This window comes from Phyllostomus hastatus, unplaced genomic scaffold (genome assembly GCF_019186645.2).
Source record: "Phyllostomus hastatus isolate PE091 unplaced genomic scaffold, TTU_PhHast_1.1 phas_contig_80, whole genome shotgun sequence".
Lineage (NCBI taxonomy): Eukaryota > Metazoa > Chordata > Mammalia > Chiroptera > Phyllostomidae > Phyllostomus > Phyllostomus hastatus.
In genome coordinates, this window is record NW_025333960.1 from 29,947,597 (window position 1) to 30,070,933 (window position 123,337).

The 123,337-nt window shown below is 40.1% G+C and overlaps 2 protein-coding genes and 1 pseudogene across 3 annotated transcripts; 2 read left to right on the top strand and 1 right to left on the bottom strand.

Annotated features, from left to right (window-relative positions):
- Positions 1-1,018: 1,018 nt before the first annotated feature.
- Positions 1,019-29,545, top strand: LOC123826363 (annotated as a pseudogene).
- Positions 29,546-44,781: 15,236 nt separating this feature from the next.
- Positions 44,782-50,960, top strand: CUNH18orf21 (chromosome unknown C18orf21 homolog). The gene is made up of 5 exons (XM_045850070.1): positions 44,782-44,933; positions 45,017-45,039; positions 46,012-46,211; positions 47,703-47,902; positions 49,931-50,960. The coding sequence occupies exons 1-5, from the start codon at positions 44,857-44,859 to the stop codon at positions 50,082-50,084; spliced, it is 654 nt and encodes a 217-aa protein (XP_045706026.1). The 5' UTR covers positions 44,782-44,856; the 3' UTR covers positions 50,085-50,960.
- Positions 50,961-54,641: 3,681 nt separating this feature from the next.
- RPRD1A (regulation of nuclear pre-mRNA domain containing 1A) lies at positions 54,642-111,107 on the bottom strand. Of its 2 annotated transcripts, none has more exons than XM_045849997.1 (7): positions 110,802-111,107; positions 86,559-86,688; positions 83,960-84,066; positions 83,418-83,515; positions 80,345-80,471; positions 80,063-80,238; positions 54,642-58,152 (listed from the first exon to the last, which is right to left on the bottom strand). In XM_045849997.1, the coding sequence occupies exons 1-7, from the start codon at positions 110,950-110,952 to the stop codon at positions 58,003-58,005; spliced, it is 939 nt and encodes a 312-aa protein (XP_045705953.1). In that variant the 5' UTR covers positions 110,953-111,107; the 3' UTR covers positions 54,642-58,002. The 2 variants fall into 2 exon arrangements, with proteins under 2 accessions (XP_045705953.1, XP_045705954.1); XM_045849998.1 differs by lacking the exon at positions 54,642-58,152 and adding an exon at positions 78,604-78,687.
- Positions 111,108-123,337: the final 12,230 nt, after the last annotated feature.

Consider the following 123,337-nt stretch of genomic DNA (forward strand, 5'->3'; position numbering starts at 1 on the left):
GGACAGAAAAGAGCAGTTCCTTCAATACTGCAGGCTTGAGGAAAAGCTAAATCAGTGGATGGCAGTGGAGACAAAGGGTTAGTGCCTTGTCTTCTGGCCCTTGTATGTTAAATAAACTGCATTGGTGGCACAGAACAGAAAACAGATTACGTGGCTTTAACAGGCCAGCATCCCCTGTCCTCACACCTGTGCCCACTGTGGAAGGCTCACCCTGCTTTCTGCTCACATCCTCCAAGTAGCTCCCGATTCCACTGAGCTTGCCCCCCATAAGCTCCTGGAGCAGCGCAGTGTGTCAGCCCTCTAGCTTAGGCATGAGTTTTCTGGGGGCTCTGGGCTCTTTTGTCTTGTTTCTCCTGGACATCATTTGCTTTTTAAGACTTTGGCCCTGGCTGGTGTAGCTCAGTGGATTGAGCATGGGCTATGAACCAACGGGTTGCTGGTTCAATTCCCAGTCAGGACACATGCCTGGGTTGCGGGCCAGGTCCCCAGTTAGGGGTGCTCGAGAGGCAACCACACATTGATGTTTCTCTCCTTTCTTCTTCATGTCCCCTGCCTCTAAAAATAAATAAATATTAAAAAAGGAAAAAAAAAAGAGGGGCCCAGGACAGGACCGCTGAGAAGGGAGAACCTATCACAGAGCCTCCAGAGCTGGGAGAAGCGGGATCCCCACTTCCCAGGAAAGTGCAGACACCCGATGTTCTCTATGCTTGAGCAGCCAGGCTCAGAGGGCTGGCGCAGTGTGACTGAACTCAGAAGAAACTGGAGTTCTGCACATATTGGCCTTGCCTTTGAAAAACAGCAGAGGAGGGTTTGTGTCACTGAGCTCTGCTTTAAGAAAGTGAATGTATCCCTTGCTTATCAGCACTTTTGGTGTGAACATGTGTGGAGCCCTGTGATGTGTTTTGAGAAACTGAGGGACACAGAGGCAGTCAGGACACTGAGGAGAAAGCGCTGTGGTGAGGCAAGGGCAGGGAGACTCAGACTCATCCCGGCCAGAGCAGCAGAGTGGGAGGCCACAATGAGCGGGCCCCAGAAACAGAGTGGCTGCGTGCACGCCCTGCCTGTCTGCATGACACCAGGAGAGCTGACTGGTTTCCAGCATCCCCAGGAACCAGCAGTGGAAGTGGGGGCCCTCTTGCACCTGCCCTATGGCACACATCCTATGGGTACTGTGGGCCAGGCCTTTACCCCCGGTCAGCAGCCTGGCCCACATGAGGCATTTGGTGGAAACAGCAAAGGGGCAATCATGGGTGGTCTGCAGCCCCTGAGCAGGGGGGAGCAGTGGACCCAAGAGGAGGCGGGCACAGCCGGGGAGCTCTTGAACCAGCCAGAATGGAAGGCGAGTCCGAGACAAGTGGGGCCAGGGCCTGAGCAGTGGAAAGAGGGCTGTGTTGCAGGGTGGTGAGGACAAGCCTCCCGTCCCCCCTCACTGCCTGGGGGGTCCTTTCGCCCCCAATCCCAACCCTCACGGTCTTGGAGGAAACCTGTTGTCTCCTTCATGCCCATGCGGAGATGGGCTGCCTGGCTTGTTTGTGCCAGTGACCACACACACAAAAAGGTCAGAGTAAAGAGAGAATGGAAATCAGAAAGAAAGGCTTAGAATAAAATTCAAAACTTACCTGCCAGATGGGAGGGCCACAGTCTGGGGACAGAGGAGAAGAGCTGCTCAGTAATTAAGTCAAAGAGTGTCTGTACCTGCTGGAGACTGTGACAGGCGTAGGGTCAGGGGCCTCTCCAAGAACAGTGAGGTCTCTCCCTGACCAGTGTGGCTCGGTTGGTTGGGTGTTGTCCCGCAAAGCAAAAGGTCGCCACTTGATTCCTGCTCATGGCACATGTGTGTGTGTTGCGGGCCCGGTCCCTGCTTGGTGCGTGTATGAGAGGTAACCAGTAGATGTTTCTCTCCCTCTCTCCCTCCCTTCCCCTCTCTCTAAAAATAAAATAATAAAACTTTTTAAAAAAAGGAACAGTGAAGTCTGGAATGGGGTAAGACTTGGGAGAAACAAGAGGAGAATTTACTTCCTGAACGGCCAGGAGCCTTGGAGGGAGTGCAGCTGGGTTTCAGGGCACAAATGGGCTACACAGAGCACCTGGCAGCCTCCCCGCCGGGCAGGGCTGGGATGGAGCCAGCAGGGCAGACTGAGACCAGAGTCAGAGGCCAGTGGGCAGAGTCCCCCACGGACGGTGCATCTAGGGTGTTCCTTCAGGGGAACGCGCAAGGGAGTGTGGGACAGAAAAGAGCTGTGCCCCAGCCCAGAGCCCAGGAAGGGAAGGTCTGGCTTCCTTGGGAGGTGAGCTTCCCGGCCCCTCCCTGCCCCTCACCGCGTGCCCCGAGTTGGCACACAGACTGTCCTGGCCTGGCGGTCTCAGCGGAGAGAACGCTGAGAAGCACGGCCTCGGCCACCACCCATCTCTGCCTGGCCCGGGTCTGACTTCAGGGAACAACTGAGAACCTTGAGCGAGGCGGTGAGGACAAGGCCTGCGGGCGTACGGGCAGGAGAGACTTGGCCAAAGGCCCTCCTTGTTCACTGGGAGCTCCAGAAATCTCCTGAAGGCTGGCAAGCGAGCAAGAGACTGCAGGGCTACCTGACAAATGACAAAGTAGGGAATGTTAGAAATGATGTCACACCGCCGTGCAAGTGCCAGGGAAACGGGTCCATGCCTTCCATTCGCTGCAGATGCTATTTGCACTCTTCTATTTATTTTTACATTCTAAAAAAAAGAAAAGAAAAGAAAAAAATCCTCCACATCACATAGGCACTTTTCATCCATTTGTAATGCTCTCCCTCTGGGGCACCATATATTTCTTTTATGTTATTATCATATTAGAGAACCTAATACGTTTTCTCCCCTTGCTTCCAGAGTGCGAGGCTCACAGATGCTTTCCAAAGCAGGACGGAAGACCGCATGGGAAGTAAAGGGTGGGAGCCAGTGGTTTATGACATCTAATAGAACTGCCCGTAGGTAAAATTTCTACATCTATTTTGGAGAGAATGCTAATGAGAAAAGACTGTGCCCCTTAGCTTCTACTGTTCTATTTAGAGGAAAAGCCATAGTGATGGGGAAGGGACACTGACGCCAAAGTCCAAAAAGAAGGCTTTTGAATTCTACACTGCGATGCCCTTACTCCAGGACTTCGGACAAGTCATTTAGACTTTCTATGCCTCAGTTTCCTCCTCTGCCAAATGGGAAGAGGAAAGCCTGTCCTGCCCTCTGCACAGAATGGTTTTCACAGGTAGAGAAGCACAGGTTCTCCTCTGTTACCCCTGCAATGCGAGTGAGCTCTAACCACAAAATTGTTAAAATTTACACAAGTTGTCAGTGGAATTATTACTTAAGGAAAGTATTCACTTCTGTATTCATTTAACATATATTGAATTCATTTAACATTCATTTCATGTCATTGTTAATTCATCATCATTTAGTGTGTGTCTGGCCCTGTGCTAAAGCATTGGAAATAGGGCAGTGAAGCCCCCCAAATGCAATTCTACTTCTTATCTAAAGGGCCTCAGCTTTGGAGCCCAATTGTTGTGGGTTCAAACCAAGTTTACGATCTGTGTAAGCTGGGGAACATTGCATAGACCCTGTGAAAGCGAGGTTCTCTGTCTTTAAAGGAATGACAGCCACAGACAGAGCACCCGGCAAGTACTAGCTACTGTTGCTGCCATATGCACCAGCAGCGCTGTTTCTTCATGGAGACACATTTAGAGGTTGACAGGATGGCTTATTCCCCAGGCTCCCCAGTGGATGCAGTGACCCTCCCTCCATTCCTCCCGGCTGGTTTGTCTGGATCTCGCCCAACAGGTGAACCTCTGCTGCCTCCACTTTCAGAAGGACAGACTTGCCAGTGAAGTAAACCAGGATGCACCATGCATGCTCCGGAGAGCAGGATTTCAGAGAACAGGAAGGTCACTGCGGCTGGTGGACACTGAGGTGGCCGGGCTCCTTGCACACAGCAGGGCTCAGCACACTCAGCCAAAAGGACAAACCAATAAATGAAGGTCCGGCCTGAGCTAGGCCTTTCCTGGAAACCACAGTTATAAACTTCTGCATTTGCTGTGCATGCACAGGGTGCCAGCTACACTCTGAGCCTGTGAGAAGGGTCTTGACCAACTCCAGCAATAGGCTTGGGACTCACCGCCAGGTATGGGTTACCTTCTGGGGAGATTCAAGGCTCATCCTGTGAAATCATATGGTTATGGTGTCAGCTCAAAACGGCAAAATGTCAACCTGCAGATAAGAGAGTTTGTAGATTAATTTGAAAACATTGAAGCTGGGCAAGCCCTTTAGGGCAGAGTATGTCTTGGAGGCCGAGTTCCCCTTCCTTACTGTAACCCATAAAACCTTATCAAACACCACTCTTTTCTGTCTTGCTCTCTTCTGACCCACAGGGAAGCTCCCCTTCCTCCAGACTTCACCGGGCATGGTCTCGCCAGGCTCCCTGAAATGAAAGGATCTCCACCTTCCCTCTCCAGGCCTTTCACCTGCACAAGCCTTCTAGCTGGAGGCCATTCTAACCTTTTCTAACTGGCCCCCCTCACACACCTCTGTTAGTCACTCCACTTCCCAGAGAGTAAAGCTGACTCCTTAGCCTGGCACTCGAAAATGCTTTCCAGTCTTTGCCTCGGCTTATCTCTAGCTACTACTCCATCAGTATTTCTTAGCCCAGACTGCTGCCTCACCTCCCTTTCCTACGACTCTGTTGAGACCACCCCCTCCACGGGGCATGCCCTCTTGCCGGCTCCTGCCCATCGCTGCTCCACCCACCCTTCCAGGGGTAGCTCAGGGGTCTTTTCTCCTTAGATGCACCCATTTCTCACCTCAAGTGTTAAGACTGAACTACATTTTTGATACTTCTTTATACTGCAGGTCTTTTAAATAATAAATCTTTTTTAAAAAACCCTGGTTGCAAATTCTGTGAGATTCGGAACTGAATCATGTATGGTTTTGGGTACCCTGAGGTTCCTACTAAGATATTCTTAATATTGAGGGTATGTAATAAATATTTGTTGGATAAATTAATATTTAATTACTTCATAAAAGTCTCCCTATTTGTCATGGAAATGCCCTTTCTCTTCCACAGTCACAATATGTCAATATCTCAGAAGCTTCTGCTGATCTCATTTTCTTGAGCACAGCTATTAATAATTTGCTTTAAATGCCCATTTAAGTGCCCAGCATGAAGATAAGAGGTCTGCTTTCCTGTTGATGCTCACACTCAGCCATAATTACCTGTCAGAAGAGGCATGAAGAGGTGTGCAGGGGAAAGCTCAGAAGGTCGGATGTGCCGCCTCCAGATCCTGAAATGGGGGCAATTATCAGCAGCCTTGAGTGCAGGGGGTGTTGGGGGCAGAGTTAATCAAGTGTGAGGAAGCCATTTGTTCTGAATGTCATAGAATTCCCTCTCCCTCCCTCATCCCAATACACACACACACACACACACACACACACACACAGTCCCTGCTGGGAGGGAGGGTCCCCGAATGCACGGGTCTAGAGCTAACCAAAGTCAGCTTGCTCATTCAAGGACCAGGACTCAAAAACCCACAAAAGTCAGATGGATATTTTTTCCAAAACCTGAGATTCTCAACCTAATTCAACACTTGATTCACTGCGCAGGGTCATTATCATGAACACTAGTTATTGTGTTGTGCAGTCATACTGCAGTTTCCTCAGAAGCTCTGTGTCTTCCCCTCTCAATTGTTAAAATACTTGTTTCTGTGTTTGCTTGTCATAGTTTTCCAGTCTCATTGCGACTCTCAGATTCTCTGTGGTCATCAGGGAGCCGAGAGCCTGCAGAAGTGCCCTGCCCCCTCAGCCCAGACCTACTTGCAAAGGCCCTAAAACTAACTCACCAAGCTGGTCAGGGCTCTGCCAGGGCAAGATGCGTGTTATTAAAGTAGAGAGCTAGGGGTCCTTGCTGCCTTTATTCTAGAAGGTCTAAGGGCTTTCCTGCTTGCTTTCTGGTCCCTAGAAAGTTCCAGTTGTAAGTAAAGAAATCCCAGTTCCAAATGAAGACGGTAGGCAAGCCCTACAGCAGTGTATCATCTGTGCTTTGTGATCAGCAACTTAGTTTCAGCACAACAGCATCATTCATTGCACTAAATTAATGCCACTAATTTGAGTTTTATGGGTTTTGTAGATTTTATTATATTCAGTTGGAAATTTGTTTTGGCTTTATAGCTGTACATGAGCTTATATGTATTTAAGTGGCATTATAATAATAAAGCCAAACTGGAGATTCATAAAAATTTTTCTCATTCTTGCCTTGCAAAATCTTCCTTGCTTTGTACCACATGCCTGTCACTCGACCTGCTCATTGGGAAGGCTTGTCCTTGACTCTCTTCTTGCCTAGTGGTTGCTATTGATGCAAAGTGACTGGCAATAAACACTCATGCCAAAGAAAGCACTAATGGGCCACAGGGGAACTAAGTTAAAGTCTATAAAGGAGTCACACAGATAATCCAGAATATATTGATATTCGTTTTTTTGTTAAACTGCCATCAAAATATCCATGTAACTTTTTTAAAAATTAAACTTATTCTGAGGTAACTGTAGACTGACATGCAGTTACAAGAAATAATACAGAGACACCCAAGTACCCCCATCTGGGTTCCCTGATGGTGAACTGCACTGAGATGTTATTGCAGTGTAACAATACCACACCCACGGAACGGATGTTGACAACATCCACGACAAAACCTATCTTCGATTTTATCAGTTTGACGTGCACTTTACATTTGTATTTTGTGTGTGTATGTGTTTTGTTCTATGCAATTGTATCGTGTGTAGTTTCCACCTCTGCAGCCAAGATCTAGACCAACTCCATCATGACAAGGGTCCCTAGGACACCCTTTTGTAAACACACACATCTCCTCCTGTGCTGCGCCCACCCCCGAGCCCCTGGCAACCACTCACCTGTTCTCCATCTTTATGGTTTGGTCACTTCGAAAATGTTATGTAAATCACAGCATCTTTGTGGGATTGGCTTTTATACTCATATAATTCCCTAATGACCCATCCAAAGTGCAGTGTGTATCGACAGTTTGTCCTTTTTCATTGCTGAGTAGTATTCCGTGTTTGGGCTACACTGCAGTGTGTTTAACCATGCACCTGTTGAAGCACATCTGGATTGTTTCAAGTTTTGGGCTATTAAAATTAATCTTCTATGAACATCTGTATACAGGTTTTTGTGTAAACATAAATTTTTATTTCTCGGGGATGAATGCCTAAGAGTGAGAGTGTTGGGTAATAAGGTAATTGTATGTTTTGTTTTATATGAAACTGCCAAACTTTTCCAGAGCACCAGCACCATTTCACTCAATATAACATTTAAAAATTGTCACCAGGAACTGTGGACTCCAGTTTGCAGACCACGAATTTGGTGACTGACACCGGATAACTAAAAAAATCAGCCAGGTGTCCTTGAAGATATAAAAAGGGGAGTGACTAGTTCTGGATGGACAAAAAAATGAACTGTTTTATGAACAGATACTGGAAAAATTTAACAGTTTCGAGGAATCTTCTGCCTCCCAGAGGACGGAGTCTTGAATTTTGAGGCAGTGTCCCTTACAGGAAGCACATTCTCGATGGCCTTTGGCTATTCAAGTGTAAAACCAGTCCCCACTTCCTCAGGTCGGGAGGTCGACCCACCTCTGGAAGTAGATGCGCAGGTGAAGAGCAGGAGGGCGGCATGGCTATGTCTGCGGGATGTGCCTCTCGGTCTACACCTGCCTCCGCAGCCCCAGCTCCGGTCCCTCTCTGGCCAGGTCACTTCACAGGCCCTGAACACATGGTCACGCATTTCTGTAAAACATCTGGGAGTATGCTATGCTATTTCAGCTGCCATTGACTAAGACCATTGACTACGTCCACTCCAGACTCCCCTACATCACACCTGTTCAGGCTACACAATGGTGGGATAGCCAAGACATATATTTAGGGGAGTCGAACAAGGGAAGTAAGGGTGACGACCCATTTGGTGAGTCTGCAGTCACCCTGTGTAGATCGGTTACTGCCGGCTGCCTTGGTACAAGAATGTCTCCCAGGCACGTTCCCACCACCCCGGGCAGGCTCCCTGGCCCGGCAGTAAAGGTTAAGGACCCACGGCTGCATTGCCACGTGAACCTGTCTTAGGGCTCCCAGCAACAGGAGTATGTGGTTAGGAGGGGAAGCAAGGTTTGAAATGCACAGAGCCAGTAGCTGGTCTTTGGAAAATTCCTGGAATCACCGGAGGTGTAAAATTGGAAGCGGAGGATGCAGCTCTCATTGACCCTCATCAGAACGAACATTCCCTCATCAGGAACAGTCTTGATAATGAAGCTCACATGACTATAAACATACCACACTTTCTCTTTTTTGATAAGTTTTTATCAGCATCTCGGTGTTTATGAGGCATAAATCTGTAAAATAGTACCCACATGGAGCGTGTCCCTGTGTTGCATGTTTTCTGAGCCCCAGCACATTAGATCCCATTTCAATGCAGCTAATACATCTTGTCCTGATGAGGTCTGTGGTTCCAGATGAAGGAAATTTTGATCAATCATGCTCAAGGAAATTATGCTCATTTGAAATGATGCCAAATAGTATTTTCTTTCTATTCTCCCTATAGAATAGGCTAGAGATCCTTCCCATTATTGATCAGCCTGGGGTATGCTGGGCAGGGGACAGCCTGGCAGCCACTCCAGTGAGTGGCCCTGTGTGGGTTCTTGAGGACAGTCCTGGCCCTGTGAGCCCCGTGAGCCACCTCATCCTTAGGACTTGTCAGTTGCTGTTGGGGGCACTTCCCCCACATTGGCCCAGGACCTCAGGAAGGCCTGGGGTGCACTGCCCCACGTCAGCTGTTCTGTGGGGACTCACACGAGGGCTGCCAATGCTGAGGCCTGCAGCTTAGGGAAAGCAGTGTCTCCTGAGGCCAGATCTTCCCACAGTGGGAGGCAGGGACCCAGCGCTGTGGTCAAGAGGCTGTGCCGGAGGCTGTGGAAGGTTCTGCCCCAAGCTCAAGTGAGCATGTGCAGCGGGCCCCTCAGGCTCGGCTGTGAGATAGTCAGAGAGATCCAATGTACGTGCAAGAAGCTAGTGGGGCTTCTACAATCCTAGTGCCCAGGCTGCTTCCAGACAAGTCAAGTCAGGGGTAGGATGTGTAGCCCTGTTGTGTAGGGCCCTGACAGTGGTGGGAAATATCAGCCTTCCCCTCGTTTCAGCTGCCTCTGTCTTGTTCAGCTTCCCAAAGCTGCCTTCCTCGATGTTTCCTCCCTCCGCCCCTGCCAGCCCCACCTCAGCAGTCCAAACAGGAGGGGGAAGTGATTCCGGTCACCGGGCCTCCACACCCTGCTCCAAGCTGAGTGGCCGTGGCTGACTACTTCATGCCCCCAAGTCCCACTCACTGCCTTTCATGCCAGTGACTGTCACAAAACTCTCATGCGTGCACGGCCAGCCCTCCTCGCCCAGGCACCCCACTCACCCCTGCTCCGGTTCTGGCCCATGGGTGACATTCCATGGCTGAGGTCCTGCTGCCTCTGCTCCAGAGGGCCTCTTGACCCCAAGTCCAGGGTCCCATTAACATTTGGGCAGAGAGCCCTCAGGGGCCTCCCCCAGTGTCTGAGCACTGACCACCCTAGACACTAGGTCTCTAATCGCTGGCAGCTGCCCTTGTCTGAATCATGCCCGAGCTGGCCACACGTTTTGGAGAGAACCTTCTCTGCCTGGTAGATCTTCTGTCCCCTGCCAGACCTCTGTCACGGCACAGGGCTCGTGCCAGGACCTGGGACTTCCGACCTACTCAAGGGGTCGCTGTGCTTCATCTTCGGCTCAGAGTGGTGGCAGAAAGGCCAGGGGAATGGGAGTCAGGAGCTGGGCACTTTTGCGCTGCCTGTGCCAATGAATTCGGTTCCCATTGCTGCTGTTGACAAAATACCACTAGCTTGATGACTTAAAACAACACAGATTTATTTTCTTCCAGGTCTGGACGTCAGAAGTCCAACATGAGTTTCACAGAGCTACAATCGAAGTATTGGCGGAGCTGCGTCTCCTCTAGCGGTTACAGGGGTGAATGTGTTTCCTCGTCTTTTTCAGTTTCTGGAAGTCACCTGCATTCCGCAGCTCATGGCCCGTCATGGACACCTGCTGTCACAGCTTCCTGTTTAACTCTGGCCCCCTTGCCTCCTTCTCATGAAGACCCCGTGATGACCCATGGATAACCCAGGATATTCTCCCCACCTCAGAAGCCTTAACTTAATGACATCTAAAAAGCCCCTTTTGCCACATATTAGGAGGTTCTAGGGATCAGAATGTGGCTATGTTGGAGGCCATTTTCTGCTTATGACAACCCCTAGTGTGCTGTGCAATCCTGACCACACCACCCAACTCTCTGAGCCTGCCTTACCTTGTGTGTTATGGAGAAATGAACTAATGCATGCCTTTCAGCTCTGAGATTCTATGACTCTGTGACCCAGGGCTCACCAGCATACATACGCTGGGTGAGAAGGGGGCTCAGGTCAAGCGGCACCTCTCTGGCGGTGGCGGGGACACCCCCAGGGGGAGAGCCAGACAGCGTGGGGCTGAGACCAGGGCCCGGCCTGCAGCCTCCAGAGTGTTTCCCTGCCCAGACTAACCAAGGGCGTTACGTTTTATTCTGAAGAAACCCAGGGCAACATCTGAAATATTTTTAGGGAATTATGTTTTCTGCTTTTTCATTCCTCTTTACTTGAATGAAGCTCTTAAAGCAAAAGCTCTTCTTCCTGGATTGAGATTTGTAAATTTGGTCCTCTACACATTGTTTATTTTCTCTTAGATGCTTCACTTAGCTAACATAACATTGTCATCCTCTATAATCTTTGCTGCCAGCCATGCTCAGTGGAATGGCCCCTTTCCCTCCCTCAGTGACATCCTAGCAGAGCTCAGGCCTACTCTCAGCACGGTCCATTTAGCCTCCAGCAAGGTTCCCTCCCCCTATCCGACCAGGCCCCTTTGAGGTGTCAGGGGTGTGGGGGAGTCTGCTTGGAGGCCTTGCTTCTCCTCCCTCCCTCTGCTGGGTCTGCGCTCAGGGGAAAGGGGTGGGTGATATAGAAGAATGGGCTGGAAGGAGCTGGACAAGAGGTCTCCCCTGTTCAGTGCCTCAAGGGCAACCCTGCTAACTGTTAGTATCATCTGAGGGGCTTATCCAAATGCCGGCTGTCTCCGGAGACTTAGGCAAGCTTCCTCCAGGCTGGCAGGACCTCCCTGCTGGCCCTTCCCTCACCTGGGAATGTGGCAAGCCTGCCATGCTCAGTCTCTTCCCACCTCACCCCAGGTCCGGCCTCCATGAGCTTCCTCGTTTCTACCTGCCTGGCTCAGTAAGTGACTCAATGACCACAACCCAGGGGAACTTCCACCATTTCGGCCACAAGGAAGAGCAGGCCTTTGGGCTGCCCCACTCTTTACCACAGCAGCTCCCATAGGCTCTCGGCCTCCTACCCAACAAGTGTGCTGCATATGCGAACACCAGAGCAGGGAATGGCATGCCAGTTGTCCCTTCTTCCAATCATTCATTCACTCAACAAACACTGAGGTCCTGGGAATGTAGAAAACACATACAATCTTACTCTCGTGGAACTTACACATAAGTAAATGATATACTCAAAGGGAAGGGGAGAAGTGATTGAGTAAGGTAATTGGGATAAAAGGTGCCAGTGGCAAGGGATAAAATGAGGTGTTCTGCGAAGGCCTCATGAAGAAGGTGAGATCTGAGCAAAGACTCGAAGAAGGGGAGGAGGTAGGCCCGTGGATACCTTGGAGAAGAACGTGCAGGGCACAGGGAGCTGATGCAAAGGCCCTGAGGCAGGAGCTTGTGCAGGATGTTTGAAGAACAGTGAGGAGGCTTGGGCGGTTGGGGCAGAGTAAACAAGAGGAGCAGTAGGAGGTGAGGTTGGAGAGGTAAGAGGGTAGAAAAAGGGATAAAGGACTGTATAGGCTACCAGAAAGTCTCTGAATTCAATGGGAAGACACTGGAGGGGACTGGACAGAAGAGCGATGTGATATGGCCTTGACAGGATCCCTCTAGCTGCTCCATGACACAGACTATATGGAAGCAAGGGCAGAAGCAGGGAGACTAGTTAGGCAGCAGCTGAGCGACCCAGGTAAGGCATGATAGTGGCTTTCACCAGCAGGGTAGCAATGTAGATGGTGAGAAATGGTCGGATTCCTGATGTATTTTGAAGTAGAGCCAACAAAATTTCCTGCCCAATTCCTTGAGAAGTGTGGGGGAGTGAGAGAAGTCAAGATTTTTGAGCTGAGCAACATGAAAGACGGAGTTGCCATTAACTGAGGTGGGAGGAGGAAGAGCAGATTGGGTAGGAGGAGGGAGAGCATGCTAAGTTTGGATGTGTTCAGCCTGAGATGTCTATTAGGCATTCAGGTGGAGGTACCAGGGACGCAGTGGGTGTATGTCAGGGGAGAAGTCCAGCTTAGACGTCTAAGTTAAAGAGCCATTGGCATTGAAAGCCACGGGACATGGAACAGAATAAAGAGCTCAGAAATAGGCCCACACACATCTAGTCAATTGATGTTTGACAAAGAAGTAAATTCAATTACGTCGAGAAAGATAGTCTTTTTAACAAATAGTGCTAGAACAACTGGATGTCCATATTTTAAAAAAGTGAACTTAGACACAGACTTCTTATATCTGTCATAAAAATTAACTCAAAACAGATCACAGACCAATATGTAATAAAATGCAAAACCATAAAACTTCTAGGAGAAAATCTTTGACCTTGGGTACAATGATGAATGTTCAATTGCAACACCAAGAACATGATCCAGTACAGCCATACCACCCTGAATGCTCCTGATCTTGTCTGATCCTGGAAGCTAAGCAGGGTTAGGCTTGGTTAGTACTTGGATGGGAGAACACAGTCCATGAAAAAACAACTGATATGCTGGACTTCATTACAGTTAAGTTGTGAGACTGGATAAGATCACCAAGGGAGAAAGTGCGGAGAAAGGAGAGAAGAGGTCTGAGGCCAGAGCCCATTGGGCCCTCTGACATTTCCAGCATCTCCAAGAACAATTCCCTTGAACTTCCATTGTCTGAGGATGGGATGGGTTGGAGACACAAATCTGGAAGTCAGCAGAGACAGTATTTAATATATCCACTGACCTGTGTGAGATCACCTGGAGGATGCCTCAGGCAGAAGAGAGAAGAGGTGGGGAAGCAAGACTTGGGACTCTCCAACATTTAAATATGTTAGAGATGTGATCTGCAGCAGCCGGCTCAGCAAGCTGAATAAGGAGCAGTGGGACAGATGAAGAGCAAGAGACATTGCTGTTGCAGAGGCCAGAAGGAAGTGTTCCCAGCAAGAATGATCGACATGTCGAACGCAGAGGTTGAGCTATGAGAGGCTGAGAGTCGACTACGGATTGGCCACATGGAAGTCCCTGGCAATAACACCGTTGGCCATTTTGGTGGATGAGCAGATACAGAGCCCTGCCCAGAGTGGGTTCAAGAGGGAACTGAAGAAGAGGTAGCAGCAGTAACTAGAGACAATTCTATCACAGAATTGTCTGAAAAGGGAATCAGGGATAATGGGCAACATCCAATGGGGAAGTCAGATCAAAGAGAGGGTTTGTGTAAATAGCAGTAATTGCAAAAAGCGTGCACCCTGATGCAAACGGTCCAGTGGAGAGGGAAAACTTGACAGTACCAGAGAGAACGGAGAAAACTGCAGGAGCAAAGGCTCCATCCGAGAGAGGAGAGGAAGCGGTCCACACCCGGCCATCTAATACTTCAAGCAAGACTCAAATGTATCTGTGACATTCTGAGGAGTTCTAACATTGGACCAACTTCCCCACAAAGTCTGCTTTGTAATAGCAGCTCATATCCTGAGGAGCATCCAAGGGTAGAAGTTACATCAACAACATGGAATTTCAGAGCAGAAAAGACGGGTAAACAAACAAACAAACAAGACACTCCCCCTATTTTTTATGGACAGCTCTGCAGTCATCTAGCAATATAGAAGTTGGACCTTTAAGTCAGCCAGTGACTCTTATCTTTCACAGAATATACTCAAAGATGATAAGCAATAGGTAATTAACTGTATCTTTGAACACATTCACATTGTGAAATTACCAATTTTTTATTTTATGGCAATGAACATCAGCTCATTCAAAAAATAGTCAACTTTTCTATGTTTGCTCCATCCCAGGTGTGGGGCAGATGCTGTGTTTGCAAAACATCCCATTTCATTCGCCAGCACATAAAATTGTTCAGACAGAAAGTAGATTAGTGGCTGCCTGGACCTGCAGGTAAGAATGGGCTATGAATACAAATGGGCAAAGAGGTTCCTTTTTGGGGTGATGGAAATGTTCTAAAATTAGATTTGTCATACATGTACAAAATATACAAGAAAACGTTGAATTATATGTACACTTTAAACATACAATTTTATGGAATGGAAATTACATCTCATAAAACTGTTCTTTTAAAAAGGGACCGAACACTGTTCGGTGAAGACAGGGTTACGTGGGAGGACATGGAGGGGTGGGGAGGGAGGATGCTGCCACCTCTAGTTCACCTCACAGACGCCAGAGCTCGCTTTCGTGTGCTGTTAAATCTGGAAACGCCAAAGTCACCCAGCAGAAGTCAGGGCTCCTTCCACTGAGCAGCCAAGAGCTCCTCTAACAAAGCAAGGTCTGGACCTGGTGCATTTATGTGGTGGTTTAATCTATAATTACAGTAAGGCTTCACTTCACGTCATCGATAGTTTCTGTGTCCTGAAGCTAAACGACTATAATAAAACAATTTTACCATAGGCTAATTGATATAAACACGAGTTAAGTTCCTAAGGCATCTCATAGACATTATAAGGAAATGACATTGAATGAAATAATGTTATTCAAGGACCTGCCATACTTGACCATCAATCAACAAAGGTTTTTATCCGCTAATAAAGAATGCGGTGGTGCTGGTGCTCTTGATAACTAGTTGCAGTCTTCAGGAATAAATAGACGGCGTTCACAAGGAAGAACCAAGGCTGTGCTCATCCACTCAAATTTTCAGCATTCGTCTGTTCCAGTTCCACAGATTCCCCTTCCTCCTTTAAGGGTTAGCTTAGTGTTTTTAAGATTTGCTCCTGACTGTCTCAGGAATTTGAAATCTCTGTCCCAGCCCACTGTCCAATAGGATTCCCTATGTGATGATAATCCACACCTTGGATTACAGGTCACTACCCACAAAAGGTAGCTCAGCATGTTCTCCTCAAGAAACTGCCCTACACCAGCATGGGCTCTCCCTGGACACAGAATCACTAACTACAAAGAGGGCAAAGGAGAGGCAGGCCTTGGCCAGCTTTCCCACTAATTCCCAACCCCTCACACCCACAGCGGTAGCTGCAATCAACAGAATGGAGGCTCAGCAATGCCCTGAATATATGGTGCTATTTGGCCAGTAAACGACAGACTGTCTAGGTTTTCTAAGGTTTTGTCTCTTTCTGGTTCAAGGCTGTAGGTCTCCTGAACTGGACCCTGTCTTGTCCCCACCCCCCATGCTACTTACATCCTTACTCTGCACTTACCTGTCCCCTCACCGGATGACTGCATTTCACACCCTCACCGTGCACACAGATCCTTCTTCCTCTTTGACCTGAGCAGCTAGGAGCACAGCCTCGGATCCTGGCTCCTTCTCTTCATTCACGGGGCACCTCGGGCAAGCAACTCTACCCATCCATTCTTTGGTTTCTTCTTCTGTTGTGAGAATTAAACGGGTTAAATCAAGGGCAGTGTTTATTAGCACTTTATTTTTAGACTGTACATACAACAACCATTAGCTCCTCCATGGTCAGTGAACCGTCCAGTTGCAGTGCCTTTGGGGATCTTCAGGTTGGGGCACTTCCCAGCTCTCTTTGGTACCGGGCATTGTTGTTTGTGGCCTAGGAATTGCTATTTGACTGTCAGAGATTTTTTTTTGCTTCTGTTTCCTGTTGTTGCCAAAGTTTACGACTGTAGGGCTGCCAATTCAGGATAACAAACTTCCTTTCTGTGGCTCTCTGAACTTCTTCCAGGGCAAGCTGAGGCCAGAGCAGCCCACGATGGCTGCAGCTTTGCTGTCTTCTGCTCCTTCCCCACTCCTCCTTGGCTCTCAGGCCCAAGGCAGAAGCAGAAAGGAGAGCAGTGCAGCAAGCATCCAGACTTGTTACTGCAAAAACCCTGTCCTCTGTCGGGAGTCATGTTCCCTTCCCAGCCCTAAATCTGTGCCCTTTTAAACCAGCGCTATTATTACTTCTAATTTGCATTGACTGGTCCCTTAGCAACCATCCCACATTGAATAGGATATCAACCTGCTTCTAATACTGCTAGATTTACCAAAATCTTAGCTCTACCAGAGTACCACTTAAAATGTGATCAGCAGATATGTAAATAGTCACCATCACGTCTGTATGTGCTGACAACTTTGCAAAACAGCTACACGGCAGCCAAGCTGACTAGAAGGTACATTTTAGATGAATCCTGTTTTTTCCTTGCCACCGATGAAACACAATTTTATAAATTTATTTACTCTTGAAACATGTTTAGACTCAAAACAGTACCACTGCTCTTAAGATTCAGAACCATGTATCATATTTAAATAAGGTAGATAATTTCATAATATTTTTACATATTGATTAAGACTCCACCTTTTCCACTTTTTCTAGAAAGGATTTAAACAGTGGTGTGCTGGTAGACTAGCTCTCTGAAAGAAAAAGAAAAGACCTATTTTGTAGTGTCTGCCTATATCCATGGTGTAAATGCTCTCATTGTGGCTGATCTGAAGCTGTCAACTCTCTAGTAAGAGACTCACAAAATTCCTGAATATTTAACAAACACAAAGTTTCTAGCACACCACTGGAAGGCAACCTAGAAGGATACACCAAATGCATCACCATAACATAATCAGACAGTAGGTGAGAAAGAAGGAATGAGACAAGAATAGAGGGCAGGGGGAGAAAATCAAGCCAGGAGTTCATAAATATAAAAATGCATACTATAAAGCCCTATACCCAGGCTTAATACTGACATTTGGCTTTAAGAAACTTCCAACACTGAGAGAAAACACTTAAACAGGTCCACAGTGTCCTTAAGATAAAAATAAGTCTCACGCTAAGAGGTGCCAGTTTCCTGTACCTCAAGTAGGTCACATTTCTCCTGAGGGTTCCGGTAAAGCAAAGCCGGTGTCACATAATGAATGTCCTCATCAACGTCAGGGTGATGGCCTGACCTTGAGACGGCAGTTAGGTGAAAGCAGTTCTGCAGGACTCTGGGCCCAGTCGGTTGAATCCCCGGCAGGTGTAGCCGCGGATGGATTCCACAGCCTTTCGCTCGTCTTCCAAGCTTCTGCTAAAGACCAGAATGTATGTTTGCAATTGCTCTTCCGGGCAGATCTGCCTCCTTCAGAGTCTTTCTAGAAATTCCAGGGTTCACAACATTCGCAGGATGGGGCTTCTGCCTCAGGGCCCTGATCAACACCCTGGTGCCCAAGAACTGCAGCTTCAACCTGGAGTCGGTTCATGTCCCAGTCAGACCAGCGAAGAGCCTTTGAACCAATCAACCCACAACCCTTTGAACATCGCAGTTTGAATGGTCGACCAGTCCTTTTAAGGGGGAACCCCTAGTTGGTCTGGTTCCCCAGCCCCCGCCCGCCCTCCCCTTGTGCTCCTTGGCGGCCCTGTGACTCAGCTCGCATAACCATCTGCACGCATCTCCACCAACCAGCTCCCTCCGGGTGGGACTTGCATTTGCTGGCATGGGCGTGCAGCAGCATTTCAGGGCAAGAAACAGTCCTGGTTCACTCAGTAGTCTTGTGCCATCACCAGAAACACAAAGGAGTCAGCAAATGGCCTTTTGATCTCCTCCTCCCTTCTCTATCAGGTGGAAGTGAAGACAGGTGGGGAGAGGTGTTAAGCAGTTGACAGGAACTCCTGAAGTGACCACAACATCACCACCCAGAGTACACAGCACCCTTCCGGTTATGGAGAGCTTCAGGCACCTTGGCCTGGTTTTCCTCACTGGAGACAAAGCCACCAAAGTTTATACTTTGCCCCAAATCCTGGTGAAGACGCAGCAGACAGTCTCTCAAGACATCTGAGTCTGGGTTCGGAAATGGCAGCGGTTGACTCCTGGGGCGTGTCCCATCCTCAGCCAGCTGGTATGCCCCTTCTTCCACCCTGGGGCATTTACTTGCGAACCCAACGCTGCCTATGCTGGTGGCACACGGCCACCACGGCTGTGCAAGGGAACTCAAAGGCCATAGTGCTCCTCCAAGAGAAGGCATTTGACGGAGGCCATTGTCCTTCCCACCTTTAGTCCAGCGGGAAAACAAGCTGGAGGTAAGGAAACAGTCGTCTGCGTGCACTGTGTGCATGTGCACTGGGTTTCTTCTCTTCCCTGCACCCTGATAGCCCTCTATCCAATGCTTCCTTCACACATAAAGGACAAAATATAAAAACTGAATAAAAGTGTATTTTCTTGAAAGAATTGGACTATTCCTTGGCTAATTAAGAGGAAAATATGTCCAGAACCCCCTCTGAGCACTCTGGGCAGAAGTGTTTTCGTACCTTTAAGGATCTTTCTGGAGTAAAGCAATTAGTGGCTACACTGAGTCAAGCACCAATCTGCTCTCTGGGCATGTGGAACTAAACTCTCCTTCTCTGATGCATGAAACTCAAATTCCAAATCAGCTGTCAATTGGTTGAAGGACTCTATAAATAAACTGCAAACCTGTGGTGGAGAAATGGTACGTATAAGGAATATAGTTGCAGGAAGCTTCCCACCTGCCCATGCTAGAGGCATCCCAAGGCAAATTCTTCCTGGAGGCAAACAAAAGAATGAGTATTTTGATAGAACTTACCAGGCCCATCAAGGCACAACCTGGCATGTCCATCCCAAAGAAGTGCACACACACAGCTTTACAGTAGTCCTCCTCATGGTGGTCAAAGTCCTTCCTGTGTTCCCTTTTCACTAGTCAAGTGGAGAGAGCAATAAAACTCCCTCTCTGTTTCCCACTCCACCCCACCCCACTCTCCTGGGCAGCACCTGAGGACGTTGTACAGCTCGCAGCTGCAGGCAATCTGAGCACCCCCTTCCCCTGGCTGTGGTCTCCGGTTCAGGAACAGGCTCCTGTGGAGTGTGGTCTAAACAGAGTAAAGCACAGGGCCTTCATCGGGGGCAGCTGGCAGTCCCTGCCCCTGCTGAGGGAAGCAGCCTCAGGAAAAATCTGACACAGAGGAGAGCCCAGCTAGAAGCTAAGAGAAATAGAGCCAGAGGCAGGACCTTGGTCAAATCATGCCTAGAGTCCATGAAGCACTTGGGTCTGATGTTTGAGCCTGTGCACTACATGGGATTTGCAGTGGCCTGCAACCAAAAACATCCTAACTAAAACACATGTCTTCAGAATGAGTAAACAATTAACAGAATGGAAACGACCACCATCTTGCAGAAGAGGCTTTAGAAATCCTGGCTGTGAAAGGTGTCAGACTCGGGAAGACTGAACCACCAGCGGGGACTATGCGTGTTCACGGGGCAATGACCCCTCTAACAATCCATCATCGTTTTCTGTGCACACACTGTTTCTAAGAGGATTTGAGTCGGCTCACAATAGAAAGACCTATGTATTAGCATCATTAAAATAAGAACTATCCAGGAGAAGAGATGAACATAACAGAAAACAAATGTGAAATATAATTGCTGTACTGGAATGTACAGAGCATCCAAGCAGCCAAGGTGAGAAAAAAAAAGGATAACTTAATTTTTACATAACTCTTATCTGAAAAAGAAAAACTTCCCTGTCTGGCAGATGACATGACACTTTCCCCAGCAGCAAGCGAGCTCTAGAGTGGTTGTAGTCAATTTGGAAAGTTTAGGTCCCTAACTGCTGACATAGCTGAACCACTTCAGCTTATCTGTATTTAGAGGGTCAACAAAAGTGTCAACATTAATCTAAGTATTGGCAGTGTTAGAATGTTACCAGATTTTGTCAGAGAAATGTTTATGTCAGCACTTTCAAGAAAGTACAGTGGGCTGCAGTGACTTTTTGAAGAAGGTGCAACATGACACCAACACTTCAGGGAGACAGCCAGCAGCAGCAGCAGGAGATAGGAGGGCACACTGAGGGCTTGAGCTCCGCAGCCCCTCTGCACCCTGAGGACAAACAGGGCAGGAAGGTGGAGAAGCAGAGGGATGAAAAAGCAGAAGGGAGACCACGTGGGAGCCCTCAGAGGGGCAGCTAAGTTGCAGCACCCTGGTGTATGCAGCGGGAGGGAGAACATGTCTTTCATCAGTGTTGCTGACACATGGCTCCACTTTCCCCTAGAGAAATATGCAGGCACAGAGAAGTCGGGTTCACCTTGAAGGAGAAAAGGGAGCCTTGGACACAATTTGGACTAGGAGCCTGTTGTTGGGTAACCATCATTAATCTTTACTGAGCATGGCACACCACGAGGTAACGTACTATTATTATCCCCACAGGGATAATAATATCTAATGAGGAAAGTGGTGCTTGGTGTTCTGGCAGAGATCCCACAGCCCATCAGCGATGGAGCTAGGGGTCTGATCTGCAGTGGCTGCAGAGCCCACTGCTCACCCATGTCCATTCCACGCAGCAGCAGGGGACAGTCCCATGTGAGCTGTGACAGCCCCTCCAGCTTGTGCTGTACCTTTCCTCACTCCCATACTATCCCACTCTCTGCTGCCCAGAAGCACAAAACAGTGAAGAGCTCCAGGTAACCTTCAATCAACAGGCCACAGGAGCCAGAAGAGGAATGCCCCAGACCCTGGCCTCGGGCACACAACTCTGGGGGCAGAGAGCTCTGGGAAGCCTCCCACCAGCATGCTTCCCACAGGTCCTGACAGAGTGAGTCAGCTACCCAGAGAGCTCACCTCCAAGGCACAGTCCACACTTGCCTGTTCTCCTCCCTGCCTCACTCTCCTCGCTCCTGGAATCCTCTCCCAAATGCACTGCCTGCAACAAAGCCCTTGTCTCCGGCTCCAGAGAAAACAAAATGAACCAAGAGAAGGCCTCAGCAACGGGATGTCAGAGATCAGAAAAGACCGCTCATCAAATTCTCAGCGGATGCAGGTTCTTTTTGCTAAAGCCACTGACCACCGCCCTGTTCCATCTAGAGAGAGAGGCTGCAGAGGAGGAAGAGGTTTTCAGGGAAAGATGGGATCTGCCCTCGGCTGAAGGCAAAGATTTCAATGGACAAACGTCTAACTGAACTATGTATTTTCTGAAGGTTGACTTGTCTATTTCCAAAAACGTCATGACAGGGGTCCCCAGACCCCGGAGCCATTGGGATCATGTGTGAAGATCTCAGTAAAAGCATTTCAAAGTGCACTCTCTCAGGCAATCGTATATACGAAAGGCTGATGAAATGGGGCTTTGTGGGGCTACCTGCCCCTTCCCTCCTAGTGGAGCACAGGCCATTGATTTGAAGCAGGAAAAACAGGGCATGGCTGACTCTTTCTTTTGCATATTCTAAGGCTACAGGCACCCATTAAGTGCATACATACATACATACATACATACATAAAAGAGACCTTTGGTGCCTGGGAAGAAATCTAATCTTCTCCAAGGTCTCAAAGGTGTCACATTTTTTACCAGCTGTCTGGAAAGTGTGCAACAAAGCACTGAGAAAGAGACTGACCCTTCAGGACTGCACCATATTTGTGCAGCTGCGTCAGGCGGCCACTGCAGAACAGGGTTTATCTGAGGATGGCAAATGAGTCTACCACCAGACAAGATGTGGGGGCTCTGCCTGAGCAAGGAAAGTCTAAGATTATTTTGATTTTCTATCTATCACTCTTACCTCAATGATTCAACTTATGGTATAAGACATTATTCAGAAAATAATATGCTATTAAAGAATTTCATTTCATGGTACATTTAATGAGAAACTTCTCCAGCAAGGGAAGGCTAGTTTCCTCAGACACAAGAGAGTGAGAGCTTCCACCAATGCTGGTGTTTCTGAGCTGCACACAGAAAAATGGGATCCAGACCTGAGACTTCGAACCCCGAGGAGGGGATGCTGGCCAGTCAGTGCTGGGGGCCCTGAGCTTGGATGGAGGCCCAGTGTGCCTGGAACTCAGAGCTCTAGGAATAGGTACTGGCATAGCTGCTGTGGGAGTCTCAGAGGGGCAGGATGAAGCTGGCTTTGCAAATGTTGCAAAAACTACAATGAGGATCCAGCTGCCTCCATGGGAGGAACTGTCACCGCCAGTGTGAGGAACCAGTGTTGGACAGATGCCCACAGGAAGCGCAAGCGGGGGAGGGGTCTGGAGAAAGTCCCTTCCTCCTGCAGCTTTGTAGTTTCCATCTAGTGCTCCCTGTTGGTAGAGCCTACTGGGTATCAGCCTGAAAAGCAAAAATGAGGTTTGCAGCATCCCAGCCCCAGTATCACAGAGAACAGGAGGGGTCTGCAAGCTGAGACAACAGCTCAGTGACTGACATAGCACTCCACAAGACTATCATCCTCAGAATACTAAAGCTCTAATTCTCGAATATTTCCTGTGCTTGCAATTCAGTGAAAAAGTGAAACATCAGGGAAGCTATGAAGGAACTGTTGCCTTCCATTATATCGTCAAAAGTGCTCTTAGCTCACAGGTGAGCTTTGGATAAAAATTGGAGATGGTGAGGGGTACAACGCCTATGTATTTCAGCAACTTCAGTATCAACCAGGTACAAGGACAGGCTGCAGAAATGTATTGTGTTAGAGATGTACAAACAACAGACAATGTTTGAATACTACTGGAAAAATGAAAGGACGTGGATAATGACAGAGAAGGAGGAAAGGTAGAGTTTTTATGGCATTTAAGAAAGTGTGCATTGTCTGAAAAGATTGCGTCGCATGTGACTTATTCATTTTGAAGAAAGCAACACATTAAAGTGCCTGCAGGTCCGCAGACCCCTGTTCTTCTTTGCATTCTATGAGAAGGAGGCAAGCTGGCTGATGCTTGGAACTGTTCTGAGCCCACATGGACTTCTCACAAAGTGCCAACCCACTGCAATCCTTGGGCCACTCCCCAGGCTCCCAAACAAAATAATCCATTTGGTTGAGTAAGGTCAAAAACATAGCGAAGTATATGGAATGATTTCTGTTCAAAGACACAGGACACATGGATTGACACTTATTAATCCAAAAATTTACATTCAAAGACCCTGATAGGCAAGGGGTTCCTGAGAGTTGAGAAAAGAAAGTTGGCAAATCCCAGAAAAATGGACTCTGTGAGAAGATTTGCACCCACAGGTAATGCCTGGGAAGGTGAGGACTTTTTGAAACCTCAGAGTGAAAATCCTGGCCCCTTCAAGGAGAAAAAGGCCCTCCCTCCACTTCCCCCACCTCCTCGCCTGGCCTTGTGGCTACACCAACCCCTGCCTCACCTGCGTTAACACAAGGGGTTCGTAGCCTCTGGTGCGCATACTGTACACAGCCTTTTCCTATCAAATGATGATAAAGAGGGGATTTAGGTTTGGGATAAGAAAATATAACAAAATGACTTCCAGCCAAGATGGAGGCATAGGTAGACACACTGTGCCTCCTTGCACAACCAAGATAGGGACAACAGCAATTTAGAAACAAATAACAACCAGAACTGACAGAAAATTGAACTGTATGGAAGTCAGACAACCAAGAAGTTAAAATAGACCCATTCATCCAGGCTGGTAGGAGGGGTGGGTCACAGCGGGGAGCACAGAGAGTGTTGGGACTGGGCATGTAAGGCATCCGGGGTGCGCAAGACCACAGCAGGTGGACCCTGAGCATGCAAGCGGCAACTGGCAGACTCTGGCCAAGGGGTGGCAACCGGCAGACCCAGAGAGGCAGCGATTGTGAAGCAAGGCACTATGCACAACCCAGGATCACAGCGCTGGGAAATAGAGCCTCAGGGTACTGATTGAAAACATCTGTGGGGGTTGAGGCACAGAAAGAAACTCCCAGCTTCACAGGAGAGGTCCTTGGAAAGTCCCACGAGGTGCACAAGCCCACCCACACAGGAATTGGCACCAGAGGGGACCAGTTTGCTTGGGGGAAGCAGCGGAAGGGACTGAAGTCCGATGGAGAGCGGAACAAGCGCCATTGTTCCCTCTTGGACCCCACACCTACATATGTCACAACCCAGAGACTGGGGTGCCCTGCCGTGGTGAACACCTAAGGCTCCGCCCTTCATACGTAACAGGCATGACCAGACCAAAGGGCTCGGGGTGGGGTGGGGGGGCAGATGGCTCAAACAGAAGAAGAAATGAAAGCCCCAGAACTGATCCTTTTAAGTGACCGAGAGATAGCCAACCTATCAGATGAACAGTTCAAAACACTGGTGATCAGGATGTTCATAGAATTGGTTGATTTTGGTCGCAAAGTAGATGAAAAAATGAAGGCTACAATGAGTGAAATGAAGGAAAATGCAGGGAAACAATAGTGATGGAATGAAAGCTGGGTCTCACATCCATGGAGTGGACCAGAAGGAAGAAAAAAACATACAATCAGAAAAGAATGAAGAAATAATAATTCAAAAAAAATGAGGAGAGGCTTAGGAACCTCCAGGACATCTTTAAACAATCCAATATCTGAATTATAGGGGTACCAGAAGGAGAAGAGGAAGAGCAACAAGTGGAAAACTTATTTGAACAAATAATAAAGGAGAACTTCCCCATTCTGGCAAAGGAAATAGATTTCCAGGAAGTCCAGAGAATACCAAAGAAGTTGAACCCAAGAGGGAACACACCAAGGCACATCATAATTACATTAGCGAAGGTAAAAATGAAGGAGAGAATCCTAGAAGCAGCAAGAGATAAGGAGACAGTAACCTACAAAATAGTTCCCATCACACTGTCAGCTGATTTCTCAAAAGAGACCTTACAGGCAAGAATGGGCTAGAAAGAAGTATTCCAAGTACCTACTTGGATCTACATCCCAGATTGCTCTATCCAGCAAAGTTTTCATTTAGAATGGAAGGGGAGATAAAGTGCTTCACAGATAAGGTCAAGTTAAAGGAGTTCATCATCACCAAGCCCTTATTTTATGAAATGTTAAAGGGACTTATCTGAGAAAAAGAAGATAAAAAACATGTATAGTAAAATGACAGCAAACTCACAATTATTAACAACCACACCCAAAACAAAAACAAAAAGAAACTAAGCAAGGTCACATGGAGGATTAGCAACAGAGGAGTGGGAGGAGGAGAGAGGGGGGAAAAAGTATGGAGAATAAGTAGCATAGATGGTAGGTAGAAAATAGACAGGGGAGGGCAAGAATAGTATGGGAAATGTAGAAGCTAAAGAACTTATGACACATGGACATGAACTAAAGGGGGGAATGTGGGTGGGAGAGGGTGTACAGGGTGGATGGGAATGAAGAGGGTAATGGGACAACTGTAATAGCATAATCAATAAAATATATTAAAAACAATAGAAATTTAAAAAGAAAATATAACAAAATTATGGAATAAATGTACAAGAATACCATGGGGAACATGCATAACATGCATTCTGAACTCTGTCACAGCTCTCGCTGCCTATGACTCCAGTTCTGCACTCTGTTGTTTGTTTTTGTCGTTTTTAGCTTTGGCCACTTGCTTCTGTGCAGGATGGATGTTTTTCAAGTTCAAAGTGAAAACGATGCCTTTTATCTTTCTTAGAAGGTTTTTCTAATCTTCACCTGGCATTCATGTGCTTCTGGCAACAGTCACTTCTATCCACTGTTACTCAACCCAGCTATGGAAATTTCAATGCTCTGTGGGTGCTTCAATTAACTTTTTTGGGGAAAAAAGTAATTATAATGTGGTAATAGTCTTTCAAGACGTCACATACCTCTAGGATATCTTTCCTCCTTGGCCCCTTCTGACAAAGAACCAAAGAACTTAGACCTCTCAGGTCATTAGTGAAGCCCCCAAATTGTATGCAAGGCATTTGGGCTACTATTTTCATCAGAGTCTCAGAGAATTTCTTGACCTCAAAGAGTTGTGAATCCTGAATCTGTCTAAAATCTGTTACATGAATAAATGGGAGAAAATTAAAAAGTGAATAAAATGTTATTCTTTTTTATAACTTTTTTTTATTATTGACTTTCAGAGAGAGAGAGAAACACCAATTTGTTGTTCCACTTATTTAAGCATTCATTGGTTGATTCTTGTACATGTCCTGACCAGGGAACAAACCCACAACCTTGGTGTATAGGGATGATGCTCTAACAAACTGAGCTACCCGGCCAGGGCCTAAAACGTTATTCTGTCTAGCTTTTGTTGTTCATTTAACTTCTTTTCCCCATCCTATTCACCTTATACCACCCCCCAAATGTGCATAGAATTAACTTCTTTAATCATTAACAGCCAGTCATGATTTTTCTGAACTATTCCTTTGGGGTTCGGCCACTTCCTTTTGAATCACACACAAGTCAATGGTTGGTCTGCAGATCCCATGTTCTGCGGGAGGAGTATTCTGGGGAATAATTGTCTCTATCTCACATAGTCCCTGGGCCTTTGTGTGGAAAGGCCTCTCAAGCTGTGGATAGGTGTGAGTTCTCAAGAAAGGACAGTGATTCCAACATAAAGTCAGAGAGAGAGGGGACAGCAAAAAGAGGCCTTAGAAGGAAGGGGGTGGAGGAAAGTAGAAGGAAGCTCCAGCCTGCTGGGCCCTCTCCTCCACACTCAGGCTGAGCTTCCTGTCATCAGCCACACACAAAATCTAGCCCCAATGCCTGACACTTACACACAGGCACACATACCACCACCACCACCATCACCTCTACCTCTACCTCCACCTCCACCACCATCTCCACCACCACCTCCACCATCACCTCTACTTCCACCTCTACCACCACCACCACCTCCTTCTGGGGCCTGCCAGCTCTTGACAACAGTTTTAGTCATTCAATTAGTCAACACTTTGGAGTCCCAGTTATGGGATGGGCATTATACTAGGTACTGAGGATTCAAGTTTAGTAAGCTCAGGGTCTGGAAATATGGCAAACAGACACACACATACAAGTTATATTGCAGCTCTCTAAGTACTACTACCAAAGCAGGACAAAGGCAATGCACAACTCTAGGGAGCACACTTGTGGGAGTCTGTGGGAATCTTACTCCTCCCTTCATTGTCCCTTCACTCTATGAACATGCCCTTGCATTGTACCTCCCAGAGGTCCTGGATGTGACCTATGAACACCCAGATGGGTAGAGGATGTGCTAATGGTGGCCGTCACCATCCTATTGTGATGATGGCAGGATGGGACCCTATCCACCCTAAATCTGGTGCCTGCACTATCTGTTCCATCATACTGTATCCTACTCTAGTCTTTTAAAGGGCACCACACTCAATCTTACTAGACACATGGACAAAGTCTATGAAAAACCAAGCCCACGTGCCTATAAAGAGATACCTAGTGCCACTAGTTGTAAAAACAGTGCAAACAGAAACAATACAAACAATACCAATAGTTTTAAAGACTGCTAACATCCAACACTGATATTAGTAGGGAAATGTACTTCTCATACATTTCTGGTGAGGGTATGAATCTTTACAGTTTCACTCATATGTGGAGTCTAACAAACAAACTGAGCTAACAAGCAAAACAGAGACAGACTCATAGATGGAGAACAGATGACAGCTAGTGGTGGGGGAAAGTGAGGGGGTGGAGTGATGGAGCAAAAAAGAAAAAAGACTCATGGCCATGGACAACAAGGTGGTGATTGCTGGGGGGTGGGGTATAAGGGGACAAAATGGTGATGGAAAAATATAATAAAGATTATATATTAAAGTTAAAAATAAAATATAAAAAGAAATACACATCACTTTTGACCTATGAGTATCACTTTGGGGAATTTCTCCTCTGTGAATTAAAGCAACAATTTTGTTTATAATGTCAAAGGAAAATAAAACTGGAAACATCCTAAATGTCCACGACAGAGGAATGACTGGCAAAAGTATGATATCTTATCAAGGCATATTACACATCCATAAAAAAAGAGTAAGTTTCATTTATTTATATTTGCCTAGAAATATACCAGTGATGTATTATTTAGAGAGAGGTGATAAAGGACAATTATGGAGAAATGTGTAGAGGAAAAGCTTATTCTTAAACAAAAATATCAGGAAAACACAAGCAAAACAGAGACAGACTCACACACATTTGAGCAGAGAGAAAGATGCCAAAGGTTACAAATTATATTGTTTAGATTAGTTACCTCAAAGGCTACAATTAGAGGCAAAGAGAGAACTAATGCCTTTTTCTTCATATATTTTTGCTTTCTAGCATTTGTTATGATAAACATAACTTTTTCAGTAATTAAAAAATTCTAGTCAAGAGAATGAGAAAACAAGCCACAGACTAGAAGAAAATATTTATCAAAGATATATCTGATATAAGAATGTTAAAGAACTCTTAAAATGAAAAAATAAAACAAACAACCCAATTAAAAAAATAAGCAAAAGATGTAAACAGATACCTCACTAAAGAAGATATAGAAATGGCATATGAGCATATGAAAAATGCTCCACATTGTATGTCATCAGAGAATTGCAAATTAAAACAAGATACCCTGTAACTTATTAGAGTGGCCATAATCCAAATCACCGACAATGCCAAGTGTTGGCAAGCATGTGGGGCAATAGAAACATTCATTCATTGTTGGTAGGAGTGCAAAATGGTACAGCCACTTTGGAAGACAGTTTGGCAGTTTCTTACAAAACTAAATACACACTTATCATATGATCTAGCAATCATACTCCTTGCTGTTTAACCAAAGGAAGTGAAACCTATGTCCACACAAAAAGCTGCACATGGATGTTTATACCAGCTTTATCCATAATTGCTAAACTTTGGGTGGTGCCCTCAGCAGCCCTGGGGTCTGACTCTTGCTTCAACAGGGTTTGGATAGAACAGACGTAGGGGCGCCCCTTCTTTCTAATTACCCTCCAATCTATTTTCTAGTCACCACCTTTGGAACCATCTCAGCCATCCTCAGCCTCCAAGACTAGCCAAAACTTTTTCTGACCTTAGTTCTTCATTGCTGAACAACCACAAGCTCCCAAATTCATCAGAACTACTCCACCAAGGTGGAGGCTGCCATCAACCGCCTGGCCAACCTGCATCTGCAGGCCTCCTACACCCCCCTCTCCCTGGGCTTCTGTTTCAGCCATGGCGATGTGGTTCTGCAGGGCGTGGGCCACTTCTTCCGGGAGTTGGCTGAAGAGAAGCATGAGGGCACCAAGCACCTGTTGAAACTGCAAAACCAGCACTGTGACTGCATTCTCCTCCCAGATGTGCTGAAGCCTTCCCAAGATGAGTGGGTTCAAACTCTGGATGCCAAGGAAGTCGCCTTGGCCTTGGAAAAGAACCTAAACCAGGCCCGTTTGCAGGCCCAGGTCTGCATGCCCTGGGTTGTGCCTGCATAGACCCTCACCCCTGTGACTTCCTGGAGAACCCTTTCCTGGATGAGAAGGTGAAACTCATCAAGAAGATGGGTGACCACCGGACTAACATCCACAGGCTGGTGGCCCCCAGGCTGGATGGGCGAGTATCTCTTCGAAAGGCTCACCCTCAAGCACAGCTAGAAAGCCTTTGGAGCCCAGAGGCCTTTGAGGGGCCCCTCTGCATTTCCCTGGGATCTGGCTTTTGCCTGAGCCTCTCCCTGAAACCACTAATCACCATTTTAATGACCCTGGAACCCTCTCCCATGCATTGAACCAAATGGAAACCATAAAGCTTTATTGTTTCCATTATATTGTGGAAATATGGTTTTTATTATAAAGCTTTTTGCAGCAAAATAATAATAATAATAATAATAATAATAATAATAATAACTAAACTTTGGAAACAATCAAGATGTCCTCCGTAGATGAATGAATAAATAAACTGTGGTACATCCAAGTGATGGAATGTTATTCAGCGCTAAAGAAAAATGAGCTATCAAGCCATGAAGAGACATGGAGGAAACTTAAATGCATATTACTAAGTGAAAGAAGCTGATTTGAAAAGGCTATGTACTGTAGAAATACACAATATGGTACTCTGGAAATAGTGAAACTATGAAAACAGTAAAAAGATCAGTGGTTGCCAGGGAATGGGCAGTAGGAAAAGGAACAGGTGGAGCACAGAGGATTTTTAGGGCAGGGAAACTACTCTGTATGATATGATAATGGTGGATATTTGCTATTACATATTTGTCAAAACCCAGAAAATGTGCAATACCGAGAGCAAGCCTACGGTAAACTATGAACTCTGGGTAATAATGATGCCTCAATGTAGGTTTTCTTTTGTTTTTTTTAAATCCTTACCCAAGGACATTTTTTCACTGCTTTTTAGAGAGAAGAAGGAAGACAGGAGGGGAGAAAGAGAAACTTTTATGCAAGAGAGACACACTAAGTAGTTGCCTCCTGTACTCACCCACACTGGGGATTGTATGTGCCTGCACCAGGGACCAAACCTGCAACCCAGGTACAGGTCCAGACCAGGAATTGAACCTGCAACCTTTCGGTTACCAGAAAACACTCCAACCAACTAAACCACATCGGCCAGGGATCAATGTAGGTCTGTTAATTATAACAAATACCATACTCTGGTGAGGGATGTTAATAATGAGAGATGTTGTACATGTGTGGGGACAGGAGGTTACATGGGAAACTTCTGCACTTTTTTGCTCAGTTTTGCTGTGAATCTAAAATTATCCCCCAAATAGTTTATTTGTAAAGTTTGAGGACCTCCAAAAAGTTCTAGTAGAGGTGCTCTTCCTACTGAGAGCACGCCCAGGCCTTTCTTCACTCTCCCATGTACATCTCCTAAACTCGAAGGGCACCCCCGCCCCCACCGCTGAGACTTGCAACCAGGGGAGCAATAGGCAGCAGCAGCGCATCCCAAGCTCATCCGCTGAACCTGTCTGTCTCTAATGCCCCCCTTTTCTCTGACTTTCCAGTGAGCCAAAGAAGCCCCGCCTGGGCTCTCTCCTGTTGCTTCTTCTATCCTGAGCCCTTTCTTGTTTCACTGTCCTCAACTTAAATAAAGGTACTCTCAAAATAATAAAGAAATGGATAAATAATTCTAGTAGAGTTTTTAGTTTTAGATATAGCCTATTTGGAAATGACTGTCATATGGGATTAGTCAATCATGGTCCCGCCATTCAAGGGACACTGTGGAAGAGTTAAAAAGAATGAAATGGAGATCTATATGCTGCAATAGAAATACATTCCAGACCTAGAGATACATTAAAAAAAAAAAAAGATGCCACAACAATACATACAGTGTGACATCATTTGACTTAAAATAGAAACAAAGCACCCACATGTGTTTGTTAACTCAGAGAAAACTACTGCAAGGAGGGTGGGAGGCTCTGAGCAGTGGCTGTCCACCTCTTTGGGGTGGAGGGAGGTCGCATACCCTCCTGTCCTACCTGTACCTTATGAGAGTAGAGATTAGCTTATAAATAAGTAGAAAACTAATTGTTTTAGGAAAAGCATTTTTTTCCCTTGCCTCATATGAACAGACTGCACTGAGATGTGAGCATTTACTCTGACCAGTGGTTATAAAGCTTGTGTCAGCCTCAGGCTCACAAAATCAATCACCAATCTCTACATGCAGCACCACCTGCCTCCTTAGGAAGGTATGTCATAACCAAGTAAAGGTGTGTCCAACTTAAAGAATTATTGTGATGCCTGCATTCATAGAATGCTTTATAGTCCAGGAAGGGCAAAAAGTCCTCTGTGAAAAATCTGTCTTTATGGAAGTAATATATAATGCAAGCAGTACTTTTAAAGGCACATCATAAGCAGAATGGCAAACCTGTCCTCACTATAAACACCTACAAAATGTATCAAATAAATGCATCGACAACTTGTAACATCACTGCCCATAGCTATTAAATAAGCAATTATGAGAGAATCCACTTAACAAAAATTTAAAAAGCCTCCCCACATGGACAATTACACATACCTTTGGTTAAGGCACAGCCTAGAACAAATAACAAGTGTGTCTTCAAAAGCACCCAAATGTCACTGGTGTTTCTCCCAAGCTGCCGTCATTCCAGGAAAGCTAAGTCCCCCCAAAAGCAGCATTGGGGAATCATGTGACATGGAACACAGGGAACCACCCAATGCTCCCAACCTCCTACTCAGCCCGGACAGAGCAAAACCAGGTACAAACAACATGGGGAGACTTTCGGTCACCTTTGGTATATAACTGTAGTAGGTAGCTAGGCATGAACCAAGTAGAACCAATAGGCCAGGTACAGAAGATCACCAGGGCAGAAAGCCCTGAGTGCCTATCAGACAATTGTAGGGTGGGACCTCGCCCCCAAGGTGACCTTTCCTCTCCTATCATATCACTGATCATGTGGTTTAGACCCCTGAACTTTCACATGGCTAGTCATGTGGTAGACCTCCTTAGTGGGGAAACAAGGGGGCTGGAGAATAGCCTCATAGGACTCCCATACAAGCCCTGCACAACCACTCCCTTAAGCATTAAGACTCCCGGACAATGAGGTTCTGACCTGCATTAAATACTCTTAGGAACAAGGCCTTAGGTCTATTTAACACAGACACAGATTTTGGGTCAAAGTAGAGATAACACCTAGGCCTCAGTTTTGTTTCAGCTCCAGCCCCAGAAAAGCAGCAAAGCCAGGCTGGCCAATGCCATGGCTGCCTCAGGATTATACGCAAAGCCTAATGACCCCTACTTTAGTGCTAACCAATCAGTGGAGACCACAATCCTGAAAGGACCCACCTAGAAAGCTGATGAATATTCTATTGAGGTCCTCCCCTGGGACCTGCCCTCTTGCACACCAGCACCTTTCCCCAGCCCTTTCTTCCCCTAGTGTGTGCTCTCCCCGAAGCATGTGGAGCCTCTCACCCTCTCCTTCCCCCAGGCGCATACACATATCCTTGCTTTCTTTCTCCTAGGTTTCAAGGGGCCTTCTTTTGCTGCTGTAACTTGCTTCCTGAGCCCATGCAGCCCAGCTGGCTCACTTCTTCTACCTCTGTGACTTGCTACATAAAATTTTGCTTCTATTTGAGTCTTGGCTCTGAATCTTTCTTTTTCTTTTCTTTTTTTTAAAGATTTTATTTATTTATTTTTAGGGAGGGAAGGCAGGGAGAGAGAGAGAGAGAAAGAGAGAGAGAAACATCAATGTGCGGTTGCTGGGGGTTATGGCCTGCAACCCAGGAATGTACCCTGGCTGGGAATCGAACCTGGGACACTTTGGTTCCCAGCCCATGCTCAATCCACTGAGCTACGCCAGCCAGGGCCTGAATCCTTTCTTAGCCAGAACTTACGTACCAAGGTTGATGAACCAAGGGTCCAATCACCAGTAACATCCTGGTGTCATTTTGCAGCCAACATAATCAGATAATGTTCCTCTCAATTCATGATTTTGAAAAAAGTTTTACAGAATTTTAAAAGAAGCTTTTAAACGTAGTAACATCAGTGAAAAGCTTTTCAGTGGAAAAGGATTCTCACTTTATGACAGACATCTATGGGAAAGTATCACTTGACTGATTGATCGAGATCATCAATTCTACATAGAAAGCACACGGTTGCTTCTGTAAGTTAAAGTAAAACAGTAACAGTCATGGCTTCCATTTACTGAGCACATGCTGCTGTTCACAGGCACTCTCTCTTTAACCTTCACAATAACCCTACGGAATAGATAGCATTAGCATGATTTTATAGATGAGAAAACTGAGGCAAAGAGAAAAGCCTGCTCAAGGTCACAGCCAGGAAGAGGTGTAGCGAGGACCTGATCCAGCTCTTCCAGAGTTCAAGGGCCACGTCTCATTCTGGGCAGGGCTGATTGGATATAAGGCATAAGGGATATGCACCCAGTTCAAAGCACAGCAATGACCTTGCAGTGGCCTGGCTGGACAGTGAGCTGATCCAATTAGACTTCTTCTCTGAGAACAGGAGCTAGGTGACCTGACAGCACCAGGGACCTATGAACTCACAATGTGCTCAGAGAGGGAGCCTGAGGCAGCCTGAGGTCATGCAGGTACAGACTCTTAGGAGCAGAGGAAGAAGGAGCCACAGGAGCTCTGTGGATGGTCCAATCTTATTAATGCCAAGGGCAAAAGCAATGACCTCACACAACCTTGCTCCTGGGGTCCTAGAGATGCTTTTTCTGTTCCCAGCTGCTACCAGATGACTGGTAGCTAAGGAAAACTGTTACCTCCCTTCTTCTCCTGGGATAGCCATCCCCTTCCTCTATGGTAACAGACTTCTACCATGTCCAATAAAGCCAAAGGTCCAACTAACGAACCTCACTTCTTGGCCATCCTGGCATTTTGAAGCAAGGGGGCAAAATGATTGTTTCAGTACAATTCGGCAATGCTTTATTATTTCTGACAACTCTGTAAGTCTGCAGGGCTTAGCTGGCTGGGTCTTGTGCTCCACACGGTGTCAACTAGAGCTCATGTGGGGCTGGAACATGCAAGATGTCTTCATGCACATAACTGACACCTCAGTAGGGGCAGCTGGAGTAGCTGGGGATTGAATTACCCCCAGAGGGTGAAAACAGAAGTAGCAAGGCCTAGTAAGGCTTTCCAGTGCATTCTATCAGTCACAGAAAGTCACAGGGCCAACCTGACTCAAAGAGAAAAGAAAGAGGCTCCGCTGCCTGATAGGAAAAGTGACATGAACATATGAAAATTATTAACAGGCATCTTTGCAGATAATCTACCACAAAACATAAGTGGAAGTTGTTAAATCGTACCCAACTACCATGTCCCTTTCTTTCTTGTTCCTGCCTAGAACATGGGCGCAATGACTAGAATTTCAGCAGTCATCTTGCAGCCGTGAGGCAACCTGGAAGATGTAAGCTACACACTGAGAATAGCAAAAAGAAAGAGGAAAATTAGGTTCTTGGGGAGACAGAGTAGCTGCTATACTGGCCAGGGACTGCCTACCTCCAGAGTGTTTACACATATTAAAAACAAAACAAAAACAAAGACTTCTATTTTACTTAAGCAATGTTTATTTGGTCTTTCCAGTGTTCATAGGCTGACATGTGAACAACAGAAGAAATTGCATAGCCAACAATATGACATTTCTTGTTTTTTAAAAATATAATAGCACATATTCTGATTCAGTTCTGTTAGACCCATGTAAAATATACTAAAGCAAGATTCAAGGCAAAGGCTTAGAGACAAGTACTTTACCTCTGAGATGCTAGGAATCAGCCTCTGGGCCTAGGAGAAATTGTTAAGAGGCTCCTTAATACTTCCGTATAAAATACTTCCTGAGAAAAACACATCTGATTTCTTTTAGCCAAAAATAAGATTGATTGCCTGTTCTGAACTCCCCACCATTTAAGAAGAAATAGTGCACACAGAGCAAATGGGGTCATCATACTCTCCCCCTCAGTTTCTTATTTCCCATTCAATTAACAACCCCTCTCTAATAGGTGAGGTTTTGTTGCCATGTCTGATTCATGGAAATAGTAGCTTTCCTTTTCTTCCCCATTCCAGTTTTTTTTAATCCTAACCCAAGGATATGTTTTTATTGATTTGAGAGAAAAAAAGGAAACGTCGATTGGTTGCCTCCCACATGTGCTGACCAGGGATCAAACCTGCAACCTAGGTAGGCTCCCTGACTGAAATCAAACCGCAATCTTTTGTTGTACAGGGACAACACTCCAACCAACTGAACCACCCAGCTGGAGCTCCATTCCAAATTTTTTAAACACCAAGTAAATAGGCAAGTTTAAAAACAAAGAGTAGGATTTTCACAGGTGTCCGTGGAACTCTAGGACACTCAGGTACTCCCAGCCTGGGGTGGGGGGCACTCACACAGTGACCAACTGCCCTTCCAGGCAGCAAGTGTAAGAACAGGAGAAATGGCAGCACCGGAGTATATTTCTTTTGAAAAGTAGCAGAGCTTGGCTATGTTATTATTTCACTCATTTTTGTGTAGGGTTTGGCAGTATTTTATTAGACTTTTGCATAGATTTCAAGTTACTGGAGTATTTTATATTCCTGTTTATTTTAAACTAGTAATTAGCTACCTAAAACAAATGGACACATTCTTGAAATATGCTTAAATACAAGGGTGGGCAAAAGTAGGTTTCTATTTGTAATACAATAATTAATAAAAATAACAAGAATAAACACACACTCACAACTGTAAACCTACTTTTGCCACCCCTGTATAATTTGAGTACTACTGCGGCTATAGACAGTATTATTAAGAGAGAGTAATAATTTGTTGTGCTGTTTTGCAACACTTTAATTTTAAAGTCTAATTATTTACACCAAATGCTTTTCTAGAGAATCCTCTTTGAATGTTCATCAGGGTAGAAAATCACAGCTCCTTGCAACTTATTTCCTAATTCAATTAAATGTTTATACCTAATCATTTGTCAGAGGAAAACACGTTACCTACGTGTTGCATGCATTTTTATTCCAACCACGACAACCTTAAAATTTCAGCGATAACCCATGGATTCTTAACCAATGACCTCTTTTGATTCCAGCGATCTGTTCAGGTCTTGCTCCTCCTCCTTCCGCCCCCCACCCCCACCCCCACACACAGATGTCAACCCGCACAGCGCTCTGCCCCTAACCTGTGCACCCCAACGAGCTGTGGGATCCACCGGACACTGTGTCCACGCGGGTTTTTTCTTTATTTTCCACATCTTTTCTTATCTTTCTGTTCTTTGCTTCCCATTTCCAATCTCTCTCACTGCTTCAGCATCCACTGACTCAGTCTTAAAATACCCCTGAAGTGGTGGCTATTCCCGTCTGCCGCTCATCATTTAACCATGCAGTTACTCAAAACTCAGGGGCACAGACTCAGGCTCTACCATTGGTTACAAAATAAACGGTTTAGCCAAGGACCTCAAGAAAATGATTAATGCTCAGCACTAAAGAAATGACCACTCTGCCGCCCCTCCCACACATTTCATCTCATCAGCATGACTTATTTTTAAGGCTAGGAATACTATGAACGCACCTGGAAGAAGGAGGTCCTTTCTGATCTCCTGACTTCAGCCCTGGAAGACACAATTGTACCCAGGCCCGTATGCTAAATCACCAGCCGGCTTCGCGCTCCGCTTCAACCCATTTTGCCCACTGACTGCTTGAGTCCTGTGACCTGACTCCGACCAAGATGCTAGAGTGGCTGGACGCCGGGCTCACCTGGTTCCGTTGCAGAACCCGACTCGGGCTCACCTGGTCACTCGTGGACTCGGGCGTGCACTCACGTGGACCACGCCGGGACTCGGGCACAGGCTCACCTGGTCACCGGCGAAGCCCACCTGGGTTTGCCCCTTGTGCCTGCGCCGCTGCGGCCGCTCTGGAGGAGGCTCTGAGCTGCTGCAGCCGTGCCTGCGAGGCAGCAGGGAGTTACAGCAAGTTATCCCGTGCTCCAAGAAAGGGACGGCTGCCGGGAGTAGGTGTGCTCTCTTACACGGCGTCTTGGCGATCCCAGGGACCGCTGTAGGCCAGTTTTCCCTCCGTACCCTGACCGAGATCTCCCAGGCGCTCTTTCCGTCTTTCCCTTAGGTTAGGGAATTCGCGGCGAGGCGCGGGGACCCTTCGGAAACAGAAAACTACTTTTTCCCCCTGCTGACGATTGTGAGGAACTGCATGTGGTGGAACAAACGGGTAACAAAGGTTTCCTTCCGTCCTATCAGCTGCGCTGGGGTTCTTTCCCCCACCCCCACATCAAAAGTTTTGAAAACTTTCCGTTTTAGTCATTTCACTTTTTAAAGTGCCATATTAAAAGAAGGAAACTCACTTTTAGGCTCCATATTAATGAAAATGAGAAAAATTAAGACACATACAACCTTTTTTTTCTTATTTAACCGTTTAAAATTATGGAAAATTGCAGACATGCACGTAGACAGAAGAATATAGTGAGGCTCTAGCTTTTGGCAATGGTGGACTAATCTTCCCTCAGATAACAATTATAAAATCTGAGTAAAACGTTTTTAAAAATTATTTGAAGTCCTTGGAGATTGACTCAAAGAAGGCAGAATCTGAAGGAATGGCCCTTGAAAGGAATAGAAATTGTTGAGGTTTGTGAGTTGGTGACTTGACCTCTGAGGGCAATCGCCAGCCATGAGCAGCTCTAACTGCAGAGAGCCACAGCCAGACTGGCTTCAATGGAAGAGAAAACAGTTTGAGGCCAGTGGAATTGAAAAGTCAGGGGGGCGTGTATGGTCCAGGAAGAACTCCCCAGAGAGAATGAACCCTCAAATAGTGTTGGACTAGTTTTCTAATACCGCCATAACAAATTACCACCAGTGAGTGGCTTAAAACTATTATCTTTCAGTTCTGGAGGTCAGAAGTCCTGTGTAGGGTCTCTCTGGACCTAAATTAATGTTGGGAGGCCGTGTTCCTTTCCCACATCTGTAGGGGAGAATCTGTTCGCTGCTCCTTCAGGCTGTTGACTGAAAGCAGTTCCTTGTGTTGGCAGCACCAAATTTCCCACCTTCTTGCTGGCTGTAAGCTGAGGTCACTCCCAGCACCTACAGACCACTGCTGCATTCATTCCATGACCTGAAGCTTCCTTCCTCCATTTTTAAAGCCAGCAGCTTCGTGTGGGATCCCTTTCATGCTTCCAGTCTGTGTTCCTCCTTCAAATCTGTCTCAACTCTGACCCAGCCCAGACAGGATCTCTGATTTTGAGGAATCGCGTGATTAGATCGGGTCCACCCAGATTATCCACAATCACCTCCCTATTTTAAGGTCAGTGAATTTAACCACATCTGCAAAATCTTTCTTGTCCTGTAAAATAACATATTCACAGGTTCCAGGAATTAGGACATGGATGTTTTCAGGGGGCCATTGTGCTGCCTATTACAGCCTGCCCTCTGACCCCTCAAAGATGTCACACTCTATATGTCAATAACTGCATTAACTATGACTACACCAGGCATGCCATTTAAATGACAGAGATTGTCAGATTGGATTGAAAACAAAACAAAAGCAAGACCAAATTATATACTATATCAAAAAAACTTTAAGTACAAAGACACAAATAGTTTGTAAGTTAAAAAGATAAAAAGAATTATACTATGCAACAGAAAGAATAAGAAGTCTGAAGTGGCCAATGAACATATGAAAAGATGCTCACCATCACTTATCGTAAGAGAAATGCAAATCAAAACCACAGTGAGACATTATTTCACATTCATTAAGATGGCTGCTATTAAAAAGAAAGGATAATAACAAGTGTTGTGAGGGCGTGGAGAAGTGCAAGTGCTTGTGCACTGTTGGCACGACTATAAAGTGGTGCAACCACTATGGAAAACAGCATGCAGGTGCCTCCGAAGGTTAAAAATAGATACCACATGATCCACAATTCCACATTTGGGTATCTATGCAAAAGAAGGCAAAGCAGGATCTCAAAGAGATATTTGCACACCCATGTCCACTGCACCATTATTCAAAGTAGCCAAGATATGGAAGCAACCCAAATGTCCACTGACAGACAAACAGAGGAAGAAAGTCTGGTATATATGTACAATGGAATATTGTGCAGCACTTAACAAGAAGGAAATCCTGTCACAGGCCACCACACGGATAATCCTCAAGGACACTATGCTAAGTAAAATAAGTCAGTCAAAAAGAGGACAAGCACTGTATGATGATTCCACTCATATGCAGTATCTAAACTAGTCCAATTCATAGAAACAGAAAGGAGAAAGGTAGTTTCTAAGGGCACAAGGGAGGGGATTAGTGTGTAATGGGCATAGGGTTTCAGTTCTACAACATGAAACTATTCTAAATATCTGTAGCACGACAAAGTAAATATAATTAACACTATCGAACTCTACACTTAAAAATGGTTAAGATGGTCAATTTAATGTTATGTGTTTTTTATCACACACACACAAAAAAGAAATCTGAAGTGGCTAAGTTAATATTTGGCAAAATAGAATACTACTACAGATAAAGAGAAAAATTTCATAATGATAAGAGAATCAATATATTAGGTACAAAACACTTGTAATATCAGACCTTCAAAATACCTTTAAAAAAACTAACAGAACTAAGGAGAGAAATAAGCAAACCCACAATCACAGTGAAAGATATTAAGACCCTGCTCTTGATAATAGGTAGAACAATTAGAATTTTAAAGATCAATAAATATATAGACTTTATAGACAACAGTATAATCCAGGGCTTGGTGAACTATAGTGTATGGGCCAAATCCCACAAGAAGTTCTCTTAGAAAACAGCCATTTGTTTACGTATTGTTTATGGCTGCCTGTGGCTGCTCTCACCAAATTGAGTAGATGCAACAGAGACCATATGGCTTTAAAAGCCTAAAGTATTTTACTACGGGGCCCTTCAGGTGAAATTTCGCTAACTTTGAATTCATTTCAAGGGTGTTTGTGATTGCTTGTTGGAGCATTCGTACAATAGCTCCTTCAGAGTCTTCAAAAGATAATTCCGATGTCTGTGTCAATCTGGTTGTTAGTGTCTATTAATTGATTTTCCTCAAGTGAGTTGATTATGTTCTTGTTTTTTCATATGCCAAGTAATTTTGAATTGTCTCCTGAAAATTTTAAATATTACGTATGAGTCCTGGTTGGGTGGCTCAGCTGGTTGGAGCATCATCCCATCCATGAAAAAGTTGTGGGTTTGATTCCTGGTCAGGCCATATAACTAAGTTGCAAGTTTGATCCTCTGTTGGGGTGTGTTCCAATCTGTATTTCTCTCTCACATTGATGTTTCACCATCTGTCTCTCCCTCTCCTCTAAAATCAATAAACATGTCCTCAGGTGAGGATTTAAAAAATTAAATATTATATAATGAGACTCTAGGTCTTGTTTAAATCCTATGTAGCATGTCCATATTTTTGTTTTAGGCAATAGACCTGCTTAGGTTCAGGCTTCAGTTCAACCTGCCTCCTATGAGCTGTGGTTCAAATGTAAGTTCAGTTGTCAAAGCTCTTGCAGTGCCATTTGGATAGATCCTGAATATGTACCACTCGGTGGTCATGTGGGACCTGGTTGATGGTCTGTTAGTTGGGTTCTTAAAGTCACTGGTATACTGATCAGATCTGTGTGTACACAGCTTGGTGGTAAGCCCAGAGTTCATATTCAATTTTATGGGATTTCCCCGTAAAGTTATGGAAGAGTGTCTTTCTCTCTACTCTCTCCCCAGTACTTTCCAGTTCCCTACAATTACCCTTTTTGGTTTTATGGACAGGAAGTTGGGACCAGAAAGTTATTCCACCATTGTACACTTCTGGGACTGCTCCTATCTTTGGCCAAGTGGTGGAAGAGACAGAAAGGGGGAAAAAGCAATAAAGATGGGTCGGTTGGAGGGGAATGTTCCCCTTCCTCAGAGTTTTTGCACCTTGCTAGGTCCTGCTGTGGCCTTTGCTGCTGCCACTATGGAATGGCTTGGGGGCTGGGGTTCAAGAAAATAGAGAAAGGAAAAAAAACCATGCAGAATTCTATACTCCCTCTCTGGGTGTTAGGTGTTTACTGTTACTCAGCCAGAACTGAAGGGCTTTTCCTGGAGCTCTGTCTGCACACATCGCAGGCCACCCTCTGGGCTTCAGGCTGCATTGCATTCAGGCCAGCAGATACCAAAGCAACAAAAATGACAAACTCACCTTTAGTTCTCCAAATCTTCTCCAACCAGCCTGCTACTATTTACTTGTCAGTTGTCTTCTGGGTGCTCTATTCATTCAGTCCAGGTTTTGTCCAGCTTTGTCCATTCAGTCCAGCTGCATTCACTGATGGAGTCATGAAGGCCTGTGTAGCAGGAGCAGGGTGAGGGTGGGCAGCTGCGACAGGGTGAGGTCTGGGGTGATGCAGCGGCCAGCCATGCAGGGCCCTGGAGAGCACGACCAGGAACTTTGTGTTCCAAATTAATGAGGAGCCTGGAGAGGACAGTGAGCAGGGGCACTCCGTGTTCCAAAAGTGACTTAAATTGTAAGGCCACTTTGCCCTCTGAAGATCAGACTGGGAGAGAGGAAACAGCCAAGTGAGGAAACAGAAAAATAATTCAGGGGGCCATGGTACAGGACAAAGACCATGGTGATGAAGGAGTGAAGAAAAGTGGGCAGAGTTTTGATTTGCTTCTGGTTACAGAAGAGCAAGAGAGGGGGCAGGAATGAGGCTTGGTAGGGTGGAGGTGGAAGAAACTGGACAGCATGGCAGGTTGGTGGGGAGAAATCGAGAGTGCTATTTGGGCCCCACTGAGTCTGAGAAGACAAGTCTTGATGCAAGTAGAGATGCTCAGGAGGCATCTGAGTGTAGGAGTGTGGTGCTCGGAGAGAGAAGGGGAACAGCTGAAGGAACATGCGCTGAGGGGCAAGGGGAGTACTTGTGCATGCACATAATATGGATCCCCCTTTTCTGCTTTATTGGTAAAGAATCTAAAGACAGATGCAACTATGTTTTTTTTTAAAGCTTACATATGATAGACTGAGAATTACATGAATTAATAAAAGTAAGATGCTTAGAAAAGTGCATGGCACACATTCAGTGTTTGTTGCATCTTTTTAAACTTCAATTCCAATGGAAACAAATAAATTTACCTAGTAAGAGGTCTTTGCATAACTTGCTATCTGTCTGAAAAAAAAAGTCAGATGCTCCACCTTATATTTAAGTAAAAATGCATTTCATATCGATTAAAGATGTGTGTGGAAGAAACCAAACTAGAAAAGTATGAGGAAAATATCTGGATGAACAGTTGCCTAGCCTCGGCATAAATGAGGCCTTTATTAAGCTCCACAGAAAACCCAGACTCAATAATGAAAAGAGTTTGACCACATGCAAAATTCTGTATGGCAGAAAATGCTATAAACCATGCTAAGATAAGAGGTAAGTAAATATTGTATTATATATGACACGCAGGAGATGGATTCCCCCAAAATACAAAGACCTCCTAGAAACTGATAAACAACCCAACAGATTTCTCTTCATAAGAGAAAATACAAACCATCAAGAAATACATGAAAGGAGGCTTTATCTCACTAGTATTTAGGTGAACCAATAGCCTTTGCCTTTTTACCCATCCAGTTTGATTCAGCTTTCTCAGCATTGATGTGGGGAGTGTGAATTGTTACAAACTTTTTTTGAATAGTCTGGCAAATAAAAAATGTGCATATCATTTCGCTCAGGAATATCTCTTTTAGGAATTTGGACAAAAGAAATAAAAAACACCAGTATATACAAGATGTTTGCTGCCATACTGTTTGAACTAGCAAAGCACTAAAAAAATGTTGAATGTCTTATCAGTAGGAAAATGGTCAAATAAATTGTTTTATGACATTTTATAATGTCAGCTGTTAAAAAGCATATATGGGAACTATCTATACTGACCTGGAAAGATGTCTGTGGTCTGTTATTAAGAAAATAAGGCAGGGGGTGGGGAGGGAAGGCAGGAAACTGTACTTAAACAACAATAAAAAGTGTAAAAAAAAGATAAAAGAAGGCAAGTTATGTAGTAAGATACTAACACTTTGGTTTTGGTATATTGTGTATGCTTTGGTTTTTTGGTGCCTGTGTGTGGTGAATAGCAGTATTTATACATTCATACATGTATTTATGTGTGCAAAGGGCATAGACAGAGAAGATACCCAACTACTAATGTTGATCACCTCAGAGAAATAAGATGGAAAGGTGGGAAAAACAGGCATACTAACTTTTCTTTTGAAAAATTAAAATGTCTATATAGGTATAAATATATACTTTCTCTTTACAAACCTTTGTGTCATTCGACTCCTTTCTGAAATTAAAAATGAAGGATAAAGATCTAATATCTAGATTATGTTTTTTTTAAAAAACTCTTAATCACAAAAGGCAAACAACACAATTTAAAAAGGGGCAAAGGACTGGAACAGATATTTCTCCTCAGATACACAAATTACCAACAAAATTCATGAAAAGATGTTGAATGTCATTAGGGAAATGCAAATCAAAACCACAAGGAGAGGCCACTTGACAACCACTAGGATGATTAGAATTAAAAAACAAAAACAGACAGTAAGTGTTGATGTGTTCAGAGTAGCACTATTCACAATGGCCAATAGGTAGAAACAACTCAAATGTCCATCAACAAATGAATGGATAAACAACACGTGGCATATACATACAATGTGATATTATTCAACCATAAAAACGAAGTTCTAATATATGTTACAAGGTGAAGGACCTCAAAAACCTTACACTAAGTAGAAGACGCCAGACACAAAAGATCACAAGTACATGAAATGTCCAGAGCAGGCACATCCATAGAGACAGAAGGCAGACTAGTGGTTGCCAGGAGTTGGAGGGAGGGGAAAACAGGGAGCAACAGCTGCATGGGCATGGGGTTTCTCTTAGGGTGATAGGAATGTTTAGGCACAAGGTAACACTGGTACTTGCAAAACATTGTAAGTGTACTGAACACTACTGAATTTTTCACACTAAAATGGTTAACTTTTTATGTTTGGTGAATTTCACTTCAATTAAAAATGGAAAGGGGAGGGGGCGGGAAGCTCTTGGTGCACGTGCCTAGAGCTGCCTGGATGGGAGGTCTCCATGGGCCCTGCATCCACCGGCCTCTGCCAAAGTCAGTACCCCAGCTCGAGAATCTAGAGGGCGACACGGGCTGAGGAAATGACCACAGGGGTATCAGAGAAGAGGATATCGGGAGAAACAGACGAAGCGGCGGGACCACTGCTCGCTACATCGCTACCACAGCGGGTCCAGCGGGTCCGCCCAGGCTCGGGTCTGAGAACCCTCGCTGGTGCGGGGCGGGGCCGGGGCGGGGCCGGGGCGGGACGGACACAAAAGAAACCGGAACTCCTCATCTAGAGCGCCGGTTTCCGGAGGGAGCTGGGATCCTGACGTCAAAGTCCTTCCCGCCGGGAACCCAGCTTCCGGAATCTCTTCTAGTCGCCGGGTCTTAAGGGCGTGGGGTCCGTGGTGGCGATGAGGCAGAAGCACTACCTTGAGGCCGCGGCGCGGAAACTGCAAGACTGCTGCCCGGGCCAGGCCCGCTATCTCCTGTAAGACTCGGCCGGGACGGGGAGCGGGAGGAGAGCTTCGAGGTGTCCCCTCGTTCCTCACGAGTTCTCTTTCTCTTTTACAGCTGGGCCTACAGCTTGTCGCACGGTAGGGAGAACGCCCGTCGGTTGTGGGTCAGGCTCTCACCGCCCCGTACCCCTCCATCCGCATAGCACTCAGGATGATCCAAACCGGAAACCTGATCGACCCACTACCCTCATAACCCCCGCGCAGAGCTGAATGTGCTTTAACTTGCCGGACGTGTTAGCGGTATTTGACACAGTGATCAGCCTTCTCGAAATGGTTTCCTTACTTGACTTCCCGGGCATCTCCTACCTCTTTAGCCAATGTCTTGATCTGCTTTACTCGTTCCTCCTAAATTCCCCAGTCTGTAAATGCTGGAGTGTCCCAGGACTCCACCCGCGGACCTCTTCTTTTCTAGCTTCACTCACTTCCTTGGTGACAGTTTTTCATCCAGTCTTGTGGCCTTTAGATTCTGTATACTGAGGATTTCCAAGTCTATATCCCCAGTCCAGACCTCCCCCCGAATTCTAGACTGATACTCAGATGCTTTCTGGGCAACTTTTGAATACCTATTGGGCCAAAACCTGAGCTTTACCCCACAACACAGCTCTTTCCATTTCAGCAAATAAAAACTCTTTAGAATTAATCAGCCCCAAACCTTGGGGCCATTCTTGACTCAATAACAGCATAATTGCAGACAAAGCCCAGCCCACAAACTACAAAATTGTGCTATTTAAAAAGGAAACAAAGTCACAGTAATTGTTATTTTGTGATAAATGTGTTTGTAAAATAGGCGACACAGCCTTTTTTCACTTAATACAAGTAATGAGCAACAGAGTGAGGGATTATCTGTTGCTAAAAGGAGTGAATGAATATAGTGTTTTGCAAAATAAATTATTACCATTTATCTTTTAATTTTTTATACTTTGAGTTTGCTTAAGGAGAATGTGTATGTGCTTATATTAAATATATACCCTTTTCACATATCAGCAGTGTGTTTGAGGTAACAAAATATTCTAATTTGTTGAATCATGAATTTCATTTGTATAATTTTAGATGCTAAAAGCACTTTCGAAGGAACATGTCCATACTGTTTCCAGTTGCTGGTTCTGGATAATTCTCGGGTGCGCCTCAAACCCAAGCCCAAACTGACACCCAGAATACAGAAACTTCTTAATCGAGAAGCAAGAAATTATACACTCAGTTTTAAAGAAGCCAGAATTTTGGACAAGTACAAAAACTCCAAAAGTATATTGGTAAGATTTCAATTCTTAAACAAGAATTTTTTCTTTCACTTAAAATGAGGTTAAGAATCAGCCTGAACATTACTCAGAAATTTGTAGTAGTGTATTGAGACTGTCAAAATATATACCTATTTTTTTCCTAATGATCAGTGTTTCAGCAAAAGTACAGCCTATTTTTGTTTTTCACAGTGTTTTCCAAGTATCATGAGCTGTCTCTTGTTCTCAGATCGCATTGCTGAGCACAATTCTTCTTTCAAATTTGAGGGTTTCTTGAGCTGACCAATGTGACATCACCCGACCTGCAGCTACCACTAAATTATTTTTTTCACTCCATGGTCCTTTTCTCCAAACAACAGTAGCTTATTTGTTAGGTACCAGTGTCACTTCTCCAGTCATCCCCTCCTCCATGTCGGAGTAGGTATTTAAGTCCAACAACGGTAAATATATCTTATATTCCTCCATTAAACCTTTACTGAGGGTCTATCTTATGCCAAATGATGCTAAGTACTGAAGCTATAAAATGGAATAAAACCCCAAAATCAAATTGCTTGGGGTTTATTACACAAAGCCCAGTATCAGATATGTCATTACCAGGCACTGTGGTGGGCCATGGGCATTATGATAGCTGATGTCTGGCGCAAGATTCCAGTTAGTGATAACATGGACTGGAACTCCCATACTTAGGAGTTTAATAGTATTGGACCAGTAAATGCATTTTGCTTTATCATAAAATCAACTTTAATCTATATCCAGCCTCTTTGAAGAATATAAAGCAGCTTACATAGACCTTTGATACATGCAGATCTTCCATTTTCATCTGCTCATGCACATCAGAGTACTTCGCAGCTAAGCTAGTTTGTAGTCACCTCATTGAGGCCTGGGCTGAATCCTGAGCATTATGAGTCAGGTACACAAAAAGATAGGCATTTACCGTAACTAGAAAATGGACCATTTCTTGAAAAATGAACCCTGAAAAGAAACCAGCCTGTAGAGCTAATGAAGTATGGGAATGTGAAAATTGATTTGATGGGTTTTGTAAGTTACTTTAAACCAATATTTACAGAGTCACTAAGGATTTGAAGGAGTCACATTTTCAGTAATATTTGCCATGTTTTATTGGGAAATTCATCTGCAAAAAATGTTAAATGTTTACTGCTATTACGATGCAGCCTCCAGGTGTTAAAGGGTATCATTCCCAGTCTCCTTCTCCACTGTCCCTCAACATGGCTTTACTCGGGGAAAGGAGAGACTTTGTTATCTCTAAAAGCTATTTTAAATGAAATGAAAATGTTTAGCCACTGATTTTTTTATTGGAGATTTTCTCATTTTAAATTTGTGTTTTGTCTGATTCCTGCTGCTAGATTACAAGCTCCCCCAGATCAGCCTGTTACTTACCCTGTAGTACCTGGTCTACTCCCTTACATACAGGAATTGATGAACGTGTACTTTATTGGAGTAAATTATAAGACAAATCACGCCAAATATTTCTTCTTCCTATGGTAGTTGGTTACTTGTAAAACATGCAACAAAACAGTTAAACATCATGGTAAAAGTAGAAGCTTTCTGTCCACGTTGAAGAGCAATCCTGCCACTCCTGTGAGTAAACCCAACCTGAAGACACCAGAAAGAAAGAATCTCAGTTCTGCAAACTTAAATCATAGACTGTCTGGTTCCAAAGGCAAGAGCCCAGTGTTGATTTTCAGGTATCTTAATTCATTAAGTTATTTGAATTGCCAGTGTTAACTCCGGAGTATTCTAGTTTCCTCTGTTATATACACTCCGTAAACTTGCCGTGCAGTTCAGATGCTGGCTCCCCTTTTTCTCCATACCCTTTTCTTCTCTAGTATCATATACTCCCATATCTTTCAGTCTCATCTCTCCATGCCTTTCAGACATATTCCTCTACTTCCAACCTCTCCTTGTTCCCAGCTGCCTGCTAAATAAACCTTCATCCACCTACACCACTAACTACTCAAACCTGCCCATCGTCCCTAAGTTCCTTATTTAGTGAATAAACATGCCCTTCCAGACATTCTGGCCTGAAATGGCGAGTACAGTTGACCACTACTGCCGTGGTCCTTGTCCAGTTAGCCGCCAGTTTGTAGCAACCCTGCTTTGTGGTGTTAACATCCGCTCTTCTTTTTCTCCCCACTGCTGCTGTCTGTTCAGGTCTTTACTCACCTTTCGTTGAGTCTCTGTTTAAACCTCTCTAGATTGGTATTTTCCTGAAGCACAGCTCTGATTAGAAGCACCTCTCTCTGTTCCCTGTGGTCCAAATGCTGCAGCTGGGCTTTCTAGCCCTCAGTGTCTGGGACCAGTCTGTCTGCTTACCTTACTTTGCCTTAATTTATCCTGTGTCAGCAAAACTGAACAGCTCACAGTTTACTTTCCTGCTCCTTTGTTCTTGCCATTTCCTCTAACAGAAATGCCTGTGGGAATCTAACTAAATAGAGGTTTGTCAAGTGATAACCAAAGTAAATATGGGCACTTGTTTTATTTTTAGTAATGCTTGATACTGAGTTACTATTATAGTCAATACATTTAATTCCATAGAAACTGTGAAAGGAGTTTTTGAACATTTGCTGCAAAAGGGAAACTGAGTCTTATCGTTTCTTGAACATAAGTAACAAAATTCAGGCAGGACTGTATTATCTCTGCTTAGTGAATTGATTTTTTAAAATATTGGATTTATTGGTTAAGAATTAAAATTTCAAGTCCAGTTTTCTCTATGTTCTTGATTTAACTGTTTTGATATTTGGTATAATAGTAATTCATCATGGACGTTTCCACTTATTGGATAAAAGTAGGTAAAAGAAAATTTGATGTATTTAAAATAATCTACTTGCATTTAGACCAGGGTGCTTCTTAGACATATGCAGGGATGAGAAAGATATTTTACATTTATCTTATAGATGGGGAGGCAGAAGAGGGTTCGGGCTTACCCCAAATAGGGATTTGGGGGATAGAACCCATTTGGAGAGAAGAAAATAGAACAAGGTGTAAATATACACATACCAGACGGAGAACAATTTATTGAGTGGACGTATTTAGAGGGCTCCTCTGTGCCCAGCCCTGTTAAAAAGCACTGGATTATGCAATTAACAGCACAAAGTGCTTATCCTGTGGAGCTCATTCTGGGGGAAGACACAATGGAATGGCACCTACATGTGTAGGTTGGAGTTTTTCACTTTTTTTTTTTTTAAAGAGGGAGAGAAACATCAATGTGTGGTTCCTTTCCTGCACCCTATACTGGGGACCTGGCCCACAACCCAGGCATATGCCCTGACTGGGAATTGAACCAGTGACCCTTTGGTTCACAGGCCAGCACTCAATCCATTGATCCACACCAGCCAGGGCGGATTCTTCACTTTTAAGAAAGGAAGTGGTCTTGAGCTGTGAAGAAATATGTTTTCAAAGTCCTTACTTAGCACTGTCATGAATCTTGATGTCAGCCTTAAAGGGAACTCAAACCTGGTGGCACTTTACGTTAGCCTTCTCTTTCAGTTGTGATAGAAGCTTCCAGAACCACTCAATAGACTAACTAAATGTTGCATATAGCCTATTCAGTGAGGTTTTGGGGAATGACTGATGGGAAGAGCTACTGCTCCTATATGGCCATAATGAAGAAGAGTAGAAAACGCTTCTAGTAGCAGGAATTTAGCATAAGCAGGAAGAACACTTAAACTACCATTTGTCAGTTTTCCTGAGTGTGGTTTTATGTTTCTTTTCAGAACACCTACATCTGGACAATCAACACCCACTTGCTCCTCAAAAAATGTGACCAAAACAAAGAAACACTTCTCTCAACTAAAAATGTTGCTTAGTCAGAGTGAATCCAAAAAGAATTCAAAGGTGGACTTTAGAAATTTCTTATCTTCTTTGTAAGCGATGGACTAAGAAACGTCTAATGCAGTTTTTGAAACTAAAGTTAGAAAAACAGCTTTTTAAAAACTTTAAATTTTTTTCTTTAAATAGATGAAAACTAGGGTCCAAAAGCAAACTTTTCTTGGCATTCTTCAGTGTTTATGGAGAAAATACCTCATTAGAATGAATAAAGCATGCCTACCTCACAAGGTGGTTCTGAGAATCACAAATAGATGAAAGGTCCTTGTAAGTAGTAAAGATTATGTATGGACATTGAATGGTTACATTGTTTTCTCCTTGCTCAAGTAAGCTTTCATTATTTGTCATTTTCTTTCATAAGGGATTTCAGACCTGTATGAGGGTCTACTCCTTTCTAAGTTGTCTAGAATGCTATTTTGGAAAAATGATCAAGTATAGGTGTTCTTGTTTTCCCACTGTCATCTGCATAATTGTATATTAGTAACATTTGAATATTACTCCTATTTTGCATGCAAAAGTAAATATTCTTTTTTCTTTTTAAAATTTATTTTATTTATTTTTTTAAATTTTAATTGTTGTTGCAGTATAATTTTCTATCTTTTACTCCCATCAAAAGTAAGTATTCTTGATTGTAGATGATTCAGTCAGATACAAAATTTTTCATTTTTACAACTTCCTGTTCTTTAGTAATAATTCACCATACATGGTGTTTCATTTGCTCTGGTGAAGTCTAAAATGTATTACTTCTAGGTCTAAAATTTACACTAAAATAGAACATAGTATAAAAGTTTAGCTGTCTTAAATTTTCTCTGGAACACAGATATACTTTTTTAAAATGATGAACAAGAATTGTACTCAACCTATTTTTTAAAAACTTGAAATAAATAATTTAGATACTTTAAACTATAATCCATTTCCTAGTCTCTCTGCTGCTAAGTTTAAAACATCTTTCTTCCATTAGAGCATGGTAAACTGTAAGAAGCCAAGGTTATTAACAAGTTGGTCTTGTAGTTGTGTGAAACGAAATTACACTTATTAGTGTCAGCATCAAAGAGGGATGGCGAGGGTCATCATTCTGAACTTTAGACTGAATCGCAGGCTGCGGGAGCTGGGCCTTCTCTTTATGTCCACAGCCTAACACTTTAGTCATGATAGATACCTTTGCTCTCTGGCTAACCTCTCACTGGATCATGTGTTCCTCTTAAACTCTTTCTGCTCTTCTGTTCACTTAGCCAGTCATAGTTAGCCCCTTGTAGTTCTCAGAACATGCCATCTTCTTGCCAGCTTTAGGTCTTTCCACCTGTTTTGGCAAATGCTGTCTACTCCAACCCCACTGCAATATGAAGGCCACTCTTCGATTACAGTGCTAGTGACTGTAGGTGACTGTTTCTGACCGTGTCCCTAACTGCTTATGAGCTGTCTGCATGTCTGGGTGATCTCAGTTATGCCCCCAGCACCTAGTTTAAGCTCTGTAAATTCCAATTCCTTAGCCTATTAGAGTTCACACTAGTTAGTTTTAGAACTAACATCCTTTCCAGCCACATGATAGAGACCTAAATAAGTAGTAGTAAAAGTAGGAACCTCTATGTGGGAGCTATTTACATTACCTCAATTCAAAGGAAGGGCACACCATGTGTCTTGACTTTATTTTCTGTTGGGCAGACGGATCTTTGGGCATCTCTAAATGAATATTAAAATTATACTGTGGACATAAAACTCTTTGAAGAAAACAGGACTAAATCTTTAAAACCCCGGATAAAGCAAAGGTTTCTTTAATGTAATACCAAAAGCACAGGCAACAAAAGAAAAACTAGATAAACTGGACTTCGTAATTAAAAACTTGCATGTTTCAAATGGGGATACCATCAAAAAAGTGAAAATAACTCACAGGGAGAAAATATTTGTAAATCATGTATCTGTTAAGGAGCCATATCCAGAATTATAAACAACTCTTAAAATTCAACAATTAAAAGATAACATGGACAAAAAATCTGAGCAGACAATTCTCTAGAAACTCTGCCACTTTTAAACAACAATTAGCAGTAATGCCAGAAATAGGATGTTGGGGATACTATTACTGAAGGATAGAAATGGTATTGCTATACTAGACCATTCCAGAGGCAGAGCTGGAGAAGATAAATCCTTAAAAATGCTTAATTCCCATATCTAAAATTTAACTCAAATATTACCAAATTAGTTGAATATTTTAACACTTCAAGGAAGAAATACTATAGTATATCTTCTTTAATAATTTGATTATACAGTTGTTCCTTTAATTAAAATTCTTAATTCTGACTAAGAATTACTTGTATCTGAGTCCATTTCCTTATATGTAAAATAAAGATGCTGTGAGGACTCAATAAAATGGTACATTGAAAAACACCTAGACGAGTGGATGGCATATTCAAAGTGTTCAAGCAGTACATGCTATTATCATAACTGATTTTAAAATCTATAGAAATATGAGTATCAACACCAGTAATAAAACCATGAGATGAATAACAAAATCCAGCACTACTCTGGTGCTCGTCCTTTGTGCCTCACTAATGAGGCAGGCCACTTGTTTTGAGGTACTTGTACAAATGTATTTGTTGTGGTCACATTGACAAAGACTCTCTTGACCAGACTTTAGACAGGCTTCCCTGAGCCCTCTTTTGTCATTGCTGCCTCCCTAACCCAGTTTCAGCAAGAACCCTACTAAGCCAGCTTAGTGAGAGTTCCCCCACCCTTTACACATGACCACCTTCAGCAACAATCACGTGAAGTCAGTTTAGCAAGAATCCCCGTCCTTGACGTCCGGGCATCAGGACCTGATAGTGCTACAGGGTCTTTGTAATTCTACATCCATGGACCCTGGGATGTAGACCCTCACTCTGCTCCTTGGCTATAAACCCCAAGATGTCTGACATATTCGGAGTTAGGCCCCACCTTTCTTCCCTATTGGGATAGTCTTGCTACCTATCACAAAAGTCTGAATAAAGTCTTCCATACATTTTTAACAAGTGTTAGAATAATTTATCTTCAACAATATTGACAATTTAATATATCTTCACTCTAGTTTTAACTTCATGTTCAAGACAGTTTGATTTTCTAACAAGTGATAGACTTTGATGACTGCTTTCTTGAGGAGGCGTGTAGGTACTGGAAATTATGGGGAGTTTGATCTATGAATTCACTTCATGAAATGCATAAAATCCAAGTGGTTCAATTTCCAAAGTTATGTAGGAGGGTCCTCCCAGCCTTAGTTGGGTCTCTCTGTAATGGTTTAATCCATAGTTGTAAGTACAAGATTTATATACATAAGTTTCTCTGGAGTAATTCCACATATTTTTTACTTTCCTCAAGGATGGACACTAGCAGAAGTTTGAAATCAACATAGTTTTATAAATTTGGCATACCAAAAGGTTGGTTATAAATCTTGGGTACAGTTATTTATTGTCATTAAAGTTAACAAAATAAAATGCAATGGTACAAATGTTTAAAATATAGTTTTTATATATTCAGTTCAGTCTTAAGTCCTTTTAACCTTGTATTGACATAAAATCTTTTATTTCTTTTCAGCCTATCAGTTTTTCAGACATTTTCTTACTAACTTTAATATGCAGTTACACACACATATACATTAAATATACATATAATTTATAATATTCAAAGTATATCTTCGAATCCTTATCTTTTAAATATATAAACTCTACAGAGAAATCATTAGATCATAGTCATTTCAGATTAGTTGTTTCATCATTTCATTCTGAACTTAGGGAAAGATCACACAAGCTTATGTGAAGATTGGGTAATGGAGCTAAGTATCCATGTTTTGGGTTTTTGTTTCAATATTTTAAAATTACATTTACAGGGTATAGAGCTAAGTAATCCACCCATCCAGGAATGGAGAACCAGAGCAAAGGCCAGCAGACTGAATCTCCCAGAATTTCTAGATGGTAAGAATCAGAAAGTTCTGATTCAGTTGGTATGTGCCCTTCTGCAAATGTCCCAAGTGAGTCTTAACCAGGGAGTTTGGCAAACACTGCCAGAGATTCCCAGATTTCCAGTATTCCCCAATTCTGCTTTAAATTCAAGATCTGGTGAGAGGGCTTGTTCTCCAAAGGAGTTTGAGATACTAGGCGAACTGTTCACGCAAAAGCACTTAAGCACTATTGAGTAAGTCACAAAAGCTTTCATCTTGTTCTCTGTCCCTAAGAAACCTGCTATATATAATGAACTGCAAAGCCCATACTTTATTAGCTTGTCACCTGGAATTGCCTGAAATTTTAAATTATGAAGCAAGTCACGGACTTCAAAAGTTGGTCTACAGCAGGTTGTCAAAATGTGGTCCCTAAACCCCGTGACATCAGCATCAAATTGTTAGAACTGTAAACTATCAGGCCTTACCCCAAAGCTCTGAGGGTGGGGCCCAGCCGTCTGTCGTTTAATAAGCTCTCCAGGTGATCCAAGGTTCCCTCAAGTTCGGGAACCACTGGCCAAGCAAAAGGAATCTCCTTCAGCCATTTCTCCACCATAATATCGCTGAATACTTCCAATACTTTCCTCCCTTCCCCATCCCATATCCAATTAATCAGATTCACCAAAATAATCTACACATTTCAAAAAGAACATAAAACTTTATTAAGAACATCTTATATTGTCATCAGATACAGCCAAACAAACAGGGGTAAAGAAACAGGGAAACTTCATCTTCCCATGTGCTATTGCCACCTCAGAACAGACTCATGAGTGGATGGCTGGAATTACAGAGGGCAACAAATGCTCTGTACAAATAAATTCAGTAGGTAACTCAATGCTCCCTTTCTACACAGAGAACTGGGTTTATACTAAAAAAAAAAAAGCTTTCATATAGTGCAACAGCTATGAAACAAGAGTATACCTTTAGGAGCTATTTCTTAATAGAATACAAAGCAGTTTAGTAGCTTATGTTATTTCATATAATATCAATTTCTACAATGGAAATTTCAGAAAGGACATCCTAACTTTCCCAATTAATTTGTATTTGAGTTTTTCATTCTAAAGATTTCTTAGAACCAGTTCAATAATAACAGATGAGTTGCTCATCTACAGTGACAGAACTGACAACCTAGTTTTGTTCTTTTAATTTTGCAAACCAAGATGACTGGGTCATCCAGCTTTTGCTGATTCTGAAGGAGTTCTTACAGAAAAACCCTGATTCAGAGTGCATGTGAGTAAAGGTACCAAAGTAGCTGTGTCTGGGCTGGTTTTCCTAGAGGGGAGGTTGGCTGCTGAGCACAGCTGATTTTCTCAGACTCCCAGGTTCCCCCATGTGGTTCTTTTACTTACTGTAGTGATGGAAGGAGCAGAGGGAATGCCAGGGAATCTGTTCAAACTGCCACTCCAGACAGCTCTCTGCACTGTTTGTGGAGAAAAGAGTGATGGTGTCCATTCAAGCCACAGTACCCTTACTGCAGGTGTTGCGATATACTTTTCTTTTGAGGGGCCAGGCCAAACTGCACTCAGAGATGCATGGTTTGCCTCACATGCACAGTGGAGAAAATGCTCATGATTTAGAATTTGGTATTACAATACCCACACCTAACCCCATTTCTTGAGAAGTACTCTACCTTTTAGAGAAGAAGACTATTTACTGCTAAGGCTTACCATGTTAAGTATCCTAGGGCTGAAAATGTAACTTCTAAATCACACCGTGTATCATTTGTGTTCACAGTTAGCAAATTAACCAACAACCAAAGGTTTGAGGAGGATTGGTCAAGGGGTGGGGTTAGGGGTAGGATTCAGGTTGAGTACTATCACTTCTCACAAACTGCATCAAGCTCTTTAAAAAAATAATGCATTTTTATAATAAATATTTAGAGCTGATACTGGCATTAAAATCAGTATCTAAGTCAGAAGTCTGTCTTAAATGGTGAAAATATTTCAACAGACTTCTAATAGAGTTCAAATCCTCCCAGGAGTCCAGTTTATAAATTAGTTTTAAATGGAAAAAAATAGTTTGAATGAATAAATCACCATTTTAGCATATCATAAATAGGTCAAGATGTTGAAAATAAATTAATATACAAGTTTTTGCTTTCACTTTAACAAAAAAAATTACATGATATACTTTAACAGGTATAACAAGGTTTTTATAATTGTGCACTTGTTACACACACCCGCCAAGCTGAATCTTTTTCTTAGATATCCTACACCAATGGACAGAGGTTTACTAGACACACTCCCCAATGTGGTAGTCTGGCTGCTGCACACCATTTCCTCAGGTAGAGTGCTGTTAGAACATTACCAATGCTGGTCAGGATCTACTGTTAACTACTATTAATAATGTGTCACCTAGTCTGTGTCCACATGAACTACATTCATGGTTAAGTGCATCAGCTTCCCAGGTGAGCTTCCTGTGGCAGTGTGCAGAGGGAACCTAACCACAATTCTCTGTGAGGAAATGTGCCCCAACTCCTGAAAGATGACTAAAAAACTTTGGACTATAAGCCGTATATGAATGGGAACCATTTATATGTGTCTGTTTTGGGGAGAGGTCACATTGTTAAAAAGCACTGTTTCCAGAACTATTGGCTATTAAAAATAAATATTTGCATTCTCCTTCACATATAAATTCATTTTAACTATAATCTCAAATACTGAGGAAGAAAGAGTGAAGCCATTCAGACTAGTGAAACATAACTGGCTTGTGGGATTTAAAGATGTTTTATTGACTATCTAATTTGAATCTGCTTACAATGAAAAGAAAAATGTCTAATATGTAAAGTAATGAATTAAAAAATGTTTATCCTAAGTCATCACTGAGTTCAAATCCATAACTTAACAATATGATTTAAGAAGAAAGCAGGAGAGCATGCAACCGCTCTAACACACAGGGTTAAAAAAGGTAAAAGTACATTGTTTTGGTAATTCTAAATGTACAAATAAGAGTATTTACCAGATCTACCCTGTAGTGCAGCACTGCTTAATCTCCAAATATACAGTCATTCCAAACCTTAAGGAAACATTACAAATGTTCCAGGCTACTTTACTGAACATTAATGAATGTTGTGTCTTGAGATGTTAGAGCTAAAAATATCATAGTTTTTAAAGTTAAAGGCTATGGGAATAATAAAAGTATCATCATTTTGTTTCTCTTAATCCCATAGATGGCTTAATGTTAAAGGGGTCACTTATGTTAAAAGGAGACTGATCTGACAGACAAATCAGTTCCAGAATGAAAGTTGTCTTCTTGGTGGAATGTCAAAATTCATAACATTTCCCAAGTATTCATATTAATCTAATCAACTGTTTTTAACAGTTTAATCAAGGGGGTCCCTATTTAACACTCCACTTGTTCTACTCTGGCAGTTGGAAGGGACCCCTATCGTGCTATTGTGGCAACATTCTCTAAGCTCTGATCTGACTCTAAAAATGACATCCATGTTTAGTGTTAAATTACTGGCCTCTAAGGAATAAGGAATCAAAGGTATTGAGAGGCACAGAACTGATATTTTGGTCAGGGAGAAGGGTGAAGATTAAGTTGAAACATTTAATCTCTTCTACAATCAAGTCCTAACTATACCATAATCAAGTCTCAACCAATTCCTGATTAGCTCTTACCCTTTAGAAATTATATACTATACAGTGATTACTGATGAAAATAAAGAAAAGCATTTGAAAATACATGAAGAAATAGAAACATGGAATTTCTCACAAGGCCCTGGATCAAAAAAATTTACAAAAGATCTTTTGAAAATAATCACTATTTGTGAGCTTATTAATACACAGAGATCATCACTTTGTTTAAACCAAGTCATGTTAACTTACCAATAAAATAGTAAACAAACCAACATTTTAAACAATTTTATAAATTACTTGTCGTTTTTGTTGTTGTTAGTGTCACTCTCAACAATATACAAAAATAACACTACAGGACTATCCACCTAACCTGTCTCCATCTCCTGCAAAGTCCTGGGCCATAGAAAGAGACTGGTCATCAATCTTCACTGTAGATGTCCCCTGCAAAGGGCAGGTGCATGTGGCTGCCAGTGACATTGGGCAATCGAGATAAGTCTGGCAGGCTCTGGATCCGGGACCTGAGTTCTTTGCGCACCAGGGAAACTCTGGCTAACTTGCACTTGTATTCCTGTAATACCAAATAATTTTCATTAGAATTCTGGCAGTTCAGAGAAGCGCTGTTTAGCTAATGCTCTGCCTAAATTCCAGTTCTACATTCAGTTAATGCTGAATAAGAACAGATGATTACATTATGAGTTTTAGGATCAAAAGAGGAACTTTGGAAATAGGCAACTTTGTAAACCCTATTATTATGAAAAACCACAATCATAAGCTGTTGTTTCATATGCATAATATTCTTAACCTCGGCATATTGAGATTTTCCAGTGCCCCTCAGCTTAGATAAAACAAATTACATATTTATTTTCACAAACCTCAACGGAAAATTAACATTGTTTTTGATTTTGAATGTTGGCAACAAACCACAGGAGTATTATCAGTACCTCTGAATTTGTAATAGACACCAGTTGCTTCAAAATTACATTACAGTGTTTTACAGCTATCTTGAAATACTGTTTATGTTTATCACTGCTTTGAAATTATGGTCATTATTAAACCAACCATTCAATGTTACTTAATGTGTCAACATAGAAGCATGTATTATTGTACAAATTTGCCTTACAAGCAATGGCCCATTCCCTGTAGTGGGAGTATCTATAGCACAACTGCTCTAAGGGAACAAGGGAATGAAGGGTTCTGGTGCATACAGAACTGGGCACTGGCAGGCAAAGTTGACAAACAGCTGGATAACTCAAGGATAACTTTGGGCACATAAGGGAGGTATGAATTCCTGCCATGTCTTACACATAGCTGCATTTCTCATCTATCATGATGTTCAATGAAGTATAAATCAGATAGTTTAATAGGGATCTATAATCTTAAGACATGGTTTTCCTCTTCTCTTTTCCCCTTCACCAGTGGCACACACTGGAACACCGGGTAGGTTCCAGCATAGTAGCTCCCAGTGGCATACAAAAGATAAGCACCAGGGTGTTTCACATTATGGATGCAGGCTTCTCAGTTGGACCTCATTATACATATCCACATCTAGCACCTTTCTTCCTCAGAAGACACATCTCCATCTATCTCACTGTTCTTAGCTGAGTCATTTTTGAATAAGCACTCTGGAGTCAGCACAAAACACAGATGATATTCAAATGTGCTAAAAGCAATTATTCTCTGCCTTCTCTTGAGGCCAAGTGTTTTGAGAAATGTCATATATGTCTTTTGTGGTCATTACTGCCCACCCTAATTTCTAGCATCCAGATAAGCTGTTCTTCAATTCAGATTTCTAACAATCCTTCAATTAAAATGATGTGGCAATTAAAAGTCTTCAAGCAATTGGTATACACTATACACACATGAAAAAATGGTAAACATAAATGAAATTTGCCATTTATGAAATCTCATATTCTAGGCATTAAAATATGACCTAATTTCATACTCTCAATAATTCTATGAGAAGAGAGATTGTCCTTCATAAGCCTATGAAGTCATACTTTCCCAAATTAGGATCAAAAGTAGCAGTAAAAAGCTTTCTACTACTTTCATCTTAAAGACAGATTTAAATAGCTGGTAAACTGCTTCATGTTAGCCTGAAGACGAAACTGAATGAAACCTGGTAACTACCTGATGGTACGATTCAAGTCATTGTCCTAAAAATTTTAAATTGCATGACTAGTGGAAATGTAAAAAGGTCTAACCAAGGTGGGGAACAGTTAGGTAGTTCCTCAAAAAGTCATACAGGATTCTAAATGACCAATAATTCTTTCAGGAATATACAAAGGAGAACCAAAACTGTGTGTCCACACAAAAATTCATACATGAATGTTCGTAGCAATGTAATTGATAAGCACCAAAATGTAGGAAAAAATCCAAATATCCACCAACTGATGAGAGAAACAAAATGTGGTATATTCCCACCATGTAGTAGTATTTGGCCATAAAAAGAAATGAAGTACTGATATGCTGCAACAAGGAAGACCCCTGAAAACATTATACCGAACGAAATAAGCCAAATAAACCATATATACTGTGTGGTTCCATTTATATCAAATGTCCAGAATAGAAAAATTTATAGAAACAGAAATGAGACTTGGGGCTTGAGGTAGGGTGGTGTAGAAATAGGTAAGAGGTTTCCTTTAGGGTAGACAAAAATGTTCTGAAATTACTAGATTGTAGTGATGGTTGCCAAAATCCTGTGAATACACTAAAGAAAAAATGTCTACTTTAAGTGGGCAAGTTACATGGTAAGTGAATTACACCTCAATAAAACTGTTAAAAGGGGTGGGGGGAAGGCTTTGTGAGTTAGTCTGAGAACTGAAGGACCACACATAGTATTTTTTATAATGGGAAAATAGATTCCAAGTTCTGCTACTTTAGTAAGAAATTCACTTTAAAAATAAGACTCACACAGATAAAGGATAAAGTGAGCTGGTCTTTGCAGATGCTGTAAATACCAAGCTCAAACAATACTCTCCACCCAACCCTAAGCAGGTTTTCTGGAAAGACCAGTTTGACATCTGTTAATGCAAGTATTACAGTTCCAGTGATGAACATATGTGATGGGCAAGAGGGTCAAAAGCAATTCCAAAGAAAATAGTTTATAGCTGTTTTCCATGTGTCACCTGCATGTAACATAGCACCTCTTTTTTCACATACCAACATTTTAGATATCAGTTTGAGTCTTCTGACATGAAATTCTAGCTTTTACTGTGTATTTTTTACACTTTTAAAATATAGCATCCTTTGTTGATACTGAACTCGAGGGTCTCCACTGACTTCATACATCAGTCAGCAAACATGTGAGCATTGATTATAGTATGTACCAGTCACTGTGCTGGAAATACAAAGATGAATCATAGTCCTCACACAAAATATACAATTGAATGGCCAAGCAAATTAATTATAAGTATGCTGTGTTCCATCAGAGGCAAAAAGTGCTTTCTATGACATACAAAAATTGGAGGGTGGGGTTCAGGGAAAGGTTTCACAGGTGAGAAGAGGGGAGAACACAACAGGCCAATGCAACAGCAAGATAAAATGGCAGAGAGAACAGCGCGTGTATGGCAACTCGCTACCACCATAGTGCACAGTGCAAAGTAAATTTTCTTACCAAATATGGTCACATTGAAGTTGTGAGAGGACTAATGTGGATCTAATATAGAATATACCCGAGGAAGAAACCCAGCTAGTTTACTTCAACTAAGAAATGAGTATAGCCCAAAGTGAGAGAGGAGTAATAGAGCACTTCATAAACTATACTGTATACACTAATACCTTCATTCAAAAGACAGAAAATGTATAGCAAGAAGAATCAGTAGGATTTGGTTGTGGTTATGCGAAGAAGGTTCAGGCTCAATGAATGACTGAATGGAGGTACTATTAACTGGGATAGCAAAGATGGGAGAAACTCCTTTGGAAACAGTGGCTTCCAGCATGGAAACTGAGTTATCCCTGGGACTTTCAGGCGCTTGGAAATGTGGTTCTAGCATTCTGGAGTGGAAATAAAAGCATGGGATTTATCACGAGCAGACTATCTAAAACCCTGATGTGTATGAGCCAATTAGATTTATGAGTGCGCATATATGGCAGTGTTTCTCCTTCATTTTCAACCATCTTGCCTTCTCCTTACCCCACTTTTCTGTACATCCCCCATCAGCCACGATTTTGTCAAACTTTGTTTTCTGTAGTTTCAGAAGAAATATATTTGGTTGTTTGATCATGTTTATTACAGTTGGTTTTTTTAATTAACTTGTAAATAAAAGGGAAATGTATTTTTAAAAAATGCATTTGCATCAAACGTGATTTTCTCAGTTACCACGATAGCACACCACATCCTTGACTCCAATGTGCACAAGAGGATGGTGAGTTCCCTCCCTCCCTCCCAGATGGGAATCACACAGGAAGGAAGACAAGTAGGCTAAGGGCAGAATGCAGAAATGTTCCCAGTGTTAAGAAACACTGAAAAAAAAATAGGAAAAAGTAGTGAGTATATATTTGGAACATTTGAACATTTTTTCCTTTGGAAAATACTAGCTTTCTCAACAGATACTTTGGGTGTTGTGACTATAATCCAATCAGTTGAGAACAATCCTGTTTACATCCATTACCTGAATAACTCAGTTGTTATCCTCAAATACTTGTAAGAGAATTAGATAAAAGACTGATTATAATTTGATATTTGAAAGTTTCACTTAAAGCATTTCATATTTGAAAATTTCATGGATTTCCATGCCTTACATGTGAACTGCACATGGCAACTTATTTCCAGAGTATGAAAAGGGGACAAAAGACAAACTGTACAATAGAGAAGCTGACAAACACTACCCCAGCCAGCCGATCAAGGGCACATCTTCACTGGTAAGTCATGCTGATAGAATGTACCCTTAACAAAATATGATGAAAATGGCATTTTCCCTCTGGGATTCCTTCCCAAAACACGTTAACTCCAGTCAGTGAGAAAAATGTCAAACAAATCTTAATTGCAGGACATGCTACAAAATCCCTGAGACATATTCCCATAATTATCAAGATCATAAAACACATGGAAAATATGAAGTGCCACAGCCAAGAAGAGTCTGAGGCAGCACGACAAATAAATGTAATGTGATATTCTACATGGAATTGTGGAACAATCAAAATTCACATTTCCACTTTTATGGTGCAGTCTTTAAATTGCTTTCATTTTTTTGTGTGGCCTTTAACCCTCACTCCTTTAGCATACAATGTCCAGTTACTAATCACATGGACTCAGGCTCATAAAGGTCAGCTAGGCTGGTGTTTCCCAAATTGGGTGGCACATGAAACACAATCCACAGGCCATAAATCAGAGGTTCTTGGCTGTTTGGGGGCAAAAATAAGTTTCTTTGCTACACCCCTGCTCCAATCCTCAATGTGCTTATATCTAAAGGGAAGCTGCAAGAGTGGAATCTAGGTTGCAACATTCCTTAAAAATCACTGAAATACACACTACCATCTCCGAGAGCTAATAGTTTATGTAGGGAATAGTTAGGCAAACATTAGTCCTTATATTCTTGTTCTTGAACCTCTTCTCAACTACCTCCAACAATAGCATACTCAGTATTTTATTCTTCACTTGGGCATGACTGGACATGTACAATTCTAGGTTGGTGGTTTTCCTTCAACATTTCTTGCCCTACTATTCTTGCTCACATCACATGGTCCTGCTGGTAAGTCCTTTGTAATTTTTATCCTATAGGTAAGATGTTTTTTTCCCTCTGGCTTCCTTCAGGGTTTTCCTTTTGTTTTTGGTTTTCCGCACTTTGAATATGCCTTAGAGTAGACTGAAGATGTTTTGGCATCCTGCCTAGTGTTTGTTCTGAATTTCTCAATTGGTGATTTGATGTTGTCATTAATTTTGGAAATGCTTGGCCATTGTTATTCCAAGTATTTCTTGTTTCATTTGTTCTCCTGGTATTCCAAGTACCTGTGTGCTACACCTTTCCAAATTGTCCCACATTTCTTCAATGCTCTAGAGGGTTTTTTTTTGTTTTGTTTTTTTTTTTTGCATTTCAGTTTGGGAAGTTTCCACTGACCTATCATCAAGCTCACTGAGATTTTCCTCAGCAGTGTCCAGTCTATTAAGGTGACCATCAAAGGTACTCTTCATTTGTTGTTTTTCAATTTTTAGCATTTGATTGTCTGGTTTTGCATGGTTTCTACTTTTACATTAGAGTTAACATACTCATCAGTTATTTTAGATTCTGGTCTGATAATTCCAAACTTTGTGTCACATGAGTCTTTTTCACATAAAAAATATCTGCAGACTGTTTCTTGCTTTTCAGTATGCACTGTAATTTTCTCAAAAGCTGAAAAGGATTGTCAGGTAATAGGAGCCGAGGTAAATAGGTCCTGTGAGGTTAATCTGTGAGGAGTTGGGCTGTGTTTAAGCTTTGTTGTAGATACAGATGTCAAGAGGCTGAAACTCATTACCTTCTTAAATAGTCCTTTCACATTACGCAGTTCTAACTGGCAGAACAGTCTTGCCACATGTAATACATCCACTGTTCCTTCTGCCCTTATGTAACCCAACCTCCACTTCTGATAGCTTTCAAAGAATCTGAAGACAGAGAGCACGTAACTCATGACTATCCCCAAGTCTCATCTCTAATATCCCCATTTCCTTTAACTGTTCTTCAAGACATTGTTTCTACTCCTTTTGCTGTCCTGGTCCTTGCCACTGGATACACTGTGGTTAGGTTGATTCCTTTTACTAATGTGGAATTCAGAGTTGAATACGGAAATCCAGCTGTGGTTTAACCAGCATTCAATGAACACCTAGAATAGCTTAACAATATTTATAGCAGCTATGTCACCATGCTAAAAGCTAAATGACCAATGCTTTCTCCCAGAAAGTGATGCCAAGTGAGTCCCTGACCACACTGATGCAGTTAGGTGAATCTAAATGTAGTAACTGACAGTGGGAAGTTTTTAAGCAAAGAAAGAAGACAACACTGGTCCAATTCTATTTACACTAGTTATGAACCAACAGGTCAATCTGTGAGCCATGGTATCAGACAGTCCTAGTTCAACTGAAGTCATAAGCAAACGTGTGCATTGTGTGCTCCTCAAAGCTGTTGCAACTCAAAGGTTAAGAATGCCCATGGTCACTCTGACTGGTATGGTTCAGTGGCTTGAGCGCCAGCTTGCGAACCAAAGTCGCTGGTTTGATCCCCAGTCAGAACACCTGCCTGGGGTGCAGGCCAGGTCCCCAGAAGGGGGTGCAGGAGAGGCAGCCACACGTTGACGTTTCTCTCCTTCTCCTTCCCTTCCTCTAAAAATAAAACAAAAAAAAAATGCCCATGGTCTTCTCGTATTCAATAATCTTTCTAATGCTTCATGAACACACATACACATTTTAAAATCAAACATTTAGCTATACATATTCCCAAGTCAAAAGGTAACTAAAATCTCATTAGGAATTAGAATATAAAACATATTGTTGTAGTGTGTGTCTAGCATCTAATAATTTATCAAAATTTATCAACTTTACTGAAGTTCCCTACTTAGTATTTGCTCATTTTATTGTATTATTGTCAAATTATCTCCATTTTAAATTGTATCAAGTTCATTAATACTAAAAAATGCCCAATTTACTTTATATTGGCATAAGATGACTGGTTCTTACAAAGATCCCTAAAATAAAACAGGCTTTGCTTTGAAGCAGTGACTTTCTCCATAACCTCATTTAAATAAAACCAGATCTGAGAAATGCTTTACAAAGAACACTTGCTTTAGGAAGTTAAGCCTGACAGATGACATAAAGCTCTCCTTAAAATTTTGATTGGTTTAACTACATAATAGGTTCACATTTTGCTTGAACAAACCTGGTGTGTGTAGATATAAAAAGACAATTTGTAGCTCTGACACAAATCTTACTTCAAAAGTGATGAGCAGATAAATCAATTACATGGTGTTGTTACCAATAATATTCTCCCCTCCAATAAATTAAAATGTCATCCTGAGGGAACTGGACTGGAGGCATAAGAACCTTTATTAAATAATGTCCAATATTCTTGACAGTAAACATCCTCCACTAATTTGTCACATTTACTTACTTCCTTCAATAGGTCCAATAAGTAAATGAAGGAAACAAAAGACACAACAAACACTGGCTAGCTACAATGTTAAAGAACGTTTTTTAAAATGATAAAAATTGAAAGTATAGAACTATATAAAACAAAACAGAGTGGAACAAAATGATTAATGCAAACTTGTGAGTGGTCTTTTGTTTTGCTTTTTCAGTTACCCATTATAAACATGCATTGTTTTTATGTATGTAGAGTTTGGGAGGGAAAGGCAAGGAAAATTTTAAACTCTGCATATTGCTTTTATAAGCTGAATTTAACTAAAGTACTTAGAAGTGATCAGTTTTTCCCAACTAGAATAGGGAAAAAGTTAATTTTAGAGCTTATACAGATATAAATTAGGTTTAATACCTACATTTGGAAGATGAAAAAATGGGCCTGGTTCTACACAATTTCTTCAAGTTCTCACAATAAGTTCTAGAACCTAATTCCCAGTTCATTATTCCAATCCATATTCCACACTCACACACTAGCCAAGATAGACATCCAAGTAGGATCTGGATATGTACATCTGGTATGGCTATAACAGTTTTTAAACACTTGTAATAACTATTCAAAATGTTTTTAACGCATAACTTCTTGTTTAAAGACTGAAAAAAATATATCAAAATGTTATCAGGGAGCTGAGTGATTTTAACTTTTTTCAAATTTCCTTTCAATCTATTAATATTTCCATGCCTGTTTTCATTCATAAAAGACTGTATCCACCTCACAGAGTGGCAAATAAAAATTAGTCCTTAGAGCACTACCGTGGCACAGAGTAAACACTAAGTACTAGTTAGTACTTTATGACATAAATTTTAAATTCGCTCTCCTATGAAGTTTAAGTGCAATAGCCAGGTTTCAGAATAGGTATAATGACAGTGGTAATTTATCATCCATATAATGTATGGAAATATTTCCTGTATGTAGTATTGGGAGATTTTATCCAAGAGACTGAAGAATTCTGAAAATCTAGAAACTCAGAAGCTACTAGAGGTTCCAAAAGCAGTTTCTTGATGAACAGTTTTCTTGTTTTGTTTTTTCACTTTCACTACACAAGCTCAAGTAAGGGGTATGGAACTCAATGATGAGTCAGAAAGAGGCAATAAAATGGGATTGCTATAGAATAAAATCGGGTAGGAGAGCCCAAGCTGACACCCTAGAATTCAAGACACCTTACTAGGCCTAGGAATCCAGATACTCTGTTCCTCCCTGAGGATAAATTCTCAAGACAGGTCTAGGTAGATAGGTTGTTGAGAAAAAGAAGTCATCTGACATATCTACCGTATTTTTCGGACCATAAGACACACCTACACCTAGGTTTTAGAGGAAAATAGGAAAACAAAATGTGAAGCAAAAAAATGTGGTAATATATTTAATAACATTAATAACAATATTTCACCAACATAAATGTAAACAGAACTCAACAGCAGCATTAACCACCATTATTCCCCCCAAATTGGGGGAGGGGTTGCATCTTATAGTCCGAAAAATATGGTAGTGCCAGCTGCTGGATGGGGACACAATGGTCAGGCATGGAGAGAGCTATTCTTCTTTCCTTTTCCCAGTTTCCCTTCTGTCCATTTCCCCTCCTTTACTTTTTGTCCCCTTGGTTACATCCTGTCCTGTGGTCAAAGGAAACTCTTAACATTCTCATTTACAACTGTACTGTGAAATTTTCAGTTCTGCATTATCTACAGGATATCTCCAACTACCACACAAAGTTCGTCTTGTATGAAATGTATATACATTGTACACCAATGTACCTAATATACACTATATATATTACACTATCTACAGATAATCCTAAACAGCTTTTTTTTTTACACCAAATTCAGGCTGTCACATACTAGTTAGCAAACAGGTCAAAGATACCCCGTGATGATACTACAGTGAGCATTTCAGTTTTGTACAGCAGTTTGTGCTGATATTTGTGGTAAGTAAGAAGGACAGAAATCAGACATGTTAAGGGTGGCAAGTGTTTAGGTTCATATACTCCCTAGACTTCAAGTGGTAGACTGTATGTTCCCTACCAAAGAAAAATGAAAACAGACTGTGGCTATAACTCTAAACTGGATGGGATTCAGCATAAAAAAACTCCAGTATTCCAAATGCAAAAAATTTTTCAGCAACCCAAACACAAGGGTATTGTTTCTGTTCATTTCATGAAACACACACACACACACACACACGATTTTGTTACAGATCTTTTGCTTGACAGACTGAGTTGACAGGGCTGCTACCAAAATTAGCATTCCAACCTCCAGTTCAATTCACTAAAAACTCCATTCTCATTGTGAAGCTCAGTACCTCCTACTAAACATTATTCCTATTTATCCAAGAGAAGGGTGTTATTTTAAAATTACATTGGTTATAGTTAATAATTATGTCACCCTGGCTGGTGTGGCTCAGTGGACTGAGTGCTGGCCTACGAACCAAGGGGTTGCCAGTTCGATTCCTAGTCAGGGAACATGCCTGGGCTGCAAGCCAGGTCCCCAGTGGGGGATGCGCAAGGCAACCACACATTGATGTTTCTCTCCCTCTTTCTCCCCCCTTTCCATCTGAAAATAAAATTTATAAAAAAATAATTATGTCCTAATTTTACATCTCAAATAACACAGAAGAGCTTAAAAATCATCAATAACTATAGTAAGGAATTTTTAAAATAAAACCTCTCTGGAGAAAAGTTGTTCCATATATGATTTTGTTGCTAAAATTTAGTATAATTTCTTTTCATTGTTTTAGAAATGCATCATGTGCAAAGATGGAACACTGACTTACTATATTGTTTGACCTTTGTCAGCACAGTTTTCCAAAATCTCAAATGTACCTCATTTGCTCTCTTTTTATAGCCATTATAGCTTTGATGACATTGTTTACATTGCTTCCTCGGTTATAGCCTAGAACTCCAGACATTCCTTTGTTCATCAGAGAAGTACAGCCCTCACCTATGTGACTCATTCAGTTGGAGAACCTTCCTGCAAACCAAAAGGTCACCAGTTCTATTGCAGTCAGGACACATACCTAGCTTGCAGGTATCGCCCCCATCCACAGCACGTATGAGAGGCAACCAATAGATGTTTTTCTCCCTCCCTTTCCCTCTCTCTAAAATCAATAAGCATGTCCTCACATGAAGATTAAAAACATTTTTTAAGTATAGGGCTATACAACAGAAACTAATACAAAGTAATAATTGAACATAAACTGTTATTGAAACGAATAAAAGTACAAAGCTTTTCATAATGTGGTACTGAGGACATCGTGGTTTCTCATGAATGCTAATTAGGGGTGAGATCTGCAGGTATTTACGCATTTTTTCAATAGTTTACATCACTTTGCTGTTTTCTTCTATGAAATATTTTCTAAGGGAAAAGTTCCTTCCTCTGAGTGTGCTGTCTTATTAACTTTCTGAAAATGCATGGTGGTCCCAGTGATGTTAACTTCATGTCACTAGTGGCTGACTGTATGTACTACCTTGTGTGGACAGGACCCAACACAGGTCAGACGAGCAATTGGTTTCCAGATACAGATGATCGTCATCACTGCTGGGCCTCACTGGCCTGGAGGGCACACTGCATATTTCCTCTGCTCCCAGCCGCACACAGACAGACTTCCCCTCACTGCTACCTGGCCCATGAGGGAGGAATGCACAGGGGTTGACCCTGTTTCCAGTGCTGTACCCTTAGTCACTGTGTTGTTACAGCCTCCTGCTTCAAGGTGTTCCACTTCTGGGCATTGAGCATTTGAGTAAGTGCCCCCACCTTTCGGAAGGTACATGCCAGGATGGGATTCCTTTCCATTCATTTGTCAGTAATCCATTGTCTAAGAATACAGCTATCTGGGGGGAACCCACAGCACTCTTTCTTATTAGAACAGTTACATACATTTCATATCGTAAATATTTCACTTCCTATATACCTATTGTATTTATATCTATCTTTTAAGCAGTTTTTATCAATTATGAATAGAACTTACTGTGACAGTGGTAATGTCCTATATCTGTACTACACAACTACTGAACATTTGAAATACAGCTGAGAATTTAAATTTTATTCAATTTTAATTAATACATATAGCCAGTGGCTGCCTACTGAACAGTGCAGCTCTGTATCTCCACACTTCACCTCAACCCCTCATGTCTCTTCATTTCATCTCTCCCCATGTCATCTCCTTTTTATCCTAAATGTTATATGTCTTTATATATTGACACAACAAATATGTAACATAATATACACATCCTTATTACATAGATGATACAGATTCTAGGTGTTATTATATTTTAGTATACATTATATTTTCTCTAAGTTCTAAGAGGAGGGAATAACAGCCACTTAGTCTAACATCTTAAAATGGAAGTCAAGGGAAGAGTGTGTAAGACTGAGAAAGCATCTAAGGTCAGAATCTATTCTGCTTTTGTTTTCTCTACAGAATAGAGTGAAAAGTCTAAATCAGGCCAGGAATAATGTGACCACCACACTTGAATGAAATCCAAGTCTCTTAACATAATCCATTACATTCCAAGACCCTGGGGTGAAAGGCAGGAAACACTTTAGACTAACTTGATCCCTGAGACAATTACTTCCAAGAAATCGTGAAGAACTTTGGAAAAGGTGAATACCAACAAATACTGTATCTAATCTTGAAGAGGCAGATTCCACAAATAACAGACAAATGGGCCTGATGCAGAGAAGTCAGAATATCAAAAAAGGATTAACATACTCTTTACAGAACTTAGGGATCCAGGTGCAATCATGGAGATGCTAAGAATATAAACATTTTCTTTGTGAGGGAACTATAGATATTAAAATATTGCAGGCACCTTACACTCTTTTTGGAGTGTTCCTATAAATAAAACAGAATTCACTGGTTAAATGGTGCTAGCTAGAAAACCTTCAAGTCTTTTTTGGGCTGGAACTTCAGAAGTACTCTCTTTTGCCTAATGTCACTGAGGAAGAAGTGGTGAAGCCAGAACTTCCATTCAGGCAATTCAGCTGCAGAACCCCTGGCTCCTCACTACAAAGCCCAACCGTTCCTCTAGTGTTTACTGATCTAAGACCAAAGTCAAGCAGCAAAATTTTCTAACCACAGGTCTGTGTTTCTGGCCTTATCTCTTCAACACATAAAACATATTTTTATCTATAACTTAGAATATATCCTTAAGAAATTTGAAGAAGACACAAAGCCAAGAGAGTCAAAACAAGAAAACAAGTCTTTTTATTTTTTATTTTTGAGAGTACGTTTATTAAAGCTGGGGACAGTGAAAAAAGGAAGGGCTTAGGATACAAGACGCAACAAGAGCCTAGGCAGGGCTGCTTTCGCCACTGAGATGTCAGAGAAAAGGGGGCTCTGGAGACAAGTTCAGGGGGTTAGCCCAGGAAGAGCTGTTGCTATCCATTGCTCCCCTGGTTGCAGGTCTTGTGGGGACCCTTTAGGAGAGCACACTTGAGAAGGAATAAGGGTGATGGTGTGCTCCTGAGAGGGAGACTGCACTAAGAAATGACAACTCTTTAGAAAACCCTACAGGTGGAAATAAGATAATAAGACTCAATTAAGATAACAAAAATAAATATTTTAAAATTATGTTAAGAATCTGATGAACAAATCCAAGAATGACCAGAGTTTAGGGAAAAAACAGGATCGAAGTACTCCCAACATTAACATAAGCCAAAAAAAAAAAAAAAAAAAGCCAATGCTACACTGTCAAAAAGATGTTCTCTGTGGTATGTATTAAATAATAAAAAACACAAAGACTCGTATTTTACTTGTACTTTTCTTACTGAAAGAATCCTTACATCCTTCCTCAGAGCCCACACTTTCATCAAACATATACTTTCAAACATTTACTTGTATAATTCCTAAGCTCATTGATTAGAAAAAATGAAAGTTAGAACTGAAAATGCTTTGAACACTCACTGCCAGCAATATAAAACATAAGCAGCTGAGCAACAAATAAACCCATATTAAGGTTTATAAAAAGTAGAGAGTAGCTAATTAAACATTAAATAGGCTTAAGCACTCCTGTGCACTTCACCAAGCTTTGGAGGCATGACTATCTTATAGTCATTATGGACATTTATCTTGCCAATTCTCCCATAAGCCACTGTAACAAGGCCACCTGTGCCTGCTAGACCCCCAGCAGCATGGGGAAGGTCCATGAACCACAATAACTACAGGGGTACTGAGTGGTGTGGCTGTTGTGGGGGCAAACTAGAGGCGAGGTTCCAATCAGGTCTGATCTGACTCTGCAAGCTCACAAAACTCTAGCACTAACATCTTCTCACTCAGATTCCCTCTCAACTGGCCCTGGAATTGTAGATCTGTGAACTAGCCCAGTATAAAATCTGCAGTAAGTCCTTTTCTTTCAACAAGACCCATAAAAATCTGACAAAACAATCCCTGCTCCCAACATTAGGCAAGCATGCTATTAAAAAAAAAAAGTGCAACATCAACAACAAAAATCCATGGAAAATATTATAGGAAAATAATAGAAATGAGAACAAAATGATGAGAAAAGATGAGTAACACGGAGTAGATGCAGAAAAGTCAATATATATGTAATAAAATGTAAGCAGAAACTATTAAAAAACCCCAAGAAACAAAAATAAAAAGAAACTTAGGTCTTCCCAAAAAAGGGCACAACAAACACCAGGCAAACTTAATGACAGATCAATATCCTAGATATGTACTAAAGTTTTATTAAGTATACAGGAGGAAAAAAAGTACAGTAGATATGCCCAAAAAAAAAATTGTTCATGGGTGAGCAGAAATGAAAGCATTATCAGACATGCAAAGACTTGCACTACTTTTCTTACATTTTACAACCTGTACATCTGTCCTTTTGATATAGTTGACTAGAATAGCTTTTCATGTAATTTCTTAATAAGTGATACATGAATAATGGCAATCAATTAGAAAAATGATTTAACATTCTATAAACAAAACTTGTAAGGAGGAACGGAAGAGAGGAACTCAAAGACACTATTATTTCAAATTATGTATTTTCAATATTAATAGTAGGTTGTGGTTCTAGTCTTCTATTCTGGACTTGGTATTTTCCACATTTCCCCCAGTGTATGAATGTGTATATGTGCACACATATGAATATATATAAGTAGAAAACAAGTTTTGGCAAGGCTGCGGAGAAACTGAAACCCTGTGCATTGTTGGGAATGTAAAATGGTGCAGCCACTGTGGATGGTATGGCACACAATGTGGCAGCTTCTTTAAAACTGGAAATAGAATTACCATATGACCCAGCATGTGAAAAACAAAGTTCTTCCTCTCATATTCTAGTGTCAGGTACAGATGCTAAGAATATAGATGTTAAAATTTTTAAATAGTGTAAGTACCATGAAAGAAAAATAAAAAACAAAGTGACAATGTAATACAGTGGGAGGAAAAGGGGGGCAGGAGAAAGGCTATGCTGACCAAATGAACGGGTCAAAAAGGACTACGCAGAGGTGAAAAGAGAACATAAAACTGAATGAAAAAGGAGCCAGTGAAGATCAGTAGAAAGCATTCCAGTCATTCTGTCAGCCATCTGCAAAGAAAAACCCTGATGTGCAAACATGCTTCATCTGTGTGAAGAGCAAAATGGACGCCTGGGAGATTGCACAAGATGAGGTTCAATGAAGAATTGTGACCTGTAATCCCGTAGACCATACATGGGTACTGAGTTTAAAGGAAGATCCAAATATGTAATGGGAAACACTCAAGGGTTCTGAACAGGGGTAAGACGAGACCTGATTTCTTCTTAAAAGATCAGTCTGGCTGCAGTGATGCAGAAAGTTAAGAGAGGGAACAGGAAGATCAGTTGTTAATATCCAGGCAGTGTACAACCACCACTTAGGGTGGTTTGGCAGACTTATGAAAGACATGTTATACAGCTGACACTTCAACAACATGGGCATTAATGGCACGGACACCTCCTGCAGTCAAAAATTTGCATATAACTTCTGACCCCCACCAAGTCCTGTAAGAACACTCACATGATTCAAATCTGTGTTGTTTGAGAGTCAACTGTAGTTACATTTAATAAAACACAGAAGGGCTTCCATTTATATGACAAACTGAACCTTTGCTTAGCTCCCTCCAAAAATGCCACTAAATTAATAAATCAATTTATAAAACAAAAACCTGCAAAAATGAAGAGGGAACCATGGTAACAAAGATGTCAAGAAACTTGAAAGTGAAGATGGAAAAAACTGAAAGAAGGTATAATGACCAAAAGTAATATAATTCATCCTGAGAAACTTTGGATAGGTGGATAGGTTTATGACTTTGAGGTACCAAAACTCCATGAAATGTAATGGTGTGAGTCTTAAGGTTGACAATAAGGGTCAATTGAGAAATCTTTGTATCAGTCTATTAAAACCATTATCCCGCAGATCCAAAAGATGTAGGCTAAGAAACCAAGCCAGAGATCTGTACTTGGAAATTTAAACACAGAAATGAAAGCTAAGGTACTACTCTGAAAACAGATGCCTTACGTCACCTACCTGGCAAACCTGAAATATTTTCTCTGGAGAAAATAAATGGCACAGAAGAGAGAAGACCTATAGATGATGATATTTGGGAATCATCGAAGAATGATCTGGTACCATCTTACTGAAAGTCATATTGGTAACATGTCTTGAGTCTTTAATGTGAATCAGCAATTTCCCACAGGAGATATACTCATGTATGGGCAAGGAATTAAATGAGGAGTTATTCACTACAATACTGTTTATATTATCAAAGCAATGGAAACACTTGATCATAAAGAACATATACCCAATTATGATATGGCCATACATTATGATATAGGATACATATAGTAAATTACATGAAAAGGACAGTATATAAAATAACACATAGAGCTAGTACACAGTGCTAAGTCTTTTTCTTATGTAGCTTTCTTCCTATGATATAATCAATAAAAATAATTGATTACATTCTTTGAAAACCAATAAATCAACCACTAAAAAATTTATATGTAATGATATTTAGATGTCAAAAAATATAAGGAGCCATTGTTTGTTTCTTTGAAAAATTCATAAAGTTTCATCTTATTAAACTATTTCTGAATTTAATCAGTGATTTCGATAGAAAAACAGTAAGATAAAATGACTGAATCACAGATCAAAGATTCCATAATCAATTCCCCATCTTATTACTATGTCCTTGAATAATATTGGTAAAGTGATAAACCAATAACCATCAAAAAGCTGCATGAAATAGATTTTTAATAAATCCTTACTCAAGGATATATTTATTGATTTTATTATTATTTTTTTAAATTGTATTTATTTTTAGTTTTATGGGGGGGGGGAAGGGATGGAGAGAGGGAGAGAAACATCAATGTGTGGCTGTGTCTCACACATCCCCTACTTTGGATCTGGCCCACAACCCAGGTATGTGCCCTGACTGGGAATCGAACCAGCAACCTTTTAGTTCACAGGCCCGTGCTCAATTCACTGAGCTATATACCAGCCGGGGCGTTTACTGATTTTAGAGTGAGGAAGGGGGAAAGGAGAGGACAGTGGAGAGTGAGACGGAGGAAGAGAGCTAAGAGATGAGAGAGAGCGAAAGGGAGAGACAGTGGTAAGAAAGGACATCAGCCGGTTGCCTTCCATTGGCACCAGGGATCAAACTCACAATCTAGGTTATGTGCCCTGATCAAGAATGGAACCTGCAAACTTTTTGGTGTACAGGACTATGCTCCAACCAATTGAGCCACACAGCTAGGGTGCAATAGATTTTTAAATTTGCATTTTCAGTGCTATATATACTAAGACATTCTTATTTCCTACATTAAAAGAGTATCACAACAGAAATTTCTAATTATTAAATATCTTGGGCAAAACAAAATTTATCTTAAGCATTTAAAAAAATAGATTTGAATGTTTTGAAAAGCAAAGCTTTATGAAAGTAAGCACTCTTCGAAAACCTGGAATATACTGCCTAGCAGATAGAGGGACAAACAAAAGTAAGCAGTATGTCTAAAAACAGCAAAATGGCCAAGTAAACTAAGTCCTCTTAACTCTAAACCATAATTGAAAAATAACTTAATAAAAAATGTCTACTTAGCAAATGTCATTTAAAATATTATATAGGCAAATATGTATAAAATAAATGAGAAAAATCATATACACAATCATGATTAAGTAAAATTATAATACAAACAATACCAAAAAGTAACACAAACAAAAGTATGTATAATTTAAAGACGGGTGAGAGAACGGGCCAGTAGAACAGAAGAGGGACTACATTCCCACGTATATATATCAGAATTAAGTGTAACATAAATGGCACTTCACAACATAGTAAAAGACAAACTGGGCCATTAATTTAATCATTAATCATTAACTGACAAGGAGCTATTTACTATCACTTTTAAATTATTAGTTATATTCCTGACATTATACATACCAGGAAGAAAAAAACCTAAGAAGTAGAATTATTAAGAAAAAAACTACAAAAACTAGCACAGTATTTTTATAGTTATGCATTGAGAAAGGCATTTTAATTATATACAGAAAGTCCAGAACCTATAAAAGCAAATAATTAATACAAAAACTGAGAACCAAACAGAAAAGTAGTCAAAGAATATAGGAAATTTAAAGAAGAAATAAAGTGGCTAATAAATATTTTAAAAAGATGGTCAAAATGGGACTGGATAAAAGAAGGTGAAGGGATTTGCCAAAGAACATCTACCCACAACTCAGACAGACAACAGTGTGGTGATGGCCAGACAGATGGGGGGGAATGGACAAAAAAAGTGGTGGACATGGGGACATCTGTATTAGTGTCAACAATAAAAAGAAAGGGGAAAAAATAAAAGATGATCAAAATGAATGAATACAAAAAAATTAGACCTATCAAAATAGAAAAATTTAAAGATCACTGACAGTGGACAAGGTTGTAAAAGAAAAGATGCACTCATACTTCAAGGAATTTAAAAAGGCATAGGTTTTGGAGGGCTTGAGTACACTATCAACACTGAAAATACACATTCCCTTTGACCTAGCTATTCTAGTCTACTTCTGAGAATGAGTCCCGCAGATATTCTTGCACAACTATACAAACCTGTCATCACCAGGATGTTCTTCTCTACAGTACGACATACAATAGACAAACTAAAATATGGAACCCAGTGGATACAATCTGACACCACTGGGGACAGAAACTAAGCAAACAACATGCATACACAATAAATACTATACCCTCATTTTAATGGGTTAAATCTGAATATACTGATGTAAAACTGCAAAACATGAACACTGTCCTCTTGGAACGGAGCGATTTTTCCTTTTAAGAGCCATCAAATGGTGATTTCCAATTTTATATGGAAGCCTAGCAATTTAAACTAGATCAATGTACTATGAGATACATAGGAATTTTCTAAAAGCATGCTTCCTATACCAACTACACTATGAAAAAAAGTATTCAAAATTGAGTGAAAACATTTTATTAAGTATGAAAGAATTTCTGATCTCTATATTGCCTCCTCTCCAAAAACACAAAAATCAAAATGTCATTATAAGTTCCCCTAATCCATGAATGCCTTCAAAATTAACTTAGTGAAAAATTTATGCAATAATTGCAACTTCTGAATGGTGAAGTGATTCCCATAGCAATCTATGAATTAATCAATAGTCTGCTTTGCTATCTACTTAATAACCAGCTAAAATTAGCCATAAGTTTCAAAAATAGTAATTCATAATTTACAGAATAAAAAAATACTTGTTTTCATTCTTAACAAATGCTTTAATAATGGCCTCCTTAAGAATATGATAAAGCCAATTCCTGAAGTTTCACTTTAGATGTCCATAAAAAAAAGAAAAAAAAAAAAAGAACAGTTAATGACACATCACTATCTGGTGTGATAGTGATGTGTCATTAAGCTGTTGTTCAAAAACAGGTAACTTAAAACTGATGATGTCACAGCTGATTTGTAAGTATAAATCTTGACCTCTTGGTCTCAACTTTAAAGTGATACCACCTTCTTAGTACAAAAGAGGTCTAACTATCTCAAATCATTTTCCTATCTTACAACAAAGGAATCAATTATAAGTGATAATTTACAAAGAGTTCTGTGGAATAACCTCCTAGTTTATTAGAAACCTAAATATTTCTTCACTTGTAAAAAAATGTGTGACATCATTCAGGGATGTCCAACCTTTTGGTGTCTCTGGATCACATGAAAAGAAGATTGTCTTGGGCCACACATTAAATACACTGCGACACATAATCACAAAAAAATATCATAATGTTCTAAGTAAATTTATGATTTTGTGTTGGGTCACATTCATAGCCATCCTGGGCTGCATGTGGCCTGTGGGCCACAGGTTGGACACCCTGTGGTTTCTTCCGAATATAAAATTTCACACTGAAAAACAAAGCAAAACAAAAAAGCTCCTAGAAGACTTTATTTCAAGACAGTTATTACCTCTGAGGAAGTTCAAGGAAGCAGAAACAGTTGCAGAGATGAGATTTGGTTTTGCTGTAATTTTGCATTTAAGTAAAAATTAAAAGTAAATATGTCTTTTTGTTGGCTGATTCCCTGAGCTCTAAACAATTCATTACCTATTTGTGACCTTGGGGAAGTTATTTACTATCCCTATGCCTCAGTTTCCTTACCTGTAAAATGGGGATAGTAGTAATTCCTGCCACATAGGATTAAATGAACTGATATATGTGGAGTGCTTAGAATAGTATCTGATATATATGGTAAATGTTACTGTTGTTATTATCATCAGCTTCATCACACACTGGAGAAAGAGGGTAGGGAGCAGTATCTGTTCTATTTTCTACATTTACATTCGAAACAAACATAAATTCTATTTTGTAACCAGTAATAAATAACCAACGTAAGTGAGAAAGCAGTATAAAACAGAATAACAAAGTTTCAGTCTTCTCTTCAATTTCCAAAAACATGAGACAATACAGACTTTGGAGTTTGATATTTATTTTTAGCAGGAAGAATATGCTAATGGTGATGACATCGTTAGAAGACAGGCCATGTCCGATACCTGCAACAGAAGCTCAACAGAAGTTAAGGAAACCATGCCGAAAGACTGAAGACAAAAACTGTATGACATGACTTACCCTTAATCCTGCTTACAATACAACAAGTAACAATATGTTTAAGGATGAAGTTCCATTACAAGATCAAAAACTGGTAAGTTATCAAAAGTATGGTTTAAAAAAATTCTCCTTTCCTTTCTCTGGAGCACTGGACAACATGTCTAAAGGTAGCTCATGGTGTCAACAACTATGTTCTGAGAGTGTGTATGTGAACAGAGAAAGAACAAATTGAAAAGGGATAATGCTAAATTAAAAGCTAAGAAATTGTGGGGTGAGAGGGTTGCTGTTAGTACTTCATCAATTACAACGCCCTCACATGTAGAAATGGCAACCATCTTTGGCAGTTACAGTACACTGAAATAAGAACTGAACCTTATAGAAATACTGGAATTCTACACATATGGTCTTGACACCCCCAGATGGGGGGCACTAATAAATAAAAGTGAAGAAAGGTAGCATCATAACTACAAACTTGCAGAGAATGAGCTCTAAATAAAGGAAACCAGACAAATTAGAAATTCTCCTTCATATTAGAATAAGAAATTGCTAGATGGTAAACAATTTAAACAAGAATGAGTCAGATGAAAAATTCTTTATAAAACCAGATCTGGCTCATCCATTTCTGACAATGGCTACCCTGCTCGGAAGAAACATGGGAGTGCTTTTTTTTTTAATGCTGCACCTCCAAGCTTCTCATCAATACTATTAATCATCATTCAATGTAAAGAAGTAATGACTTTCTACCTAAGGGTGCATACAGGCTGGGGCAGGGGTGTGTGGGATGGTAATATGTCAAGCAGGGATGGAACAAAGGAGTAACCTGAAGATGACCTTCCTGAGCAAAACTGATGTTTGAGAACAGAGAGACTAAGAACTAGCATACACACAACAAAGTCTATGACCCAAAGTCTTGCTTCTTAATTGTATACCCAAAAGACCGCATGTATTCAGAACAGGAATTAAATACATCCAACCATAATTCACTGTACATGACATCAGATTTATAACATCTGCTATTTTCCCATTATTTTTATTCTTGCAAGTAAGAATTCAAATTCATAAGGTAAATTATTATAACTAGAATCTCTTGTAATTTTTAAATGCAACCAACTCTTCTAATGAAAATCTCTAAGTTTACTTAAGCAGGTTGATTTGATTCAAGTAGAAAGAAACCCATTAATGCAAGTAGTAGCTTACCTGGGCCACTGTCTAAAAAAGATCTATGTCAAAAAAGTGCAAAATGTGCAGGAACATCAAGATATTTAAAAATTCCTACCAAAATAAATTAAATAAACACTAAAGAAGGAAAAGGTTACGCACTTCCAATTTATGCTCTTTCTCTGCAAGGGCTTCCTTTTGACAACGAAGAAAATCTGCTAACATTCGAGTGAGTTGCTTCCTATCATCTATTTCAGCCGCCAATCTGCCATTGTAATCTGCCAGCAACATACAAGCATCCTCTACCATTTTAGAAAGCCTTTCTCCAGATTCTTTATCTAAGAAAAGCAGACAATAAAATTATCACAAAACAAAAACAATGCCATATACTGTCCTCTCACCCAAACTCCCCCCAAAATTCAGATCACGTTTAGAATGTCTTACCTGTTATCTTATCTAGTAGGGACACTTCTTGGACTTCAACAGGTAGAGAAGCTATCCTCTGATGAACTGCTGCATCACCAGAAGCAGCATTTTCTAAATCTTGTAATGCTCTAACGAGATCTAGAGTCTAAAAAATTATACAACTTTAGAACCAAAAATAAATGAAGCTTAAACAAATACAGAAGACAAAATTTATTTCATATTTCTTAATCCTTATGAGCTATACTTACTAGTTTGAAGTTTCAAATATAAACTCCTTTAGAAGACACTCCATTTATTCTATATATTAAGAAAAAGCAGCTACACTATGGTAGGTACTGGAAATATATAAATTGGAAACATGTAACTGAGACATGGCCCTTAGCCACGGGGAACTCATATTCCAGTGGTGGAGACAGTGTAAAAATAATTATCTGACAATAAATTGATGTGACTAGTTTATAAGCCAAATACACACAGTGGTAAAAGGGAAGACAGGCTGTAACTTAAACCTGGAGAACACAAGTTTTATGTATGATATATTCATTATATTGTCACTGTACATGAGGAGAATTTTTTAATATGAAATTGAATATTGGGAGGAGGGATACAAATCATCTTCTATCACAACATAGAAGAGTCTCTAACACTCTATTTCTAAATGATGTAATTAAAGCACAAGAAAAATGTAGTTTTGGAATATGTTTAAACATGGTGCCTTCAACTATTCTGTAGTTTGTTAGTAAGACCATCAAAATATAACAAAATTCCACATATCTGATGACTAATATTTATATATAATGCTTACCCAGTATAAAAATTATTTTAGCAGAATATTTTAGTTGCAATGTTTCACATACCAGCTATAATTAGGAGAGAAGGGCAAATTTTTTGCCAGTGATTTCACAATTCATAATGTCTATAAACTTATTCCAAAGAAAAATGACTAACTTTCTTTTTACTTATCTCCATCCTATCTCGCATACTTTCTTTTCCTTTTTTCTTAATCTCTAAAACTAAATCCTGGATCACTAGGTCATTATAAACATACTAGAAAAATCTAGGAAATTACCAATTTTTTATATATATTAAGATCATATTGACAGTCAGTAACTGATTTTTCTTCAAGCTATTCCCTTACAAAAAAAAAAAAAAAGCTATTACTGGGGTCTAGTAAATACTAAGTGATTAAACATCACAAGAATGATTGGAACCCAGTAAGAAATATACTATCCCAAGTGTACTTTTAATGCATTACTATATGTTACAAGTTCCAATGCTAAAAAAATAATTTCATTATAAGATATATTCCTTCTACAATTCAAAAGAGCTTAATAGCAATGACAATTACCAGGAAGCTTGTTTCTCATCGTGCCCCAATTGACATGTGTAAAATTTTTCCATCAGCCTTAGGAAGTTCTAAAATTTTCTGGAGTTCTAAGAAGAAGCCTGGCTTTATGGTCTTGACAATGCATGCATGTTTTAACCACAACTAATTCCCATCACATCTTCACATTCCTACATGAGTTAATTCTCAGTTCCCAATGCTGGGTCATGGATGAGAGAAGAAAGCAAAGTTGTCTGAATCAACACTAGCCTAGGGCTTTCTAATAGAAGAGAATGAATGAGTTTGGATCCTACAATAAAAAGTTTTAGTCATTCTTATAAAGAATGACATAAATAAAGTGGTGGCCACAAAACTGAACCACTGAGAACTAAGCAGTACAAGTAATCTGAAAGTGGTCAATATATAAACAACATTTATACACTCCTAGAAAAGAATCAGATGGTTGCTCAAAGATACTTGTAAGAAGTACAACTGAGGCTACTCTTTCATCAGGGAGAGTAGGAGATCAGACTCTCTATCTAGAACTTGTATACATACTATTCATGTAATGAAAAAAAGCTCTTAACACAAAGTGATTCATTCTGTCTTATTACCAAACAGAAAGAAATATAAACCTTAGTATTTGACTCCAAATGTTACGTTTTTATTATTTTTCTATCAAGCTCTTATCCATGGTGACCAAATGGGCTTTAGCATTCCTGTCATTGAATCAAGAGGTAACTTGGCTCTGGTCCTAGTTGAGCACCTTGGTCAAATTCTTTCTGCCTCCCTAGTACTACCACTGACATCAATCCACAGTTCTAGGAAGTAATTAACTGTACCTTTCTTCAAGCTCCTGTTTTAGAGTAAGGAGCTCCCACTTAGCCTCCGGTTTTATGCAGTAAGTTCAGGTCCAGTCCTCCAACTCCCATGGAGCACCGTGAGTTCTTGTTATCCTCTAGGATACTAATTTCTGGCAACCCATGTCTGCCTCCAGATCAAAGCTCAACAGGAACAAGGCTCTATCTAGCTCATATACTAAGTTAGGTTTCTGTAACAATTCTAGCCCACCACGATAATTACCTTGTTTTTAAGAGTATGGCTATGTCTTCATTTTCTCCTTTTAAATTTTATCTGCCCCTCCTATATATTTGAAACATAGAAGGAGGAAGCTTTAAGACTCAGTGCCCACACAATTAAAAGTTAAAAACGTCTTTCTGGAATCATCTAATGGGTAAGGAATGCTATATTCTACCAACCTGGAAGGACATGGGATATTAACAATTCTAATCCATCTCTCTTACCATGGAACTACGCTGTCCTATTACAGTCACATAGAACTGTATACATACATACTTGTTACTTTAACACTCGTTTTTACATGTCTTAAAGCAAAAATACTTCAAAGGGCCGTGTCATCTCTAGGAATGGAATTTTTAGTGTACTTAAGTCATATAACAGTCTCATGTGTTTTAATTATTTAAGAAACTGTTTAAATAGTGGATATCTAACCAGACCTAATCATACTAACCAATCAGAAATCCTGTTTCAAAACAAAATGATTACCCTAATATACAATATATAACATATTAAAACATAAGCAACCTGTTAATCAGAAAATGAGGTTTTCATGTAGATTCTTTCTTGTACCCCAAAGTACAAAAAAAAATCAATTTACAATAGTAAAACACTAAAAGAAATAAAGCTTGGCGGCTACATGAAGTAACAGTGATTCAGGTAACTCCCTTAACAGATAAAAACCTCTACCTGCGGTGGCTCACTTGGAGATCCCAGAGAGGAGCAGTTTTCATTTTCATCCACCTTTATCTGCTCGTAAGTTCGCTTCCTAGCCTTCTTATCGCCATCTGAATTTTAAGAAAATTTAAGTTTTCATGAGAGAAAGCATTTTTAAAATCCAAGCCTAAGGATGTGTTTATTGATTTGAGAGAGAAACAGCGAGGTGAGATATATCAACTGGTTGCCTCCTGTACCTACTTCAACTGGGACTAAACCCACAACCTAGAGGGAATCAAGCCTATGATCTTTTTTCTTTTTTTAAAGATTTTATTTATATATTTTTAGAGAGGGAAAGGGAGGGTGAAAGAGAGGGAGAGAAACAGCAATCTGTGGTTGCCTCTTCTATGCCCACCACCAGGGACCTGACACACAACCCAGGCATGTGCCCTGACTGGGAATGGAAGTGGCAACCCTTTGGTTTGCAGGCTGGCTCTCAATCAACTGAGACACAACAGCCAGAGTGAAAGAGTACATTTTAATGAAGAGATCATAATAAAAGATTATATACTTACACAAAGCTTGCTTAAGTTGTTCTAATACATCATTTTCATAAACAGACCTTTCTTCCCAAATAGATAACACTCTTCCAAGGTGCTTCTTACAACTTTCATCAGTTTCACTAAAGAAAAAAAATATTAGTGATAAAAATCATTGTACTATTGTAAATATAATGGTGATTTTAAATAAAACCAGACATTCCCTGAAAAACCTGTCCAAATGTTTACTGAGCACCACCATTTAACCAGCAACCCAGGGGTGCAATGATGAAGGCAGACATACTTCTCAGTTCCCTTAAAGGCTCACAGACGTATTGTTAAACAAAAAATCACAAAAAATACAAATGTGTTAGTACTGGCTGCTAGGAATTTATAAGAAGATGCCCCTAACCTAATGGGTGCTGAACATGAGGCTAAGAAAGATTTCTAACAGGGGATTCCAAAATTTACTCAAGGAATATGTATTAATCAAGGCACTATCTTTGACTCAGGAGAGACAAATAGGGCTTTCTAGCAGCTGTTTTTGTAAGTGCTGCAAAAGAGAACAAGGTATAACAGAGAGACCTGGCTCAGTTCTAGAAAGATCAGGAAGGGTATATTAGGAAGTGATATTTAATCTAAGACCTAAAGACTGAATACATGGGGAAGTAGGAAACAGACTACTCATAGCTACTCCCTATTACCTTCATTACTACCACTGTAGACTGAGCCACAATTATCTCTGGCCTGGATTTCTTAAGTCTTCTCATTGGTCTCCCAAACTCTACTCTCTTACTATTCTCTATCAATGTAAATCAGATCACACTGCTCTGAATCTTCTAAGAGGGGCCAACCATACCAAGAATAATGCCAAAATCCTTATCCTGGGACCACAGGATGGACATGTTCTGCTTTCTTGCTACCTCTCACTCCACATTCCCTAAATATCTTCTCCCACACAAACCTTGATGCTGATCCTCAAACATGGCCAGCACACAGCTCTGTTACTGTTTCTGTCAAGTATTGTCTCTACCTAGAACCCTTCCCTCCTAAACAGTGACATAGTAAGCAGTTAATAAATATTTTATTAAATTCTAAGGAGCTACAACATAGAAAGAAATAAAAGAGGTTTGGTTAGCTTAAACTGCAAACTATACATTATGTGCGTGGAAGAAATGTGAGAGAGCAGTCTGAAGAGGTAGACAAGGTTCACGACATTTGACTTGATCTCTCGGACAAATGAGAATCAGTCCCAGGCAAGGGAGTGTTATGATCAGCTCTGCAATTCTGGCTACAATTTCCTAAGTGGATTCAACAATATTGGAGGCTACTGCAATTAGACAGAAATGACAATATGGTTAATTGAAATGGAAAGCAATCTTAAGAACTGAGGGAACTATATGTAGTATATGGGATGGGGAAGAAAGGAGAGAATGATATGTTATAAATCACAGTATCATAGAGAGTTAAAGATGAAACCTAATTTCTCATATGGGTATATGAAAAAATGGAGTTACCATTTACCAAGAGTGAAACCAAGGGGAGAGGCAGTCTGACAGGGAGCAAGGGCAGAATGAATTCAGTGTCAGACACAGTGAGTTTGAGCTGTTTGGAGGCATGCAACTAGAAATTCAGTAGGCAATTGGACATACAAGTCTAAAAGAAAAAATATCTGCACTGAAGCATAAGATTGTGAATTAGGGTGTGGAGAATAACTAAGTAGATGCAGTGTATGAAATCATCCAGAGGGCAAGTGAAAAAAGAATATGACCCCAGAGGAGGGTCTAGGACTGAACTCTTAAGACTTAAATACCAACATACAAAATGATGGTGAAAGAAGATATCTTTCTGACAGATAAATAGTATTTATTTAAGAAAGAAACATACAGCAGTATTTCACTCTGTAATTTTTTAAAAAATGCATCCAATTTAACTGACTAAAACTGTAGGACATATGGTGAGTATACATTTACCTTAAATCATTCAAACACAAATCATTCACCACTAAACTCTATAATTTAAACTGATTTAATAGCCTATCCCAATAATGTTTACCCAGCAATCTACCAAATATTTGCATATATTTGAAAATAAGAATTTAAAAATAGCATAAGCCAAAGTAGACTCCTACTCTCAGAATCTTTCTGTAGCAAAATTTTTCAACAGGCTAATGATTTTAAATATTCTATATTTCTAAATCATTTAGCAATGTTAAGACATATACTCACATACAAGAAACCTTTAGAATCACAAGCAACATGAGGAGAAAACATACTAAGTTTCTCCAGAAATATTAGCTGGAAGACTGATAGCTTTATAAGCACACAAATTTTCAATTCAACACGTTCATTTTTTTTTTAACAAAGTTCATTCCATGATAGCAGTTGCTTTTTGTCTGTTTAAAGAAAGCTGTAATTCAAGTATTCCAAATGCCCACCTTAGCAGTAGTTCAAAAAAGACTCCCTTCACAGAAAATATGTAACACATTTACAAATGCCATTTATAGGTAGGTCTTTTTAAATGAAAACTTCAAAGAAAAACATTCCCTGGATTTTAACAGCATAAGGCAGTTTTTGCAAAAGGGAATATTATGCATTTAAAACAGATTACCTAGTACCCAAAACAGTGAACATACCTTGAAACATGTTTAAAAGCCTCCACTATAACTGGTGCAAAATCTTTTGTAAACTCCGGCCCCTTCCTTTTGCTGTTCTGAATGACATCATTGGCTAGGTAGAGAAAAGTAAGCTTCCTGTTTGGTTTGGCTGAAAAATAAAAAAAATTAAAAATCTACTTAAAATATCCTCACTTAACTTGGACAAACTCTCTCAACACCTCCTTTAAGCGGTTTGAGAACAACAACAAACCTATTAACCATTATTTATCATGTGCAACCCTAGCTTCTCATTCTGCAACCAAATATCAAGTCACTATTTATTCTTCAACTCACCAGGGTAATTTCTGTGATTTCTGGAGGTCAATCGTGTGAGGAAAAAAGAGAAGAGGCAGCAGAGGTACTCAATAAGATATCTTTCTGTTTCCTTGCAATTTTATAAGACAACTACTTTTCCATGATTGCTCGCCTTATTGCTATTCCCAAACTAATACTTCTATACACTGAGATCCTCATGTCTATACAAAAACACATCTCTGTGACTCTATCCTGTACAAAATTTCATTAAAACTTGTAAGCATTATATGATATCTAGCCTTTTAAAAGTAACTCACAAGCAATTCAAATAAAAGATCAATTACAAGGCTTCATAAAACAGAGTCAGGGATACTAGATAAACAATAGGAAACAATCAGGATTACAGAAATGGCATCTAATTTCACTAATTCACGATCAGTTCATAATCTAGGTTTATTTATTCATAATCAGGAAGTGGCAAGTTCATTACTTATTTTCTTAAACTGTACAGACCATATACCTACTCATTTTGATATAATGCAGATGCTACAATCTAACTTAATCCCCCATTTTCCCACAGAGACTGAAATTTAAAACCACAGTAGATAGAAAAACATAAATATAATAAATAGCTAAAATTTTACTGTGTCATCTATAAATATAAGAACTCGCTTTTCAGGGGAAAGCCTTCTACGTGGAGAGAAGCAACAAAAAAAACTGAACACACACACACAACAATGAGTATTACTATAGGTCTTATAGAAGGAAATAAGAAGGAAAGCCATTATCTTGAAACAAAAATCTATTAAGGATTTATTTCTAATTGGTGGACAACCTCATTTATTTCCCTGGTAAACTCAATCACTACAGACCACAACGCATGTTCATGTTGTTACAGACCAACCTGTCGATGGACAGGTTGTTGTAAAACATAATCTACTTTAATTTAGTGATATTCTTTGCCACAGAAAGTGCATTATCAACAGGTAATTCTTAAAAGAACTTTATTTGTCCCAGACTGGACAAAGAGTTTAGTCAAACACAGCTGGGGTGGGGGGGGGGCAGAGAGGGGGAGGAGAGGGTGGAGGGGAGAGGGAAAGACTTCACCTAGTGGAAGGGAGGGAGGGAGGGAGGGAAGGCGGGCTCCACCCAGGCCCAGACAAATGGACATCTTTCCCATCCTGAAAGGCCAAGGCAATTCAAGTTCCTGAAATAATTTTAGAAATGTTGATTTTGATATATACAACAAATGAATTTTTAAAATCTTGCAAACTTCCTCCTAAACCAGAACACTACAGAAGGCAATGTCAACTGTGAGTTTGTACAAATACATCACACTGTTTATTCACATCATGCTTCTAGAGTAGGATCAAGACAAAAACATTCTGTGCTTTTAAGAATATTTTAAAAATAATGTTGACTAATTTTTTTACGAAATATGGCCTGTTCTAAAAGTCTATGTGCCTCACTTAATCTTTAAAACAACCATACAGCCCTGGTGAAGTAGCTCAGTTGGTTAGAGTGTCGTCCTAGTATGCTCAGGGTGTGGGTTCAAACTCTGGTCAGGGCACATGTAAGAACCAACCAATGAATGTATAAATAAGTAGAATAAGAAATTGATGTTTCTCTCCTTTCCTTGCTTTAAAAATCTATTATAATCTACCTATCGCTCAGTTGGTTGGGCATTGTCCCCGCCCAAGTGAAAAGTCACAGGTTTGATTCCTGGTCAGGGCATATGCCTGGGTTGTGGGCCCAGTGCCCAGATGGGGCATGTATAAGAGGCAATCAATCAATGTTTCTCTCTCACATCAATGTTTCTCTCCCTTTCTTTCTCCCTCCCTTCCCCTCTCTCTAAAAATAAGTAAGTGAAACCTTTAAAAAACAAAACACTACTGGCCTTGTATCCAAAGGACACAAGCAACTCTCCAAGAGGCTGGCACTGGACAAAGAACATTAAAAATGACGACTCCAATGGTCTGAAATGCAAACATACAAAAATCCACGAATTCATAAAGCCCTGGCTGGTGTGGCTCAGTGGATTGAGCACCAATCTGCAAGGGAAAAGGTCATCAGTTCAATTCCCTGTTGGGGCACATGCCTGGGTTGGGCCAGATCCCTGGTTGGGGCCATGTGAAGTAGCCAATCAATGTTTCTCTTACATATCAATGTTTCTCTCCCTCTTTACCCCACTTCCCCTCTCTCTAAAAATAAATAAAATCCTTTAAAAAAATACTTTAGCCCTGGCTGGTGTGGCTCAGTGCATCGAGCAATGGCCTGTGAACTGAAACACTGCCTGTTGGGACTCCTGGTTAGGGCACATACCTGGGCTGCTGGCACACCATGGTCCCCAGTTAGGGGCTTGTGAGAGGCAACCAATTGTTTCTCTTGCTCAACTATGTTTCTCTCCCTCCCTTCCCCTCTCCCTGAAAATGAATAAATAGTATCTTTAGAAAAAAATTTAAGAATACTTTTAAAAGGTTGCTAAAGTAATAATCCAGTTGACAAAGGGGGAAAATTAAGCATTTATTCTCCTTTGCCTGTATGAACTATATTTCAGAGTTACCAATGGTTGAAGAAAGTTAGTTCTTACACAACAAATCCTCAAACTTCAGTGTGCCTCAGAATCACTTGGAGAACTTGTGATTCTCCAACATGGATTAGTGCTCTGGTCAGTGTGGCTCAGTTGGTTGTGTACTACCCTGCAAACTCAAAGGCCGCTGGTTCAATTCCCAATCAGGGCACATGCCTGGGTTGTGGGTTTCGTCCCCCACTCAGGGCACTTGTAAGAGGCAACCAACTGATGTTTCTCTTCCTCTTTCTCCTTCCCTTACCCTCTCTCTAGAATCAATAAAAAAATTAATTTATAATAATAAAATATAGATTACTGGTTCCTATATATTTAACTTCTGGTGTAGATCTAGGATGTAACCCACAAATCTGCATTTCCAACAAATTATCAGGTAATACTAATGCTGTAGCCTGGGGTCCACACTCTTGAGAACCTCTGCTATAGAAGAATTCTGGATAATGAAACAGAAAGAACAATTAGAAATTCATAATTTGGTGACCCCTGATAAAATAAAGAGTCAAACCAACCATCATCAGTGGCTGCTAAAATCACGGGTGAAAGGTGATGGGGAACTTTACAATGGATTCATAATGAACCCACTGATCAATCTTACCCTTAAACATAAAGCAAGTGCACATGATGCATCTCTTAAGTGCACAACCCTTCCAAAGGGAATGACACTATAAGGATGGAATCAGCCAAATGCATAAGGAGAAATTCTACAGTTCATGTGACACAATCTCCTCAACAAATAAACTGCATGAAAAAAATGGGGGGGGGGTGCATGATTTTAAGAGAACTGTTAAGCAGATATCATGAGTGGACCGAGCTGGATTGTACTTTGAATACTATCTATAATGAGACACCTTTGAGGCAATCCAGCATACTGAATGTGAACTTGATTTAAAATAACCAGGAATCAAAGGCAACTGTTAGGTTTGACAGACCGTGTACATTAAATTTTTAATACAGGACTTATCTATTATAAATATGTATTGATATATGTGGTTATTAGAATTGAAGTCCAGTATTTGCTTTAACTAATCTGGGAAAAAAAGGGTGTCAGAGTGGGGAAGATTTAAGTGAAACCGGAAAGATATGATGTTAATAACTCTATACCTGGGTGATGGATTCATAAAAGTTCAGTATCTTGTCTTTACTTCTGTGTATAATTTTAAGTCTAAAATAAAGAGTTAATTTAAAAACAAATAAAAATTTAGCGTAAATAAACAGCAAAATCTTTCATCTCCACACCTTATTATAAATGAGTTATTTAGTCAGTACATCCTTTCTGGATCATTTTATGTACCTTTGCAACTATTACATACTTATTTACAACTACACAGATACACATATTAGGATTTTTTTTCCACAAATGAGATCACACTCCCCATAGTGTCTCACAGGTTTCTTTATACTTCCCATATCCAAGACACTTTTGTATTCATAAGCGGATTTGTTACCTAACTTTTTTTAAGCCTCATTCCTTTTAACAGTTACTTAGTCACATAATATATAAACTGTTCTAAATCTTCAACACTTTTTACACTTTTAAACCTGAGCAAGTATTACTACAGAATAGATTCTGAGATAGGTTAAAAAGTATGCAATTTAAATATAAATGAACACTGTCAAGTTGCCTGCCAAAAAGGCAGCTTGAACTGCAACATGAAAATGCTCATTTCCCTACATCATTGTCAACACAATACTATTAACATTTAAACTTCTTGCCAATCTCTTCTAAGTAAAATGATCCTGTTTTTATTTGAAAATCCCTAACTATGAAGCTGATTTCTTAGTGATTTATATTCAATCTTACATGAATTGCCTGTTTATATCATGTTGCCTATTTCTCTACAAGGCTGTTTGCTTTTTCTTATTCATAGGACTATTTTACATGTTATGAATATCCACTTTTTTCTTGTACATTGTATATATTTTCTCTGAATCTACTGCTTACATAGACATTTGATATTTTCTACATTCAGGATTTTGTAGCCAAATCTACTATTGTCTACATGATTCCTGCCTGGTCTGTATCTCTAGAAAATACTTTCATAATCCAACACTAGAAATATTTATAAATGTATAAATTATATTTATAAAACATTTTATATGATTCCAAAGTTGATTTTTTCAGTTATATCTTTAATTGGATTAACTTTATATTTGGTATTAGGTAGGAATCTAAAATGCATTTATTAATATTTCATCCCTTCTCTCATGAATTTAAAGTACCTGGTTTACCACATGCCCATATAAAATGGGTCTCCTCATAAATCCTTTCTCATGTATTCCTACTATTCCTGGATCAACACCAGACTGTTCTGATTTTAAAGTCTTTGCAGTGTGTGAGATAACCTAAAATGGCACACTACCTCCGTTACTGTTTTCCCTTCAAAACAGTCAAAATTCACAGACAAAAATAGCCTTGGCTCTTCTCCACATTTACCTTTCCCAGTGATCTTTAGAATTAGCCTTAAAATTTTGTTAAAAAACAAAAACAAAACCAAATTCCTTATAGACTGTCCTGAATTTACGGCTGGATAAATGATCCCTTTGCAATGAACTTTTTACTTAGCAATTTTATATACTACTGTTCTATTTTAAATTTTACAATGAATGCATATTTTAAACCAACAGAAAGTAAGTTATTGTTTAGCACATTTATGTTAAAGTAAGCTTGTTAAAATAGTAATACAACATGAGAACCAGCAAGTATCCTATAGTATCAAATACTATACTGGACCAGTAAATACTATTGGAAAACACTGGTCTCCAAGTTCCAAATGATGTGTCTCAATTCCAATATAAAGACTTATTTGTAGGGACTTCTGCTTCCAGGGATATAAAGCAGATGTACTTTTCCCTAGTATTTCTACAAAGTACAATTACAAATTGTGGGCATTATAAATAAAATTACAGACAAAAAAAGAAAGTACACTGGTTAGGGGCCTTGAGACCCAAGGGGCCTTGGGACCCAAGTAACAACACAAATTAAGTCCCCTGGGTTTTATTTTTGCCCCATTATCTCAGATTGGGAGCTGAAGAAGCCAGCAACCAGAAATCGTAATAGGTACAGACATAAAAACCTCTAACAGAAGCCTTCTCCCTCTAGCAAAAAGACCAAGAAAACGACAGCCTAGCAAGACGGAAAGCTTAGACAATAACCAATCAACTCCAGCCAGATACTCACATCCACACCAGCAAAGGCTAAATGGAAAGCAAGGTTATAATGTGGGGCCCACACCTCTCCAGAATGGTGTCAGAGATGGTAAAGCTGGGAGCCTGGGCTTCCACCCCCGCCCAACAGCAGGAGGCATTTCCCAGTGGGGTAGAGGGCCCAGTGGTGAGCTAGGACCCTCGCCATGGCCCTCTCCATTCCTTCTGGGAATATCCATTCTCCATTCCTTCTGGGGCTCTCCATTCCTTCCCCCCATGCTGTGACACCAAAGGAGGTCTACTGGGGAATGGCAGCTCCCACTCGCACACATCAATATAACAAGCATCTCCGTCCCTTGATGGGGTAGTGTTAGGGAATACAGCTAAACAAGATTAAATAAGATGCAGTGTCTCATAACAATACCAAAAAAACCCCCAAAACTATAGGTCAATTAAAAATCACTCATTATACCAAGAAACAGGAGGACCTCAAACTGAATTTTAAAAAACAACGAACAGATGCCGACATGAAGATGGCAGAGATGGTAGAATAATCTGACCGCGATTTTAAGGCAGCCTTCATAAATACACTTCAGCATATACAAATATGTTGAAAACACAACATATCAAAATGTGTGGGATAAATAAAGCTCAAACAGTGCTGAGAAACAAGAGATAAACAAGTCTCAAATCAATAATCTGAGCCCCCACCCAAAGGACCTGGAATAAGGGCAAAACCCAAGCAAACAAAAGGAAGAAGGAACAAGTAAAGCAGAAATCAATAAAATTGAAAACAAAGGAAAAGGAAAAATCAATTTGAAAAAATCTGCTCCCCCCACTGGTTTTATCGAGATATAATTGGCAAACATTGCTGTATAAATTCAAGGTGTGCAGAATAATGGTGAAGTGATTACATAGATTGTGAAGTGACTGTTGCAGTAAGTTTAATTAACACCCAGCCCTGGCTAGTGTGGCCCAGTAGACTGAGTGTGGCCTGCCTACCAAGGGGTTGCAGGTTCAGGGAACATGCCTGGGTTGTGGGCTGTGTGCAGGAGGCAACCAATCAATGTTTCTCTTCCTCTCTTTTCCCTACCTTCCCCCTCTCTAGAAATAAACAAATGGAATCTTAACACACACATACACACACACACCAACAAAAGGAAGGAAGGAAGGAAGGAAGGAAGGAAGGAAGGAAGGAAGGAAGGAAGGAGGGAGGGAGGGAGGGAGGGAGGGAGGGAGGGAGGGAGGGAGGGAGGGAGGGAGGGAGGGAGGGAGGAAGAAGGTTGATTTGACCAACCAAGGATAAGTAAGAGGTATTCCAGGAATGAAGTGGATGTGGCTATGAAAACGCAACATGAGGGCTCCCTGCAATGATGAAAATGTTCTGTATCTTGCACAATCAATGTCAATATCGCAGCTGTGGTGTTGCTTTGCAATATCTAGTTTTAAAAATTATAATAGAAAATTAGCACCCTGGCTGGCATAGCTCAGTGGATTGAGCATGGGCTGCGAACCAAAGTGTCACAGGTTCGATTCCCAGTCAGGGTACATGCCTGGGTTGCAAGCCATGACCCCCAGCAACCGCACATTGATGTTTGTCTCTCTCTCTCTCTCCCTCCCTTCCCTCTCTAAAAATAAATGAATAAAATCTTAAAATAAAAAGTATACAAAAAAATAAAATAATAATGGTGTACCTTAAAAAAAAAAAGAAAATTAGCTTTGCATGATGTTTCCACTGGAAGAAGCTGGCAAAGGGTACACATGCTCTCTATTGTTTCTTACAACTTAATGTGAACCTACAATTATTTAAAAACAAACAGTATTTTTTTTAAAAGTTTACATTAAAACCTCTAGTTTTAGGGCTAAAGAATCACTATGTAAACACATCCTCCCAGAAGAGGGTGGTTGGAAAAAACTCCAGACATTATGTATTTTTACAGATTATTAATAGTCATTTCACTGCTTTAACTAAAAGATCTGAAAGCTAAAGTTTTAAAAACTGAAACAATTACTATAATAAATTAGGCAAGGTTAAGATTATATGAACAAAAATTAATGTAAAGCATTCATGGTCTCTCTTAATCTGACAGCAGTTCTCAAATTTTCTGGTCTCATTACCCCTTCATACTCTTACAATTATTGAGAACTCCAAAGAGCTTTTGTTCACACAGCCAATACCTACCATACTTAACTTACTAGAAATTTTAAAATATGTATTAGTTCATTCAAAAGCAAAAACAGAAAAACATTATGTTAACATAAATAACATTTGTTAAACAAATAAATTTCTAAAATTTAACCACGATATATTGTTTTGATGGATGTAATGGAAAAAATAAACAAGTAAGCCTCACCAGGATGTACAGCTGGTCAAGAGAAAAGTATTTTAATAGCCTCCACAGATTAATTTTGGATGTCCTTTTCTGAAACTACACTAAAACCCAACACATTGTGGTTTTTAAGATTCTAAATTACAATGTGAAATCTGAAAACATATCAACAAACTTAAAAAAAAAACCACTGTCATATTAAAATCCTTTAGCCTAGCATGCTCTTTGAATGAATCTTTCACTCATGCATAATTTTGTAACATCATGCATTGGTCTTTTGAAAAACATTGGTTCCCTGAGTTACAGAGACATTCCAATTGTTGAAACATTACATTAGGCAGTATCAAAAATCACATTTGTAAATATCACTATCGATTTCACTAGCAAAGAGTTAAAAAGCACTGGAAAGTTTTCATGCTCACGGTGACAGATACAGATTTTCCAAAATTTGAACTTTTGCTTGAAACCTTGAATTTTATAACAGGCAACAAATACTGTCAGTTTTCTTGAGAAAACACCTGCCAAATACCCATGTCTGAATAACCACAGTTCCTGTCTTTTTTTTTTTAATCCTCACTTGAGGACATATGTTTTATTGATTTTGGAGAAAGAGAGGAAGGGAAGGAGACAAAAATATTGATATGAAAACACTGATATCAACTGGCTGCCTCCTGTACATGTCCTGACTGAGGATCAAACCCACAACCTAGGTATGTGCCCTGACCAGGAACCAAACCTACAACCTTTAGGTGTAAAGCACAATGTTCCAACCAAGTAACCACTGGGCCAGGGCTGTCAATCTTTTTCCCCCCAAATAAAAATGGTGCTCCATTAAAAAAGCAGCATGGTTCACTCAAAACTCTAAGAATCACAAAAGCGTATTTCCTACAGAATGTTCAGTACACAGTACTTTACACATATGTGTCTTTCCTGTTTTCTTACACAGATTATTAAAAAGATATTCACTCACATCTAACACCATATTAAAAAGCAAAGATTGAAAGCTTGCCCCCTAATATTCAGGAACAAGAGAAGGATGTCCAATTTCACCACTTTTATCCAACCAGTTATTGGAAGTTCTAGCCATAGTAACTAGATAAAAAAATAAATAAATAAAGAGGTAAAATGATCTCTATTCACAGATGACATAATCTTACTTTTAGAAAACCCTCTAGATTCCACAATAAAAAATTTCAGAACTAAAAAAACATATTCAGCAAAGTTGCAAGATACAAAATCAATGTTCAATAATCAGTCGCACTCTTAAATTAAAAATGAACAATCTAAAAAGAAACTAAGAAAACAATTGCATATACAATTATATAAAAGCAATAAAATAAGAATAAATTCAATCAAGGCTTGTATACCAAAAACTACAAAATGCTACTGAAAGAAACAAAAGATAGCAATAAATGGAAATACACCCCATGTTTATGAACTGGAAGAGTAAATGCAGTGTCAAACTACAAATGACATTTTTGCAGAAAAAGAAAAATTCATCCTAATATTCATATAGATTCTCATCCCAAACAGCCAAAAAAAAAATTCTAAAAAAAAAAAAAAAAGGTCAGAAGACTTGTACTTCCTAATCTCATTTTACTATAAAACTGCAGTAATCAGAATACAATTAACCCTTGAACAACACAGGTTTGAACTGCATGAGTCCACTTACATACTAATTTTTTAAAAATACTATCAATATATTTTTTCTAATGATTTGCTTACCTTTTTTGGGTCTAGCTTACTATATTAAGAATATAGTAACATACACATTCATATAACATACACACAAATGTGTTAATTGACTGTTCATGTTACTGGTAAAGCTTCCAGTCAACATTAGGCTATGAGCAAAGTTTTAGGGGAGTCAAAAGTTATATGCGGATTTTTGATGCTCTAGGGGTTGGTGCCCAAAATCACCACATTGTTCAAGGGTCAACTGTAGTATGATACAGATGTCAGAATAGACATATAGACCATGGAATAGAATAGAGCCCAGAAATAAACCCTCACACATAGTCACACTAGTCATTATGAAAACACAAATTAAAACCACATGCAGATATCATTCCACACCCATTAGGGTGACTTTTTTCACATAAACCAAAATAAGCATATCTAGAAAATGGGACCCTGGTATACTGCAAGTGGGAATATAAAAAGGCACAGCCACTGTGAACAGTATAAAAATTAAACAGAATTACCATATGACTCAGCAATTCCACTTCTGGGTGCATACTCAAAAGACCTGAAGAAGGGACTCAGATATCTGTATACCCATGTTCATAGCAGCATTAGTTACAACAGACAAAATGTGGAAACAATCCTAGTGTCACTGACGAATGAATAAAATGTGGTAAATACATACAACAGACTATTATTCAGGCCTAAATAGGAAGACACTTCTGACACACCCTATGACACAGATAAACCTTGAAGACCTCAAGCCAAATTAAATAAGCTAGCCACAAAAGAACAAATTGTATAATTTCACTTACCAGAGTTACCCAGAGTAGTCAAATTCATAGAGTAGAAGGCTGGTTGCCACAGAATGGGAAAGAGGGGATGCAGGGTTACCGTTTAATGTGTGTGAAGTTGAGAAATTGTTTAGTGGGTATGGCGTTTCAGTTTGGGAAAATGAAAAAAGTTCTGGAGATGGTTACAAAAAATGTGAATGGACTTAATGACACTGAACTTTAGAATATACATGGTTACAAGGGAGAAAATTATACTTTATGTTTACCCCAATAAAAATAAAGAGAAAAACGGTTAAAATGCTAAACTTTAAGTTGTATATAATTTACCATGATGAAAAAGCATGCATAAAAAAGACATGTACTCAAAAGTCTAGATTTAATAAAATTTAATAATTTGAACTGCTTTGATGAGCACAGTTAGAAAAGTAACATTTTGGCTGTGAGTGTGTGGTATGAAAAATACAATGACTATGAGTACAGTTTATTACTTCTGCTTTGATTAGGCACTACCAGTTTTTACCCACCTTTGCTTTTTCACCATCGAAGTGTATGTCAACACAGTGAAGGCAGGGGCAGGGGATCTCTTAGTAGCATTATGAAAATAATTTTTATTTTGTGGACCCATACAAACTCTAAAGGGTCTTGGTGACCCACCAATGGGGATCTGCTGACCGCACTTAGAAACCTTTCTCTGGGAATAAATAGGGAAACTGACTGAAAAAGCTGAAAATTATAAAGTCCTTCTCAATAAGAAAATGCTTATAACTATAGTTCATTATTTGAAAAAGATATCAGAAGGTCCTAAACCAGGCCTATCTTTAGGAGAAATGGCAAAATATTCTGCAATCCTTCTTTCAGCTCTGAAAGTCTCAGATTCTACCTATTTTTCAACATTCACGCAATAACTCCTTCAATATACATTTACTGAGAATCTATATTTAATGTGAGTTTGCTTCTGAGGGAACAAAAGAATAGGTCCAGTCTTTCATTAATAATAAACTCAGTGCAGAACAATTAAAATACAGTATAATAATTGCTATAGTAATAGCAGTTAAAAGTACTTGGGAGGTACGACCATAGAGAATGTCAGAGTGGGGAGAATCATCAAATTTGAAGACAACGCCATTGATATGGAGGCTGGAGAGAGCAAAAATAAAAGGAATTAGGTGAACAGAGCCTAAGGGACCTGTGGAACATCAGCAAGCTGACAAACATACACATTTTAAGAGTCCCAGAAAGAGGAGAGAGAGGAGCATGCATAAAGAATATCTGGGGGGGGCCAGAAACTCCCCATATCTTAAGGAAAGACATAAATCTACAAATCCAAGAAGCTCAATGAACTCCAAGTATGAACTTAGAAACCCATGCTGAGTAAGTTATAATCAAACTATCAGAAGATATAATTTTGAAAACAATAAGTGACTTGTAATGTACAAGAGAGCCTCAATAAGATCAACAGCCAATTTCTCACCAGAAATGTAAATGGCAGAAGGCAGTGAGATATCATACTTGAACCACTGAAAGAAAAAAAAAAAAACTGTCCAATATTGTATAGCCAGCAAAACTATCTTCTATAATGAAGGAGAAATTAAGACATTTCAAGCTAAGCAAAAGCTGAGGAGTTTGTTGCTAGTTGACCTGTCCTACAAGAAATGCTAAAGGAAGTCCTTCAGGCTGAAATGAAAGGACACTAGATAGTAACTAGAAGTCATATAAAGAAATAAAGAGTTCTGGCTGGTGTGGCTCAGTGGATTGAACAGCCGCCTGGGAACTGAAAGGTCACTGGTTGGATTTCCAGTCAGCTTGCCAGCCAGGTCCCCCGTTGGGGGCATGCAAGAAGCAGCCAATCCACATTGATATTTCTCTCCTCCTCCTTCCCTTCTCTCAATCAATCAATCAATCAATCAATGAAAGAAAGAGAGAAAGAAAGAGAAAGAAAGAGAGAAAGAAAGAGAGAAAGAGAGAAAGAAAGAAAGAAAGAAAGAAAGAAAGAAAGAAAGAAAGAAAGAAAGAAAGAAAGAAAGAAAGAAAGAAAAAGATTTTAAAAAGAAATAAAAAATACCAGTAAAGCTAACTACAAAAGGTACTATAAAAGCCAGTATTATGTTTTGGTTGTGACTCCTTTTTGTTTCCTATCTGATTTGAGACAAATGCATAAAACAACAATTATAAGTCTGTTAATGGGCACATAACATATAAAGATATAATGTGACAATAACAGAAAGGGGGGAGAAAACTGAATAGGACTGCTTTTTACATGCTACTATTGGTATCAATTCAAATTAGATTTTTATAAATTTAAGATGTTAAATGGAATTGAAAAGAAAAAATCATTCCCCAAAACAGGATTAGAGACTATGGACTGATGAACAATTAATTCCAGAGAGACTAGGGAAAGCTGCAGAGAGGAACTGACACCAGAGCTTGAAGGCTAGGGGACAGAGTAGAGATACGGAAAGGGAAAAGGTATATAAACACACACAGACACATGAAAGTGCAAGGTATTTATATCCTTTCTATTGGGAAGAAATTCATATAACATAAAATTAACCATGCTAAAGTATATAATTCAGGGGCATTTACTGCATTTATCTATCAAAAGTATATAACTATCACCTGTAACAGTCATTCATTCCCTATTCCTCCCTGTCCCCAGTCCCTAGCAACCACTTTCTGCCTCTGTGAATCAATCTATTCTGAATATTTCATATTAATGAAATCATACAATATGTGATCTTTTGTGTCTGATTTCTTCACTTGGCATGATTTTGAGCTTTGTCCACATTATAGCAAGAATCAGTACTTCATTCCTCTTTATGGTTGAATAATATTTTATTGCATGGATATACTGTTTTTGTTGATGGACACTGAGGCTGTTTCCACTTTTTGGGTATTGTGAATAGCAATGCTATGGGCATTCTTGTACAGTATTTGTTTGAATAGTTGCTTTCAGTTCTTTTGAATATACACCCAATAGTGGAATTCCTGGGTCACGTGATAAGTCTATCTTAACATTAGTAAGGAAGATAACTAGTTGGAGAATGATACTAGACACAAGATCAGATGAGAGTCTACTACAAGAGTGGTAGTGAAAGATGAGGGCCTAGGCACTGGATGGGAAAAGAGATATTGCTAAAATATCAATTAAAAACCTGAAGGTGAGGTATGTATTAGAGGTCAAGACGATCCTGAAGTTCTGAGTTTAGGAAACTGATAGACAGTAATGCCTTTCATTGAACTAGCAGACAGAAAGAGTAACGGAAGTGACATGGAGTGAGTAAAGATAACATGAAGAGTTGCTCTGCACAGCTGAATTTGAGGTGCTCAAGAAATACAATTCAGTGATAGAGCCTAGGGCTAAAAAAAGGATGGATCACTTGAGACATCAAAATATGGATGGTAGAAGTAAAATTTAAAGCATCAAACCCTAAATACATAAAGTGAAATTATTTTAATCATTAAGCATCTTTTATGTGCTAGTTATAGCATATCAACTGCATTTTTAATTCTAAAATAACTGAATTAAATCTATAATAAATATTAATTTACTAATTAAACTATAGTAAGTCTAGATAAAGCACTATATTACTCAGGGTTCTTTCTCCAGGGAAGCAGAACCAGTACGGTTTGTGTGTACATATAAAGAGATTATAATGCTATAAGGAACTGGCTCTTGTGATCATGGACACCGACAAGTCCCAAGATCTACGGTCAGCAAGCTAGAGACCCAGGAGAGCTGACGGTGTAGTTCCAATCTGAACGTCAGCAGGCTCAACACCCAGTAAAAACACACATTCAGTTTGAGTCCAAAGACAGGAAAGAAAGCAGTCAGGCAAGAAGACTTACCTCTTACTCACAGGAGGGTCAGCCTCTTTGTTCTACTGAGGCCTTCAACTAATAGAGGCAAGGTAATGTACTTTACTCAGTCTATAGATTCAAATGCTAAAACTCAGCCAGACCCTTGGTTGGTGTGGCTCAGTGGATTGAGCACCAGCCTGCAAAGCACAGGGTCACAGGTTTGATTCCCTGTCAGGGCATATGCCTGGGCTGTGGGGCCAGGTCCCTGGTTGGGGGTGTGCTGGGGACCTGCAAGAGGCAACTGATTATTTCTCTCCCTCTCTTTCTCTCTCCCCTCCCTCTGAAAATAAATAAAATCTTCAAAACTCAACCAGAAACATCTTCACAGACATACTCAGAATACTGTTTGACCAAGTATCTAGCCACCTCACAGTCCAGTCAATTTGATATATAATATTAACTATCATTGAGTACTGTTCAAGAAAATAACTCATTTTCTTGACATACTTTTCTTTATCCTCTACTAAGAAAACTAAATTTTTTGATAAGGCAGCAAAAATATGGTCCTTGACCAATTCAAATTTCACTTGTTTTAAAGAGCAATCAAGCAGAATATAGAACACATTATGATTTACATAAATACTAAAGATGTAGACAAAATCTGTTAAACAGATTAAAGTTTTAAACCATGCTCTTGAACCAAAATGATGCTCCGTGAGCAAAACCAAAGTATTCCATTACAAAAAATCACCAATGCAAATCACATTATCAAATTACTAAATACATTAATTAAAAATGCATTTTTCAGTTTTAAGTCTTTTAGCATAATCCTCTGACACTTCTTTATTAGGCCTGTACTAGACAGATGCAAAGTTAAACAGTTATCTTAGACTTAAGTGTACATTTCATCATGGTCTTTACAGAGCTTTACAAGGTTATCATGAACTGACATCTGAACAAGTTGGAAAGCCATTATTTATTATAATAAATATTTACTGTAACTACTATTTAAATAAATTACAAAAAATACATTTAGAATAAGACTGAACAATTCTCAGCCTAATACTAGCCATCATAAAAATGTTAATGCTCTTTAAGCTAATGTGTAAACTTAAGTGGTAACTCCAAAAATACTAATTTTTGACAAGCCAATTCTAGAGTTTACATGGAAAAACAAAATAAAAATACACAAGGGGAAAAAAAGAGTAATCTGCAGGGGTCAGGGTAGGAATAGGGGTGAGGGAGAAATGTCTCACCAGATGTGAAAACATAATACAGAATAAAGCGGTACAAATAGACTAATGGAACAGAATGATAAGTCTAGAAATACAGCAAATATCTAAACTTATATGATAAGAAGATATTTCAAATAGGTAGGGGTAATAATGAACTTTAAAAAAGCTTGTGATACATTAACACCTACCACTTCTATCAATAGGGTCTCTTAAATACCAGCTGAAACCATTAATAAAATAACTAGAATATTTAGTAACATAAATTAACATACATTAAGTTTATCCTGCCTAATTCCAAAAAGGAGTTATGAACTGAAATGTTATATTTAAAATGTCAAACACATCTGTTCTACATAAGACTACACCTGAACAATTAAAGCAAGAGTGCAAACTATGTCTATATACTTTATATAGATCCTAGTAAATTTTACTCATACTTCAAATCTCAAATCAAAGACGCCTTCCCTAATTCCTAACATGGTTAGTTTCCTAGTTAATATTTCTCCTGTGTATCTTTGTACGGTTACTAGTTTAGTAGAGTCAATTTCCCTGACTGATATGTAAGCTCCATGAAGACAGCTGTGTCTCTCACCTACTGAATCACCCATCCTAGCAAGAGCAAGAACTCAATAAGTACTTGCTGAATAATGCAAACCAACAGAAATTCTTCCTTATAGATTTCCAATAAAAAATTCATTTTATCCAAAATACACCTGTAAAATTATGGATGATCAAATTACGTTTGTTTAATGCAGGAGCATACCTTTATTTTTATTAGAAATGTTATGGTAATTGCTTAAATTAAATTTTGCAGCAGCAAAACCAATATCAAAACATTAACTTTAAAAAAAAACTTTATGTTGTAGTAAGAGAACCTAGAGAAATTACATTATAGGCCAAAAAGAAATATCAATTCAGTTTAAGTTCACAATGAGTAGGAATTAATATTTTGGAAGAAACATGTCTGCTTAAGGCAAAGCAATGTGTCCTAGCCTCTTGATCTACCCGTTTATAGGAAACAGCCTAGTTCTCAGCACAGGGTCTGTGGATCCCTAGGGTCCTCAAGACCCTTTCACAGGGTCCATGAAATCAGAACTATTTTCACAACACCCTCATTCTCTCACATGTGTACAGTGAGGTCATGTGACATATAATACAGCAAGACAATTTAAAGGCAGACATAACAATCTAGCTCTCTTCCACTAAGGCACATAAAAATTTGCAAAATCTAACACAAAATCACTCATTTCTCTAATAATTTTTAGAAAAGTTATTTTTCACTAAAAATATAATTTTGTTAACATAAAATCAATTGAGTATTATAAATTTAAAATAAGTAAATATTTTTAAACATCTTAATTTCTAATTTAACTACAGATAGACATAACTCACATAAATAAAAGATTTGGGGTCCTCAATAATTTTTAAGAGAGTAAAACTCCTTAAATCATACAGTCTAAGGATCCCTGCTCTAGACTGAAAATTCCTATACAACAACCAATTTGGTTTTTTCAAATAAATTTAAAATGAAAGAGAGGGTATCCACAGATGTAATGGGACTCGAGGAATACAATTATCAAATGCAACAAATGAACTGTACTTGGATCCTGATACAAACAAATGACTAACTGAGACAATCAAGTAAACATATACTGGCTGGACGTTTAATGATATTTTAAGAAATTAACTTTTGTTTAGTTGTTAACAAAGAGTTGAAGCTGGGTGATGACCACATGGGCGTTCATAAGAGTCATGCAGTTTGAGAACACCAAACACTTTCAGGTTTAAGAACTGACGAAATATAAACCCCATCTACCTGTTCAATTCTAACTCTAAAAGAGAAGCAAGTAACAGTATCAGACAGTATAAAAGCCAATGAATTGTCAATTCAAAATAGAATCCCTTCATTTTAAGGATTTATACTGCTACGTTTTTAAAACATACCAAAAATGTTCTTTGCCTTTCCTTTTTTTTTAAATCAAATAAATTAGAGCAGTTAAGAATGCACAGTAATTATTTCAGCACCTCTTACAAACCTCAAATCATATTCATCAACATAAATGTTAATTCAACATATTTAAGAACTTCACCAAAGGCAATACGCTGGGGTATGGAGGCTAAAAACTAAAAAGGAAAACCACTACCTGAAGGGGCCCACTCTCTACTGCTAACCAACCCATAACCCCCTACCAATAATACACTCTAAGTGATAATTAAGGCCCTGGCTGGAAAGCTCAGCTGGTTAAACTGTTGACTCCATACATCAAGGCTATGGGTTCCATCCCTGGTCAGGGCACATACAAGAGTCAACCAATGAATGCATAAACAAGTGGAACAAAAATAGATGTTTCTCTATCTCCCTCTCCCTCTTTCTCTAAAACCGATTTTAAAAAGTGATAATTAGTTCTGTGAAAATGTCTAATACAGTGTTATTGAAAACAAAGTGCTGATTTTAACAAATGATTACAATACAAGGAAAATCTCATCTTAAATAATCTAACATTGAGTTGCCAATTGGGAGAAAAACAGTAACAAACATTCAAAGGCTAAACATTTCCAGGTTTGGCTCTTTGCATTCCCAACTATTTTTTCACCTCAGCATTTTCATATATTCTCAGTGGCTGAATGCCCCCTTTCCTTATGGAATAGCTGGGTCAGAAAGGTTTTTGTGGGTTTTTAAAAAATTCAAACTCAGTCTACAGAGATAATTTCCCCTCACCATCTTAACTATGCATGGTTTTCCTCCTTAAATGGGCTTAATGAAAAATTTCTTGTTTGTTTTTTGCCCTCCCCATGAGACTGTAAGTTCTATAAAGGCAGGAACAAACTTGCTTTCCTTGTTATTTTTTAATTGAAATATATGACATAAAAACTTCATTTTATCAGTGCAATATCCAATGCCTGACACAAAGAAGATAATAGAGTGAATTAGTATTCTCTAAAGCAAGGGTCCCCAACCCCTAGGCTAAGGACCAGACAGCAAGCAACTGAAGCCTCATCTGTATTTACAGCCGCTCCCCATCGCTCACATTACCTCCTGAGCTCTGCCTCCTGTCAGATCAGCAGCAGCATTAGAGTCTCACAGGAGCAGGAACCCTGCTGTTAACTGTGCAGGCGAGGGACCTAGGGTGCATGCTCCTTATGAGAATCTACTGCCTAGTGATCTGAGGTGGAGCTGAGGTGGTGGTGCTAGTGCTGGGGAGCAGCTGCAAATACAGATCACCATTAGCAGAGAGGTTTGACTGCACAGAGACCATAATAAATCCATTGCTTGCAGATTTCACAATGGCAGGTGAGCTGATTGTACTGCTGCCATGGTGGCTGGCTTTGTCATAATCTGACACTTCAGTCTGCTTGTGGCCCACTTATTTTATTTACCACTTCCATCTGCGCCTCTTTCCTGCACTGCGCACTTGTCTTAGTCACAGTTTTGGTAAGCCCACATGCTAACCCTAGCATGTGGTTGAGTTGTGTAATTATTTCACTATCTATTACAATGTAATAGTAATAAAAAGGAAGTGCACAATAAATGTAATGTACCTGAATCATCCCAAAACCACCCCCCCAACCCCAGCCGAGGAAAAATTGTCTTCTATGAAACCGGTCCCTTGTGCCAAAAAGGTTGGGGACCACCACTCTGAAGTGAAAAGACAACTTACTGAATGGGAGAAAATCTTTGTAAGTCACAGATGCAACAAGTAACTTGTACATAGAATACTTAAAGAACACTTACAAAAGACTGCATACAAAAGGCCAATAAGCACATGAAAATATGCTCAAAATCTTTAGTCATCATGGAAAGGCAAATCAAAATCACAAGATACCACTTTATACCCAAGGTGGGGGAGGGCTATAATAAAAAAGAGAGATAATAACAAGTGTTGGCAGAGATGTGTAGAAATTGCATCCTCATGCACATTATGAATGTATAATGATGAAGTCACTGTGGAAAATAGTCTGGCAGTTCCTCAAAAGGTTGTATGTAGGTTCCTACATGATGACCTAATTTTTCTACTCCTAGGTATCTATCGAAGAAAAATTAAAACAAATCCACACAATAACCTGTATGCAAATGCTCATAGCAACATTATTTTTAACATCTTGGAAGTGAAAGCAATCCAATGTCTATCAACTGATAAAAAGAAAAATTCATACAATGGATTATTATATCGCCATAAAAAGGAATGAAGTGCTGATACATGCTACAACATGGATGAACCTGGAAAACATGTCAACCAAAGGAAACCAGGCACAAAAGACTAAACATAGTGTGATTCCATTTAATGAAATGCTAAGGACAGGCAAATCTAGAGAGACAAAGTTCTATATATTGTCGTGTGTAATGTGCACTATGGCCCAAATTTTGAGGGAAAATAAGGATGTGCATTATACATGGGCAGTACTAATTCTGTATCTATATAAATGTTTTTAATTCTTTTATTTATTCTTATTCATTACAAGTGTAACTCTAGAAAGCAATAATGAAATCTGTATGCAAAACAATACCCTGGAACATGATCATTGGTTTTGTTTCTTAACATAAATAAATAAAAATTGAATTAAAAAATTAAAACTAATGATTTTTTTCCTGAAAGTTTAGGCCAAAAACATGGGTGTGCATTATACATGGTAAAATAAGGTAAATTGGTGGTTGCCTAAGGCTACGGAAGGTGGGGGGGAGAGGTGGGGAGGAGAGGTTGCGGGATGATGGCTAAAAGGCACAAGCTTTCTTTTTGATGATAAAAATGTTCTAAAACTGATTGTGGTGATGGTTTTACAACCACTGAGCTGTATATTTTAAAAGGCTGAATTGTGAGGTATGTTCATTACATCTCAATAAAGCCATTACATAACAACAAAATGGTCACTTACAATTCTGATTACACTCTATTGCATTTGTCAGGGAAAGTACAGCTACTTGGTCTTCATAAAGGCCTTGGGTATATCCTTCCAAAAAGAAATTCTTTCAGGAGACAAAGATAGAGCAGGAAGAAAAGAGGGGAAATCTTCATAATTGAAGGAGTACCATGTCTGACGTATTTTACATACTCATTCTTATATTTTAAACAGTAATTTTTTCCTACCAACGTCACATTTTTCTCTTCTTTGAACACTTCAAGAAACTAAAGAGTGTCTAACTTAATAGAAAATATTCAACCAATTTTCCTTAGTTTATTCCTTGATTTCAAATTTGATCTATTCCTTTCATAAATACTTATTTTGCAGATATAATGTGAGCATTCAAGATACCACATTAAGATGACTAAAACGTCCTATACTCAGTAAATTACTGCCATTATCATTAAGCTACAGGAGATGAAGAATCCTAAAATGATTGGCAAAACTGGAGAGAGGGGTGAGGATGAAAAGGCTATGCCTACAAAGACATAGTCATGGATCAAGAAAGGAAGCCCTTGGCAGATAATCCCAGAACTGAGAACTGTACGCGCAGCATCATGACCTTCTCCACCCCTATTACCATCACTACCAGCATCACCCAACATCATTCTCCTCCTAAAGCATCTATTTACATGTCTTTAATTTTTCTAATTATGAGCATTTATATATAATGAAAATATCCCCCAAAACAGATAAGAAATAACATAGCTTACCATTTCCGACATTTGTATGAATTAAAAAAAAAATTATATGAAATATAAGATGACATGATTTCATTTCATTTCTTCTTTCCCTTATGGTAACTAACCACGATGGACAAATAAAAGGGGTTCCATGGAAAGTAACCTCACAGGATGATCTCATCATAAATTCCTCACTGGGCAGGTAATGGAGGGGGGGGGGGTAATCCTGCCCCAGGCCTATAACCTCTTTAGTGGAAGGTTTTTTAAGCCAGCCCTGCCCATTGTATTTAATGCATCTAAATTAACAAACCTTTGAAATATCAGAATACCCCTGAAAGGGTATTCTCAAGAGAACACATAACCCTCAAGAGAACACATAATCTTGTTAAGTATCCTGTAATCCAATTCCTGCCTTGTCTCCCCCTCCTGAATTTCAAATGCAGGAAAGCTGTAAAACTGTTATTCTCCAGAGCATTTTAGATCTTGCTCTCTGGCCTATGCCGTCAATTTGGCTAAAATAAACTCTAATAAAAATTCTCTACAGGGCCCTGGCTGGTGTGACTCAGTGGATTGAGCACTGGCCTGCAAACTGAAAGGTCACCAGTTTAATTCCCAGTCAGGACACATGCCTGGGTTGAGGGCCAGGTCCCTGGCTGATGGGCGAAAGGCAACTGATTGATGTATCTCTTGCACATTGATGTTTCTCTACCTCTCTCTCTCTCCATACTTTCCCCTCTCTATATAAAAAGTAAATAAATAAAAATCTTTTTTAAAAATTCTGTACAGGTTTGTATGTTTCTGTTAACACCACTATCTTAGAATATAGTACTAATCCCTAGTATGCATATAACTGAAACTACAGATATCTGAAAACTATAGTATTTTTTTGCATGTTTCAAACTACTAAATGGCATACTGGTCTGCACTTTGCTTTCTCAGCTCAACATTTTGTTTGTTTATTGTTGTTTTTTAAACCATCATGTTTCATGTTAGCCCTACTTCATTCATGAAAATTGCTGGACAATACCATATTACATGAATATCACAATATGTTTATTTGTCCATACTTTAACTAATTTTGTTATTAACAGACTGCAATAAACATAATTCCTTGAGCACAAGTACTAACTTCTAGGATATTATTCCTAGAAAGAAAACAAATAAAACTGCCGGGTCAAAGGATATATTATCTTCAACTTCATTAGAGGTTATTAAGCTGATCTTTTTACATTCCAACCAGCAGTGTAGAAGTTTCTGTTTCTCCTCATCCTCACCAACTCCTGGTATTGTCACAGTTTTAAATTTCACAAGCTAAAGAATATAAAGTGGTACCTCACTGCTTTATTTTTTTTTTTTCTGATTAGACTATCACTTATTGGCCTTTCAGTTTCCTATCATGTGAAATGCCTTTAACAGCACTGCCATTTTTCTGTTGACACCATTTTTCTGCTGATTTGTGGTAGTTCTCAAAATAGTCTGGTATCAATCCCTTATTGGTTATATGTTTCTAAATGCTCTTACCCACCCGGCCCAAAAGAGGATAAGCCTGTTGCTGATTTTGAAATCTAGTAAGGCATGAAAGCAAAGATAATTCCTGCCTTCTCGAAGTTCAAAGCTATTTTCCAGACCTTTACATCTGGATTTCTCAAACCTTTCTGGCCACTCACAGAAGATAAATTCCTCCTTGAGAGCCAATACACATACACATAAATATGAACTAAAAGATGGAGCTCTAAATCAATTTCTTCTACTGTATTAACCACAAGCAATCACACAAGAGAAGGATAATTTGTCTCCAGTCTATACAGCCAATGCTACACTGGCTCTCATGTTAATACATCATACAGCTTTCATATGGGCCGTGAAAAGCCATGTTTTGATTAATAACGGTTTATTAAACCCCATAATTAATAAATAACCATCTTTTCCCTACATCAGAATGTCTGAAACAGCAATGAAGAGTGCCCACTCTCTCCACCCAATGAATTAAGGGGCAAACCCAGATTAAACAAATGAATTTTGAAAATTTTCAGTCGCACTAATAACATGCAATCAGTTCTTACAGATAAAGGTGCAGAAGTGAATGATTCTGGATCGTTTAGTGACAGCAGACTACTGCTCAAAAGTTAACTTCATTTACAGCACTGTCGAAGGTTCTGCAAACTAAAGGCACTGCCCCAGACTCACATATAATCAGAGCAAGAAAGGACCTTAGATCACTTAATCCAATTCCCTCATATTCAGCTGAGGCAAACTGCAACACCGGAATTACGAAATTTGCCCAGTACAAGTCTTCTAAAATCTATACATTTAGGAGTCTTTCCATTGCATTACACATCTTATTGTAGACTCCCCAGTTCTAAAACTCCGATTCCTTTATTGATTTTACAAGATTGAGTTGATGTGTTACAGAAATGATGGCAGTTAACTCCCAACCCTACAGCAATCTTTTCCTTTCCACACTTCCCTACCTTTCTCCTTACCCAGCCTCCATTATTGATGTGCAGAATGAAAAAAAAAAGATACCTGACTGCCTGAATTTCTGGCCCTAATTAGGTGTGGAGTCCTCAGCCCCTGGTTACTATTTGTGTCAAATCAATAGCTCTTTTTTAATCCTTCGCTCTTTATTCAGCAATACCTACAAAGTGCCGACTTTGCGGGAAGCGCAGTGCACGCTGCTCCTCCAAACCCCCGGGACACCGGAGCCAGGGAGCTGGGGATACCGGGTAGGGGAGTGGCAAGCGGCCGGGAGCTGGGGTCGCTGGGGGAAATGGGGCTTCCGAGGAGGTGGGCTGGGGGTCCCGGGCGACTCACCTTTACGCAGCTCCCGCTCCCACACGGTCACGATAGGGCGCGAATGCTTGCGGTGGTGGATGAGCCACAGGGACAAGGTCTGCACGCTCTGCTGCGAGTTGCTCAACTCCGACAGCTTCTTCTCCAGCGCCGCCTCAGAGAAGGCGGACATGCCTCCGACACGCGTTCACGCCGTCCCACGCTGTGGGGCAGAGGGGAGGAGAGTTTCCCCGCACTAGCTGCGGCCTCGCCCCCTCACCCCACCCTTCCTCACGCCCTCGCCACCGCCGCCTCTACATCCAAACCCCGCCGCAAACCAGCAAGATGGCGTCCGGCCGGCAGTGACGTCACGGCCCACCCTCGGAAGAGGCGAGGCCGAGAGGCGCGACCTCGGAGAGGCGCTCGAGGGGCGAATCCAGCGCTCGCGGGGTGGGCCGGGCATGCTGTCTGAGTCTGAGCCGGCCGGTGGGGCGGGGTTTGCCTGGCCTGGAGCTCTCAGTAAAGGAAAAGTGTCAGTGCCGAGAAAGGAGTGATTAAAAATCTCTACATAGGCGTGTAAATTGGTACAGTCATTTTAAAGATTACTTGGAATGATATGTTTTAAAATACACCTTCCTGTGACCCTGCAATTTCATTGCTGTCGATGCTAGGGAAACACCAGCATGTTTGCACAAGGAGCTCTTTTTGTACTAGTTCTGTCCAGCTCAGTCACAGTGAAGAGTTGGGGCATTCAGAGCCAGGTAAATGGCTGAATTAATTGTGGTACTTATGAAGAGCTTAAAAGATAAATAAATCCAGTCGTGGATAGGATTTTTTTAATTGCAGAAGGAAAAGTACGGTATAACATTTGTTTTATAAAAGTATATTTTATAAAATTTTATGAATTCTTAAGTATGTAAATGTATGGCAAAAGGTCTACCATATACAGTGCATCAATAGTGGTGTCAGAGAGAGGATCAGAATTGGAGTCCTTAAGCTGTGTCTATATTGTTTCCATTTTTTTATGAGAACATAGGTCATGCATCACTTACATAATTAAAAAATAATCTCACTGAATTCAGCACATTGTGACATCGTACTTGTCTATAATATTCACAGAAGAAACAGATAGTTACTGTCACATTCCAAATACTAATACAGGAAACTGCCGAAAGACACATAAGAAACCACAGGAATTCCTAAACCATGTTTTGAAAAGTACTGTTCAAGAACTCTGCACCAACTAGGCATCAAATATGTTTATTTATTTACTTGTTTGGTTACAAGTTTGGTTTATCTTCCCTATTTCTAATGTCACTTTAACTTGCTGTTTGGAAATACCTCAAGTAATTTTCCATCTCTTCCTCTCAGGCCAATATGTATTTCTGTCTGCACACTCCTCTCTTTCCCCTATTGTTCATTCTTTTGTTTATATGATCTACTTAGGCTAAATTTCAACCTTAACTTAGTCGGAGTTTGAACGTGTCTTCCTAAATGTATCATCAACATTATTCCCTTCCACGATCCACAGCCACCAAAATTTCTACATATCATCTCCCAAATCATGTCTTCGTCAGAGACTCCAATTCTTCCCACTCCCTTGTCTATCTCAATTCTACCTGAACTTTATAAACCACCTTAAATTCTACCTTCTTTTCTTTCCCAACCATTTTAATGCATGTAAGAAGTTACTTCCTGTGTCACTTACCAACTTGAATGCCTTATTTAGCACTTACACTGCTAGCCTATGTTATTTATAATTGTGTACATATCTTCTCTCCCCACCTAGGTTTTGCTTTCAATTACTCAGCCAAAGCACCAAGTCTTCTGTCTTCCTTGGTCCTCGGTCTAATTTGGCTGCTCCTGCTCTGGACTCGCACAGTATTCTGTACATGACTATACCACACTTTTCTACACTGGGCTGTTAGATGTATATTTATTGACATTGTTACTTATTGCTGTGTTTTCAAAATAGTGACTGTAACGGTTTATGTCCTTAGATAATTACGACATTTTCATATCTTGTATACTCTGATTATACTTCTTAATTTTGTCTTCCCAAATATAGGTCTCAAAGTCAGAATGATGCTTTTTTTTTTTCATAAACAATCTTTGACTTTCCTGGAATGACTACCAAGTAACAACTAAAAAAAAAAAGGAAGGCTATCACAAGAAGAGACTTTATATCAATATTGTTAATGAATATTGATGCAAAAATCCTTAACAGAATACTAGCAAACCAAATCTAGCATCATATTAAGAGGATTATACATCATGACTAAGTGGGATTTATCCCAAGAATGCAAGGGTGGTTCAAATACAAAAATTAATATAATATACTATTTTGATAGAATGAAGAAAAAACTCATGATCATCTCAATTGGTGCAAAAAAAATCATTTGACAAAATCCAGTGCCCTTTCATTACAAGAAAGAAACTCATCATGTAGGAATAGTAGGGAACTTTCTCAACATAATAAAAGACATGTAATGAACACACAAAAATCTGTTGTATTTCTATATACTAGTAATGAACAATTTGAAAATGAAATTAGGAAAACAATCTCATTTACAATAATATAAAAAACAAATAGGAATAAATTTGTTTGTTTATTTATTTACTTATTCCCTCAGGAATAAATTTAACCAAGGAGATTTTGAGGTATACACTGAAAACTACAAAGCATTGTTGAAAGAAATCAAAGAAAACCTAAGTAAGTGGAAAGACATGGATTAAAAGGCATATTGTTGGTGACTTCCGGCCAAGATGGAGGCATAGGTGGATGCACCATACCTCCACACACAACCAAGATTGGAACAACAATTTAGAGGTAGAATAACACTCAGAACTGATAGAAAATTTATCTGAATGGAAGTCGAACAGCCAAGAAGTTGAAAAAGACCCGTTCATCCAGACCGATAGGAGGGGTGGAGACAAGCAGCGGGGCTCGGGTCGCGGCTTGGAGAACAGGGAGAGTTGGACACATAAAGCAACTGGGAGCGCGTAAGGCATCTGGGGCACACAAGATCACAGCAGGTGGACCCTGAGTACACAAGTGGCAGCTGGCGGACCCAGTGAGGCGGAGATTGTGGACCAGGGCAGAGGACGCAACCCAGGATCCCAGGGAAGAGACTGAGGCCCCACGGAGAACGGAGCTACCGCCATTGTTCCCTCTCGACCCCGCCCTCACATACGTCACATTATAGCGACTGGGGTGCCCAGCCCTGGCGAACACCTAATGCTCCACCCTTCACCGTGACAGGAGCCATCAGGCCCCCCCAAAAAAGAGACAGATGGCTCAAACAGAAGAACAAATCAGTGCCCCTGAACTCATCCTTTTGAGCAACCAAGAGATAGCTAACCTATCAGATGCACAGTTCAAAACACTGGTGATCAGGAAGCTCACAGAATTGGTTGATTTTAGGTGCAAATTAGATGAACAAATGCAGGTTACCATAAAAGAAATGAAGGAAAATGCATAGGGAACCAATAGTGATGGGAAGGAAACTGGGACTCAAAACAATAGAGTGGACCAGAAGGAAGAAAGAAACAACCAAACAGAAAAGAATGGAGAAATAAGAATTCAAAAAAAATGAGGAGAAGCTTAGGAACCTCTAGGACATCTTTAAACGTTCCAACATCCGAATTATAGGGGTACCAGAAGGGGAAGAGGAAGAACAACAGATTGAAAATGTATTTGAACAAATAATAAAGGAGAACTTCCCCATTCTGGCAAAGGAAATAGACATCCAGGAAATCCAGGAAGCTCAGAGAGCCCCAAAGAAGTTGGACCCAAAAAGAAACACACCAAGGCACATCATAATTACATTAGCCAAGGTAAAAATGAAGGAGAGAATCCTAGAAGCAGCAAGAGACAAGGGGACAGTAACCTACAAAGGAGTTCCCATCAGACTGTCAGCTGATTTTTCAAAAGAGACCTTACAGGCAAGAAGGGGCTGGAAAGAAGTATTCCAAGTCATGAAAGACAAGGACCTATATCCCAGATTACTCTACCCAGCAAAGCTTTCATTTAGAATGGAAGGGCAGATAAAGTGCTTCTCAGATAAGGTCAAGTTCAAGGAGTTCATCATCACCAAGCCCTTATTTTATGAAATGTTAAAGGGACTTATCTAAGAAAAGAAGATTTAAAAAAATGTATAGTAAAAGAACAGCAAACTCACAATTATTAACAACCACACCTAAAACAAAACCAAAAGAAACTAAGCAAACAACTAGAACAGGAACAAAACCACAGAAATGGAGATCACATGGAGGGTTAGCAAGAGGGGAGTGGGAGGAGGAGAGCGGGGGAAAAGGTACAGAGAATAAGTAGCATAGATTGTAGGTTGAAAATAAATAGGGGGAGGGTAAGAATAGTATGGGAAATGTAGAAGCTAAAGAACTTATAAGTATGACACATAGACATGACTAAAGGGGGGGATATGGGTGGGAGAGGGTGTACAGGGTGGAGGGGAGTGAATGGGGGGGAATGGGACAACTGTAATAGCATAATCAATAAAATATATTTAAAAAAAGAAAAGAAAATATAGTTCTTTAAATAAAATTAAAATGTATGAAAAAAAGAAAAAATTATGAGCCAAAAAAAATAAGTTTAATCCAAGTTAAATTATGTATAAGTAAACTATTAATATACATATGTTTCAATGATGTTGCACTTCTCAGGTTTAAGAAGCATAGTAATGTTCATATGCAGCCTACTAAAGATTTCACTTATTGGTTTCCAGATTTAAATATTCTTGTAAATAGATGGTATGTATAATACAGCTTATGAACTAAGTTAAAGGCACTGGAGATGTTTTTAATACTCTTAGGATAATTATAAATGAATTCTCTATTCTGATAATGGTACTAAATATAGTAAGTTATGGAAAGCTGTTTAGTCTAATCACTAATAGGTGTGAACTGCCAACGTCCTTATCAGCCACCTAGTCACCTTCTACCTGATCTTAAACCGAGAACTTTTAAGGTTCTGCAGGAGATTGGAGAATAACGTCAATGAACAGGCCTTAGCAAGTGCGGTTTCAACTTACATAGCAGTGAAATCCCAATGTGTTGATCCTTTGATTTAAATCTGTCAGTCAGAGAGATGCAAGCCATCATCAATTTATTGTGTTCTGGTTATCTCTTAAAGCATAACAAACCAGCCTAAAACAGTGACTTCTTTACCAATTACAGTTTTAACCTCACATTCTTCCTTCCATGTAGAATAACTTCATTAAGATAACCAATAAGACAATTATTTCTGCTTTCTGGCAGCATCCAATCCAGTGCAAAGTCCCATTTCCTTGAAACTGTCCACAAATCACCTAACACAAGCCTAAATGCTCTATGTTCTTGCTAACTCCCCCTTACTAGAGCCACTGCATGGTTCCCCCTGGTGTACAGTTTCCCTCATTGCAATAAAGCCAAAAATCCAATTTGTTCAACTGCGGTGTGTTCCTGGTCGTCTCAGGTAGGAGGACATTGACATTCTGAACACTTAATATGAACTGGGTACTAGAGATACAGCAATGAAAATAAAGCATACAAAAAAAAATCTCTGCTGCTTGTATAACTTACATGGTGGTGAGAAATAAACCATGTATTTAAGTGCAATACATGTCATGTTTGGTTAAGTGCCATGAAGAAAAACAAAGGGGGAGTGAGTGGAGAGTAGCCAGGGAAAGTCTTACTGGGATGACATTTTAAGATCAAAAGAAGAGCGAGCATGAGCCATGCAGCTGTTTCAGGGTACTCCAAGCAGAGGGAACAGCAAATGCAAAGGCTAATGAGACAATAGTGTGCCTTGTGTGGCATAAGAAACAGCAAGGAGAGCCCATATGGCTCCAGTGGGGCAATCAGAGAAAGAGCAATAGGAGCTGGAGAATGAGACAAGGTAGAGGAGGGAATGATCATATGGCACCTTGTAAACCACTACTAGGACTTTGGCTTTTACCCTGAGATGGAGAGTTGTTGGAAAGTGTTGACAGAAAAATTACATGGCCTTGTTTACTTTTTAATTAAAAAACAAACAATCCAGTAGCTGTGTTGAAAAGAGACTAAGTAACCTAGATGCCCATCAGTAAATGAATGGATCAAAAACCTATGGTACATTTACACAATGGAATTCTATGCAGCAGGAAGAAAGAAGGAGCTCCTACCCTTTGCAACAGTTTGGATGGAGCTGGAAAGCTATATGCTAAGCGAAATCAGCCAGGCAGTGAAAGACAAATACCATATGATCTCACCTTTAACAGGAACCTAATCAACAAAACAAAGAAACAAGCAAAATATAACCAAAGACACTGAAATAGAGGACAGGCTGACAGTGTTCAGAGGGGAGAGAAGAGGGAATTTCAGGGGAGAATGGGTAGGGTTTACAGGAACAAATTTAAAGGACACACGGACAAAAACTAGGGGGAGGGTAGTAATGGGAGGGAAGTGGGGAGGGTTGGGTGGGTGGACTGGTTTGGGAGTAAAAGGGAGAAAACTGTACTTGAACAATGATTGAAATAAAAAAATAAAAATGTAAATTATAAACAAACACCAAAAAAAAAAAAGAAAGAAAGAAAAGAGACTGGGCAAGGGAGGGCAAAGGAGGAAGCAGGGAGACAAGGTACTTGCCACAACCCAGCAAGAAATGATGATTTGAACTAGGCTGGAAACACAGGAAGTGAAAAGCAGGCAGATTCTGGATTTATTTGGAAAGCAGAACATGCCAGATTTACTAGTGGGGAGCCAGGGATCAAAGAAAAATAAAGGAAGACATTAAGGTTTTCGGTTTTCAGCCCAAGCTAAAGTTGGAAGGCTGAAGTTGCCATTAATTGAGATAGGGAAGACAGTGGGAGAACAGGTTTTGGTGGGGAGGAAAGAACAAGAATTCATATTAAATTTGCAATTACAAGTGGAGCTGTTGGGTAATTGAATAGCCTACAATTTAGAGAAAATATCTCAGCTGGCATTATATCTTTTGACTATAGACAATATTTAAAATCTTGAGACTGAACAAGATCACCAAGCAGGGGAGTGCAGACTGGCAGAAAAGATAAAAAACTGAGTTAAGGGCATTCCTATGTTTAGGAGTTGGGAAAGTAAGATGAAATAAGCTAAAAATATCCAAAGGAATAGCCATTGAGTTAGTAGGAAACCAGTATTATGGCATCCTGGAACCCCAAAGAACACATCTGAAGGAAGAAATGATCACTGATGTCAAATACTGCTAACAAAACAAGATTGTTGGGAACTTCCCTGCCTGGTTTGAGAAGCTGTAACCCTCCATGGCTAAGGCTGAGTGAGCAACCTTCGGACCATAAGTCACTAAGGAGACAAAGCTTATCTCCCTGGCAGGGGTGCCACCACTGCCCCTTTTACTTCATACTGCCTGGCCCCCAGAGCATGATCTGTTAGCCAATGATGGGTAGATTCCTCAAGGGAGGGATAATCTGAAACAGGCATGATCATGGGGGTGGGGGTAAGGAAGGACTTGGGGGGCTATAGCAAAAGGGGGTGATGGACCTTTGCCCCTCAGCTTTGACATAGGCTGAATACTCATTCTGTCTGTGAGAAGCCTCCTAATTTCTTGGCTGCCTTTACTTCCCCTGCCTGACTTAAGCCTGAAACAATGACAGATGGTGGTGCAGCCCTGTGCTGGAAAGGGTGGGCTCCCCGGGTGATCAGTCCTAAGAAAAAATACATAAAATCCCGTGAAACCTGCTTTGCTAAGAATGCTCTCAATTAAATGATAAAGGTCTGAGCAGGAAATAAGTTTGTTTCCCAAAATTTTGTAGCCCCTTAGCTAACAGACCCTGACTCAGAATAAATCCTCATAGCTCTGTATGCTATATCTATTGTTTGATCCTTACTGCTTGACAATGATTAATGAGCTTTACCTGTATTACTATGCAAAATGAACCCAATAAAAGTCCATTGAGGAAAAGGCTTTTGGTTCCTCTTTGACAGAATGGCCACCTTTCCTCCCCAAGCAGATCATGTCTCAATAGACTTATTCTCATCTGTGGCAGACAGGGGGCTCTGCAGGCAAAGTTCCCCCACACACGATGAGGATTAGAATTGTCTGTTAGATTTACCTATGTCTTTCTTGGGCCTTTTCAGGAGAAAATACCACTTTCTAATGCAGTATATAATTTACCTTTTTATCTTATTGTCTGCCTATTCTTATAAGCATGAAACTCTGTCAGGGCAGGGATTTTTATCTATTTTTGCTAACTTACAAAATATTACATAGGACAGTGTCTGATCATAGTAAAAGCTCAGTATTTGCCTAGTGAATGGTTTTCAGAGCCATGGTTATGTTGGTCTGACATCTATGAACATGCCCATTTGGCAGGGTTTCTCTAAAACTATTATAGAGTATGTTCTAGCCAAGTCCTAGAATATTGGATGGTTCTCCTTTGGTGAAAGCCTGGCATATTATGATGCAGCCCAAGCCAGCCCAACCTGTTTAGTAGGAAAAAAAATCACCATTACTCAACAATACAGCATCACAGATCTCGAGATATGTGCCACGTTTCTAATGGTGGAATCACATGTTTCAAAGGAAATGGAGAAAGTGAATATAAGATATCAAACTGGGAAATCTTTTAAGATGGGGTATACCTAACCTGAACTCACATTTTTTGGTTTTGGAGACAGATAGACAGTTCAAAGCTCTTTTGTGGCATGAACTAGCTCTGGGACCTTTGTCAAACTGGTTCATTTTACTGAGCTTTAGTTTCCTCACCAGTAATATGTAACTAATAAGATCTATGTTGCAGGGTTGTCCTGTGGATTGAGAGAAATATGTAGAGTGGCAATTTTTAACATTTTTCATCTCATGGCACATATAAACTAATTAGTGAAATTCTGCAGCACAAAAAAATATTCCTGACCAATCTGACCAAAAGTAGGTATAATTTTGATTGATTTGCAAAAAAAAAAATAGTAATTACCTATCCTTTTTGCTCCAGAGTGACTTGAAAAAAAAGTCAGGTGCTTATACATGTATATAAGGATTTCTGGTACCAAGAATTAACCAATCAGATGTAACCTTATTATGCAATGTGGCCAATAAGATGCAACTCTATCATATGACCTATATATTTATGGTTCAGTACAGGACATTTATATCAAATGACAGCTATTATTGTGTTGGCTGCTGTCATTTTTTAATTTTACAATCTAAGGGAAAAAAGGTCAGTGCCCCTGACTAAATAGTCAGGTGTTGCATGTTTTAAAAATTCTTGCAGCACGCCTGTTGAAAATTGCTGGTATAGAGGCCTATAATAGACTTTAATAAATGCTATTATTCTTACTTTATAACCTCTTCTCATTTGCCAAATGTTTTCACCTAAGATACAATGAAAGTAAAAAGCTTGCAGTAACACCATACAATAAAATACAATCAATAATATTTTTGTTCTTTTATAGCTGGCTTATTTCACTTAACGTTTTCAAGATTCATCTATATTGTAGACAGTTATATTTTTAAATCAAATTTTTCTGAGTGAGAAATCCTGCAATACATAGTTCTTTATGACCATTGGATTCGTATCTTTTGTGCATACCTTCTAGTCAAGAACAGAAATACTTTTACATTTACTCAAATATTTGTGTCCATTAGAAGCATTTTGGTTGTCCTCATAGAGATCTTGCGTAGATATGTTAAATAAAACTTTTTTAAGTTGGCACTAAAAAAAAAACTAATAGTTGAACACAAGTGGTATCATTTCTAAATTACAGTCATTCTTCCAATTTGTAAAATTGGAAGTTTCATTAAAATTCCACAAGGCGGCAGACTAGTTCCACTAGATCTGGTTTACTGAAATGCTTTAAACACATTTTAGACATTCCTAGTATTGGCATTGCAAAGTATAAAAAAACTTCCTAAGTCAACACAAGAAATCTATGAGGTATTCTCTCCTAGAAACAGCTTTACAAATGATGGTTAATTTTATAAATCAGTTAAAAAATCTTACCATTAAATTAGTTGTAACAGAATTACAGAATTTTACATTTAAAGGGAACTTAAGAAATAATTTATTTAATAATATAATTCTTTTCCAAATGCAAATGTCTTTGTTCTTGGCTTTAAAAAAAACACAACAGTGGGAATTTAAAATGGTGCAGATGCTATAGAAAATGGTATGGTGGTTTCTCAAAATATTCAACATATAACTATATATGATTCAGCAATTTCACTTCTGGGTACATACCCTAAAGAACCAAAGCAAAGACTCAGACATCCATGTTCATAGCAGCATTATTCACAGTAGTCACAAGGTGGGAGAAATCCTTTCTAATCAATGGATGAATGGGTAAATAGAATGTGGTATGTCCGTACAATGGAATATTGTTCAGCCTTAACTAGGAAGGAGATTCTGACACATGCTACAAATGGATGCAACTTACAGACATTATACTAAGTGGATGAGCCAGACTCAAAAGGAAAACCATCATACAATTCCACTTATATGATGTACCTAGAATAGTTGCATACATAGAGACAGAAAGTAGAATTGTGGTTACCAGGGTCTGGGGGTGGGGAGAATGGGGAATTATTGTTCATTGGGACAGAGAGTTGGTATGGGATGATGGAGTTCTGGAGATAGATGGTGGTGATGGTTGCACATGTGAATGTATGTAATGCCACTGAATTGTACATATAATAATGGTTAAATGTTAAATTTTATGTGTATTTTACCAAAACAACTATGGAATTATGGGAATTTTGCTACCTCTTTTAATTTTCATTATACTTTTTATAGTATTATATGGGACGTCCAAGATCACTCCATTTTTGGAGTTGTAGCTTTTCTTTCTGGTCTACTGAGTTCCTCTCTCTGCACTTTATCCCTTCTTCCTGCTTTTCTTAAACACTTGACTTCATAGGATGGGGCTATTCAAGAAGACTAAGCTTTAAATAGACTTCCTGAATTCTAAAAATATGCTGGAGTGTTTTTCTTTAGTCCTGAATTATTTTATTAAATTTCTGATTTAATTGTGATTCTAAGTTTTTTCTTTAATCTGTTGACATGATCTATTATAGTAATGGGTTTTCTGATGAACTGTTCTTGCATTCCTAGGAACACCTTACTTGATCATATTACATAGTGTTGAGTTTGATTTGCTATTTAGGATTATTGTATCTACATTCACATTCACTTTTCATTTGTATCCTGTTAGATTTTTTTGAGGTTCTGGAATTTTATCCAACTTAAAGCTGCAAGTTAGCTGTTACTATTTCATGGGTAATGACGGAAGAATGAGACTCCAGGGACAGAGGACTTCTTTAGCTCACAGCATAGCAAGTAGTGTGAGCATCATTTGCATCAGGACCTCTTCACTGCCTCCCCACAAGTCCTGCCGAAGCAAAATAAAGGGTCTCAGGTGGATGCAGCACAAGAGTTTGTGAGGCAGCTGAGCTTGCAGAACTCACCTGTCATACAAGGCCGGGTCTTTGTCTCAGACCTCCTTCTTCAAGGTCATTCATGATAAATGGCCTGGACAGCGAAATACAGCTAGCAAAAATGTGTAGGGAGTCTTAAAGGGTCCTAGCTAGATTGTCTTTTTCATCATAGTTTTATATGAAGGTTACACTAACCTCAATGAACACAATGAACATTCTTTTTCTCTAATCCCAGAAAATATTTCTATAAACTAGGGATTTATGTGTTGAAGTTTTGGTAAACAATGCAAACAATGCTTTGTTTTGGAGGGAGGGGAGAAGTTTGGTATGGTGACCATGTAACACTAATAGACTTTTTTCTGAGTGAAAATTAATCCATAAAGTTCTCAAATACAGAGTCTGCTTTTAGGATTTCTTGAACCTATTCAATACTATTGTATATGAGGGGAGACCCCCAGGAACAGAATTTATTTACAAAATGTTTCATCTCTTCATGTTGGCAAAACATTTCTCTTTGAGGGGGCTTTTTTTATTCTGGGGAAATGACAAAAACTCTCTAGGGATGAGATCAGGTGACCAGGGAGAAGGAGGGCACAGGGGTCATGCTGATTTTGGTCAAAAACTGCTGAACACCCAAGAGCGGTGTTGGCAGGTGTGCTCATAAATCACTCATCACGATATGGGCAAATATGTTGAAAGTCTGCAAAAAAAAAAATTCACCGAAGCTAAACAGCCTCTCACACCACCACCAGCGGGTACACTGATGGATGGGTCCCTAGAACACAAATCTAGTGGGGGAAACCTGTACTACAACGGGGCTCAGCCTCCAGGAGATAATTCTGGTTTTCCTTGGGGGGTCCCACCTAGTATCTTTATTTATGCCTGCTTTTTCATTGCAGATTATTTCTTTTCATGCCTTTTCTATCAGTCTGCACCCCTAACCCATCTCCTCAAGGGTAAGTTTTTGGTCCATATTTTAATCTGCCTTTTCCTCTAATCTCCATTCTCCCCCACACGAACCATGGGAACCAATTACTACTTAAATCTTCTACATGTCCACTAATGGGTTCAAACTGGAGTAGGAGCTATTGTTCCTATTCATCCTATTTTGTGGGCTGATCCATCACACCTTCCTTCTTGAGAATCTCTGTGAAAGGAGTAGGTACAAAAGTCT

Coding starts and splice junctions, on each gene's coding strand:
- CUNH18orf21 (XM_045850070.1), top strand. CDS start 44,857: ATGAGGCAGAAGCACTACCTTGAGGCCGCGGCGCGGAAACTGCAAGAC. Junction 44,934..45,016: donor GGCCAGGCCCGCTATCTCCT/GTAAGACTCGGC, acceptor TCTCTTTTACAG/CTGGGCCTACAGCTTGTCGC. Junction 47,903..49,930: donor AGCCCAGTGTTGATTTTCAG/GTATCTTAATTC, acceptor GTTTCTTTTCAG/AACACCTACATCTGGACAAT.
- RPRD1A (XM_045849997.1), bottom strand. CDS start 110,952: ATGTCCGCCTTCTCTGAGGCGGCGCTGGAGAAGAAGCTGTCGGAGTTG. Junction 86,689..110,801: donor GGAGCGGGAGCTGCGTAAAG/GTGAGTCGCCCG, acceptor TTTATTTTTCAG/CCAAACCAAACAGGAAGCTT. Junction 58,153..80,062: donor AGAAAGAGCATAAATTGGAA/GTGCGTAACCTT, acceptor TTGGTATTACAG/GAATACAAGTGCAAGTTAGC.